The 140461-nt window shown below is 46.9% G+C and overlaps 12 protein-coding genes and 1 pseudogene across 14 annotated transcripts in view; 6 read left to right on the top strand and 7 right to left on the bottom strand.

The window, feature by feature from the left end:
- The first annotated feature begins 3690 nt into the window (after positions 1–3690).
- On the top strand, positions 3691–4697 carry LOC136518359 (3-oxoacyl-[acyl-carrier-protein] synthase II, chloroplastic-like; annotated as a pseudogene).
- A 16549-nt stretch (positions 4698–21246) lies between these two features.
- Positions 21247–24759, bottom strand: LOC136517591 (uncharacterized). 2 transcript variants are annotated; one of them, XM_066511200.1, is made up of 2 exons: positions 23936–24759; positions 21247–21455 (listed from the first exon to the last, which is right to left on the bottom strand). In XM_066511200.1, the coding sequence occupies exon 1, from the start codon at positions 24693–24695 to the stop codon at positions 23940–23942; it is 756 nt and encodes a 251-aa protein (XP_066367297.1). In that variant the 5' UTR covers positions 24696–24759; the 3' UTR covers positions 21247–21455; positions 23936–23939. The 2 variants fall into 2 exon arrangements, with proteins under 2 accessions (XP_066367297.1, XP_066367298.1); XM_066511201.1 differs by lacking the exon at positions 21247–21455 and adding an exon at positions 22112–22967.
- Positions 24760–40203: 15444 nt separating this feature from the next.
- On the top strand, positions 40204–45335 carry LOC136516597 (aspartokinase 1, chloroplastic-like). 2 transcript variants are annotated; one of them, XM_066510035.1, is made up of 13 exons: positions 40204–40700; positions 40809–40891; positions 40988–41028; positions 41659–41813; positions 42401–42550; positions 42630–42725; positions 43047–43163; positions 43398–43517; positions 43616–43708; positions 43799–43915; positions 44295–44411; positions 44542–44604; positions 44877–45335. In XM_066510035.1, exons 1-13 carry the CDS (start codon positions 40320–40322, stop codon positions 45036–45038), a joined length of 1695 nt encoding a protein of 564 aa, XP_066366132.1. In that variant the 5' UTR covers positions 40204–40319; the 3' UTR covers positions 45039–45335. The 2 variants fall into 2 exon arrangements, with proteins under 2 accessions (XP_066366132.1, XP_066366133.1); XM_066510036.1 differs by lacking the exon at positions 43047–43163.
- A 222-nt stretch (positions 45336–45557) lies between these two features.
- Positions 45558–46327, bottom strand: LOC136516598 (uncharacterized). The gene is made up of 3 exons (XM_066510037.1): positions 46188–46327; positions 45986–46084; positions 45558–45886 (listed from the first exon to the last, which is right to left on the bottom strand). Exons 1-3 carry the CDS (start codon positions 46323–46325, stop codon positions 45776–45778), a joined length of 348 nt encoding a protein of 115 aa, XP_066366134.1. The 5' UTR covers positions 46326–46327; the 3' UTR covers positions 45558–45775.
- Positions 46328–75941: 29614 nt separating this feature from the next.
- Positions 75942–80446, bottom strand: LOC136517866 (uncharacterized). Its single transcript, XM_066511523.1, has 2 exons — positions 80236–80446; positions 75942–76868 (listed from the first exon to the last, which is right to left on the bottom strand). The coding sequence occupies exons 1-2, from the start codon at positions 80347–80349 to the stop codon at positions 76218–76220; spliced, it is 765 nt and encodes a 254-aa protein (XP_066367620.1). The 5' UTR covers positions 80350–80446; the 3' UTR covers positions 75942–76217.
- Positions 80447–86596: 6150 nt separating this feature from the next.
- LOC136518358 (uncharacterized) lies at positions 86597–91302 on the bottom strand. Its single transcript, XM_066512009.1, has 6 exons — positions 90377–91302; positions 89925–90301; positions 89654–89682; positions 89145–89229; positions 88001–88614; positions 86597–87493 (listed from the first exon to the last, which is right to left on the bottom strand). Exons 1-6 carry the CDS (start codon positions 91300–91302, stop codon positions 86597–86599), a joined length of 2928 nt encoding a protein of 975 aa, XP_066368106.1.
- Positions 91303–92026: 724 nt separating this feature from the next.
- On the bottom strand, positions 92027–96386 carry LOC136516978 (uncharacterized protein At4g14100-like). The gene is made up of 2 exons (XM_066510492.1): positions 95804–96386; positions 92027–92420 (listed from the first exon to the last, which is right to left on the bottom strand). The coding sequence occupies exons 1-2, from the start codon at positions 96282–96284 to the stop codon at positions 92251–92253; spliced, it is 651 nt and encodes a 216-aa protein (XP_066366589.1). The 5' UTR covers positions 96285–96386; the 3' UTR covers positions 92027–92250.
- A 2681-nt stretch (positions 96387–99067) lies between these two features.
- Positions 99068–101200, top strand: LOC136517316 (basic transcription factor 3-like). The gene is made up of 6 exons (XM_066510867.1): positions 99068–99195; positions 99352–99419; positions 99520–99668; positions 99791–99847; positions 100325–100363; positions 100783–101200. Exons 2-6 carry the CDS (start codon positions 99352–99354, stop codon positions 100944–100946), a joined length of 477 nt encoding a protein of 158 aa, XP_066366964.1. The 5' UTR covers positions 99068–99195; the 3' UTR covers positions 100947–101200.
- Positions 101201–107251: 6051 nt separating this feature from the next.
- LOC136517216 (elongation factor Tu, mitochondrial-like) lies at positions 107252–111392 on the bottom strand. Its single transcript, XM_066510745.1, has 12 exons — positions 111130–111392; positions 110904–110979; positions 110718–110810; positions 110527–110601; positions 110279–110383; positions 110090–110180; positions 109787–109992; positions 108791–108874; positions 108372–108437; positions 108236–108298; positions 107773–108013; positions 107252–107609 (listed from the first exon to the last, which is right to left on the bottom strand). Exons 1-12 carry the CDS (start codon positions 111315–111317, stop codon positions 107539–107541), a joined length of 1359 nt encoding a protein of 452 aa, XP_066366842.1. The 5' UTR covers positions 111318–111392; the 3' UTR covers positions 107252–107538.
- Positions 111393–111579: 187 nt separating this feature from the next.
- Positions 111580–114518, top strand: LOC136517504 (monothiol glutaredoxin-S7, chloroplastic-like). The gene is made up of 2 exons (XM_066511076.1): positions 111580–112095; positions 114162–114518. The coding sequence occupies exons 1-2, from the start codon at positions 111633–111635 to the stop codon at positions 114215–114217; spliced, it is 519 nt and encodes a 172-aa protein (XP_066367173.1). The 5' UTR covers positions 111580–111632; the 3' UTR covers positions 114218–114518.
- Positions 114519–115439: 921 nt separating this feature from the next.
- On the bottom strand, positions 115440–119405 carry LOC136517059 (26S proteasome non-ATPase regulatory subunit 12 homolog A-like). The gene is made up of 11 exons (XM_066510572.1): positions 119251–119405; positions 118877–119074; positions 117620–117727; positions 117426–117530; positions 117238–117294; positions 116955–117151; positions 116666–116765; positions 116460–116572; positions 116211–116364; positions 116048–116125; positions 115440–115883 (listed from the first exon to the last, which is right to left on the bottom strand). The coding sequence occupies exons 1-11, from the start codon at positions 119251–119253 to the stop codon at positions 115665–115667; spliced, it is 1332 nt and encodes a 443-aa protein (XP_066366669.1). The 5' UTR covers positions 119254–119405; the 3' UTR covers positions 115440–115664.
- A 16226-nt stretch (positions 119406–135631) lies between these two features.
- LOC136517142 (U2 small nuclear ribonucleoprotein A'-like) lies at positions 135632–139276 on the top strand. Its single transcript, XM_066510659.1, has 8 exons — positions 135632–135813; positions 135924–135964; positions 136892–137021; positions 137111–137316; positions 138261–138431; positions 138557–138607; positions 138697–138861; positions 138969–139276. The coding sequence occupies exons 1-8, from the start codon at positions 135732–135734 to the stop codon at positions 138972–138974; spliced, it is 852 nt and encodes a 283-aa protein (XP_066366756.1). The 5' UTR covers positions 135632–135731; the 3' UTR covers positions 138975–139276.
- Positions 139277–139839: 563 nt separating this feature from the next.
- LOC136518992 (protein FRIGIDA-like) overlaps positions 139840–140461 on the top strand; it is a 2302-nt gene continuing 1680 nt past the window's right edge. The window contains exon 1 of the mRNA XM_066512664.1: positions 139840–140461. This exon is cut by the window's right edge and continues 548 nt beyond it. Within this exon, the coding sequence (XP_066368761.1) occupies positions 139842–140461 (620 nt within the window). The 5' untranslated portion in view covers positions 139840–139841.

Here is a 140461-nt window from a genome sequence, read left to right as displayed (position 1 = left end):
AGCTCTTTGCTTTATAGTTATCAAATATGTGGTCTTTCTTTCTCCTGTCTCAGTATAGAAATATGTATGAAATTTCTTTTCAAGATCACTCCAATTGGCAATAGAATTAACCGTTAGTGATGAAAACCAAGTGAAAGCTGGTCCTGACAGAGACAAAGAGAAGAAACAAACTCAATGCGCTTCTTCAACAGAGGCTTCACCCAACTGAGTAAGATATCGACTGACATATTCTATTGTACTTGTGCTATCTTGACCAGTGAACTTAGCAAATTCTGAAAGCCTATAGTTCGTAGAAAGAGCCACCAAATCATACCACTCTAGATATGGACGTTTGTGCGAAAAGGTCTGCCCTTTTGGTTACTCGAATCAATAATTTATCAACATTTGAGTTTGAATTTCTTGGCAATTACTGATCCATCTACAGATTGAAATTCTGAGTGCCTTGATATCCTGGATTTGGCATCATATTAAGGGTATTATAATCTGAACCGTAATGATATCCTTGTGGAATATCTATCTGTCGGGCTCCTTGCTGATTTACTATTTGAAATCTCAGATTGAAAACATTAGGATCTGTATCTCTACGAATTATTTGAACCGATGGTGCTATTTTTTGCGCCAACAGTGGTATTTGGTCTGATGTACCAAAATTAATCATCTGATTTTAAACTTGTTCGGTCAGCCTGGGCATCATCACTCTTAGCTAGTGCTGCTTCTTGATGGCTAGTACCAGCTTGATTAGTCCCCTGAGTCGACGAATGCGGAATATTGTAATAAGCCGGTCCAACTTGATCAAGTGGAAATCCACGAAATACCTCCTTCATGGTATTGTGGAATGTATTCAAGAAAGTTGTATTATGATTCAGCATTGCATCATGAACAGATTTGTTGACAGTTTCTACAAAGAAACGCCATTCATCAGCTTCGTCTATATCTGACTGTCCATGCATCAAAACTCTCGGCAGTGGATATTTCTGAACAACTTTATTGTCATGTGTTTTGGTATATGACAACAAGCATTTGTTCTGAAACTCCTCTATAGCCGTACCAATAACATTTTTATCCTCATCAGGTAAGTCTTCATAATGTACCATAAGAATGTCCTTATGTTGTGAACCACCATGACGATTGTGGTCCCACCGAGCGTGCCAAAGAGTGTGTTGACACAAAAATATGGCGATGTGATCAACACACAGCAAGCTATATGATTTGAGTGGAACGAGACAAGAGATCCGCTTGGCTTCAACATAGAACCAGCCGATTCTGAAAACCCAACGACGTGTCAGTCAATTTGACCTGCAATTGACAAGGAGAGAAAATCTTATCAGTAATTTAAAGTGGAACATGTCGGTGTTGCATCAGACAGTGATGGATTGTTAATCTAGAAGTCCAAATTTTTGTTATAGGCTAAATCATGTGTGTTCTCTCTATTCAGATTGGAGTTTTTTTTTTGAAGCTTAGTACTATATTGCATTACTTCTTGGTTTTACATTGTACTAATTTTAGCTTTTGTTGGTTTTGCAGAATATGGATTCTTCCAATATTAAATCATACATTGTTGAAAATGTAGCCGCCGACTTTAAAAGAGATCAAAATGTTCAGAACTGATGGATTCTAAGTTAGACAAAGATGTGAATGCCCCGTATCCTCCATCACCATCCATCCAGGTATGAAACACAAATAAACAGCTCTGTTATTGCCTTGGTGATAGATGGATTACATGGAAGATCTTTAATTTCAGGGCTGTTCGTTTGACTCTATGTGTTCTATGTCATTGAAGATTATTATATATACATATTCTGATCTTTTGTTACCTTAGATGTATTTCAGTGATGGATTGTTAATCTAGAAGTCCAAATTTTTGTTATAGGCTAAATCATGTGTGTTCTCTCAATTCGGATTGGAGTTGTTATTTTTTTTAAGCTTAGTACTATATTGCATTATTTCTTGGTTTTACATTGTACTAATTTTAGCTTTTGTTGTTTTTGCAGAATATCGATTCTTCTAATATTAAATCATACATTGTTGAAAATGTAGACGTCCGACTTTTACAACAACAACAAAGCCTTTAAGTCCCAAACAAGTTGGGGTAGGCTAGAGTTGAAACCCAACAGAAGCAATCAAGGTTCAGGCACGTGAATAGCTGTCTTCCAAGCACTCCTATCTAAGGCTAAGTCTTTGGGTATATTCCATCCTTTCAAGTCTCCTTTTATTACCTCTACCTAAGTCAACTTCGGTCTTCCTCTGCCTCTCTTCACGTTACTATCCTGACTTAGGATTCCACTACGCACCGGTGCATCTGGAGGTCTCCGTTGCACATGTCCAAACCATCTCAACCGGTGTTGGACAAGCTTTTCTTCAATTGGTGCTACCCCTAATCTCTCACGTATATCATCGTTCCGAACTCGATCCCTTCTTGTATGACCGCAAATCCAACACAACATACGCATTTTCGCGACACTTAGCTGTTGAATATGTCGTCTTTTCGTAGGCCAACATTCTGCACCATACAACATAGCAGGTCTAATCGCCGTCCTATAAAACTTGCCTTTTAGCTTCTGTGGTACCATTTTGTCACATAGGACACCAGACGCTTGCCGCCACTTCATCCACCCTGCTTTGATTCTATGGCTAACATCTTCATCAATATCCCCGTCCCTCTGTAGCATTGATCCTAAATATCGAAAGATATTCTTCCTAGGCACTACTTGACCTTCCAAACTAACATCTTCCTCAAGAGATCAAAATGTTCAGAACTGATGGATTCTAAGTTAGGCAAAGATGTGAATGCCCCATATCCTCCATCACCATCCATCCAGGTATGAAACACAAATAAACAGCTCTGTTATTGCCTTGGTGATAGATGGATTACATGGATATATCCTTCAATAGTCAGTGATATATGCATATTATTTCTCGTTGTACCTTTTACTTATGAGGGTTATTACACTGACATATTGATTCATGCCTAGATACATGAAGATATCCGAACGAGTGCTTATCTATTGCTTGTCTGGCAATAGATCCGATTCAAGTGGGCATCCACATGTTTTGTCGATTTTTCCTGTCGCCGGTTCAGTTTTTTACCTTTTCAATCATGCTGGAATGGCATTGCTGCTTGAAGGAAGCCGACTTTGATCATACTGGAGTTTGAACTCAGGAAACTAGACTCTAATCTGATTATCAACTGAACTTTTAGTATTGTCAAAACAAGATCTTCCTGTGTGGTTTTTAGTGGATGATTATATTTTTCTTTGTTTATGCATTTGCTGAGACAACCCTTTTCACACTTACATCTGTAGGAACCGTGACTTCTGGGAGGAGCTGCTGAACAAAGGGATGAGGTGTGTGGGTTTTTGGTTGCCTGCTTCTGCTTGGGATGCATTCGCTTGTGGCTACTTGTGAACTGTTGTCCTCAACATCATTTTCTTTCAGTTTGACTTGAGAATCGGGATATAATGGTTATTTCTCATTGCTAATATAAAATATAAAGGGTGGGTTTGGAAGACTACAAAAAGCTAAAAATAAATCAAGCGTTAAGAGTCACATATGTCATGCTCCATCTTGCATCAAGCAAACAATTTCTTTAGTTTTGTCCAGTGTGGATGTTTGTTCAGACCTCTTCAGGTTGCTATTTGTTTGTCAATCAACCTGACATGGGTCTGAACAAATTGGTTGTGGTTTGCAGGAATGGCTATGGTTGTTGCTTTACAAGCTGAAAGAAGTGTTATCGAAAAGAAGAAACCCGATATCAAACAAAGGAGGGTGGTTGTCACTGACATGAGTGTAGTGACACCATTGGGCCATGTTCCTGACGTGTTTTACAACAATCTTCTTGATGGTGTTAGTAGAATAAGTGAGATAGAGAGGTTTGACTGTTCCAACTTCCCTACGGTAATACAGAGCACATGATCTCCTTCAATCTTTTTAGGAGTGGTGCTCGGGCTGGTTTTACAATTTGGTCAAATGTTACCATGCAGTGATTGGTATTTGGACTTTAATACTGATAATTGCAGGATAGATAAAATCCTATTCTACTGGTTGTTGTATTGCACCTAAGCTTGCGAAGCAGATGGACAAGTTTATGCTATATCTGATAATTGCTGGAAAGAAGGCATTAAAAAATGATGGACTCACCGAAGAACTGAGGATTGAGTTGGACAAAACCAGGTGTGGGGTTCTCATTGGTTCTGCAATGGGCGGCTGAAGGTTCACAGGCTCACAGTATTGACTATACTAATATTTAGTTGTATCTTGATGAATTCCAATTATCCATGGAACCTGTTTCCATATCCTGATGCAAGTTATTATGGACTGTCAAGCAAGTTTTTAATGATACAATCGAGACACTCAGGGTCTCTTACAAGAAAATGAACCCATTTTGTGCTCCTTTTGCAACTATGAATATGGGCCCTGCAATCCTTGCAATGGATCTGGTGTGACATGATCTGATTATTTTTTTTATAATTTTCTATGTAGATAACTGCGATTACCATAGTTCATACTTTCTGCAATTTACACGGATGGATGGTACCAAACTATTCTATTTCGACAGCTTGTATTACTACCACTACCAGTAACTTTTTGTATTCGGCAAAGCTGTAACATCAACCTTCCATGTTCTCTTTGAAAAGTAACTTCTTATCTGTGACCTTATTCATAATCTTTCAGGACGTTATGCTCTGTGGTGGTTCTGATGCACCTCTTATCCCAGTCGGTTGGTGGCCCAAAGTCCTCATTCTTCTGCCTCCAGTTTTCCACAGTTTGTCTTGGTCTTTTCAGTTTCAAACAGAAGCTGAGCTCCATGGGCAATATATATGTGACTGTGCAAATTTCAATTTATGGCTATCCATTGCTCTGTATGCAAATTATGGTTATGCAAATTTCAATATTATATATGTGGCCTCATTCCTCTGCAAATTTCAATATATATGTGACTGGATGCAAATTACCATGAGCTCCACACTATTAATCAATGTACCACAAAACACTACTTATTCAAGATAAATAAACAAAGTTCTGCATTTCTGCTTGCTCTCCCGTGGCACTCTTTTTTCAACTTAACACAAACGCCTGAACACGCGCGTGCTACGCTGCGTGGGCTTAGGTAGCAGCACGTGATAAACGTGAACACCAAACAACGCAAACAGTGCCAAATAGGAAGTAAATCGAATGGCTTCCCATTTATTCGTTGCTTTCCCCGCTTGCAGTTGCACACCCTTGCCCATGCTTTCCCCGCTTGCAGTTGCACACCCCATCTTGTTGTGATTGTGTGCCAAATCTCTATTTTTGATTTGACCATATATTTATAAAAAAGAGCATATAAATATTATGACACCAAATTAACACGCACTCTAGATTTAAACTGTGCTAACCAATGGTGGAAAGTGAGGTACGGAGGAAGGTAAGGTGCTCATTTGAGTTGAATAGTCTATTGGCCTAGTGATACTGTTTTTTCTCTCTCGTTGCAACGCACGGACAACTTTGCTAGTAATGGATAATTGGGTGTGGTGTTCCCCCTGGTTATTATAATTGTTGTGTGACTACTACATATGTACTGTATTACTTTAGAGACGCCAAAAGTTTGTGGTAATCAATATGTAATCTATATCTATACCTAATATTAAAAAGGCAAAATTTCTTTCCACCCATTTTTTTTGTCCGACCTTTCTTTAACTAACTTTGTGAATGTGGAAACTACCGATAGCTCTTTCCTTATATAACAGTGCAAGACTGCTTAAGGTAATCTAGATAGGTACGAATCCTAATACAATTAGATCTCTCCGATTCCGGGCAATCTGAATAGGAATCTTAATCCAAATAAAAAAATATAAAAATATGGACGGAATCTTAATCCAATTAGATATCTCTGACTCCGAGTAACCTAAATAGGAATCTTAATCTAAATAGAAAAATAATATATATAGAATAGAAATCTAATAAAAAGGAAAGAATGGTAGAATTTCTTTGTTAAGTTCCTTTTCAGTTCTTTTTTCGCTATTTTTCTGGTTTGGTTTGTCTGTTTTTACTTGCTCCGAGTATGTTTTGCTTTACATTCTCATTTGGACGTTTTTCACTTGGCTCCGAATAATTCCCAAAAAAACTTGGATTTGAATATGTTCTGATTTTGTTCCATGGCTATTTTCTAGAGTACATTCCAATTTTTGTCATGCCCATTTTCTACTTGGCTTCGAGTATGTTCAGATTTTTCTTCTTGTGGTTGTTTTTGACACTAGCTCGCATTTTCTGAATTTGTTTTCATTGTTTTTCGTGGTTTTCTCCACCTGGTTTTTTTGTGTTCTTATAAATATAATAAGAGTAAAAAACAATAAATAAAATACCACAACAATTTTAATCTTTCACTCCTTAAGAAACAAATATTTTTATCACTAAGTTAATTTAATTTTTGACTCAAACTCATGACCCGTGCTACCACTCACTCACGTACAATAATGATATGATATCTTATTCCAACACGTATTGGATCCCGTTGCAATGCACGGGCACGTTTGCTATACTTATATCTATCCATAATACTAAAGTGGCAAAATTTCTTGCGCAAAATCTTCCGTCCAACCTAATAATCCTAAAGTAGCTCGGTTTCGGCAATCATGCAATTTTTTTTCCTAAAGTCAATTCTGTGTCCACCCGATCCTATCGTTCCCTTCGGTTTTGATCTAATAAACAAATAATTTTTTTTCTTTTCCTACGTTTGGTTCCTATACGTTTCAGTGTCCATCCATTTTTTTTGTTTTGGATCTTTTCGTTGTTTTTTGTTGTTCGTTTATCCACTCAGGTTATCTTTTTCTTTCTCCAATAAAATTAATAATAAATAATAAATATAATATTATGGACATTTCAACCGTTGGCTTTTTGTAATCTCTAAGAAAATAAAGGTTTCTAATACCAAATTGTTAACGTAATTTTTATTAGAAACATATTCTTATTGAAATCTAGATTAGCCGACAGTTCAAACTAATCAAAATGTGAACTGAAATCTTGAGCACTCTATTGCTTATCTAATCTAGTCTAAATAAATGTATCTTTAGAGTCCACCGTGAGGGCTAGCATGTAAAAAGTTGAGAGAGGTCTCCCACATTAATCATCAGTGGATAGACCAATCTTCGAAACGTCCGCAACTAACTCCTTGTTGATAAATTTTTATGGGTCCTCAAAGGCCATGAAACTCGATATTTCATTATACCAGCACATATATAGAACAAAAATTAAAGTTATGATGTATTTATATCTAAGGGCATGTTTGGCTTCTGCAGGACCTTCTAAAATTTCTATCACATCGAATGTTTGGACACATGCATAAAGTATTAAATATATACTAATTACAAAACTAATTGCACAACTTGCGACTAATTTGCGAGATGAATCTTTTAAGCCTAATTAGTCCATGACTTGACAACGTAGTGCTACAGTAAGCATGTGCTAATAATGGATTAATTAGGCTTAAAAAATCATCTCACAAATTAGCCTCCATCTATGTAATTGGTTTTGTAATTAATCTATATTTAATGCTCCTTATTAGTATCTAAACATTCGATGTGGCATGAATTTTAGGAGCGACTAAAGAACCAAACACCCCATAAATATTTATGCACTTTACAGTAGGAGAAAAAATGTAACACCCAAAAATTTCAGTCTTTTGAAATAAGAAAATTTTGATTTAATTATGCAATTATATGTGCATTTTCAAATTTAGGAAATAATATTTTTATGAAATTAAAAGTAAATACAAGAATAGAAACATGTTGATGCATTCATGCTGCTGCACATTTGTTTTTGTAATGATTAGCTTTGACTAAAGTTTGAATTGAATTCAAATTCAAATTGAAAATCATTTAAAAATTGATTTGGAAAAAAAATAAAGGAAATATTTTTCCCTCCCTTGCTCTTCCTCACTTTCGGCCCGATTGGCGTTTTTCTTTTCCCGCGGCCCGCTCGCCCTCCCCTCTTCCCTTCCTGGGCCGGCCCAGCTCGGCCAGGCGGCCGTTGCCGTGCGCCCTTCCCTCTCTGCAGCCGCTGACGAACCGGGCCTGTGCGTCAGCGCCGTCTCCCTCCTCCCGCAACCGCCGCGCTGAGTCTTGGCGTAACCGTCGCCGCTCCGCGCCCACGTCGTGCGTCATGGGAGCCCTCCCCCGCGCCCCTGCCTCTACAAAAAGGGAGCCGAGCCCTTCCTCACTCCCCCTGCTGCCTATCCCCGCTCCCTTTTCGCATTTGCTCGAGCCGAGGAAGCCACAACAACCGCCACAGCGCTCGCCGGGATCCGCCGTCCGCCCCTCTGCGAGGGCAGCCGTCCCCGATCCGCCTCCATCCGTGTTTTTTCACCGCGGTGAGCTTCGCCTTCCTCCCCTCTTCCCCCCGTGCTCTCAATTTTGTGTTTCATGGCTGTTTGAGCCCTTTTCGCATGCGCCCGTTAGCTCTCGCCACCGGCCATGGCCGCTCTCGCGCCAATCGCAAACTCCGGTCGCGCTCTAGGCCTAGACGAGTTCGTTTGTTTCCCCTCTCTCTCTCGGTGCCTTCAATTTGTCGAACCGTGGTCTCTAGGGCTTTAGACAAATGCGCCGGCGAGCTCCTCCTCGCTGCCGGTCATGGCGAGCGCCGCGTGAGCCATCCCCCGGCCGTGTTTTGTCCTGGGGTGAACTCGCCATCTTCCCCGCATCTTCCCCGTGGTCTCGGATTGGAGAACCATGGCCCGTAGGGCCTGATCCGTTCATGCCGGTGAGCTCCTCGCCGCCAACCATGGCAGCGCCGCCGCATCGGCTTTGTCTCCGACGAGTCGCATCCCCTCTCCCCTCCCTGGTTTAATCCGAGCCGTCCATCACGTGATCAAAGGCCTAGGATGGCCAATACACCTTCGCGGGTGATTATGCTAAAGAGTCCCTCGGGTTCAGACAAATTGAACCCATCGTCCCTAGCGCAATTTCCAGAGTACGCTTTCTCGTTTTGAAAACGTAAAGTATATTGTTTTAGTCCAAAATACGTTTTTAGTATTTATAGAAATGCCACTAGATTTGTTTTGCTCATAAAAAATTCGTTTTAGCTCTGAATTGACCCGTTCAAATTGCGTTAGTTTCGTAATTTTAATAATCTACGTGTTAGTACCACTGTTAATCATGTTTGCAACTTTTAAATTTCATGGTTAGATTTAATTAAATAAATTGCTATAGAAAATCTCGTTTAAATCATAACTTTCACGTTTTAGCTCTGTTTTTCGTGAACTTCGCGTTGACGTGATCATAGCGAGATATAGAATCTTTTCATAAACATTTTATCTTGTTTTCTATACTGCAGGTGTATTGTTCTAACTGTAGGATTATTTGCTTTGCATGAATGTTCCTGGAATGTTGTGTGTTGCCGTGTTGGTCGTGTTCAGACGGTGAGGAGAACATTGGAGATCATGAGTTCTTCGACGACCAGCAGGAGTTTGCTAACCAAGGCAAGTATAGCATGGGCCTACCTTGATGTCCTATTCACTTTAATCATTCACTCATGTGCATGTGTCTAAATTTGATAACCATAAGGACATCCTAGTTATTTGATGACATGTTCCCTTGGCTCCTTTGGGTTAATTGCATATGGGTAGATCGCTAGTGCTCTAACTGGACATGATCTATACACTAGTTAATGGTTCTATGGAACTAAAAGTAAAACATGATTTATAACAACTGATCCATAGGGCGAAGGTGCAAATGACTTTTGATCATGTTGCTCCCGGCCCTCCATAAGGACTTATCTGTTGGCAAAAGCTGAGACTGACAGTGCAACCGTGAGAGTCACATGGCTCTAACTTTAGCTCAGTAATAGAATCTTTTCTAGCTTGTTAGAGGTTACCTTTATGGCGCAAAAGGGGCTTGCCACATTGGGTATAGGACTGCCCCTATTCTTATGTGTATAGCCACGAAGGATTTGTGCCATAGGAAAGGGGGTTCCTACATCTGCCTGCCGAGGAAACCTAGCGGCCCTAACTTGTTAGAGAAACCTATGAAATGGCTTCATAGTGTACCCTACCCGCTCACCTTGGCAGTGACATGGGACTATGGGAGTAATTAACCCGGGCATATGGGAATTACGACTCACGGTGAATGTGCACCACCTCTGCAGAGGGTTACAAACTGTTATAACAGCCGTGCTCACGGTCACGAGCGGCCCAGAAAACTCACAGAATAAATGGTTACTCATTGTGGTTCATTTATGATGGCATACGATGATAATATGATGCAAATGATTCTGATATCTGATTATATGGGTTAAAATGGGAGCTTAAGCATAACTTGATAATACTTGATAATAAAATTTTGACTTACTAAAAGTGCTAACTGCAGTAAACCAGTGTCATCCTTTTTGAGCTACATAACCCCATGTTATCTGGTTAAGTACGGGAAGTACTTACGCTTGTTTACTTTCTATATTTGGATAAAAATCCCGGATGGGTAACAGATGACAACGTGTATGAGGAGTTTTCTGAGGATTATTAGGCTTGTGGTCAACCAGTTGACCTTCCCTATGATGGAGTTCCACGAGAGAGTTTACATTTTATCTTCCGCTGTGTTGTGTAAGACTATGTGATATTATTAATCATGATGTAAGATACACCGTGATGATACTTTTTATAATTTGTCGACTTATGTGTGTGACTGATCCCTGGGCACACATGAGCTTTATGCATTCAATTTTATCCTTAAAATTGGATGTGACAAATTGGTATCGGAGCCCATGTTGACTGTAGGACACAAGCCTAGTTAGAAATGGTCGTTTTAGCATCTTTGCTCCTCTGGTTTCATGCTTACTGTCTTATTCTTGTTATTTTATTAAAACATTTATGCTTGTCATACCTTAATCTATTATATAAAATTGTTGATTCTAATTCTATCTCACTTTAAATCTATAGATGTCTCATAACCCGAAGACTGTCTGCCTCAGCACTGCAGGCTACCGTGCCTTGTTCACCCCACGTGCTCCACAGGTGGAGAAGGAGATTGTGATCATCTCCGATGATGAGGAGATGGCTACCCCGACACCTGCACCTGCTCCTACTCCAGCGGATGCACCTCTCTATCCTGCTGTAGCTACACCCGAGGAGTCATCAGCTACTTCACCTACACCTATGCCATCCCCAGCTGTCCCTGTGGTGGAAGAGGAGATAGGCTGGAAGTGCAAGCACTACTTCAAGCCAGCCCTGGAGACGGCCTACTACCACACCCTCCTTACTCATGTGCTGGATGACTACTATCCTGATCTGCATGCCTCCATCAGCTATCATTGTGCAGAGTACCAGCATCTTTTGGAGGCAACCTTTTGGAAGGTAGAGCTGGTTGTCACTGCTTGGAATGACATAAAGAATGGATATGAGGTAGAGACTGTCCACCGTGCCACTACCAGGAGGGCCCATGCATTGGATGGCATGGAAGATGCAGCGCAAGATGCCTACATCTACTACCATAGTCGTCGCTTTGAGGCCATGAGGGAGGATCATTTCAGGTTCCTTCCTCGCAATGATCATGAGGGTGTTTGGCAGGTTTTGGCACCACCAGAGAGTGACCCAACTCTGGAAGCAACAGTGCAACATGTCCATGCCATGCAGGGGATGGATGAAGAAGTCAAGGGAGAGCTGCGTGCATCACAGAGGGCCAAGAGACGCCTCTAGAAGCAAGTTGATGAACTACATGCTCAACTTGGGCAGCCACCGATCTACAAGAAGAAGCATCGATCGTTCACTATGATTGACGCCGCCCCATAGGTGTTAGGTGCCTTGTTTAAGATTACAATGTTGTTAGTTTGTGAGTCATGTTTAGACTTGTTGGTCTTGTGAACTTTGATGATTAGATGTTTTTAATTGTGAACTTGGTTGATTTGGAGTTTGGTTGTTTGCTGGAAGTTTGTGGGCATATCCACAACTTCCTTAGGTTGAAACCTTAAGTTTAGATGAAATCTTAATGCAGATGGTTTGCTTTATCTTATCTCTGCTGTGCTGTTTTCTGGAGCAGCCTGTGATTTTTATTTTGTATCTCGAAATCTAGACTGTCAAAAATTCTGAAATTTTTGTGGAGATATCTACACTTCTGTATCTTTCAAGTGTCTCTAGAATCACGTCAAAAGCTGTTCAGGTTTGTGAGATCTAGCTGTCAAGTTGATGTTCCTACGCAGACTGGAACCCAGAACAAATTCGGTTTAGCTCTATTTATGAGCATGTGTATGTCAAAATCTATAAAAGTGATCTAAATAAAAGTTGTAGCTGATCTCCTAAGCTTTCCAACTGTTCTTGGTACACCTCTGTTGAATCTCTAAAACTCGAGTTATAATAGATTTACTGAACTGCTGAATTTGAATCTTGTCTAGAAAATTCTCAGCATTGTTTCTTATCTTTTGTAAGCTCTCTATAATTTGGAAATCTCTAAATTTTGCACATTTGTTGGAAAACAGATGGCCGCAAGAGGAGGAAGAGGCAGAGGCCGTGGTCGTGGACGTGATGCTCTCATAAATCCACCACCACCGCCACCTGTGACCATGGAACAATTGATGGGAATGCAAGCATAGTTGATGCAAGCTACGATGCAGCGCTTGGATAATGAACCTACAAGAGGACTACCGCCTGTTCAGGTCAGGGATAAGCATGGAGGGTTTATGAAGGGTCGCCCACCGGTGTTCACCCATGCCTCAGATCCTATGGAGGCAGATGATTGGTTGCGTGCTGTGGAGAAGCAACTTAACATAGCACAATGCAACGATCTTGAGAAGGTGTTATATGCTTCTGGTAAACTCCAGGGAGCAGCTCAGGATTGGTGGGATTCTTTCCAGTATGGACGTCCCAACAACGCTCCTGCTATCACCTAGCAGGAATTCAAGGACAACTTTCGGTCATATCATATCCCCGATGGACTGGTGGAATTGAAGCAAGAGGAATTCAGATCCCTTAAACAAGGATCCATGACTGTGGCGGAGTATCGTGACAAGTTTGCTCAACTATCACGTTATGATCCAAATGATGTAGCTGATGATAAGGATAAGCAACGTCGCTTCCTCAAGGGGCTCTATGATGGACTGTAGCTTCAGCTGATGTCCAATACCTACCCTAACTTTTAGTCTTTGGTGAACCACGCTATTGTGATCGACGATAAGCGCAAAGAGATGGAAGCCAAGAAGAGGAGGCTTCAAGGACAAGCTTCTGGAAGCAACACCCGCCCGCATGCCTATCCCTAGTAGGGTTTTCAACAGAGGAATCAAGGACCATCTAACCAGGGAAACCGTGGTCAGTATCCTCAGCGTAATCAGTTCTAGCAACGCCCTCAGTACCAGCAACAGTATGGTAATTAGCGTCCCCCACAACAGACCAGCAATCCGGCAACACGCCAGGGAATGACCAACCATGCTCCTATGAAGAGTGGTGCACCCAATAACCCCAATGCATGCTACCGCTATGGAGAAGTAGGTCACTATGCTCATCAGTGTCCAAAGAAGCAGAACCAGAATGGCAATCAGAAGTTCAACGCCCGACCACCTCACACTGCTAAAGTGAACTATGTGTCATCTGATGCAGCTCAGGAGATGCCTGAGGTCATGTTGGGTATGTTCAGTGTCAACTCTATCTTTGCTACAGTACTTTTTGATTTAGGTGCTTCGCATTCATTTATTTCCTAAATTTTTGTTAGAATGCATAGCATACCTTTGTATGCCATGAAAAACCCCATACTAGTAAATTCATCGAGAGGTAGTATGCCCGCTTCTTATTGGAGTCCCTCAACTAGCATTTCCTTAAGGGGGTAGACTTCAAAGTGAAACCTATTGTGTTGAGAACAGCGGGAATTGATTTTATTCTAGGAATGGATTGGATGAAACAACACCGATAGTGATTCAGTGTCAGGAGAAATCTATGGTTGTGACATCACTCAATGGAGATAGAATCTGTGTAGAAGTGGTAGTCCAAGCTCAGCCTATAGCCATAATGAACCAATTGGATGGTGATGCCAATGAACAAGATCGTGTTGTGGAGGAATTCCCGAATGTCTTCCCCGATGACTTGCCAGGTATGCCACCTGACCGTGACATTGAATTCATTATTGAACTATTACCTGGAACTACACCAATAGCTAAACGTCCATATAGAATGGGGGTTAATGAATTAGAGGAACTTAAGAAACAACTAAAAGAGTTGCAAGAAAAAGGTTTCATACGCCCTAGTTCTTCCCCATGGGGTGCACCTATCATCTTTGTGGATACGAAGGATGGTAGTCAATGGATGTGTGTGGATTACCGTTCACTTAATGAGGTTACAATCAATAATAAATACCCTTTGCCTAGGATTGATAATTTGTTTGATTAGTTGAGAGGAGCCTATGTGTTCTCCAAGATTGATCTCCGCTCAGGTTACCATCAACTTAAGATTTGAAATTCGGACATACCCAAGACAGCATTCACTACACGGTATGGCTTGTATGAGTATACCGTTATGTCTTTTGGATTGACCAATGCACCTGTATACTTTATGTATCTGATGAATAAGGTGTTCATGGAGTTTCTTGATAAATTTATGGTGGTATTAATTGATGACATACTGATATTCTCCAAGACTGAAGAAGAACATGCTGGACATATAAGGTTGGTCTTGCAAAATGTTAGAGAACATAAGTTGTACGCTAAGCGGAGCAAGTGTGAGTTTTGGTTGAAGGAAGTCTCTTTTCTGGGTCATGTTGTCTCCAATGGTGGAATAGCAGTGGATCTAGGCAAAGTGTAAGATGTGTTGATTTGAAAACCACCAACCAATGTAAGTGAGATTTGTAGCTTTTTGGGATTGGCTAGATACTACAGGAGGTTCATTGAAGGTTTTTCCATGCTTGCTAAGCCTATGACAGCTCTGTTGGAAAAGAATGCTAAATTTGTATGGTCGGATAAATGACAGGCAAACTTTGATGAGATAAAGAAGAGATTGACTACAGCTCCAGTATTGATTTTGCCCGATTTAAGCAAGAACTTCTCTATATATTGTGATGCATCCCGTTTGGGCCTTGGATGTGTGCTTATGCAAGAAGGAAGAGTGGTGGCATATGCATCTAGACAATTGAGGAAGCATGAGTTGAATTACCCTACTCATGACTTGGAAATGGTAGCTGTGGTTCATGCTTTGAAAATCTAGAGATATTATCTAATTGGGCATAAGAGTGATATCTATACAAATCACAAGAGTTTGAAGTATATCTTTATCCAATCAGATCTAAATCTAAGACAACGTCGTTGGTTAGAATTGATCAAAGACTATGATTTGGAAGTGCATTATCATCTGGGAAAAGCAAATGTCATAGCTGATGCACTTAGCAGGAAGAGTTATGCTAATGGACTTGGGATGACATTTATGTCAGCAGAGTTGTGTGCTGAAATGGAACATCTCAACTTGAGTTTTGTCACTAATGCAATGGAATTGGTGATAGAGCCTACATTGGAGCAAGAGATACGCAAGGGTCAATTGGAGGATAAAAAACTAAAAGAGATAGCAGAGAATGTAGTGCTTGGAAAGGCACCATGATTCAGGATGGATGAGAATGGTACTCTTTGGTTCGGAAAAAGGATATGTGTACCTGAAGTGAAGGCTATCCGTGATGTAATTCTGCAAGAGGCACATGAGTCTGCCTATTCTATACATCCCGGAAGTACCAAGATGTATTTGGATCTCAAAGAGAAGTATTGGTGGTATGGTTTGAAGTGAGATGTGGCAGAGTATGTGGCTTTTGTGACACTTGTCAAAGAGTGAAAGCTGAGCATCAAAGACCTGCAGGGTTGTTACAACCAATAAAGATTCCTGAATAGAAATAGGAAGAAGTTGGTATGGATTTTATCATAGGTTTGCCCCCGCACTCAAAGAGGTTATGATTCAATATGGGTAATAGTGGATCGACTCACCAAGGTTGCTCACTTTTTACAAGTCAAGACTACCTATACGGGTGCAAGGCTAGCAGAATTGTACATGGAAAGAATTGTGTGCTTACATGGTGTTCCTAAGAAAATTGTGTCGGATAGAGGCACTCAGTTTACATCGCAATTCTGGCATAAAGTACATAGATCTTTGGGGACAAAGTTGAATTTTAGTTCTGCTTATCACCCACAAACTAATGGACAGACTGAAAGGATCAACCAAATTTTAGAAGATATGTTGAGAGCTTGTGCACTACAATATGGTAATAGTTGGGATAAGAGTCTGCCATACGTAGAGTTCTCGTACAACAACAGTTACCAGAAGAGTCTCAAAATGGCACCTTTTGAGGCGTTGTATGGACGTAAATGTAGAACGCCTTTGTTCTAGAATCAGACTGGTGAAACTCAAGTGTTTGGACCCGGTGTCCTTAGAGACGCGGAAGAACAAGTGAGAATGATTAGAGACAACTTGAGAGTGGCTCAGTCTCGATAGAAGAGTTACGCTGATACTCGTAGAAGAGAGCTGACTTTTGAAGTTGGTGATTATGTGTACCTGAAGGTGTCACCAATGAGAAGTGTGAGAAGATTCAATATGAAGGGTAAGCTAGCACTGAGGTATATTGGACCTTTCCGGATTATAGAGAGACGTGGAGAAGTGGCCTATCAATTGGAACTGCCTGAAAGTTTGTCAAGTGTGCATAATGTGTTCCATGTTTCTCAATTGAAAAAGTGTTTGAGAGTACCAGAAGAGCAGATTCCTTTGGAAGAGCTTACTGTTAAGGAAGATCTTACATATGAAGAGTATCCGATAAAGATCTTGGAAACTGCAGAAAGAGTTACAAGAAGCCGAACTATAAAGATGTGCAAGGTGTAGTGGAATCTGTATACAGAGGATGAGGCCACTTGGGAAAGAGAAGAGGATTTGTGAAAGTCTTATCTCCAACTGTTTGAGTAAGCAATCACCCGAATCTCGAGGACAAGATTCATCTTAAGGGGATAGAATTGTAACACCCAAAAATTTCAGTCTTTTGAAATAAGAAAATTTTGATTTAATTATGCAATTATATGTGCATTTTCAAATTTAGGAAATAATATTTTTATGAAATTAAAAGTAAATATAAGGATAGAAACATGTTGATGCATTCATGCTGCTGCACATTTGTTTTTGTAATGATTAGCTTTGACTAAAGTTTGAATTGAATTCAAATTTAAATTGAAAATCATTTAAAATTTGATTTGGAAAAAATAAAGGAAATATTTTTCCCTCTCTTTCTCTTCCTCACTTTCGGCCCGATTGGCCTTTTTCTTTTCCCGCGGCCCGCTCGCCCTCCCCCTTCCCTTCCTGGGCCGGCCCAGCTCGGCCAGGCGGCTGTTGCCGCGCGCCCTTCCCTCTCCGCAGCCGCTGACGAACTGGGCCCGCGCGTCAGCGCCGTCTCCCTCCTCCCGCAACCGCCGCGCTGGGTCCTGGCGCAACCGTCGCCGCTCCGCGCCCACATAGCGTGTCGTGGGAGCCCTCCCCCGTGCCCCTGCCTCTACAAAAAGGGAGCTGAGCCCTTCCTCGCTCCCCCTACTGCCTATCCCCGCTCCCTTTTCGCATTTGCTCGAGCCGAGGAAGCCACAACAACTGCCACAGCGCTCGCTGGGATCCGCCGTCCGCCCCTCTACGTGGGCAGCCGTCCCCGATCCGCCTCCGTCCATTTTTTTTACCGCGGTGAGCTTCGCCGTGCTCCCCTCTTCCCCCCCCCCCCCGTGCTCTCAATTTTGTGTTTCATGGCCGTTTGAGCCCTTTTCGCGTGAGCCCGTTAGCTCTTGCCACTGGCCATGGCCGCTCCCGCGCTAATCGCAAACTCCGGTCGCGCTGTAGGCCTAGACGAGTTCGTCTGTTTCCCCTCTCTCTCTCTCTCTTGGTGCCTTCAATTTGTCGAACCGTGGTCTCTAGGGCTTTAGACAAGTGCGCCGGCGAGCTCCTCCTCGTTGTCGGTCATGGCAAGCGTCGCGCGAGCCATCCCCCGACCGTGTTTTGTCTCGGGGTGAACTCGCCATCTTCCCTGCATCTTCCCCGTGGTCTCGGATTGGAGAACCATGGCCCGTAGGGCCTGATCCGTTCACGCCGGTGAGCTCCTCGCCGCCAACCATGGTAGCGCCGCCGCGTCGGCTTCGTCTCCGGCGAGTCGCCTCCCCTCTCCCCTCCCTGGTTTAATCCTAGCCGTCCATCACGTGATCAAAGGCCCACGATGGCCAATACCCCTTCGCGGGTGATTATGCTAAAGAGTCCCTCGGGTTCAGACAAATTGAACCCGCCGTCCCTAGCGCAATTTCTAGAGTACGCTTTCTCGTTTTGAAAACGTAAAGTATACTGTTTTAGTCCAAAATACGTTTTCAATATTTAATGAAATGCCACTAGATTTGTTTTGCTCATAAAAACTTCGTTTTAGCTACGAATTGACCCGTTCAAATTGCGTTAGTTTCATAATTTCATAATCTACGTGTTAGTACCACTGTTAATCATGTTTGCAACTTTTAAATTTCATGGTTAGATTTAATTAAATAAATTGTTATAGGAAATCCCGTTTAAATCATAACTTTCGTGTTTTAGCTCCGTTTTCCATGAACTTCACGTTAACGTGATCGTAGCAAGATATAGAATCTTTTCATAAACATTTTATCTTGTTTTCTATATTGCTGGTGTACTGTTCTAACTGTAGGATTGTTTACTTTGCATGAATGTTCCTAGAATGTTGTGTGTAGCCGTGTTGGTCGTGTTCAGACGGTGAGGAGAACGTTGGAGATCAAGAGTTCTTCGACGACCAGCAGGAGTTTGCTAACCAAGGCAAGTATAGCATGGGCCTACCTTGATGTCCTATTCACTTTAATCATTCACTCATGTGCATGTGTCTAAATTTGATAACCATAAGGACATCCTAGTTATTTGATGACATGTTCCCTTGGCTCCTTTGGGTTAATTGCATATGGGTAGATTGCTAGTGCTCTAACTGAACATGATCTATACAATGGTTAATGGTTCTATGGAACTAAAAGTAAAACATGATTTATAACAACTGATTCATAGGGCGAAGGTGCAAATGACTTTGGATCATGTTGCTCCCAGCCCTCCATAAGGACTTATCTGTTGGCAAAAGCTAGGACTGATAGTGCAACCGTGAGAGTCACATGGCTCTAACTTTAGCTCAGTAATAGGACCTTTTCTAGCTTGTTAGAGGTTACCTTTATGGCGCAAAAGGGGCTTGCCACGTTGGGTATAGGACTGCCCCTGTTCTTATGTGTATAGCCGCGAAGGATTTGTGCCATAGGAAAGGGGGTTCCTACATCTGCATGCCGAGGAAACCTAGCAGCCCTAACTTAGTCAAGAAACACTGTAAGATTCACTTAGTCAAGTAGCCACCTAAATAATGGACCAACCGAATAAGCGACAGGTGTCTAACTGTCTTATCTTTGGGACAAAAAGCAAGACTACCTTGCCATTCGCGCTTGGATAGATTAGCCTTCGTCAATATAACTCCTCTTCGTAAGTAGTCGTGAGCTTCTAGATCGACCTCTCAAGTGTTTTATGTGGTTACTGATGCCAAACTTTGCTTTTGTGACTAACATGTGTGTTTTGAAGAAACATTTTTATGTTGGGTCATAAATCATGAAGTTAAAGGAGTGTCCTCAAAGCGGGTTGAGAACAACTTAGCATGTGTAACTAGAATATGGATTGAAGGATCAAGAGTTAACGCTAGGCCACAATGCATGAGAACGGTGTCATCCCCAATAGTTGATGACAAGATGATCAAAGAAGTCACGGATGAAGGAGATCAATCAAGGAGTCAGAATTTATTTATCAAGCATAGAATCCTACCCACACCCCCTCCGAGGGGTGCCCATCCTCAGCCTGCACAAGAAGAGTGCAGCTCTTGCTTGTGCCGATCAGATACATCTAGCAGCAGTGATGGATTTGCCCAAATCTCCAATCGCCTTGCCTCTTCCACAAACTATAAAGATTTCTCCGGTCCATTCCATGTCCCTACCTGACTATCTGATCCTTATCTCCTTAACATACTGCTATGTTCTTCACATGCACATATATTCGATATGCTCGCCTAGGCATGAACAATATATTTGCCATCCTGCTGGTGAATAATGCACGAGTCAACCAATTTGAAGAACTGGGAGAATATAAGATCCAAATCCCTGGATGCTCTCTAAAAAGGAGAAGGCAGCCAATACAGATCTCTCATCCAGCCACCACAATGATCTGCTGCTTTAACTTGTCACAAAGGCCAATATTCCTTCCTGCTGTGTCAAACACGCTGCTCGGCTGCTGCCCCCTAGCAAAAGTCAAAACTACAGCCTGATGGCTACTTATAAATACATACCCAGGCATGCAATGCAGAGCATCAGTGCACAAGAAGCACGAGCGGCAGAAGAGAGGCCTCACATGGAAGTAGGAGGCTATCTTTGATAGCCAAGGATGATTTGTCTGTAGCTAAGCAACCTCTGAGCGCCCCTGCTGCCATGGCAAATGGCAATCAGGGCGACCAAGTGCTGCTTCTCCGGGCAAATCATCCGGGCTAGCTGAGTACCTCTTATGCTGTACCATGTCAGGCCTGCTCCTCTTTGGTTTTAGGTAGCCAAAACACAGGTGAGGTTTTCCAGCCTATAAAACATCTCGCTAGTTACCTTGACAAGGAGCACTTGCGTTGGTTGGAGGACAAGCAATCGCACATGCCCAGGCATGCAAACGCAGAGCATCAGTGCACAAGAAGCTCGAGCTGCAGGCAGAAGAGAGGCCTTGCATGGAAGTAGGAGGGCATCTTTGATAGCCAAGGATGATTTGCCTGTAGCAACCTCTGAGTGCTCCTGCTGCCATGGCAGTCAGGAGCACCAAGTGTCTCCGGGCAAATCATCTGGGCTAACTAAGTACCTCTTACGTTGTCCCATGTCAGGCCTGCTCTTCTTCGGTTTTAGTTAGCCAAAACATAGGTGAGGTACTCCAGCCTACAAAACACATCACTAGTTACCTTGACAAGGATCACTTGTGTTGGAGGAGACGCAATTGTCAACAGCTCGAGCTTATGGCGAAATTCTTCACTTGATTTGCCATTGTAGTGTTACCAGCCCAGCGCCATGGCTGTAGCACATCATCTCCCAACGTGACACAATAATTCCACCCCGCCCAAACATAACTACAATTTGTTGGGATACTCTCGATTTCTTGAGGTTTTTCTGGGAAATGTTGTTTTGGTAGATGGCATAAAGGTACCTTGGGCTTGGCAAGTCCTTTCTACCCTGAGCCTCTTTCATCCACAAGCCAAGAACCACTCCCACTCAATAATCCTAACATACTTATACTTACGGCAAAATGTACCAGACTATCATATTTGACAACCATCACATTTTGGAGATGACATTTCAAAAAGACCAAAAAACTATGATTTCAGGATCCATCAGCTACTCTTTGAACTTACAATGTATCAATGCCTCACCATATCATTTCCTTGCACCTTTCTTGCAGCTGCCCAGCACGCCTTAACCAGTAGCTAATAAAGAGAAGAGAGAAAAATATCTGAGACAACGAAAGGATTGGCCTTAAAGTAACTGACATAAAAACTTCAGTTGCCTAATAATCTATAAGTAGATAAAAATATCTTTCCAACTTAGATTCTATTCTTTACTTCAGATATATGACCACTTGTCTCAATTATTCCTCCAATTTAAAATGGTAGCTACCACACAATGGCTCAGCTTGCACATAATGAATTACTATCTACCTCTACAATATAAAATTGCTACAAAACAACACACACTGCAAACAGTGTCACGACCCAAACAAACTACTATTCATTTCCTGGTGGACATCCTAGTATTGCTGTGTTCACCAATAAATTAACATGGCTTTATAGTATGTCTAGCAGCGACACGGTTTTAGTGCAGTGGCTGGTAGCCAATTTTGTTTATCTATCACATGATGTAGGAGAAAGAAAGTTGAGCATATATGTCATTATTGCATTATATAGCAATGAATGCCTAAGTGATTGTGCCATTTACAGCAACATAAATAAATGGTAAGTTTATTAAATCTCACATAAAAATCGATTTTAATTCATTATGGGTTTGAAATATGGATATAAATATTCATGCTGAAATTAGGACAAAGTTGAGGCATAGGATAGCTCTATTCTATAATGGGAAATGTACATTAAATACACAAGGCATATGAATGCATAGCCAATTAACCAATGGAACTTAAAGAACATAAGCAGAAATGGAAACAGCAAGACTAGGATATAGGCTGTATTAGTTACTAATGCTAAACTTGTAATCATAAATAAAACTCAAATTTCAGTAATTCTAAAAGACAGCATATGTCAGAATTTCACATGTTATAAGCATTCATTGGAACAGAAGATGAACTCCATACATAGGGCAGTTTCTTCACAGCAGAGTGATAATTTACATATAAAGGGAGAAGAGAAAGTCTAACCAAGTTCACTTGAAAAGGCAAGTAAAAATCTAGGCAGCCAATTAGAAGTTCTGTTAAAGGACCAAATAATGTCACAACTGGGTGCCTGGGTCCCATAAGAAGCAGAAACGATGGAGTATATCACATAATGTACACAGCTCAGTCAAAAAGCTTATACCATACAGTGCTCCTCATCAATAACAATCAATGGGCAATTGATGCATTAATAACATAAAATGCACAACAATAATGGAAATAACATTTATGGATGATCCCAACATCATTTATGCTCAAGATTTACAAGTGGGTTAAATCATGACGCAAAATGTATTGATAAAAAATTAACTGTGGCACTTGGCGTTGACTTCATTATCGGAAGAAGTTAAGTGAATAATTGCTGCTCTCATTCGACAAGGAATAATTCCCAATGGAGATTGTGGGTTGACCTCAATAGCCCCCAAGAACAATGGATTCTGTTCATCAAATCGTGGCCTTAAGGGAGGCTCAAGAGGCACACATATTTCAAAAGAAATCTTCTTTCAAGTGACTTCTGGCAAGATGGGCAAGGTCAAAACAAAGAAGTCGGTCCCTGCATGATTTGGAGAATATATACCTACCATTATTATCAAGAAGAGATTCAAAGGGGGAAAAAAAAGTGCATTGATGTGCCACAATGAGTATGGATGGCACGTTGACTTGTATTTTCTCTATGTATCTATCGTATCTGCTCTTGTGCACACTATACATAAAGAACACGGGGCAAGATTCTAAAAAGACTCAAGTCACAGCACCTAAGCTCTAGTTGCCACCCAGCCGACGTGCTTCTCCAATAACCTGAGCTAAGCAAGCTTGTCCTCAGTGTGCATGGGCTCCCGAAGGTGCATTTGCATTTTCCATCTGGTGTAGATATAAGCTGCATGTGCCCATAGGGGCACACTAATCTATCCACTGACATTCCTTGAACAATTCAGAAACCAAAAGCGGAGAATTGTATTTTTTACTACAGAATCTCTATCATAGTACCGGAGGATCCTAGCCTATCATGCATTTTTTTCTCCTTTGTTGATGGCAGTGCAAAAAATTGGCAGAAAAATTGGTTATGAAGCCACGATTTGCTCTGTTTGTGCTTTCTAGCTTGTGCAGAATTTGCCTATCCCTCTTTCCATTACCTTTACAATAGCCTTCTATTGAATTATGGAAAAGCTCTGATAGAAAGTAGCAAGTATAACAAAATCATGCAAGTAATAAAAAGGTGCACATTTGTCAGATCTATTATGAGCCTGAACATGACAAAACAGTGGCATCATGTTAATGCAAGTAGTTCACCGCAATCCATTATTTCAATGCTTTCCAAATTATTCCTTTTGAGCAGCTTCTCAACAGCGTCATAATACAACAAAGATGAGGCTGTCATCAATGAAACCTATATACAGCACAGTCAGGATTGACGAAAAGCAGCACTAGTTATTCCCTTCATGACTTCATCACTACTAGCTCTCTACGGGAAGGAATTGAAAAAAAAAATTAATGAGATATCAGGAGACGCTAAGAGCTCACCAACTCAGGACGCATTGTCGCTCCGGAGCTTGAGGATGGCGGCATACATCTTCCTCCTGGAGCCAACAGCCCCAATGCCCATGTCCTTGAGGTCCTCCAGCGTTAGCAGCGGGAGCACCTCGTCGTCCACCTCATGGATCTCAAACACCGGCGCGTACCGAGAAAGCCCCAAGCCATCGAGCCAGGACTTGACGCCGCCATACCCCATCACGGAGGGGAGGCGGCCGTTGGGGAGGCCCCAGTCCGCCACCCCGTCCGACTCGTCTCCGCTGGCGTCGCGGCTGCCCGAAACCCTAGCCTTCGCAGCGGCGGCGGCGGTGGCGGCCGCGGCGGAGTCGGACTGGTCCTCGTCGTCGTAGTAGCGCTCCTCGTCGTCCTCGTAGCCCTCGGCGGCCCCCACCGAGGAGGGCGCGGCGGGGATCCACGCGGTCCGCGGGCGGCGCTGCGCCGGCGGCTTGGGCCCCCGGCGGCTGTGCGTGTGCGGGTCGAGGTCGTCCGGGTGCGCGCGGCGCGGCGGTCGCGGGTGCGACGACGAGGACGGCTTGTGGTTGCGGCGCGGGGGCGGGGCGTCGATGTCCCCGAGGCGGACGCTGGGGCGGCGGCGGCGCTTGGAGTAGGGCGGCTGCGCTCCCCCGCCCGCGGCGGCGGCGGCGGCGGCGGCGGCCTCGGCGGCCGCGACGGCGTCCACGGCCGGAAGCGCGGCGACCACGCCGAGGCCGGCGCCGTTCGTGCCCGGCTCCGGCGGGCGGAGATCGGCCATGGGGGCGGCAGCGAGATGCGTGTAATCCGCAGGCTCCTCTCGGCAGCTTCTGGAGTGGGAACTGCAGCACGAGTGTGGCCCGGCGAGAGAGAGGGAGAGTTCGTACTCGTGCTCGCCACGCTGCGGCGCGGGTAGGATCGCGCCACGTGGTAGGCTGGGCGGTGGGGATGTGCGGAAGTCGTCAGGGGTGGACTGGGTTGGGTTGATGACGTCGAGCGGGCGACGCGCTCCGCTGGATAAGGAGGCGGCTTCGCTACCCACGGGCCGCCGCGAGCAGACTGGGACACGGGCTCCATCCAGCCCAATGGGCTTTGATGATTTCGGTTGGTCCACTTCTCTTTTTTTTTTATATATATCCGAATTCTGAAAACGCAGCAGCTGAGCCTGGGCTGAGCAGCAGGAGAGTCTTCGTGTTGTTTTTCAAAGCTGGACAACTGACAGAAACAAAGTGTAGAGATATGCTTGCCGCGTCCATTTTATCACTAGTTTCCTTTTCCTTTCTTAAACCTGGATTTCCATCACTTTTCCTCTTCTGCTATGGTGCACTGATATTCGATATCTCATCACGCCTTACATTCGCTCTGTTAGTCTGAACGTTGAACGGTTGCTGAGACGTCAGGCTTCAAATGTGAATTTTTTCACAAACCTGTCCTTCCGGCCTGAATTGTTTGTCCGTCTGTCACTTTCTTGTCCATAGATACATACATTCATAGATAGATAGATAGATGTGATCGCGTCTGAAACTCTGAACGAGCGAGCTGAACGTAGAACATGGAAATCTGAAAGGATCTGAACTCTGAACTGGAGCATGGAAAATATGGGCGACGAATCAGTAGTCACTACCTTACCTTACCTTGCTGTTTGGGCGCAACAGAATATCTCAAACACGTTACTCGCATCACATGGCCGAGATTTTGATGTCCTTTCTTGCCGCGAATTCATCTGAATTTGTGGCGCGGTCGGAGGGCGTACCCTGCCCATCCCAAAGGGTCGTCGATAGGGGTCCTACGTCAATGGCGTCCCTTTCACCTTTCAGGCAGGCACATAGCTTTTCTCGACCTGTGTCCTCTGTCTGAAAAACGCACTAGGCTTCTCACCGTCTGTGTCTTTCTGAGTGCAGAATCATAGAGATTACACTACACAACCAGGCCTCGGCAAACCAACAAGAGCCTCCCCCGGTCTCTACCAACTTGCATAGCAGTAACCTGAAGGCAAAATGTCCAAACGCGTGAAAGCTGTGGGCAGTCGGCGTGTTCCATGCAGGTCAGGTCCAACAGTGGCCACAAGAAATTTGGCCACAAGCTCAGAGCTCCAACTCCACTTGGTTACCTCAATCTAAAGCTGTTTAGCAAATCCAAGTGCACGATTAACATATGTACAAAAGATGAAGCATGCCAATTGCTGACAACCTTCACTTGAGCTTATTCAGCACTACTTTTCAGCCGTGGAACGGTATTTTCCTCTCACAACATTTCAGCATAAACATCAACATAAGTTAAATTTCAGCCTAAGTAACATTTCAGCAGGCATGTCTTAGGCAGAGTGAACATCTGATTGGCGACAGGGGGACATGTGGACCTCTGATGCCTAGGCAAACAACAGCAAAGCTAGTAGTAGGTTGCCTGTTTCAGTGTGCCACGAAAACTATCGTTAGTGGAAGTGTACTCGGATACAATTACTGTGCTTCTCCGATCAGAGCCACAAGATGGCGCTGTAAACACACTGCACAATGGCGCGTTGCATGTTTGCATTGCATGCATGAGCATAATAGAGTTTCAGGTTTTCAGGATTGCCCAAAACGCCAGCAGTCAGCTCAGCAGACCAAAAGATTTTATAAGTTGTCGTGTTGCATTTTTTGTGCCGTCAGAAAAAAACTTTATTCAGCGACATCAGAAGAGGATACTAGTGTCCGCACACTCGCACTCCTGTGATATTTTCAGTGTGTCCACAGTGTAACAAAATATTTGAGAACAGCGAATAATATCTCATAAAAATCTATGAATTCTCTTCTCCGTTTTTTTTTTGTCTATAAGTACTACTAGTTCATATTTGCAACGTTAGCAACAGCTATAGTGTTTAGTTCGCGCCTTTGAAAAAATAACGATTAGCACTTTTTGGCACATGCTTATTAATTTGCCTGATTCAAATATCACCCAACGTGGTGATCGGTGAATAGTTTTACGTCACGCTTATCATGGGGTTAAAAAAATAGCATTTTGCTGACACTGACGGACACAAATAGTGCTAGTTTGTCCAGGCTCCGGCTCCTCCTAAAATAGCTTAATAGCTTTGGCTTTTCAAATAAAGCAGCTTCTCTAGTTGAGCTAAAAAACATTTGGGAAAATAGCTTTATAGATCATTTCCCAGAGTAGAAGTAGAAGCTAGATTTTTGGACTATGGTTCTTTGTTCAAAAAGAACTCCGCCCAAGCTGTTTTTAGCATCTTATTTAGAGCATCTCCAAGAGTTCTTTAAACGTTGCTTCTAAAAAGTCTATGTTTGCAAACTCCTAAAAAGATTTTAGAAGAAAAAAAAAGTTCACCTCCAATAGTTCATAATATTTTACTTTAAAAAATCAATGATGGTCCCATTTGACATTTTTTCTGTAGTCTTCTTTTTTTCCACGCGAACCTCTCCGTCGCCGCGCGTATCCACGCCGGCCCGAGCACTTCATTGGCTACCTAGCATAGCAAGCATATATAGCTAGCGAGCTGCTACACATTGTGTGGCCGCGCGCGTGCTCTTGTCCAATCTCAGTGCCGGTAGAGAGCCCTAGCTAGCAGCTAGCGCTGCTGCTGCTGGCCACCATGTCATCGAAGCAGGAGAAAGAGGAAGAGGTGGAGCTGCCGTGCATGAATGGCGACGTGGGGAGGAACGACAACAACAGCGGAGTCGAAGAAGGAGGAGGAGGAGGAGAAGGCGAGGGCGAGTTCGCGGCGGCGATAGTGTAGCTGGCGCCAGAGGGCGTGCGGGCGCTGCACGCGCGGGTGGAGGCGGAGTGGGGGCCCGTGCTACAAAGCACGTGCCAGACGGTGGCGGCACGGGCGTTGTGGGGCCACGTCGTGCACGACCCGGCGGCCAGGGTGCTGGGCGGGGAGCGCTACCTCGGGGGCCTGCACGACAAGATGTGGCACGACGAGCGCACCAGTGCCAGGGAGGTGCACGGCGTCTCCGCGCGTGGCTTCGTCCGCGTAAAGTTACGCGGAAGGGGAGGAATTTCCCAAGTCCTAAAAGATTAGGAGTTATTGGAGAGGGGTTTTTTTCATCTTTCTAAAAAATAAGGATTAGGATGATGTTTAGGGAACTCTTGGAGATGCTCTTAGCATGGCTTTTTTAGGAGTCAGAACCCAAACCCTTTTAGGAGTCAGAACCCAAACCCTTTTAGTACACCAAGGGCACTTGACCACAACAATGCTTGATGAGTACAACACACCCGAAGCTCTATGGGCGGAAGCTATCAACACCACATGTTATGCATCCAACCGTATATTCCTTCAAAAGTTTCTTGGTAAGACACCTTATGAGTTGCTCAATGGAAAGAAGCCGAACGTCTCCTTCTTTAGGGTGTTTGGTTGCAAATGCTACATCTACAAGAAGCGGCAACACCTAGGGAAGTTCTAAAGACGTTGTGATATTGGTTTTCTTGTTGGTTATTCATCAAAGTCCAAAGCATAGAGTATTTAATCATGCCATCGACTTAGTTGAAGAAATATATGATGTGGAATTTGATGAATCCACCCTTCTCATTAGGCTTGTTGTGGTCAAGTGAGAGTTTATGCTTGTTACTCTTGGTGATCACCATCACCTAGATGGCTTGATGGTGATCGAGAGTTTGGTGATCATCCGACAGAGCTTGTGGATGACCCAACTCAAGTTGTGAGCGGTTGTGGGCGATTCACCGCGATAGAGTGTCGAAGAATCAGCCCATAAAGAGCACTTGATCCTTACGCGGATCAAGGGGGAGCTACACCCTTGCGCGGGTGCTCTAATGAGGACTAGTGGGGAGTGGTGACTCTCCGATACCTCGGCAAAACATCGTTGTGTTCCTTCTCTCTTTTCTTTAAGCATTTACATTTGAGCAATTCATTTCTTGTCCTTACATTCTTAGAATTACCATGCTAAAGTAGGATTAGAACTTAGGATGCTAAACTTTTATGCGGTAGATCAATAGAATCACTTTCTAGGCACAAGGGGTGAAGTAGGCTAAGTGTAGGGTTTAATTATTACAAAGAATTTTAGATTTAGCCCAATTCATGCCCCCTCTTGGACATCTTGATCCTTTCACTACCTACCGGCCCAAGCACTCCAAACGATCCCCATCACGTGGCCATTCGTGGTCTAGGGGCTCGACATGGTCGGACCTCTCAAGAGAGCGCCCGAGGGCTATACGCACTTGCTTGTCGCCATAGACAAGTTTACAAAGTGGATAGAGGCTCAACCGATCTCCATGATCAAGTCTAAGCAAGACGTGTTGTTCTTCCTTGACATCGTCCATCGCTTTGGAGTCCCGAATTCCATTATCACGGACAACGGCACGCAATTCACCAGGAAAAAGTTTCTCCAATTCTGCGATGAAAACCACATTCATGTCGATTGGGCCGCCGTGGTGCACCCCCGCACGAATGGGTAGGTCGAGCGCGTGAACGACATGGTCCTACAAGGCCTCAAGCCTAGGATCTTCAACCGGTTGAACAAGTTTGGTGGACGATAGGTCACAAAGCTCCCAGCGGTGCTCTAGAGCTTGAGGATGACCCCTAGTCGGGCCATCGGCTACACACCCTTCTTCATAGTCTATGGTTCTGAGGCCATCCTCCCGACTGACCTCGACCATGGAGCACTGAGGGTGAGGGTGTACAACGAGCAGGGAGCCGAGGCATCCCTCAAAGATGCCATGGATCAGCTCGATGAAGCGCACGACGTTACCCTTGTCTGCTCAGCCAAGTACCAGCAAGCATTGCGTCGATACCACAGTCGTCGAGTGTGGGGTCGGGCCTTCAATGTTAGAGACCTGGTGCTTTGCCTCGTCCAGAGCAATAAGAACCGCCACAAGCTCTCTCCGCCGTGGGAGGGACCATACGTCATCACGGAGGTGCTCTGACCGGGCACCTATAAGCTCAAGGCCGTTGAAGGGTCGAGATGGCGACTAGAGGGGGGGTGAATAGTCTTTTCTAAAACTTAATTGTGTCGGCTAACCGATACAAATGCGGAATTAAAACTATCGGTCTAGCCAAGACTATACCCCACTATATATGTTCACTAGCACCTTGCAAAGATAACAATTATGCAACAAAGGTGCTGGGCTAGCTAGAGCTCACCTAACTAATTCTAGGAGCAAGGTTAGATAAACCTATGCCACTAGTACTTTAAGCAACAAGGGAGCTCCTACACATGCTAGTAAGCAAAAGCACAAAGCTAACTAAACTCACTAGCAATGCTCAATAACAAGGCAACCAATGCCTAATTAGAGAGTGCAAATACTTAGCTACACAAACTAAGCAATGTGACTAACAAGGTTACTAAAACCAAATTAGCCACGCAAGAGAGCTACTTCTATGCTACACAAGCAAGAAGGTAATTAGCAAGCTACACAAGCTATCTAATTACAAGAGCAACTACACAAGCTTAATATGTATAAAAGTAATTGCAAGCTTGTGTAATGGGGATGCAAACCAACGGGAAGAACAAGGTTGACACGATGATTTTTCTCCCGAGGTTCACGTGTTTGCCAACACGCTAGTCCCCGTTGTGTCGACCGCTCACTTGGTGGTTCGGCGGCTAATTAGCATCACCCGCTAAGCCCGCACGTTGGGCGCTGCAAGAACCTACCCCTTGAGTGAGGGTAGCTCAATGACACGCTTTACTAGAGTTGCTCTTCGCGGCTCCCGCGGGACAAGCACAATGCCCCTCACAAGCACTTCTTCGGAGCACCGCACAAGCTTCTTGCGCGCTTCGATAGAGACCACCACCAAGCCGTCTAGGAGGTGGCAACCTCCAAGAGTAACAAGCACCACCGGCTTACAACTCGATCACCTAGTGCCACTCGATGCAACCTTACGATGCAATCGCACTAGAATCGCTCACTCACACAATCGAATGATCACTATCAAGTATGTGTGTGATGGAGGGCTCCCAAGCACTCTCAAGCATGGACACAAAGTCCCCCAAGGTGCTCCACACCAGCCATGGCCGAAGGCCACTTCTATTTATAGCCCCAAGGGCTAAACTAGCCGTTACCCCTTCACTGGGCAACGGTCGGGCCGACCGGATGCTCTGGTCGTGTTGACCGGACGCTGGACCTCAGCGTCTGGTCGTTCGCAGACGACCACGTGTCCCGGTTCCAACGGTCACTTGACCTGACCGGACGCTCCAGCTTCAACTGACCGGACGCTGGACCCTCAGCGTCAGGTCGTTTCCAGTAAGCTCCCGAGCATGACCGGACACGTTTGGTCGAACGCAATCGGACGTAGCCAGCGTCCGGTCACTCTCCAGCTACTGCTACACTCCACGTCAGTGCGACCGGACGCAGCCTGCCAGCGTCCGGTGCATTCAGATCCAGCGTCCGGTCAGTTGACCGACGCCAGCATCTTCTCCATTCTCTTCACCCTTGCTCAAGTGTGCTAACCACAAGAATTTGCATCCGGCGCAATAGAAAATAGGCATTCCATTTTCCCGAAAGCGCCGAATCCCGCCTCACAAGCTCAGCGAGAGGGAGAGAGGGACCCAAACCCATCTCACCCCTGCAAACACCACCTCCTTTGTAAATGTGCCAACACCACCAAGTGTACACCACCATATGTAAGTGTGTTAGCATTTTCACAATCATTTCCTAAAGGATGTTAGCCACTCAACTTGCCACGCCACTCGATCCTAGCGACAATGCAAAGTTAGATCACTCGAGTGGCACTAGATGACCGATATGCAAACAAGTTTGCCCCTCTTGATAGTACGGCCATCTATCCTAAACCCGGTCATAAACTTCTCTACACACCTATGACCGGTGAAATGAAATGCCCTAGGTTATACCTTTGCCTTGCGCATTCTATTCCATCTCCTTCAATGTTGATGCAACACATGCACCAACACGATCAACAATGATATGATCCACTTCATATCATCACATGATCATATTGGTTCATTGATCTTGACTCTACTTGCTCTTCACTGTTGCTATCGTCCATCGGCGCCAAGTCTTGCTCAAGCTTCACCGCCACACGGTCCATCACTCCAAAGCCTTCGACTTGCCCTTCACGCTTGCAACCGGTCCATCAAGCCAAGTCTTGTCTTGATCTTCTCCACCTTGATCACATGACTCAATGTCACATCTCATGTGCATTTAAGCTCCTTCATCATCACATGTGTGAGCTTTGCAACATCTCCAAGCCATTTTCACCTTCATGGCATATGTTGCTCACACACATGTACCTGTGGACTAATCACCTGTGTATCTCACATAAACACAATTAGTCCACCTAAGTTGTCACTCAATTACCAAAACCAAACAAGGACCTTTCAGCCATCAATGGCGAAGTCTTCGTCCACACCTGGAACATCAAGTAGCTATGTCGCTTTTACCCCTAATCTATGTGCGTACTTATGAAAATTAAGAATGACTTTTTCTGAAATAAAAAAACGCTTTCTCTTATCGATTTCGCTATCGTCTTATTGATCTTTAGTAACGCCCAACCTCAACAACAACAAGGGGTCGGGCCTCCCTCAAAGACTAATAAGAGCATACCTATTCAGAAAATATTCTCTGTGCCCAACCCTTTCTCACCTTAAGACCTAGAAGCAAAGGTTGCAGAAACAAAAGCTGAGTAAAACTGGTCGGACTGCAAGAAACCTACGCCCTAGCGGCTACGGCGTTTTTGCTCACCAACATGATCAGAGTTTTTTCGCTCGCACCTCGAGCTTTACAACCTTAACAATGGAAAGGGGCAAAACACATTACCCCTTTTATACAAAAAAGGGAGAAGAGCCAAAAGTCTGTTTGGCCATAACAAAAGTTAAGAACTTATCCACTTATTACAAGTTTGCCATCTAGCCTATCTGACTAATTAATTTCTTGGGGATGATCTCATCCTCTATCTTGGTAGATAAGTCCTGAGCCAGAGGAGCCACCTCCTTCTCGATGTCCTCTAGCTCGGCATCGGTGTAGATGGGCGCAAAGCCTTGGCTTATCACCGCTAGATCGATGTTCTCATAATGAGAATGAGCGATCATGAACGATCGGTGAATGCCTAAGCGAAGTGCCTCCCTCGTGACCTCATGCGCTCGATTCATAATCCGGACAGCGCGAACCACGTACAAGCTCATCTCTGCCTCTAGGGCCAGTTTGAGGTCGTCGAAGACCAGCTAGACGGTGATGCACAGGGCATCGTGCTCATCACTCTCTTTCAGGAGGGAGGCCTTCACCTCGTCGAGCTCCTTCTCCAAGCCATGGCTCTTCATCACCTCTACCCCAAGCTTGTCATCGAGACTTGTCCAAGTCACAAACCGACCGTGTCAAAAGGCCTACCATGGATTCTAGGGAGAAAGACAACAAGAGAAACCAGAGGCTTACCATCCACGTCTGCCTAAAGCCTGCGCACCTCATCATGTTGTTGGGTCACCTCGGCCTCTAGGCACCGGACCTCTTCCTGGCGTTGACAGACCTCCGTGGCAAGTCTGGTGGACACACCCTCGACCGTGACCTTTAGGTCCCTCTCCCCCTTAAGCTCACCCTCGAGGTGGTCGATCTGCTGCTGGGCATCGGCGCGCTCCTGGTAAGCCAAGTCATGCTCTATGAGGAGTCCCTCTATGGCCTAGAGCAAATCATCCCACTCCTTCCATAGCTGCTTGGCCTCCACGGTGTCCGTGCGCGCCCTCTCGATTAGGGCCGCGAGCTTCTCTTTGGCCTCATGGGTGTCATCACGAGCGTCCTTCTCCCTGACTCAAAGGTTGGCCAACTCTCGGGTGGCAGAGGCAAGCTCAGCCACCTCCTGACGAGCTGTGTGGCTAGCCCCTCACTCCACCATGTCTCCTCAGTGAGGAATTGGGACTTCTCCTAGCTGTGGACCATAAGGGACTACAGAGGAGACAAGACTTAGAGGTGCGGAAAGGAAAAATGAGGGTTGGAAGCACGGTCATATCAAACCTGGCCAACCAGGGCGATAATGTTGCGCATCGAGCTCAGCATGGTGGTTAAGGAGGGAACCGCAGTCCCAACCTCTATGTGGACGCTCCCTCATTCCCTCTCCTCTGTTGTGTCATCGAGGGCAACCACCCGAACCAGAGATCAGGATGGCTCCACGCCAATCCCAAGCAGCGATGACCCCTCTTGCAGCAGCAACTCCAGCAGAGTGAACCCTCCAACAGTAGAAGGGGCGGGTGACATGGATGCGGAGGATGGCCCCATCGCCACATCCGTTAAGGATGCCTCGATGCGCTCTTCCGCCTACCCCACCGCAGGAGCAGCCACCCGCACGGATGACGGCTTCGACTGCGCTGCCTCTGCCTGAGATGTCGTGGCCACACCCAGCCATGTCACACCCACCACGGGCGCTCTGGACGCACCATCCTCCATCTGCTCTCCTATGGACGCAGCCATCGGCTACGCCTCCTCGGTTGATGCCATGGCCGCCCCAGCGCCACTCCCGCTCACCTCTAGTGCGGCACCAATCGGCTCCTAGCATATCTGCCGAAGGAGGCTCTTCTTCGATGCAAGCCTCAGGAGAGTCCCACGACCTCCGACGCTGCAAAGGACACAGTGGTCAGTTTAGGGCAAAATCTGTTGCAACAAAAGGATGAAAAAACTCTTGACTCACCCTGACACCATCGGGCGAGTATGTTTTGGGGCTAGCCCACCCGACCTTGGCTACTCCTTATTAGCACATTGCTGCTTTGAGCCCTTCCTTTGCTCGTAGGGTCTGGATGGAGCGAAGCGGTCGGTCCCCATCAACTCTAGGGGCACTGCGGGAGGCTTTGACGGAGCGAGGCGGCTTGATTCCACTAACTCTAGGGGTGCATCCTCCCCCTTCTACCCTAGAGCATGCCACGGGAAAGGCCCTGCCTACGGCAGAGATGGATTCTCATCCCTGCCGCCCAGGTCGTCCCATTAGACGGGCGACCTGGATATGTCACCTTTTTCTTCTTCTTCTTCCTCTTCCTCCTCTGAACCTTGCCGTCGCTTTCCTTAGTTTAGCCTCGCCCGCTGCTTTGCCCACTGCCTTGCCTCCTTGTCATCCTTATCCTTCTTCCTCCACTCATCTATGGCATGGTTCACCGCCCTCATGGTCATATGCTCCGGCAGTGACGCGACGGGGGCCTAAAATCCCAAACCCATTGGTAGCTCGATGAAGCCCGCATTTGGCCGCATCATGGGATGTCTCAAGATTGGGAACACGGTGTTGGACTCCTCCATCGCCTCCTTAATATGCCAGGCATCATCCTATACAGCGGGAGGGCACGCGCCATTAGCGGCACCACCCTCCTTGCATGATATGCCCTGATGACACCACCCTCCCCTCGCACAAGGCCATGGTTCTTTAGGAATGCGATGGCGTCAAGGATATCGCGCATCCTCTTCTCCTTCTTGAGAGATCCCCACCAGTGGTGCTACTTCGATGAGGCATCCAGTGAAATCTGGCAAGGGGGTGGCGGCGTTGTTCTTCACATAGAACCACTGTGCATGACACCCCTTGTTGGACCTCGACAGCTGACAAGGCATGTACATGGTAGATCGCTACCCCCAGAGGTGGATGCTCGTGTAGCCCATCGACACCGGTAGGTCCCCAGCTCTATCCCTCTTCTTGTGTAGGGAAACAGAGAAGAAGTACCTCCATAGTTTGAAGTGGGGTTCGATCCCCAGGTATCCCTCACACAATGCGATAAAGGTCATGATGTGCTAGATCCCGTTGGGGTTTAGATGTTGTAGCTTGATCTGATAGTGGTGTAGCAGTCCTCGGAAGAACAGATGGGGAGGAATTGTGAGTCCACGCTCGTGGAAGGGCATGAAGGACATGACGTAGCCATCGGGTGGCACCAGTGCATCCTCATGACCGAGCATGAGCCACTCCACCACATTGGTCCTCTCGTGGAGAAGACCACGCTTGACGAGGCCATCCATGCGTGTGTGGGTGATGTAGGAGTGATACCACATCTCCATGGGAGGAGAAAGGGCTCTTTGGCATCGATGAAGAACCGAAGGCTATGGATCTCGGTGCTGGTGATGGATTAGCAAGGGTAGTAGATCCGAACGACGGTGGCAGAAAGGCGGAGAAGGCAATGCTACGGTTTAGCGTGCCAAAATGTGAAGGAGGAGTCTGTTATTTATAAGGCGGGGTGAAGCGAGAAGGCAAACCGTCCGCCTAGATCTACACGCTCGCCATGCCGCATCATGTCACCTCTCTAAGAAACATGTGCATGCCACCTCTGGCCGCTCCCTTGAAGGACGTGCTAGATGATGGTTCGCCCTAATCGGTGGGCTGAGAACCGCCACAGGTAAGGAGAGATATGGAGCTGAAAATGCTCCCATGGCCTATTCAGGCCTAGGAGTTGAAAGGTTGGCCCACCGATGGGTTTGCAACCGCTCTAGGGCACCCTTAGAGTGAGAGGTGGAAAGGGATGGGCCCACTAGTGGCCAGTACTTGGGTGCATGAGCGCCGCGAGCATCCTGACCCATGTTCGAGTCTTGGTCGGTTCATAGTCCATGGGTTTTCCTCAAAGAAAGGCAGCAAGCCCTTGGGACCGGTCGAACGGACCCAAGACTATATGGATTGGCCGCTAAGAATCTAGAGTCGGTCATCGGCTAACCCATGTCGGACCCCTACGAATAGGAAGTCGGGGCCCCACTTGGACTAGCCCATTAACAGCTCACCGAGCACCATGATTCGTCTAGCGAGGAAAACATGGCACGGGTTAGCCCCTCTATTTTATTGAAAAACACTTGAGGGAGGATGATCGCAAGACGAGCCAACCCCTCGACTGGACCCCTACTGTGCATGGAGGCTCAAGGGAAGTTGGACTTGCAAGGAGACCAAATACGTGGTCGCATGACGATGATGGATCTATCGGATCCTAGGGTGGGATCAGAATCAAGAGGTAATCTCTTCCAAGCCCCCGAATCCCGTAGCTATATGTTCCCAAGGAGTCCGATCGCAACAGAAGGGAGTCGTAGCCCACCAAGGCATCCCGTGGGCAGTAGAAGATCGAAGCCCTCAAAGTCTCTCTATCCAAAAAATCCTATGAAGGAGTATCCTACTCCTCCGTAGGATTGGGGGCTACTATCGGGTATCAGTATTAGGGATACCTGAAGAGGGGATCTGAGGACCGCGGATGACGACTCACCTAGATAATCAAGGATGTGTTTTAGCCTCGACCGACCTCGAAGGGGCGGTCTCCACTTCTCCCGACCCTGAGGGCACGAGTCTTGTGTCGCCTGACCCCTCGTGCATGGGCCCCGTGCTGCCCGGCCCTAAGGGTACAGGAGCCATCTCACCTAGCCCTAAGGGCATAGGCTCTGTATCGCTCGACTCTAAGGGAACGAGAGTTGTCTCGCTTGACCCCTAGGGCGTGGGCTCCATCTCACCCGATGGGGACCCATACCGTCTCCAACCACTATAGGTTAGAAGGTATGACCCTCGGGTCAAACTTTTGACACCGAGCAGGAAGCAGGCGCATCTCGACGTGACCCATGGCCACGTCAGGCCATGCTCGGGGGTTCACATCGCCAACCATGACCACACCGTCCGTTGGGATAGGATGGGACGCCACGACTAGCTGATGATGCCAGGGCATGACACCAGTGGTGAATAGGAGCCCAACGTGGAGCCGCCCCTATCACCATCTACAGCGTCGGCAGGACCCGCCTAAAGGATAAGAAGGACTCGGCGGCCCTAGAGGCCTTCTTCTCCCTCGCTTTTCTCCTTCATTCTCTTTGTAACATGCGCCTTCCTCTTTACCTATAAAAGGGGAAGCAGGACGCCCCAAGAGAGGAAAAAAAGAGGAAACAAACACACAGCTGAACGAGCTCAACAAGACATGACTCCATTCGATATTTTCATCTGAGACTTGGGACCTTCTTCTTCTCTCACCTGTTTGTAACCCCTACTACAAACTAGTGCCGGTAACACGAGTAGCAGCACACTAGACGTAGGGACATTTCGCCCAAACCAGTATAAATCATTGTGTCCTCTGAGCACACCATCCGGGCAAGACGCGCAGATACAAATTTACTAGCCGGTGGTTCGAAACACCGATAGTAGGAGTACTCATGAGGTTGAAGATGAGTTACTATTTGCAATTCCCAGACACTTTGTGACATTGATGCGAGCACTAAGCTAACAAACACAAAATCAGTAATGCTCAGGGTCGGGCGTCCGTCCGATCGGACGCTGCTTCCTGGGCTTATGCACGCTATTGACCCAACAAGCTTGCCTCGTCTCCCCCATCTCTCTCAAAAATATATTCATACTCACTCGCCCAACGCATGCTTCATAGCGCCAAGCGGCCATCATCCTGTCCCACTCCGTATTGGTTGCAACCATCTCCCCCTATGCGCACTCATCCTACACTGCTCGCTGCTCGCTCCTACCCGTTGCGGCCCCCACCCACGCCTCTCGCTCCTTGCTACTACAGTCCCACCCATCGCCAACCCCCTTCCCTCCCGCCGTTGGGCACGCCACCCACCTCTACGGGGTGCTGGTGGTGCCATCGCACGCCTCAGGTCAGTCTCCACCGAGCCAAGGGCATCCACGAGCATGGCCTGTGCTGGTGGTGCTCGCGCGCTGTCGCTGGGTGCCAACTCACACTCCGAGGCTAGAATCAACGGGCATTGGCCTCTCCCTCCCCATATATTGTAAATGTATGTTTTAAGGGTTTCAAATGTTATCAATGGTATGTTACAAGTGTTTTATATGGATGTTACAAAAGTAGATCGAGATATTGCATATGTAGCAAGTGTTCTAAAGGCATGTTGCAAGTATTTGTTCAAAATATCATCTGTTTCAGACGTATGTGCAAGCATTTTTTTTTATCTAGATGTTGCACATGTTTCACCATATGTTGCAAGAGTATGTTCAAAATGTTTCAGCTATTTCAGTCTTATGTTGCAATAAGTGTTTCTACGTTGCAAGTTTAAAGTGTTTTATCTAGATGTTGCATATGTTTCACACACATATTGCATATGTTTTAAATATTTCATCTGCTTCACATATATGTTGCATTCAAGTGTTTTCATGTCGTAAGTGTTTCGTGTTTCAGAGGTATGTTCAGAGAGTCATGGGAGCATGGCCCGGCGTGGGAGAGGGGCGCGGCGAGCCAGGGGCCGTCAGATGGGGCGCGCGGCACGCGGTGGGGTCCTGCGGACAGGGCGTGCTCGTCCTCATCCCATCTTCCGGGTTTAGCCCATGCCGAGAGAGACGATGGGGTCAGGGAGAAGGAGCGGCCGGCGTGGGGCGAGGCGGACGTGGGCGGGGTACTGTGCGGGGCGGGACGAGGCGGACGGGGAACGGACGCACGCGTGCAGCAACGGCAGGTGCGGACGGACAGGCTAGCGATGGAAGCCGAGGTCGCGCGATGGTGTTTTCTAATGGACCATTATGCTAGGCCGTTCGGCGAACGTCCAGGTCTCCAGCGATTCCCAACACAAAATGCTTTGGTATTAGGTACCGTTTAGTTCCACTTCATTTTATAAAATTTTTTAAGATTTCCCGTCACATCGAATCTTTGGACGCATACATGAAGCATTAAATATAAATAAAAAATAAAACTAATTACACACTTTAGACGAAATTCACGAGACGAATCTTTTAAGTCTAATTAGACTATAATTGAACACTAATTACCAAATAACAACGAAAATACTATAGTACCATTTCCAAAAAAAATTTGCGAACTAAGGCCCTGTTTAGTTCCCACCCAAAAACCAAAAATTTTCAAGATTCCCCGTCACATCAAATCTTACAGTACATGCATGGAGCATTAAATATAGGTAAAAAGAATAACTAATTGCACAGTTTGCCTGTAATTGGCGAGACGAATCTTTTAAGCCTAAATAGTCCATAATTAGACAAATTTTACCAAATACAAATGAAAGTGCTACAGCAGCCAAAACCAAAAATTTTCGTAACTAAACGCGCCCTAAAGAAGCCCTTCCTCGTACTCACGAACTCCACTCACTTCATTTCATAATTGTCAGCGTCGACGTCACCCTCTGAAGAAAAAGGCGGAAAAAAGCCAGAAGAATCCGCTGGCTGCGATTGGGATCATCCGCGCGCACCACCAGTCCAGGTTCAGCAGCTTCCATGCGGGGCCCACCCGCGTCCGCTACCGCCCGCTCGCTTCTTCATTTTTCTGCGTCCCTCCGTCCACTGGTGGGGTCAACGTCAACCTACCCAGGGGGCCCACGCGCCCCCGGTGTTTGATCCGCGCCGTCCGTTGGGCGGCTGACCCAACTGCCCACCCCGCCGCGCCGTCCGTTTCCACGCCGGCTATATAAAGCGCCCCGTCCCCCGCATCCCGCTTCCCCGTCTCGCCGCCACCACCTCCTCTTCTCTTCCCGTTCGATTCGAACCAGAGCCCAGCCTCGCCGCGCGCTCGCCTGCTCCCGCACCGGAGAATTCACAGGACTCTGGACCGACCGACCCCCGATGGCGGTGGCGCTGCGGTTCCCTGGAGTCACGCGGGAGTCTCTGGACGCGCCCGTGGCCGCCTCCAAGCTCGGGAGGGAGCGGTACTCGGTCTGCGCGAGCGCGAGGCTGGGAACGCAATGCTGGAGGCGAAGGAGGGGTCTGGCGGTGCGCTGCCAGACGGGCGCCGCCCCGGCTGTCCTCAGGACGGAGGAGGCCGCGGCGGGGGCGGCGGGAAGGAATGCCCAGGCGGGGTTCACCGTCGTCATGAAGTTCGGCGGCTCCTCGCTCGCGTCGGCCGAGCGGATGCGGGAGGTGGCCGACCTCATCCTTAGCTTCCCCGACGAGACGCCCGTCGTCGTCCTCTCCGCCATGGGGAAGACCACCAATAACCTCCTCCTGGTACTGCCCATTTCTAGCTCTCGGCCTCGGTGGCCGGCCGTCGGATTGTTTGGCTTGTAGTGCTAGCTAAAAAGCTAAATGCGCGTGCCTGTTCCGTTGATTGTTTAGGCCGGAGAGAAGGCGGTGAGCTGCGGCGCCCCCAAGGCGTCCGAAATCCCTGAGCTCGCCGTCATCAAGGACCTGCATCTAAGGTGTGTCTCGCTTTGCTTTTTGGCTGCCTTTGATTGATCGTGTTGCCATGTGCTCGAGCATCTGGACCTGACCATGCGTTGTTTTGTTCCCACCAGGACGGTTGATGAGCTCGGGTTAGATAGGTCAATTGTTTCAGGTATGTTATTGTTTCCTCCACTCTGCTTGGTACGCCTCAGCTATTCCTCTTGCTCTATCAGGAATGTTTTCGTTAGCCATACAAAGGGACATCGTTCTTTTTGATGTGTAAAAGTTTTCTCCGCTTTGTCTGAATAATAATTCCTGGTGGAAATTGAACGCGCATCACATGATTTTCTTTTAATTTGTGTATGTATGGTGGTGAAAGGCCTTGCAGTCACTGTCACTCTGTCAGCAATACAAACCATTTTCCGCATGCACCTTGCCACCAGCCGCCGTTCTATTGTGTGCACAACAGGGACACTCTGTTTATCTTATAGCAGCTCAATTTACCTTCTCGGTTTAACTATTTGCCAGTCCTCGCACTTGTTAAGTAATTTATTGCTATGCTACCAGTCTATATACCTGTTACTTTAGCCAGCAAAGCAGAAATGACAGAGTGGATGCTAAGCTGTAATACCACTGTGAACTGTGACAACTTAGCTTTAGTAGTTTAACTGCCGTCCATAATTGTGTTACTTTTTCTTTGGCTAATTCTCATTTTAGCCCTTATTTATCTTCCAATCAAAGTATCTTTCAGTTTCAGAAGCACTACTCAAACATTGCCTCCGTCAATGTTTTATTTCAACAGGTTTATTGGATGAATTGGAGCAACTTCTTAAAGGAGTTGCTATGATGAAAGAGCTGACTCTGAGGACAAGAGATTATCTTGTTTCCTTTGGTGAATGTTTGTCTACAAGAATATTTGCTGCATATTTGCATAAACTTGGTAAAAAGGCACGGCAGGTGAGTCAAATGCTATGCTTCTATACGCACATACTTTTATTTAATGTTTATTATTTTATCTGTTGGAAGCAGATAGTTTTTTTTTCCAAGGTCATTTAGCACAAGCAACACATAAGGGTTACCTAGAATTAAATTTTGAACTGAAAGTTTGGATTCTAGTCAAATAATCAATTCCAACCTGTGGTAGATAAGTGAGAATGCAACTAGTCCACAGAAGATGGTCTCCTATGTCTGGAACCTGGATAGTGCCAAAACATGTACTCCGCCCACCGGCCACTCCGGGAAGAAAAGTAGTCTTTGTTTAACCTAACTTTCTTGGACTAAGGAGGGAAGTCAGCTTTTGATCCAAACAAGGGCACAGTTAAGAGTAAATATGCCCCTCGTATTTAATAGCACACTTAAATCTGTCCTGGCATATTACTGCATGTGGGTGCCTTCAATTTTTGGGCGATATTTCTTATTAATATTACACATAAACCATCTCTTCATGGTGCTAAGATCAGATGGATTCCCCTCTGTCTTTGACAAATAAAAACACCAACTTCAATCCAACAATATCATAAACTAATTGTTGTTGTTTTTGGCAGTATGATGCATTTGATATTGGCTTTATAACCACTGATGATTTCACAAATGCGGATATTCTTGAAGTCACTTATCCTGCTGTTGCGAAGAGGCTACATGGAGACTGGATGGATGACCCTGCTATTCCTATAGTCACTGGTTTTCTTGGGAAGGTATGTACTTCTACATGATTTCTGTTGATGGTGTCAAGTTTACTTTGTTTGGATTCGTAATGATGCGCGTCAATTTCAGGGATGTAAATCATGTGCTGTCACCACTTTAGGCAGGGGTGGTAGTGACTTGACAGCTACAACCATTGGCAAAGCCTTGGGACTAAGAGAAATTCAGGTTTGTTTTCATTTTTTCAGTGTTCCAGTTTCAGATCCTTAGATAATGCATATAAATATTTGTGCATGTTTCAGGTTTATTAGCATTTTACGAATCAATAAGTTGTTCAATGCTTTAGATCCTCAAATAATATTGTCGTTGCTATCTTTTTATGCTTTTGAATAATTTTTCCCTTGGTGTATCATGTTGGGTTTCATACTTTCATCTCTAGCCTACCCCAACTTGCTTGTGACTTACAGGCTCTGTTGTTAAAGACTTAAGTTGTTTTGTTCTTTTTGAAAACTAAAAGTCCCCTGTAACTCCGCTACTGTTTTTTTGTAGGTTTGGAAGGATGTAGATGGTGTGTTGACGTGTGATCCTAATATTTATGCAAATGCTATACCCGTGCCCTACTTGACTTTTGATGAGGCTGCTGAGCTTGCCTACTTTGGGGCACAGGTATTTCATCTTTCTTTTTTAGTTATGATTTGTTGATCAAATAAAATGTTACCTGTTGCACCTCAGAACTTAAATTGTAAACCAGAAGATTAAGTTTAGTTTACATGGTCATTCTCGTTGGCCTTTGTTTTTCCTTTTTGTTTTTGGTTTAGGAGGTCAGTTGTTTTGGCAGAAATTTTATAACAACCAATAAATTTGTTCTTATTATAACTTCTGGTACTTGTCTTTTGGTAGGTTTTGCATCCCCAATCAATGCGACCGGCTAGGGATGGTGATATACCAGTGAGAGTTAAGAACTCGTACAATCGTCATGCACCTGGTACTGTCATCACTAAATCCAGAGATATGAGCAAGGTTTGTTGTGTTAGTAGATTATGATTCTTTCCTGTGCAATATCTCATTACTGCTTTGCTGAGTTCCTTGAAATAGCCAGAGCTACATTATTTTTGCAGAGCATATTGACCAGCATTGTGTTGAAATCAAATGTTACCATGCTGGATATAGTGAGCACACGGATGCTTGGCCAGTACGGGTTTTTAGCAAAGGTACATGAATCAACTGACGTGACTCATTTGTTTGTTTGTTTACATTATACCTTTTTATTAGCTTGATCATATTTTTATGTACATGTGCAGGTCTTCTCAATATTTGAAGATTTGGGCATCTCTGTTGACGTTGTGGCTACTAGTGAAGTCAGCATCTCGTTAACTCTAGATCCATCAAAACTATGGAGCCGTGAATTGATCCAGCAGGTAAGCATCTGAGTGAGGAAATATTTTTAGTTCAACTTTCAGCAAACAAAGCCAGTACCTCCAATAACATCCAGTTACCAAATGTTTCACTCTGCATGTGTTATCATCTCTGTTCAATGTTATGATTAAGCTTGGAATTTTGAATTGCTTAGTATTAAATTACACATTTTGTAACTATGTGTTTTGATCTATGGATTCTTGCGGCAGTTGATAACCCACATAACCTTTTAGGTGCATGTTAAACTTACAGAACAGATAATATATTGAATTCTTTTCCTGGATTTGCTTCTCGTGGTTTTACTTTGCAGGTTTAACCTGGCAAATTTTCATTAATTTTTTTACTGCCCTCCTGATTCTTCTTTTTACAATGATGTGGCAGGAACTTGATCATGTTGTTGAAGAGCTTGAAAAATTTTCTGTTGTTCATCTGCTCCAGCGTAGATCGATCATCTCACTGATAGGGAATGTACAGAGATCATCATTGATTCTTGAAAAGGTCAGAGCTCCTAATGATACTACTAGTAACATGACATCTTGTGATTCTGAACTTCCATGCTAGGTCATGCTTTTTATTCTGGAGAATGGACACCAAAACATGAATGTCTGACCCTTTTGCTGCATGCCAGGCATTCAATGTTCTACGAAGAAATGGTGTTAATGTCCAGATGATCTCACAAGGGGCGTCCAAGGTATCCATCCCCTCTTACAAAACATAAAACAAGTTTTTATGCAATTTCCAGATGGTGCAGTAATACTTATTGAAGGGCAGGCCTGGTGCAGTGGTGAGAGCTGTCTCACTGAGTCACCAGGTCGTGGGTTCGAAGCAGCCTCTCCGCAGATTTTGCGGGGGAAAGGCTTGTCTCGGTTTATCCCTTCCCCAGACCCCACTCATGTGGGAGCCTCCGGCACTGGGTCTGTCCTTTTTTTTTTTTGCAGTAATACTTATTATGTACTCATGCAGGTGAACATTTCCTTAGTAGTCAATGACAGTGAGGCAAAACAGTGTGTACAAGCCCTCCATTCGGCATTCTTTGAGAATGGCTTCTTGTCGGAAGTAGAGGGAGCTGATGTTCCCCAGAACGGCGCCTCTCTGAACTCAAATGGCGCTATCTATGCAAACTAGTCGACTCTGCAACTGCATTCTCAGATTTATGTACCATTGATAGGTTAAATGGCGATTCGTAGCTATTTATTTAGGCCACCCAGGGCCCTGAGCAAATTCCTTGATGTTTTAAGAGCTTACCAGGAACTGTTTGCATGGTATGCAATCGTTTACCGTGTGATTGGGTGCTACCAAGTAGTAGCCAATGTCTTGGGGATCTGCCACTTGGTCAAGGCATTCCCAAGCTTATTATATGTTGAGTTGTATTGTATGTGAAAGTTATAAGAGAATTGCTTGCGCCCTCTGGGTGGTGATAAAGTTTGTAGTTTTAGACTGAACTCAGCGGATGGACCATTATCAGGTTGCTCATGATATGTAAGCGAATGTGATCTTCTGTTTCTGTGACCATTATCAGGTCGCTTTCCTCATGATATGCAAGTTCATAGGCTTGTGGTCAGCAGATAACTTTTCTGTTTCCTCAACCTCCATCTCATCCATTCAGTGATGAATTTTGCATTTACTCGATTATGGCTCGAGAGCTCAACAAACTGAAATATTTACATATAGACTATAACAACAAAACTGTTATATTTGTAATTACAACTTACCTGTGATCTAACAGATTTGTAATTACATCTCGATTACAATATTCTCATCTTCATATGCCTTGATGTATTTTTTCAATTTTCAGAACTATCATATACATCAGCTATAAACTTTCATGGACAAACTATTGGCTACATCAAGACAAGTAATGTCTACTCAAACTGCTGCTGTGCCTTTTGCCTCTCGAGTTTCTGGATCAAAGCGTTCTTTTCCTCTTCAGGGAGTGCGTTGAACATGAAAACAGATTTGTCCCCAATGTCGTCCTGAATGGTTTAGAAGAATGAAATTGTCAAATTTGAATCAGGAAGCAGAATATCAGCTACAAATGGAGGGTACATGCGAATCATTGGGAGAGATTTTACCTTGATGGGCTGCTGAAACTTTCTAGCTGCAAAAACCGTGAAAAGAAGCATCCACACTCCTAAAAGGGTTGTCTTTGTGCCGTTATCCATTAAACCAGACTGCGCATAGAATGTGGTCACCGAGATTCTTTGTAAGATGAGTGCAACAGATACCAACAATATGAGGCTTTGAGGAGATAAATCTCAATGGTTTGTAACTTACCAAATGTCCAAGAAGAAGACCAGGGATAACAAACGTTAAGATGCCAGCTTCCAATTTTCCATAGCAGAGACCTGTGAACATGATTGACAAATTGGACAATACTACAATGTGCAAGGTTTTAGCAAATTGGACTATCATGAGCATGGAGGCCCAAGAAGTGATCGGAACATTGAATGAGCCCGGGATAGTTGACAGGCCTATTGATTCTCAAAACAAAAAAAAAAGTTGACAGGCCTGTTGCTGTCGATTCACAAATAATTCCTGTCTTACACTAATATATTCCCTCTGTTTACATTGCAAGTCGTTTTCACCTTTTCTAGATACGTAGTTTTTGGCCCCGTTTGTGTGCCCTTAAATCCGGTTTGATTCGCTTCTTTTTTCATCCGGAACAGTGTTTTTCTCTCACAAATTCCTCCAGCATTCCTCCAAACCATCCAAATTCCTCCAGAATTCCTCCAAGCGAAATCGTCGACAGGCCTATTGCTGTCGATTCACAAATAATTCCTGTCTTACACTAATATATTCCCTCTGTTTACGTTGCAAGTCGTTTTCACCTTTTCTAGATACGTAGTTTTTATTAAAATCGTCTAAAAGAAAGAAAGAAAGAAAGAAAAGATGATGAACATCAACAGGACAACAGCAAGGAAATAGACTCGAGCTTGATCTTTCTCTGTTTACATATTCAATTCATAAGCACCTTGTGAACGATAGTTTAAACAAAGCCAAGTAAGAAATTTGGCATATGAAAAAGAAACCTTTACAACTAACATTTTTATGTGGTGTTTAAAACAGGTTGTTATGTAGGATTAATCGGTATGTTGTTACAGTATATTGTTGTGTTTGTAACAATAGACATCTGATGCTTTTCTATTATTAATTAAGCCGAAAGCCTGAAACTTGTTCCATTAACTTTAAGACAAAAAAAAAGCTGAAATGGCTCCGTGGTTTGTGAGACGGTAGAAACAGCCACTGGTTTGGTGCAATTCTGCGGGCCGTGCCATGGGCTGGCAATGTACTACACAAGCATAACAATAGCAGCCTTGCCTTGCCTAGCGTAGCAGGGTCCCCAAGTAGAGTAAGGCACTGTTTGGTTTCACGCTACTAACATTCCTGTCACATCGAATATTTAGACATATATACAGAGTATTAAATATAGACTAATTATAAAACTATTTACATAACTTGCGACTAATTTACGAGTCGAATCTTTTAAGCCTAATTAGTCCATGATTTGACAACGCTACAGTAAATATGTGCTGATGACAGATTATTTAGGCTTAAAAAATCGTCCCGTAAATTAGCCTCCATCTATATAATTGGTTTTATAATTAATCTATATTTAATACTATTTATTAGTACCTAAACATTTAACGTGACATAAGCATGGTTGGTCACTTGTTCCTGTGTGTGATCCTGTATGTCCTGTGTCATCTCCTCTGCATGTCCACGGTCCACCGGTGACCGGACCACCTGCCCTGCCACCATTCATGCTAACTGCAACTGGCGCCGGAGGCCGGACAGAGATGGGCTAAAAGCTCCCTTTCAGCCATCAATGGCTGGTCCTCCGCCTACCGTCTTCCTGCCCTGCTGCCGCAACGTCCCTGTATACTGCTGTAGTACATCTATGGTCTATAACTGCCTTGAATTTCCAGCGTCCAATCCAGCAGGCACCTGCTGCGACTGTGAGCATCCATCCATCCACCCGTCACAAGTGCATTCACAGTTTCTGACCGGCCTTCAAGTTTAGGGGTGTTTGGTTGCCGCTCGCTGTCCATCGGATATTTGGACATATGTATAGAGTATTAAATATAGACTAATTATAAAATTAATTACATAGTTTACTAATAATTTATGAGACGAATCTTTTGAGCCTAATTAGTCTATGATTTGACAATGGTTGCTACAGTAAACATGTGCTAATGTTGGATTAATTAGGTTTAAAAATTCATCTCGTGGAGTACTGATGGATTATATAATTTATTTTTTTTATTAGTATCCGAACACATCATACAATATTCTCCCGACACATCTCCTAAATTTTAGTAGCCGAATCCAAACACCCTCTGGTCTGCAGGTTAGAACTGAAGCTATTCGATCTACAGACCACAGCCACCCAAACGCAAGTGCATTCAGAGTCTATATATGATGCTGCAGTTATTAACTCCACGTAGTAATAATCTTATTAGATTTTTACTATATTTCAGGAACCTAAATTTTAAGGCGACAAACATGTTTTTTTTTCTTTTAGATGTTCACTTCATTAAGGGGAAAGGTAACCAAATGTTACAAAGATGATACATATGACTCGCAAGTAATCTTGATTCCCAACGAAATCTCACGGGCACAAACAAACAGCAAGAAAACACGAGGGGATCCTCCACCGCAAAACCCCAACCGACTGAGCCTAATACATGAAGTCAACATAATGGTAGCCAGTAGTGTAGTGAAACAGTGAAACTGCAGAGGCGATGAAGCAAGCTTCCAACAACAGAGGCGGCAAAGCATCCGCCCAGGCAAATGCCAATCAACCTCGGCGGCAAAGCATCTGCCAAGGGCACCAGTACGATAACAGTGGCAAAGCATCCGTTAGAGAAGAGACCACGGCGGCAAAGCATCCGCCACAACTGCAGCACGGCGGCAAAGCATCCACCAAAGACGACGACCATCAACGCGGCAAAGCAACCGCAAGTGGGGGGCCATCACGCTCACAGTAGCAAAGTATCTATCTAAGAGGGGAGACCGGAGCGACATCAGTGGCAAGGCAACCGCCCCATGACGACAAAGCATCCGTCCAAGAAAGAGCAATAGCAGTAAAGCATCAGCTGTAGAGAAGCAATTGAGTGCGACAAACACCAACCAACTACTAGACAAACCAAAGCGACAAACCGAAGCGAAGATTAGCGTGAAGCACAATTATGCATAGCACAACAAGGAGGAACTCCAGGCAGGGAAGCATGGCAGCAGGAGTGCTCCAACGACGCCTTTAAGAAGGGAATTGACATCCACAAACGCCATCATCATTGATAGAGGCACCCTAGGATTTTCATCCCCGAACCTGCCCAGCGACCCGAACAGTGAAGACAGGCTAGACGCCTTCAGGAAGGAAAATGATGCAGACTGCGCCACCGCTGCCAGCCCAGAGCAAGACGTCGGGCATGGTAGACACCCAAGCACAGTAGTCGACACCGTGGGTCGGGAGGGGGCGCCATCATGCCAACGGGCTTCTAGGTCGGCGAATCGCTGGCCCGGCCGACCCGACACAGACCACCGTTGCCCGCTTGGATGCACTGCAGTGGCACCTAGGGCGACCACCAGAGACTTAGAGCGGTAGATCCAACCCGTAGTGGCCCGGATCCATCGGGCCAAGTGTCGTAGCAACATGGGCATGTACTAGCGGCCCCAACCGCTCGGGTCAAGCGTCTTCGGTCGCCGTCAGGCCAGCTAGCCAGCGGATCCGACCAGCCACCGTTGAGCATGCCCAACTGAGGCCAAATCTAGCCCATAGGTCCCGGATCCTATCGGCCAGCCACCGTAGTGGCCTCCGACCGCCCAAGAGAAGACGACGTCGGTCGTCGTCAGGAGGAGCAGCCGAACCCTAGCAGCCACCGACCATCGACGAATCTGCGGCATTAGGGGTGTTAGACGATAGATCCGGCCTAGGGAGGCGTAGATCAGCCCCACCGGAGTTCCTGCTCACCAGAGAGGAAGGTTGGAGGAGGGTGAAAGGATCAAGATGCCCAAAAGAGGGGTAAATTGGGCTAATTCTAAATTTCTTTGCAATAATTAAATCCTATAGTTAGCCTAATTAACCGCTTGTGCCTAGAAAGTGTTTATAATATTCTATCATACAAAAGACTTGCAACCTAAGTTCCAATCCTACTTTAGCATGACAATTCTATGAATGTAAAGACAAGTATTGAATTGCTCAAAGTAAATTCTCAAAGTAAAGAGAGAAGGAGGAACGCGGCGATATTTTGCTAAGGTATCGGAGAGTCGTCACTCCCTACTAGTCCTCGTTGGAGCACCTGCGCAAGGGTGTAGCTCCCCTTGATCTGCGCAAGGATCAAGTGCTCTCTACGGGTTGATTCTTTGACACTCCATCGTGATGAATCATCCATAACCGCTCACAACTTGAGTTGGGTCATTCACAAGCTCCACCAGATGATCACCAAGCTCCCAATCATCACCAAGCCATCTAGGTGATGACGGTCACCAAGAGTAACAAGCATGAACTCTCACTTGACCACGACAAGCCTAATGAGAAGGGTGGATACACACTTTGCTACTCTTGATCTCACTAATGAGGGCTCTCTTTTGGATTCTTAAATCTCATTCACCTCACTAGAATCTTGCTCTTCTTGGCACTCTCAAAGGTGTTTCTCAGCTATTGAAATGAGCAAAAGTACCCCCACACACGAATAGAGGAAGTATTTATAACATGGGCTGAAAAATAAATCGTTATGTGCCTCTGCGGGGTGACCGGATGCTCCGGTCAGTTCACCCTGAACTCTAGTGATGAAGTAGTGACTGGATGCTGGACAGCGTCCGGTTAGCACTGACCGGACGCGTCCGGTCGTGATTTTTTCTCTCTAGAACCTTACTGGAGTTGACCGGACGCTAGGACTCAGCGTTCGGTCACTTCACCTCTCAGCATCTGGTCACTTCTAGACGACTTCACCTTGATCAAATGAACTGATCAGACTCTGCGTCAGCGTCCGGTCACACCGAAGCCAGCGTCCGATCAATATTTGACCCTCCATTCACTTCCAACTCTCGATCATACGTGAATAAAGTTTGCTCCAATAGATCTAAGGGCTATTTTAGAGCTACCTAGTGCTAGATTTAGCAAGTGTGCACCATAGCTAACTCACTAGACTCACCTAGGTCAAGCTACCCATCCATACCCCCTTAATAGTACGACCAAAAGAAAAACAAAGTCCTAAACTATTCTAAGTGTCTCTTCAACACCAAACGACACTTAGAACTAGTCCATCCTTAACCTTGTCGTCCATCCTTTAAAAACCAAAATGATTTCCATTATAGGGGCATGACCACCATGATTTCCCAATCGATCTCCATTACTGTGACCTAACTTAATTGCCTCTGCAAAACACACGTTAGTCACAGTAATCATATATTGTCATTAATCACCAAAACCCAACTAGGGGCCTAGATGCTTTCAATCTCCCCTTTTTGGTGATTGATGACAATACGACCTCAAGTATTTGAAAGAGTTGAGGTTTTTAACAAGCTTGGTTCATATAAGCTTTTAACAATAAGAACAAAAGAGTTAGGCAATCTTATATGACCCAAGCCAATATAATATACTCAAAAGATATGAAATAAGCATGAGTATAAGTAATAAAGCTCATTTGCATCGGAGTAAAACGCAGAAGCAAAGCAAATGAGCATAGCACAAGTGATATAACATATAAATAATTCAAAGTAGAGAGCACACATGTCATATATCACGATCACATAGATATCACTATCACATAAATATAGTTTGATGCATCAAAGTAAACATATGAATGCACAATAGTGTATCACACATAAAAACCAAATATAATAGATAACTAAGCTCCCCCTATGTCTAACATACTTGATCCCTCTCCCCCTTTGGTATCAAACACTAAAACCTAAGGGTCGATCGGCGGAGCTGCAGTGGACGAGTCGGGCGTTGAGGCATGAGGAGCGAGCTGGAACTGTGTGCCATCATCATCTAACCCTGAGCTCTAAGTTGTCTGACCCTCTAGAGCTAGAAGCGATGCTGAAGCGGTCTGGGTCGGATCAGGGACTAGAGCAACCGTAGACTATGCAGGTATCACTGAAGCGGGCGGCTCTGATGATGCAATAGAAGAAGGGAGTGTCTCTGTAGTCCCGGTAATAGGTGCAACTATGGAAGGACATGGGACATGCAAATATGGCGGAGTAGGCTGTCCTGTCAACTCACTGAAAGTTGCTCCAAGACTCCTAGAGACTAAGGTATTTAGCACTATCAGCGAGGAAGTCCGAGCCAGTGTGAAGCTCGTTTGAAGAGGTGTGAACCAAGGGGCTAACACTGGCTAGGCAAACCACTGGGACACCTACTCTATAGGTGAAGCAAACTATGCTGGTGGCTATCCCTGACTCTGAAGCCCACTAGGCTATAACGCTGGAGTCATAGAAGTGGTGGCAGTCTGACCAAACTAGGTGAAGGCTATGCGGTGAAACCCCAATAGCTATCACAACATGCTGCATAAACCCAAGTAGCTACTGCTGCATGAGGAGCTGCTACTTATGCATGGCCTGCTGCTACCGCTGAAACTCATCCTATCGAGTATGGAACTGTGCAAAAGTAGCGGCGGTCTCCTAAGCCTGATCCTGCCTCATCCGCTCAAGTATGACAAGTAGAGCAGGGTCTATCTATGGTGCAGACGGAGCTAAACTGGAGCTACCGGCCTCATGATTATGTCGTCGAGGAGGCATCTGAGGGATATCGCGGTAGTCCTCATCTGAGCTGTCGCTGGGGTCACTCTCGACCATCCTCTCCTGTTGAGCATCAAGCTCCTCCTTCTCTATAGCTGCTATGCCCCTGATAGTATCATCCTATTGGGCTATAGTTTCTAGCACCTCTAGACAACGACGTGGCTAGCTAGGTGCACTCGGTGTACTATGGCGAATCATCTAAGTCAGGTTATATGTAGGAAACTCTATAGTAGCACCACTATACTCAGCTAGCATGTTAGGTGCCTCACTATAACTTCCCTATGAATAAGAAATGTGATCCAGTGAGCATAGGGCAACTGACGATGACCTCTGAACCCCTCAGCAATAGTATCCTCCATCTCTAATAGAAGGAGACCCTAAATGTCAAACATAGTCTGCTGCATCAGGGAGTTTAGAAGTCATAACTGAATGCAAGTCAAGCCCTCATGATACCCCATCCTTGGAATCAGGGTCCTCCTCATAATAGCATCCAGCACTCTAGTTGTAGGAGTGAGATCACTTGGAGTCCTGCTCAAACCCTCACCAAAAGGCTCTTTGAAGTAGTGGCGGACTAGATCTGTAGGAGGTACCAAACCACCATAAGGATGTTTGGGAGGCGCTATCTATCCATAGCAAACCTCATGTAGCCTGATGGGCTGCTCCTAAAGCCTGAGAATCTCCTTGACCCTAGTGCTCGTCAGTCTGTAATCTTTGCCTCTGAATGCAAAGTGTATAAATCTGTGCTGTGGGTCAATCTAGAGTGAAGTATAGAACTAACGGACCCAAGATGGAACATATAATCTAGTTCGTCCAAGTAAATCTGTCAGCCCTGGTAGATATGCTAGGTAGGGGCGAATATGCTCTCTAGCTGCCGCTACAATGGTCTCAATGCTATACACCCTCTGTGACCTGAATAGTGCCCCACTATTAAGATATGCATTATAAAAGTCTTCCTACAGTGGTGTGTAGAAGCCCTCTGAAGCATGCTCATCTCGCCTCGGCGGAACCACTGCTCAAAGTCCACAAATATGAGCTGCTACACCTGCTTGGCCATGGCATCCCTCAAATCTAGGTGGGTTACTGGAGGCAGACCCTATGGTCTAGGTGGTGGACTTGAACCCCTCCGCTGTGTCTCTAACCTTGGAGTAACTAGAGCACGGGTACGACCAGAGCGGCAAAACTATGGCTGAGGTGCCTGCTCTGTCTTCTCGGCCTGCTCTCCCTCCTGAGTCTGCTCTACTGGCGGTGGCTCCTGCTGTGACTCCCCATGAGGCTAACTCTCATCAATAGCCATACGCCGTCCTCCAACCATGATAGTCCTAGCTGGACCACCATAACGGTGCTCAACCTGCTCTAGTGTAGCCCTCGTAGATGGAGAAAGCTGGTCTGCGATCTATACTCCACTCCTAGCACCTCCTGCCTCTGTACGCTATGCTGCTGCTGCAACTATGGCTACTCTAGCTGTATCTGCATCTAGATACTTTTGCTTCTTTGTTGTAAGCTTCTTTGTTGCCTTGCCTTTTGGATCAGTTGGCTGGCGAGGTGGGGGTCTTGGATCCTCATCACTAGGACCACCTCCAACATTCTTGACATGAGCCATCTGATGGATCTAAAAAGAACAACTATTGCTGACAAAGATCAACTGCCAACTGTCACTTCCGAGGCTTGGCCTCGATCTGTACTCGCAAGCTTGGCCCCGAGTTGACTGTCAACTGCAAATAAGACCACAACAGCACTGACTCGCTGCACGATAGAATAGAGGGTATACAAATAATCTTAATTATTCATCTAGAGATACGAAACCCTAGGAAAGCAAGCAATTAGATGCGAAATTAGAACCGAGGGCTTGCTACCTGACGAACCGGTGAAACGACGAGAAGAGGAATGAATTGGGGGACCATCGGGTCAGTAACAGGTGATTAGGGTTCTAGCGAAGTGCGGTGGCCAAGCAATGCAATGTAGGGTAGTGGATTAGGGCATGGGCGAGTAGGAAAGTGGCTTTGTCGCTTGCGATGGCAGGAACTCCCGGCTTGGATCGTATGGCGGCGCTGGTGCACGAAGGCGGCGTGGGCAGGGCACGGCGGCGCGGGCAGCGACGGCGTGGCTGTGGGCAGGGCACGGTGGCGTGGGTAGTGGCGGCATGGCTGCGGGTAGGGGAGGTGGTGGTGGCACATGGCGTGGAGGCGCAGTTGTGGCGGAGCGTGGGCAGCAGCAGCGGTGGCGCACGGCGTGGAGCTAGCGGTGGCGCAGAGGACGGGTGTGGCGGTGGCGAGAATGCAGAATAGAGATAGGTCAAAGAACCGCACGCGGAGATTTATAGTGGCCCCACAGAGTAGAATAGGAAACAGAGAAGAGAGTTTGATTTTTGCATGATTTCTACTGGCCAGACGCTCCGGTGGCAGCGACCGGATGCTGCCACCCAGCGTCCAGTCGATTCCAGAGAGGTCCAAATCCCCTGGAATCATGACCGGACGCGTCCGGTGAACACCGATCGGACACAGCCAGAGTCCGATGCAAGCTGCCTTCATCATCTTCGATCGACCGAATGCTGGATCGCCATCTGACCAGACGCTGGGAGAACACTGTTTCAGCGTTCGGTCACTCTTTTGCAGCAAGTTCACCTCCTGTGAACTAACCAAACGCTAGACATCAGAATCCGATGCAGCGTCCGATTACTCTTTTTTTAGCAAATCTTCAAAGTCCTTAGTGCTGCCTATTCCTAATCAAGTTCCAACTCCAATAAGATCCAAATAAACATCAATTGGGACTGATGTGAGTAACCTCTCTCAAACCCTCAAATTTTTCAAAATATTTTGCGTTGGGCTATATTTCTTTTTAAGAAAATATGTAATAAGAGGGCAATTGAAGATAAACGACTGTTGACACCGTTTTTTGCACGTGTCAAAATAATCGGAGTGGACTAATCGGCAAGGGGAAAGTTATTGAATACTTTGATAGCCGATGAAAGATGGTTTGTAAAGATGGTTGCCGATAGCTGGTGATGGTCGATGGAAAGGTTGATTTGGACTCGGGCGTTGCCGATGAGGTTGGAGGTGTTATTGTCAATGCCGATGAAGGGAGGCTTGAGGACTACTGCCGATGAAACATGGAGTATGCCGATGAAGGGAGGCTTGAAGACTACTGCCGATGAAACAGGGAGTATGCCGATGAAGGGAGGCTTGAAGACTACTGCCGATGAAACAGGGAGTATGCCGATGAAGGAAGACTTGAAGACTACTGCCGATGAAGTAGGGAGTATGCCGATGGGAAGGAGGACGGTGAGATTTCCATCGTAATTGAGGCGGACAGGGAAATAGATAGGAGTTGATTTCCTTTTCTATATTTGTTAGGGTATGATTCATGTAAGAGTCACGTGTTTCCTTAGATATGGGATCGGTGTCCTAGTTGTGTTTGGTTGTATCTCTTTAGATCAGGGTATAAATATGGAGTAGGGGGCAATGTAATAGATATATCAATCAATATCAAAACCAATTTTTACTCCTATTCGCATCTACTTACTTTTCGGCGACTTCGTCAATTTGCATATTTTTCCTTTTTTACGAGTTCTCATTGATTCGGCGAGCTGCATCGTTTCAGTGCGACCTTCGGCGATTCTTGAGTTCCACGTGAGCACCTCTTGGCCGTGACTTCCGGGCGTATCGCTGTTGTCAGGACCAAAGTGTTCGTATCTTCATCCTTGTCGATTATCAGGTCAAATCGACTGGCACGCTTTGGATATCGATTCGGGTATTAGCCCTTTGTGTTTGCAGATCCACTTTTGCATCAACACATCTTTTGGCACGCTCGGTGGGACCGATCAATCAATATGTTCAATTCCGAGATCGATTCAGGGAACATTATCGCAGTATCAGAAGAAGATCTCAAGGAAGAATAGAGGCAGGCTATGGAAAAGGCTGTAGAAGAATACAAGCAGCTTTGTCTGAGATCGTTTAGCTTGAACAAGAGTGGACAAGTCATCCAGAAGCAAGATTTGCCGTTGCCTCGGCAGGTTACCTTTGACTCCAATCCTGGTAAACTTCAAGAGATGGTTAATTCTGCAGTAAATCATGCTTTGATTAATCATTCCAATGTGCTGTCCAATACTGTTCATAATGCTGTGGTTCGAACTCTCAAAGAAGGACAAGCGGCGCCACATTACGTTGGGCCTGCCTATCATCAACCAGAGCCGGCATCTGTCAAAACTCCATCGGCTCCTTCGGCCGTTGTGGGTACAGAAGTTACTTCCCCTCCAGTATTGGCAAGCTCACCTAATATTCAATCTACACCGATACAATCAGATCAGGTACTACCAGGAGGGCGAGTTCAGCTTAATACAGATCTATCGGCATCAGCTATGTCAGGCCCTGTATCTCAGAATAGCCAGATTCCTACTAATTGGTGGGGATATGGCATGCCTCCAGAGTCATCTGCTTTCAATCCTAGATTACCTCCAGTGATTGATGCAGTAGGAAGAGCGCCTATACCATCGGACGTTTCGCCGATGGCTCAAGTGCCTCAATATGCCGCAACTACTTCTGTGCAACCAACTCCAGGAGGTTTCCAGATGCCTATGGTTCAAACATTCAATTCAAGTCCATCGGCGAGCTTACTGCCGATGCAGCAGAAAGCCCCTGCTATGAGTCAAACTGGGGTTCAGTTCATGCCTCAAACCAGTTATAATTATCCAACAATATCAGCACATTACCAGCCATCGGTAAGTTTTGTACCGATGAGTTCTAATAATGATTGGTCAGGACAGTTACCTGTTCAACATACAGTTCAGCGAAATCAGCAGGTTGTAGGGATTCAACAAGGTCATATGCAAGCTGGTTTCCAGAATCAACCATCGGCAGCCCAGCCGATGAATCCTTTCCAACAGGCTAATGGACCACAAGTAACGGCAAATATGCCGATTGCTGGAGATCGTGGGCCACAAAGATATGTGGAGGGATGTCAGCAAGTACCTCCTGTAGAAATTCAACCAGTTCGTCAGCAGGAGGCTGATGCTTTTTGGGCCGATAAGATAGCAGAAATTGTGAAGGATCAGTTTAGGATAAAGCCCAAGGTCAATACTTATTCTTATCGAACTCCATACCCTCCTGCATACGATTTAATTCCTCTCCCAAATCGGTACAAGGTACCGGATTTCACTAAATTCTCTGGGCAAGATGATACATCAACAATGGAACATGTCAATCGTTTCATTATTCAATGTGGAGAGGCAGCTAACAGAGATGAATTAAGAGTTCGATTATTTTCATCATCTTTGTCTGGATCAGCATTTACATGGTTCATTTCATTACCACCAAATTCTATTATTACTTGGGTTGATCTAGAAAAACAATTCCATAAGTATTTCTTTGCTGGAATCCATGAAAAGAAGCTTACCGATTTAGTAAAATTGAGACAACGTAATGATGAATCGGTAGAGAGCTTTGTACAAAGGCTACGAGATGTAAAAAATAAGTGCTACAGCCTGGTGCTGGATAATCGGTAGCTTGCCGATCTGGCTTTCCAAGGGTTATTGCCACATCTTAAGGACAGATATGCTTCTCAGGAGTTTGAAAGCCTCAGTCATCTTGTGCAAAGGATCTCTGATCAAGATACTAGGGTTTTTGAACCTAAAAAGAACTGGAGTAAAAAGGTATCATTTGTTGAAGAAGTAGGAGATTCTGACTCTGATGAAGAACCAGTTATCGGCTTAGCTGAGTGGGTTAAGAATAAAAAGCCGATATCATGTCCCTTTGGTCAAAAAGAGCCAGAAAAGTTTACCTTTGATATCACCAAGGCCGATAAAATATTTGATCTTCTGCTTCAAGAGGGCCAAATTAAGCTGTCACCTAATCATGTGATCCCATCGGCAGAAGAGTTGAAGAAGATTTTGTACTGCAAATGGCACAATGCAACTTCACACAGTACAAATGAGTGCAAGGTATTCAGGCAACAGTTACAATCGGCTATTGAATCTGGGAGAATTAAGTTTGGTACTTCCAAGACCCAGAAGCCGATGAAAATTGATCAACACCCTTTTCCAGCAAATATGTTGGATGCCAAAGGAAAGACCAAGGTATTGACGTCAGAGGCTGCTGAGAAAAACGCGTCAGTGGACCCCCAACATCGGATAACTACCGATGATGCAAAAAGTAAGGGTTTGCTAGGAGAAAGCAGTAGTTCCAAAAATCCTCCTCGACCTAGCATTGTGATTACTCATCGAAGGCAACAGGAGGGTTGGCGTCAACGTAATGACCGATACCGACAACAGCAAGAAATGAGACGTCAGGAAGAATGGAATCGACATAAAGATCATTGGAGATGTCCGTTTTTCATCCATTGCTGGGAAGAAGGTATTAAATTGCCAACTGTTGAAAATTGCCCTGAGTGTAATGGTTATTACGGAGTCAATCGTTCAGAAAGGAGGTTTCAACGTGGTAGTCAGGGTTTGTCTATCAACGAGCCGATCAGAGGCAGAGCATCAGTGCATGATCGGCTGGGGGGCAGACTTAGTGTACATGAGAGGCTTGGTAAACGCGCTGGATATTTTCCAAGGAATCAAGAGGAGCTTGAGGAGATGGCAAACGCAAGAGTTCCCGATGAGGAAATATTCTATAGGGACCCTAATATACGTCGTGTAGAACCAACTAGGACTTGTTATCAGCCGGTTTGGAAAACCAAGTTTCCTCGATGGTGCCCAGAGGGTCTGACAAAGACGCAGAGAAGGAGGATGCAACGTGAGCGGCAGGAGGATTTATACCAAGAGGAAAATTCCTCCAATGAAAGGTCTGGTCATCAGCAGTGGCAGGTAAAACACAAAAATAAGGGTCCATCGGCAGATGTTAATATGGTATTCATGTTGCCGATGGAGTTTCTGGCACTATCTGATAATGAGGAAGAAGTTGTTCTCTCTGATCAAGTAGCTCAGCTAACACTAGATCCAATGATGGCTATTTTTGAGAAACCTACCGATGACGAGAGACAGCATCTTAAGGCTTTATTTGTGAAGGGCAGAGTTGATGGGCAGCCTGTGTCTAAGGTACTTATTAATGGAGGGGCTGCGATTAATATTATGCCTTACGTGATGTATCGGAAACTTGGTAAAGGAGATCAAGACTTGACCAAAACCGATATGATGTTGAAAGATTTTGAAGGCAATGTGTCACCGGCTAAAGGGGCAGTGTGCGTTGAATTGACCATCGGCAGCAAAACCTTGCCAACGACGTTCTTTGTTATCAATGGCAAGGGTGCATATAATCTGCTTCTAGGGAGGGATTGGATTCATGCTAATTGTTGTGTTCCTTCTACAATGCATCAATGCCTCGTACAGTGGATTGGGGATAAGATTGAGGTCGTCCCTGGTGATTCTTCTTATATCATCGCATCGGCAGAATCAGATACTTATGAGCGAACTAAATGCATATCAGGAGAAGCTTGGGAAAAAGAGTTCCTTAGAGTTGCTGATTATGAAATTCCACCGATCCAAGCAGTCGGTTCTGAAGAGGAGTTTTAATGGATAGGTTTGCCGATGATGGAAAATTAGGTCAAGGGTTCACATCGGCAGATGATTTAGTAGAAGTAGATATCGGTGATGGTGATAGGTCAAGACCTACTTTTATTAGTGCTAAGTTAGATTCCAAGTGTAAGCAGCGAATAACAGATTTGTTAAAAGAATATAAAGATTGTTTTGCTTGGGATTATACTGAGATGCCTGGATTAGACCGATCAATAGTTGAACATCGGTTACCTATCAAATCTGGATTTCGGCCACATCAGCAGCCAGCGCGCCGATGCAACCCTAATGTACTTCCTGACATTAAGGCTGAAATAACTAAATTAATTGAAGCAAAGTTTATTCGGCAATGTCGATACGCAGAGTGGATCTCTAATGTGGTTCCTGTTTATAAGAAAAATGGAAAACTTCGTGTCTGTATTGATTTCAGGAATCTCAACAAAGCCACACCGATGGATGGCTATCCAATGCCGATTGCTGATTTGTTGATTGATGCTGCGGCTGGACATCAAATTATCAGCTTCATGGATGGTAATGCAGGTTACAATCAAATATTCATGGCTGAGGAAGATATTCCCAAGACTGCTTTCAGATGTCCAGGGCATGTGGGGTTGTTCGAGTGGATAGTCATGACGTTTGGTTTGAAAAATGCCGGTGCTACTTATCAAAGGGCTATGAACTTTATTTTTCATGAGTACATCGGCACATTAGTGGAGATCTACATTGATGATGTAGTGATTAAGTCTGGAGATATCACAGCACATTTAGCCGATCTGCGAAAAATACTGGAGTGCACAAGGAAGCATGGATTGAAGATGAATCCTAATAAATGTGCATTCGGTGTATCGGCAGGATAATTCTTGGGTTTTATGGTGCATCAGCGGGGCATTGAAATCAGTAGGAAGTCTATTGATGCAATTAACAAGGTAATTGCTCCTGCCAATAAGACTGAATTGTAATCTTTGATCGGTAAGATTAATTTCATTAGAAGATTCATATCTAATCTGTCGGGTAAGATCAAGGCTTTCAGCCCACTACTTAAATTGAAAGCTGATCAGGAGTTTGTATGGGGAGTTGAACAGCAATTAGCCCTTGATGAAATTAAGAAATATTTATCAAATCCTCCAGTGCTAGTTCCACCTCAACATGGGAAGCCTTTCAGGTTATATTTGTCAGCTGATGATACGGTTATCGGTTCAGCTCTTATTCAAGAATTTGAAGGGAAAGAACGTGTTATTTATTATTTGAGCAGAAGATTAGTGGATGCTGAGACGAGGTATTCGGCTATCGAGAAATTGTGTCTGTGCTTATACTTTTCTTGTGTCAAATTAAGGCATTATTTGTTATCTGCCGAATGTACCGTCATATGCAAAGACGATGTGGTCAAGTATATGCTGTCGATGCCGATATTAAGTGGTAGAATCGGCAAATGGATTTTAGCATTATCAGAATTTGAACTACGCTACAAATCAACTAAGGCGGTTAAAGGGCAAGTGATGGCTGATTTTGTCACTCAGCATTGTAATACGGTGGATTCTCTGGGGATTGCTCCCTGGACACTTTTCTTCGATGGGTCCACATGTGGTGAAGGAGCAGGTATCGGCATTGTGTTAATTTCACCTCAAGGAAAGAAGTATGAGTTTTCATTGCCGATTGTTGCTACAGTGACAAACAATCAAGCTGAATACCAAGCCTTGATAAAGGGGTTAGAATTGCTGAAGGAGATACGTGCCGATGTTGTTGAAATCTTTGGTGATTCTATGCTAGTTATAAATCAATTGGCTGGAATTTATGAATGCCGAAGTGAGGCTTTGATTTCGTATTATGAAAGGTGTTTGCAATTATTGAAAGGATTTAGAGATTTTCGTCTTGAACATATCTCTCGATTGCATAATGAGGAAGCTAATCGACTAGCTCAGCATGCTTCAGGGTATCAGCCTATTCAGGAAGTGCTAACATCGGCAATTGATACCGATGACTGGAGGAAGGAGATTGTCGATTATTTAAAGGATCCATATAGAAAGGTTGAGAGACGTATAAGGTTCCAAGCTACCAAATATGTGCTCCTCGACGATGAATTATATTATCGAACTATAGATGGAGTTTTACTCAGATGTGTTAGCAATGATGAATCGAAAAGCTTGATGGGTGAAATTCATGAAGGAGTATGTGGGGCACATCAATCGGCTTTCAAGATGAAATGGATGATCAGAAGGAATGGGTACTATTGGCCGACTATTCTTGAAGATTGTTTTAAATATTTTAAGGGATGCCAGGGATGTCAAAAGTTTGGTAATATTCAAAGAGCGCCTGCATCGGCTATGAATCCTATAATCAAACCATGGCCGTTCCGGGGATGGGCTATTGATCTCATTGGTCAGATTTATCCGCCATCGAGTAAAGGACATAAATTTATTCTGGTTGCTACCGATTATTTCACAAAGTGGGTTGAGGCAATTCCTTTTAAAAAGGTGACATCGGTCAATATGATTGATTTTGTGAAAGAGCATATTGTTTACCGATTTGGTATTCCTCAGACTATCACTACCGATCAGGGCACTATGTTTACATCAGGAGAATTTGATGAGTTTGCTGTAGGTATGGGAATTAAAGTTTTAAATTCTTCTCCATATTATGCTCAGGCTAATGGTCAAGCTGAGGCTTCTAACAAAGGGATCATCAAACTCATTAAGCGCAAAATTGAAGAAAATCCTAGGAGGTGGCATACAGTATTAAATGAAGCCTTGTGGTCATATCGGATGTCATGCCATGGTGCAACCAAAGTAACGCCTTATCAGTTAGTATATGGACACGATGCAGTATTGCCTTGGGAAATTAAGGTTGGCTCTAGACGAATATGTTCTCAAAATCAGCTGACAACCGATGATTATAATACTCTTATGAAGGATGAGTTGGAAGATGTGGCGGGTCATCGGTTAAGGGCTTTAGTTAGTATCGAAGAAAATAAGAAAAGGGTAGCTAGATGGTATGACAAGAAGGTGAAAGTAAAAGAGTTTGCCGATGGAGATCTGGTCTGGAAGTTGATTTTACCGATTGGGACTAAAAGTTCAAAGTTTGGAAAGTGGTCTCCTAATTGGGAAGGTCCATATCGGATAAATCAGTCTATTCCTGGTAATGCATATATTTTAGAAACCCTTGAAGGGGTTGTGTTTCCCAGAGCGTTAAATGGAAAATATTTAAAGAAATATTACCCTAGTATCTGGATAGATGCATAAAAGTACAAGTGCCGATAACAGTACTATCGGCTAGAATTATGTAAGGATGTCAATGTCTCATAAAGTGCCGATACAATAAATAAGATTACACGTTCAACAAGGATTGGATAGCTAATATCGCACGTAGGCGAATCTGGTCGGCTTCCTCCATTTCTTTGATATCGTCATCGGCAGTACCCTCCACAGGCTTGAGTTTTTTCTTCATGGCTAAAGCCTTGCGAGCTTGGATATCTCTTTCTTGCTGAAGGGCTTTGACGGCATTGGGTAGCTGGCTTTCTTCTTGTTGAGCATGAGTTAAGGCTGCATCGATTTCTTTCAATTCAGCCAATAGAGCTACCTTCCTTGCTGATAGATCCAAGATTTTCTGCTTAAGTGCAGCACCCGAAGTCTGCAAGTTGACGATGCCCTTGTGCTTCTCATCGGCGATTTGTTTCAGTTGTAGCATCTCTTCTTTAAGTTGAGCTTGAGCTGCTCTATCGGCAATACGCTGAGCAGCCCGTTGATATTGCAGTTGGCGGCTTTCTAAGTGAGCTGCTGGGAAGAGTATTTCTTCAACATCGGCAGGGACCTGGCCACGAATTGTTTTGAAAATTGCCTTTGCGGGGTCCGAGTCATCTACCAGTTGGGTGGTACCTTGCTGTAGCAAGTTCAGGAGGGTTTCCAACTTGGATTTAGTCTCTGCCGATATTGTTCCTAGTGCAAGGGAAGAACTTGTCTCCTCTCCATCGTCGTCAGAAATGTCAATGGCAAAGGAAAATAGGCTGTTCGGGGAATCTTGTTCCTGAGAGAGAGAAAAGGAGATCAGTTAGGGGTAAGTATGAGTATTGTAAAATCAGATAGGCTGATTGGTTTACCTGTTTCAAGGCAATTTCCTGTGCTTGACTGGAGGAAGCAACCTGGAGTATGTCGTGTGGGGGATCGGCTGAGCTTGCCGATGGGATATCCTCTGTGACTTCATCGGTGGTGGGCTCTTGAGGTATGATGACCGATGACATTGGGGCAGATGTAGGGATCGGCATAGACCTTTGTCGTTTTGGCTGTGCTTCAGTATCTGTTAAAGCTTTGCGCTTTGCTTGGGCATCGGCAACTATTGGCTGGGGGGCATCGACACTTGTTGGTTGTGAAGCTTGGACATCTGGTACGTTTGCCGATGTACCCAATTGTTGCTGCAAAACAAGTGTAAGATATGATATTTAACAGATAAAATATAAAGTCAAGAAGCTACCTCTGAAGGTTTATCGAAAGAAGTGGTGCTTGATATCGGCGGAATTGCCGATGATGATCCAGTAGTAGCTCTTACCCCCTGATGATTAAGGTTAATACAGTTTGTGATCGGCATAAGTGAAAATAAACAAGGTTGTTACCTTAAAGGCTTTGACCAAGGTTGTAGCAGCGGCCGATGGAGTAGCCCTGGATGTAGCCAATTTGGACTTAGAAGTGATGGTCTTGGTATGAATCTTCTGGTGGGTCAAAGCGGCTAAGGTGGGAGCGTTGTAGCCGATCGGCGATGTTGGGGAAACAGACCGGAGATTGAAGGGTTTCCCACTTTTGCTCACCGATGGTGCTGGGTTGTTAACCTGTTACAAGAGAATCAGTTACTGATATATGAAGGGAAAAGCAGAAGGGAGTTAAAGGAAACTTACCGCGTCGTCAGGGATGGCATATTCAGGGTCGATCATGTGCCGATATGTGTGAGCAGAAGTTGCGAATAGTTGTTCTTTCCACTCTCGCCACCATTGCTTGTATGACTCGGTGATGAAAGATATTGGTGTCCAGGTGGATAGATCAACATCTGTAGTATCGGCATCAGGAGAGAGTTGTACTACCTTGTTCCAGTCTGTTCCGCAGGTGATTGTTTCCCTGGGTTTGATCACATCGGCAAAGCAGAGTTTGATTGGCAGTTGCCCAAAAGCCAATTGGCGGGATACTGCCGATGGGTTGTAAAATTCATATGTAATGTTGGTGTTTTTCCCGCTGCCGAATGTGTTTACTGGAATTGCCCTGGGAGTGATGATAGCCATCATGAGCTCATTATCTTGATTCAGAGTGTCATCGGCAAAGTTGAAAAGAAGGGGGAATCTGTTTTCTTCGTCGATATAAGGCACCCAGGCCCTATGATCACGAGAAAGACCATTGTAGAAGCTTTGAAAGAATCTGCCGATTTGGTCTTCGTTGGCTTCTGTTCCAGGAAGGACAATTATGGCTTCACCAAAATTGAGGGGTGAGCGTGTTGCCGATTCATCGTCCCCGAGCACATAGTCTTCAGCAATTTCTCGTGGGAATTGTTGAGCAAAAAAGTCCCATTGCAAACGTTTGTGCATATGGGCATTCAACCACATGTTGATGAACCACCACGGGCCTCCCAGGTTGCCGATGGGTTCGCCAAGCAAAAGTTTCTGAGACACTTGATGAAGAAGATGATAAGTGGAGCTCAGAAGGTATCGGCCAAGAGGAAACCTTACGCCATTAGCCAAAAGTTCAGCTGCAGGGAGGAAGGCGTTGGTTGGTCCTACTGATCGACCACAGAAGATAAATTTTTCTAACCACATATTCAGGAATGTGGCATGTTCCCTCTGGCTAAGTGTCCCGGTTTTCTGGTATTCTTGAATATATCCTGTCCAACCGCCGATGTTGCGGGTATTCACCCTATATTCAGACTTTCTACCATAGATGGAGCCTTCATCGGCAGTTGAGATGTCCAAGCCAGTAAGCATGTGGACATCGGCAAGGGTAGGAGTAGCTGGGCCATGTCCAAACATAAAAGTATTGGTCGTGTCTGACCAGAAATAAGCAGCTGCAATTATCATTAATTCATTTTTCTGCATATCGGCAATAGAGAGCCTGATGCATTGGTCTAATCTTTGTTCTGCCCAGTATACTTGCATCGATCTATTAACCCTCAAGTACCAATCTTTCCACCCTTTGGTGGTTTTGGGCCAAGATCGGAATGTGTCTTTCCACAAATTCAAAGAGAAATTTTGGGCTCTAAAGGGGATTCTGTTAACCTCTGCATTGATCAGATCGGTTGGATCTGGGTTGCCCATTGGTCCAAGGCATTGGACGTGCGGCTGATCGGTTGGGATAACTAATTTGTTGCGCAGTTCCTAAGGTTATGAAATCCAGAAGACAGAAGAAAGGAAGAATCACCAACTGAATGAATTTGCAAAAAGATCAAAGTAAAAGGTAATGGAAGTGGAGCGAACCGCGGGGACGTCGAAGTTGATGGCCATTGTCTTGAGGAAGGTGGAGGTACGAGCCGGAAACTTGAAGTTAGCGCCGGAGAAGGGTTCTTGTTGGTTGAGGTCACGCGGTTGTTCGTTGGAGTCGCCGCCGGAGAGAGAGAATGCCAAGGATTGGAGGCTGAAGATAGAAAATGAGGGTTCCGGAGAAATCTATTTATAAGCCGCCCAGAATAAGGGTATTTTGGACTTATCTCTATGTCGCGCGCATATAGGTTAAGGCGGTTCAGAGGGATATGGTAACTGTTCGCGCGATAATCAGGGGATTGTACAGATGAGTTGATAACAAGTAATCATGACTTGGAAGGGATATCGGTACATGATATTTTAATTCTGAAAATGGCAGCATTATCATGTTAAGATCTTGCCGATGGGTTATTGTTTCGGTATCTTAACCATAATCAAGGCAAGAGTGGTTGGCGATTGTGCAATATTTACTGAAGTGCGTGAATCAAGATTAGATTTGATTGGATTTGATAACAAATCAAGTTTTGGCTTGGAGAATGAGTTACGGTAATCGGGCAAAGGCAAGCGTTATCTGGAGTAAATTTCGGAGCATTAATGGTTTTATACTCCGAAATTGGGGGGCATGTGTTGACACTGTTTTTTGCACGTGTCAAAATAATTGGAGTGGACTAATCGGCAAGGGGAAAGTTATTGAATACTTTGATAGCCGATGAAAGATGGTTTGTAAAGATGGTTGCCGATAGCTGGTGATGATCGATGGAAAGGTTGATTTGGACTCGGGCGTTGCCGATGAGGTTGGAGGTGTTATTGTCGATGCCGATGAAGGGAGGCTTGAGGACTACTGCCGATGAAACATGGAGTATGCCGATGAAGGGAGGCTTGAAGACTACTGCCGATGAAACAGGGAGTATGCCGATGAAGGGAGGCTTGAAGACTACTGCCGATGAAACAGGGAGTATGCCGATGAAGGAAGACTTGAAGACTACTGCCGATGAAGTAGGGAGTATGCCGATGGGAAGGAGGACGGTGAGATTTCCATCGTAATTGAGGCGGACAGGGAAATAGATAGGAGTTGATTTCCTTTTCTATATTTGTTAGGGTATGATTCATGTAAGAGTCACGTGTTTCCTTAGATATGGGATCGGTGTCCTAGTTGTGTTTGGTTGTATCTCTTTAGATCAGGGTATAAATATGGAGTAGGGGGCAATGTAATAGATATATTAATCAATATCAAAACCAATTTTTACTCCTATTCGCATCTACTTACTTTTCGGCGACTTCGTCAATTTGCATATTTTTCCTTTTTTACGAGTTCTCATTGATTCGGCGAGCTGCATCGTTTCAGTGCGACCTTCGGCGATTCTTGAGTTCCGCGTGAGCACCTCTTGGCCATGACTTCCGGGCGTATCGCTGTTGTCAGGACCAAAGTGTTCGTATCTTCATCCTTGTCGATTATCAGGTCAAATCGACTGGCACGCTTTGGATATCGATTCGGGTATTAGCCCTTTGTGTTTGCAGATCCACTTTTGCATCAACAACGACAAAACAACATTCATGCATATGCAATGCAATACTTAAAAATAAATCTAGTTGTTTGTCAAGTTTGATCCAAGGTTAAGCTTCTTCACACGCTTTACGGTGGTTATCTTAACCATGTCAGACAAGCCCTATACGTATTACCAAAAATTAAACATGTTGTATATTACAATGCAATGCAAGGGACAACACAAGCTCATTTTTTAGTGAAGTTACTATAATCAAGAACATTGAGCTCATTTCACATTTGACAAAAGGTCGCCTCATCTAGCAGTTTAGTAAAGATATCCGCTAATTAATCCTTGGTCTTTATACCTTCTAATGAAATATCATTTTTTGCAACATGATCTCTAAGAAAGTGATGACGGATATCTATGTGGTTGGTGCGAAAGTGTTGAACCAGATTATTTGCAAGTTTTACCGCACTTTCATTATCGCACAAAAGATGTACCTTTTCTAGAACTACACCATAGTCTAGCAAAGTTTACTTTATGTAAAGTATTTATGCACAATAAGCACCCGTTGCAATGTATTCCACTTTGGCGGTGGACAAAGCCACACTATTTTGTTTCTTGGAGGACCAAGACACAAGTGATCTACCAAGCAAATGGCACCCGCTGAATGTGCTTTTTCTATCAACTTTGCAACCGGCATAATCTGAATTAGAATAGCCAACTAATTCAAATATAGCTCCTTTCGGATACCAAAGGCCAATGCTTGGTGTGTGCTTAAGATACCTAAGGATTCTTTTTACGGTAATTAAATGAGTTTCCTTAGGATTAGCTTGAAATCTAGCACACATACACACACTAAACATGATGTCAGGCCTAGATGCGGTTAAATATAACGAGCTACCAATCATAGAGCGGTAGAGAGTTTGATCAACCGTGTTACCTCCCTCATCTAGGTCGAGATGTCCATTAGTTGGCATTGGTGTCTTGATTGGCTTACATTCATCCATCTTGAATCTTTTGAGAAGATCATTTGTATATTTCTCTTCAGAGATAAAAATCCCTTCTCTCATTTGCTTAACTTGAAAACCAAGAAAGAATGTAAGCTCTCCAATCATTGACATCTCAAACTCCTTCGACATTAATTCACCAAACTCTTTGCAAGAATCTTCATTTGATGATCCAAAGATGATATCATCAACATACACTTGACAAATAAAGATGTGCTCATCAAGCTTCTTGGTGAATAGTGTGGTGTCGACCTTCCCAATGGTGAAGCCCTTCTCAATGAGGAAGTCCCGAAGATGCTCATACCAATCTCTTGGGGCTTGCTTAAGCCCATATAATGGCTTGGACAACCTATAAATATGATTAGGATATCTAGGGTCTTCAAACCCGGGAGGTTGATCAACATAGACTAGTTTATTAATAAAGCAATTTAAAAATACACTTTTCACATCCATTTGATATAATTTCATGTCATGATGTGATGCATATGCAAGGAGGATACGGATGGCTTCTAGTCTTGCAACTGGTGCAAAGGTCTCTCCAAAATCCAAACCTTCAACTTAAGAGAACCCCTTTGCAACTAGTCTTGCCTTGTTTCTCACAACTACACCTTGATCATCTTGCTTGTTGCGGAACACCCACTTTATTCCAATGACTCTTGCACCTTTTGGCCGCTCTTCAAGAGTCCAAACTTCATTGTGGGTGAAGTTGTTCAACTCTTCATGCATGACATTTATATAATTCAGATCTTGAAGAGCTTCTTCTACCTTAGTAGGCTTAAAGCAAGATACAAAAGAGTGATGAGCAATAAATGAAGTAAGTTTTTGTGAGCGAGTCATTACACCCTTTGATGGACTCCTTATGATGAGGTCTTGTGGATGATCTTATAGTAGAGGTGTATTTCTTCTATTGACCACTTGAGAAGGAGGTTGTGGAGCATCAACATCTTGTGCTTATACCACCATTTGATCATAGGAGATATGAGTGTCTTCATTTTCTACTCTCCTATCTTTATTACCATCTTATGGCACACTTGATGAAGAAGGTGGATCAATCACTTGTACATAATCTTCATCATCTTTAGGCTTGATGTCTCCAACTGAAATGTTCTTCATGGCCTCCCTCAATGGTTCATCACCTATATCATCATAATTCTTATGTGCTCCTTGGAAACCGTTAGATTCATTAAATTCCACATCATATGTTTCTTCAACCAAGCCGGTGGCATAATTAAATACTCTATATGCTTTAGACTTTGATGAGTAACCAACAAGAAAGCCAATATCACAACGTCTTTGAAACTTTCCTAGGTGTTGACACTTCTTGTAGATGTAGCATTTGTAACCAAATACCCTAAAGAAGGAGACGCCCAGCGACTTCCCATTGAGCAACTCATAAGATGTCTTACCAAGAAACTTTTGAAGAAATAGGCGGTTGGATGCATAGCATGCGATGTTGATAGCTTCCGCCTATAGAGCTTCAGGGGTGTTGTATTTATCTAGCATTGTTCTTGCAAGAGTGATCAATGACCGGTTCTTTCTCTCAACTACACCATTTTGTTGAGAAGTATATATTGCGGATATCTTATGCTTGATCCCAACTTCATCATAATAAGCTTCTATGTTTGTGTTGTCAAATTCCTTCCTATTGTCACTTCTAATCTTCTTGAACTTCACTTCAAATTCATTTTGTGCTCTCTTAGCAAATTTCTTGAAGCAACTTGCAACTTTGGATTTGTCATAAAGAAAGCATACCCATGTGTATCTTGAATAGTCATCAACAATCACAAGACAATAAAGATTTCCTCCCAAACTTTTGTATGTTGTTGGTCCAAATAAATCCATGTGAAGGAGTTCTAGCACTCTTATGGTTGACATAAATGCTTTGGTTGGATGAGTATTTATAACTTGCTTGCCTGCTCGACATGCACTACAAAGCTTGTCCTTCTCAAACTTCACATCCTTCAACTCTCTCACCAAATCATTCTTCATTAACTTCTTTAGTGAGCTCATCCCAACATGAGCAAGTCTTCTATGCCATAGCCACCCAAGTATTGTTTTGGTGAATAGGCATGTCTTCAAATTTGCATCTTTGGAGGTGAAATCCACTAGATATAGGTTGTTGTATCTAAATCCTTTGAATATGACTTGATCATCATCCTTCTTAGATACAATAACTTTCATTTCGGTGAACAAGCATTGAAAGCCAAGATCATACAATTATCCAACAGATAGCAAGTTAAAGCTCAATGAAGCAACATATAGCACATTTGAGATAGAATAATCATTTGATATTACCACTTTACCCAATCCTTTAACCTTGCCCTTTGAATTATCTCCAAATATGATACTTTCTTGTCCATCTACTTCTTCATCAAGTGAGGTGAATATATGAGGATCACCAGTCATATGTTGTATGCAACCACTATCAATAAACCAATGACTTCCACCGGTCTTATAGTTCACCTACACACAAGAGATCAAGCTTTAGGAACCCAAACTTGTTGAGGACCCTTCACCTTCTCAACAAGTGACTTTGCAACCCAATTTTTTTAGACCTATTCTTGTTTGGAGGTCCTAAGAACATGACTTTCATCTTTCCACTAAAATCCTTTCTAAGCATGTAGTGAGCATTGAAGGCAAAAGGTCTAGCATGCTTAGGCAAGGGTTATGGTAGTAGATTTTGGCACTCATGGGCAAAGTGACCTTCATGTCCACACTCGAAGCATCTCTTTGGCTTTGACTTTGACTTGTGTTGTTGTTGAGCTTGAGCCTTCTTCTCTTGGTTTGCCAAATACCCAATACCACTTCTATCCATCTTCATGATGGTGTTCATAAGTAGCTCACTTTGTAGATGTTTGCCTTTTGTGAACTTGCTCAATCCAATCTTGAGATGCTCTTTCTCTAATTTGAGCTTCTTGTTCTCTTCCTTGAGAGCATCATTGTTTTTCTCTTCCTTGAGCTTCTTATTCTCTTCTTTTAGCTTCTCATTCTCAAGCATCAAATCACTATCATGATCAAGAGTTTCTAGCTCAATAGTGTTTTGGCTTTTGATTTCTTCAAAATCTTTCTTGAGCTTTTCATTATCATTCTTGAGCTTGACAAACTCATCATAATCATCGACCTCAACCACTTGCTTGTCCTTGCTACTAGAACTTTGCTCAATGCTCTCAATGATCAAATCATCACATGATGTAGCTATATCAATCTTAACAACATTGTTAGTAGCATCATGTGGCTCATAGGATAGAAATTCTTTAGCAATGACAAGATTATCATGATTAATCTTAAGAGTAGTGTATTCTTCTTTTAGCTTGTTGTGGTTAGTGATGATCTCTTTGTTCATTCCCTCAAGTTTATTATGTTTATCTTTAAGCTCTTTCTTAGAAGGCTTGATCTCCTTGAGTTTGGATGATATAGCATCATTTTCTTCTCTAAGCTCAACACTAGTCTTTTCTGCTATATCACATTTTGCTAAAAGTGAATCATTCTTAGCCTCTAGTTTTTCATTCTTAGCTCTACTCTTTCTAATGATCTTAGTGTATTGATTTAGCAATTTAACAAGATCATCATAGGAAGGTGACTCATATTCATCATCATCACTATCGCTATCATCATTGCTAGCATGTTCATCACCACTACTATCATCATTTGATACCTTGCGATCACCCTTGGCCATAAGGCATAGGTGTGTAGGGGATGATGGCGGTGGTGCCGGTGAAGATGATAAAGAGTCAATGACAATGGCGGCCACCTTCTTATTATCACTATCATCATTGGATGAGCAACTTGATGAATCAATGTCTGTGAGCCAATCACTGACAATGTATGCCTTTCCACTCTTCTTCTTCTTATGGAAGTCCTTCTTGCCATCTCTCTTCTTGTATGGCTTGTTCCTTTTCTTCTCATCTTCTTCTTTATTGCTTGAGTCATCTTTCTTGCCCTTGTACTTGTTCTTGTACTTGTCTTTCTTAGGCTTTGTGCATTGATGTGCTAGATGACCAAGTTCTCCACAATTATAGCAATCTATCTCCGAGATTGGCTTCCTTCTAGAGCTTGTGAAGAATTTCTTCTTGCCATCGAACTTGATGCCACTCTTGTTGAGCTTCTTTAACATCTTGGTGTTTCTTTTCACCATAAGAGCAAGGCTTTCATCATTAATTTCATCATCACTTGAGCTCCCATGCTCAAGCCTTGCTTTGCCCTTCTCTTGGCTAGCTTTGAATGCTAAATCTTTTTTTTTCTTTGTAGAGGATGAGCCATCTTGTGGCATGATGTGCATATACATCTCATGAGCATTGATCTTTCCCAAGATTTGTGTCGATGTAGCGGTGGAAAGATCACCTTGATGAAGCACGGTCACAATATGCCCATATTTGTCAATGGGGAGGACACTCAAAATCTTTCTTACAACATCGGATGGTTGTATTTGAGTGAGTCTAAGCCCATTGACTTCCTCTACAAGAATATTCAAACGTGAGTATATCTCATTAGCATATTTTTTAGGAAGCATTTCAAAAAAGTTAAGCTTTTTCATAACAAGATGATAGCGTTCCTCATGCTCACTCTTTGTTCCCTCATGGAGCGCACAAGCGTCCGACCATAGTGCGTGGGCGTCTTTGTGGTTCCTCACCCTATTGAACATATCTTTACAAAGGCCTCTAAAGATGGTGTTTCGAGCCTTTACATTCCATTTCTCGTAATTCACCTCATCTCCTTGTAGGTGTGTAGCATCCTGAGGTTTTGGGAAGCTTTGTGAGGCGGCTCTAAGTATTCCAACATCTAGAGCTTCTAAGTACGCCTCCATGCGAATTTTCCAATATGGAAAATCATCCCCCTCAAAGATAGGAGGAGGTCCATCACCGTGAGACATCTTTCTCAAGACGGTTAAGCCTAAATACGTGAGCATGAGGCTCTGATACAAATTGAAAGGATCAAGATGCCCAAGAGGGGGGTGAATTGGGCTAATTTTAAATTTCTTTGCAATAATTAAATCATATGGTTAGCCCAATTAACCGTTTGTGCCTAGAAAGTGTTTCTAATGTTCTATCGCACAAAAAGACTTACAACCTAAGTTCCAATCCTACTCTAGCATGGAAATTCTATGAATGTAAAGACAAGTATTGAATCGTCAAAGTAAATTCTCAAAGTAAAGAGAGAATGAGGAACGCGGCGATGTTTTGCCGAGGTATCGGAGAGTCACCACTCCCCACTAGTCTTCGTTGGAGCACCCGTGCAAGGGTGTAGCTCCCCCTTGATCCACGCAAGGATCAAGTGCTCTCTACGGGTTGATTCTTTGACACTCCGTCACGGTGAATCACCCACAACCGCTCATAATTTGAGTTGGGTCATCAACAAGCTCCGCTGGATGATCACCAAGCTCCCAATCACCACCAAGTCGTCTAGGTGATGGCGATCACCAAGAGTAACGAGCACAAACTCTCACTTGACCACGACAAGCCTAATGAGAAGGGTGGATGCACACTTTGCTACTCTTGATCTCACTAATGAGGGCTCTCTTTTGGATTCTCAAATCTCAATCACCTCACTAGGATCTTGCTCTTCTTGGCACTCTCAAATGTGTTTTTTAGCTGTTGAAATGAGCAAAAGTACCCCCCACACACGAATGGAGGAAGTATTTATAACATGGGCTGAAAAACGAACCGTTATGTGCCTCTGCGGGGTGACCGGATGCTCCGGTCATGTTGACCGAACGCTCCGGTCAGTTCACCCCGAACTCCAGTGATCAAGTAGTGACCGGACGCTGGACAGTGTCCGGTCAGCACTAACGGAACGCGTTCAGACGTGATTTTCCCTCTCTAGAACCTTACTGGAGTCGACCGGACGTTGGGACTCAGCGTCCGATCACTTTCAGACGACTTCACCTTGATCAAATGAACTGACCGGACTCTGCGCCAGCGTCCGGCCACACCGAAGTCAGCGTCCGGTCAGTATTTGACCCTCAATTCACTTCCAACTCTCGATCATACGTGAATGAAGTTTGCTCCAATAGATATAAGGGCTATTTTAGAGCTACCTAGTGCTAGATTTAGCAAGTGTGCACCACACCTAACTCACTAGACTCACCTAGGTCAAGCTACCCGTCCATACCCCCTTAGGGCCTGTTTAGTTCCAAAAAATTTTCACCCCAAAGTGTCACATCGAATCTTGCGGCACATGCATGGGGTACTAAATGTAGACGAAAAAAACTAATTGCACAGTTAGGTGAGAAATCGCGAGACGAAACTTTTGAACCTAATTAGTCCATAATTAGATACTAATTACCAAATACAAACGAAAGTGCTACAGTGGCCAAACAGTAGCCAAACCCAAAAAAATTTGGGAACTAAACGCGCCCTTAATAGTATGGCCAATGGAAAAACAAAGTCCTAAACTATTCTAAGTGTCTCTTCAACATCAAACGACACTTAGAACTGGTCCATCCTTAACCTTGTCGTCCATTCTTTGAAAACTGAAACGATTTCCATTGTAGAGGTATGACTACCATGATTGCCCAATCGATCTCCATTACTGTGACCTAACTTAATTGCCTCTGCAAAACACACGTTAGTCACAGTAATCACGTATTGTCATTAATCACCGAAATCCAACTAGGAGCCTAAATGCTTTCAGAGGGGTGGCGTAGGAGAGAGGGGCAGTGGAGGTCGCGACGGCTCCCTTTTTTCGGGGCAGCCGCTTGCCACCGCTGCCGCACGCTAGAGGGCGGCGACGGCGGCCGGAGAGGAAGCAGAGAGGGGAGGTCTTGGCGGCGCAGGTGGTTTGCCCCCAAGGCGCCCGTGGAGGAGCGCTCGGGGGGTCACAAACACGTTTTCTAAACAATAAAAATAACAGGCACCTAGAAGTGTAATATTATTTGCACTGATCACCGTCTGGTTACAGAGGAGAGCATACAGATTACAGAAGCCATGCATCTTTCTTTCTGCGTGTCTTGTACAAGATGACATCACTTGCAATTGCTAATTCGCCTAGCTGCTACGATATATATAGCATCATATATTTCAATCTCTGACACGTACTCGAGTGTCCGTCCGTCTATGAATATAGCCCGCGCACGTACGTACTATACTGCTCTCTGCTCACTTCATCTCGATCGATCAGTTTTCAGTTGCTGTCGTCTGCCGACGTCTCGACCAGCTTGAGCTTGCCGCCATAGATCTCCGCGAGCTGGGAGTCATCAATGGCCTCCCGGAGCGTCCTGTCGAGGTCCTTATCCGCCACGAACACGAACTTCTTCTTGGTGTTGTCGTCGATGAACGGGTAGACGATCTTCCAGGCGGCCATGAACACGTAGGGCACGTGGACGAGGAAGACGCGGCCGAGGCGCTCCGGGTAGTAGCTCTGCATGATGTCCAGCGCCGCCAGGTACCCCCGGATGTCGCAGTTGGCGTAGCCCCAGCCCTTGAGGTCGGCGACGGCGGCGAACTTCTCCTGCCGCCCGGGACCGGGCGGAGGCAGGCGCGCGACGGTGGCGTCCAGGACGTGGACGACGAAGCGCTTGAACTCCTCCAGGTCCCGCCGCGCCGGGTGGTGCCGCGCGCCGAAGCCGTAGATCAGGGGCCGGCCCTCCCTGTCGTACCCCTGCAGGTACAGCTTCGCCTGCGCCACCTCCCGTGCCACCTCCGACGCCGGGATCGCGCCGTGGGGCTTCGCTGTTGGTTTCCACTTGAGGTATTTGAGCAGCATCGCCGACGCCTTGCCGATGTTGTGGTCCCGCGCCCGCAGGAACCTCCGCAGCGTGTAGTCGTCCTCCTCCTGTGCGCATTACGTCGGTGATGGGAAACAATTGCATAGGTGATAGATGAGCATACAGGTTGAGTAGTAAACTTTTTTTACCTTCAAAAATGAGTTTTTGAGATGCATGTGAATGAACAAAATAAGAGATCGAGTAAAGCTAAACTTTTATTTAGTGATTCAAAATTCGTCGCTCTCACTCACATTGTTTGTGCCCAATCCAAAGATGTAATGGCCTTTCTTCCCCATCGCAGGCAAGATTAGGGTGTGGGATTAAGGTTCAGAGTTCGGAGTATTTGGCAGAGCTCTCAGAACGACTTCCAGACTCAATTCAGAAGTTCTATCAAACAAGTTTTTTTTTACCTGAGAAGTAATTCTTTGCTAATTATGTCCAATGATTATCTTAAATGAATTAAGAGGTTGACACCTGAAAAAATTAGCCATGTATGTCACGGTGATAGCCTGTTCGTTTGAACTTATCAGCTAGAATCTACAGTATTTTTCTCTCACAACAAATTAGCTTCAGTCGGCTTATCAGTCGATTTTAATACCAGCCGAACAGACCCGGGAGCTAAACAGGAGATGGTGGCGGCGCTCAGCCAGAGATGATGAAGAAGGGAGAGAGGAGACATATGGGATGGATTTTAGCGTGTGGATGTGGTGCACGGCAACAAATTCGACGGCGAGGAGCCACCGGAGCCCAACGGGAAGGCAGGGGCGAGCGGCGTAATCTAGGTTGGTGGGCCTAGGAGGAAGAGGGGAGGGAGAGAGGAGGGGGGGTTTTAGTTAAAGAGAGATTTGATATGGCACTTTAATTTAGATATAAGGATTAGAAAAATTGAGTGATGGTTGCCCATAAATCATTCAGTTCTCAACCCTTTTGATTGCTTGAATTAAGCATCCAAAAATTGAGTAGAGTGGAGTAAAATAAAATGGATTTGGGTGGCAGTTTCATTTCATCGTCATCACGTCGTGATCAATTGGTTAGGCCGCTGGTGTGACGCGAGATTAAGACCTGATTTAGTTCGCGAAAAGTTTTCCCAAAAAGTGCTACAGTACCCGTCATATTGAATCTTGTGATATGTGCATGGAGCATTAAATGTAGACAAAAAAAAACTAATCGCACAGTTTGGTTGAAAATTACGAGACGAACATTTTGAGCCTAATTAGTCCATAATTGAACACTAATTGCTAAATAAAAATGAAAGTACTGTAGTAGCCAAATTTTTAACTTTTCACCAACTAAACACGGGCTAATATTAAGAGGGAGGGGGATTGACAGACGGGCTAGTTGCTTGGTGTCCTTGAGTCGTGGGCACCATTTATGGGGGGCTTTTCTGTGCACCACGAGTGATGCATGGCCGAAATGAAATGGGGTAGTGTTTAGTTTTCAAAAATTTTCAAGATTCTCTATCACATCAAATCTTTGACATATGCATGAAGTATTAAATATAAATAAAAAATAAAACTAATTATATAGTTTAGACGGAATTCACGATACGAATCTTTTAAGCCTAATTAAACTATAATTAGACACTAATTATCAAATAACAACGAAAATACTACAGTACTATTCGTCAAAAATTTTACCAACTAAACGAGCCCTCAAGCCCACGCCACACGGCTGCGTGCACCATCCACCCAACTGTACTAGTACTAGTAGCTGCCTACAGGTAGCGTGTGCACATTTTCCATCACACAATCTCTGAAAGGAAAAAGAATCATATAAGTACATACGTACTACTATCTGTTGCTATCATCATAATATACTTGTCTGAATTTAATTTTCTATATATTGTGACGATGAATCAAGGGGTGCTGGGGTGAAGTGAAGCGGTTTGTTCGCTGGTCGGTTTTTGGGTTGGTTTAGACTGGTTGTTGTTTTTTTTTTTTTTTTGAGAAAACCCTGTTAACTGACTGGTTTGGGCTGACTGAAACCAACAAACGAATAGGCTGAAGGAGAAGTCAATGGAGGAACCGAGGGCGAGGAATACATGAGATGACCAAGTTAGGTGCACAAGCACAATCGTATGCATATGGATTGATCTGTGGCTGAATTTTCTTGGGCTCCCTGGCACACGTGATTAGAAAATGCACACCATAGTGTACGAGCTCTGGAAATAGGGCACACAAGCTTTTACCGGTCAGTCAGTTCCGATCCCTGGGTTTCACTTGTCAGGTTCGTCCATCGAATATTTGACACATACATAGAGTATTAAATATAGATTAAAAAATAACTAACTATACGGATTACGATTAATCTATGAGACGATTTTTTAGCCTAATCAATCCATGGTTGGACAACGCGGTGCTACATTAAAGCTACAGTAGCATATACTAATTACGGGTTAATTAAGCTTAATAAATTCGTCTCATGAAGTACCGAGGACTTCTATAATTTATTTTATTATTATTATCCGAACACTTCTGCGTAATAACCTAATATGACATCCCTAAATTTTAACCCCTGGATTTAAACACCCCCAGCTGGGAAAAATGAAAACGAGGCGTGGTGCAAAGCAAACAGTTCGGAAACGACACAGGCAGCGGTGTCAACCACAAGCAGTACCACCTGTACGTTGGGTGTTGGCTGGGCAGATGAGCAAACTGCTAACAACCTGGAGTCCTGGACACGGATGCTGAACCACCAGCGGCCGCGGCCGGCCACAAATGAGCAAAGTGTGACAGGGCCGGCCATCAACGCCAAAAGCGATGGCCGGACGGCCAAGAACCGTACCAGGGGTACCACTTGGGGCATATCATATGCAGCCGGCTCTGTGCCAGAGGGAAGCAAATGGCGACGAGAAGCTCTAGTTAACAGTGGCGATGACTCATTTGTCTACAGCAGGCTGCTCCATCTTGAGGTCTTGACATGCATGCCAATAATCAGCATGATTCTCACTTCTCAGAGTTCCTGATCTTAGGTAGCTACAGGTTGGTGTTCATTCTGATCGAGGCCCAGTTATGATTTGGCTACTAATAATAGCAGTAACTGTAGTTACAATTACAGTAATTAAGGCAGGTAAATTATCTACAGTATGTAACTCAAAGAAAAGTTTGATGGTAGTATAAGACAAGATATACGACGCCGCCTAGCTGTGGCAGTAGGTTGCTGAATGATGATGATGATGATTCGCAGAAATGAATGAATCGTCCCCTGAACTGAAGAGCGGATGCACATGGCAGTGTCGCCAGAGCGGCAGAGTGCCATTCATTATGCTAGTCATACAGTATGCTATTCTATATGCTAGCCTAATTCAGATTCAGGCAAGGCCACGCCATATGCATGCTATGGAGTAGGCCATGCGAGTATGTGATGACTGACGACTCACGAGCAATGGATGGATGGATGGAATCATGGAACGACGGAGAGATCGAGGGGACGAACCTTGCAGGAAGGGTCCTGGGCTTGGATGACGGCCCTCAGCTCCGCCACCTGCTTCCACTCCGCCGCGTCGCCGTCGATCGCCACCTCCTGCTGCTGCTCCTGGCGCTCCGCCATGGCCGACGACCTCAGCTAGTGATCGATCGATGTCCACGGGTGGGTGGGAGAGGTGGACGGAATATACGGGCGACGGGAGCCGGAGACCGGGCGCGCAGGGGAGGCAGGTTTTATAGGAGGAGGAGCGGGCCGGCTGGCTGGCTGCGAGGACTGGGCGTGGTGCGGCGGCCTCCTGAACTGACGGTTCCGTACCGTTGGCTTCCTTGATAAGACATGCATGAGAGTAAGTTGGTTGATTTGCTGTGATTGAAAAATAATATTTGTTGGTTGAAAAAGTACGATTTATAAGCAAAGGGGTGATTGATTGCCCGAACCAGGACGTGCGAAGGGGCATCATGTATCCCTCCGTGCACTTACGCTATGTTTGGTTGTTCTGCTCGCACCTTTTGTCAGCATCTTTTCATTCGTTTGTCCTCCTCCATCCCGCACGTCTCTGTCTTCTGGATTTCTCCCTTTTTTATGATGCATGATGACTTGATTCACTCAGTATGTAGGGACTCATGCGTCAGACAAAAAAAAACTGATGCATGTATGCAACCAAACATAATCCCATCTTGTACTAGACCAACAGCAAAGACAACCAAACACGACCACTTATACACACTCAACCCAGCTTCTTTGGCCCTGTATAACCTGACCATCCTGACACAAGGCTGACTCTACCACCAATCACGCCCAAAGTGAACAGGGCGGTTCGTTCTCAGCGATACGAGAGACGAGCTGAGCTGAGCTGTGCTATGCGCCCGCCGTCGGCCCGGGCGAAAACAAAACGAAATTCAGCCTGTTCGGTTGGCTGGTTCGTATCGTTGCTGATTCGTGAAGAAGTACTGCTGGCTGGTTTGTGTGAGAGAAAAATATTGTTCCGGCTAGAAATTTACGATCGTTTACGACAAGCCACAGCCAAACGAACATGCTGATTGCCGTTGCCCGCCCACCCGCCCGCCTATTTATGGCGCTGCCTCACCTGATTCGTCTCGGGGCCACATTCTTCTCCTCTCGAAAAAAAAGAAAAGAAAAAAGGGTACTGTGTAGGTTTCTGATCAAACTTTTCTAAATTATTAAGTAAATTTATAAAATATTATTATTAACATCTATATATTTAAATAAAAATTATTATAAAGATATATTCAATAATTAATCTGATAGTACTAATTATATATACAACATAAATATTAATATGTCCTTGTGTATATGCGGTCAAAATTTAAAAGATTTATTTTGACTTCTTAGAAAGTGAGTGGGACGGATAATTACTTCTACTACGGAGTACTACTTACCTTATTACTGTTCCCCAATAAGAGTGGATAAAATTGGCACTTACTAATTGCATGGACAAGCCATGAGTAACCATAACATCGTTAGTTAGGTTATACCATAAGTGTTCTAATCATTTCACATGTATTTCCCTGCACTTATTAAAACAAAAAAAGAATCCTTAAGCATTGATACTGTTGGGCTCCGTTCCGATGGATTCTTTGGTAGAGCTAAACATCAGAACCGGAGAACACTGATGGGTTAGCGTTCAACGGTGAAGGCAAAGTCTTCGATATATGTTCCGAAACTGAACATACATAATGACACTAGTTAGGATTAGGACTAATTAGGATTAGGACTAGCTAGTGCACTGTCGTGCCGTGCTTGTACAGGGAACCAGCAGGCGTGCAACCTGTTCGTTTAGCTGTGGCTTGTCGTAAACGATCGTAAATTTCCAGCCGGAACAATATTTTTCTCTCACACAAACCAGCCAGCAGTACTTCTTCACGAACCAGCAACGATACGAACCAGCCAACCGAACAGGCTGGTGGTCCTGAGGTCGTCCATAAATTGAACCTATCTTGCTAGTAGGCTTTCTCTGGTGCCTGTAGTGGATTAATGGCACTAATTAGGATTAGGACTAGCTACTGCACGTACTGTAAACACATTGACGAGGGGTTACTGTGCTCATTCATAGCCTATGCAGCACCGGCTTCGAGTTTGTTCGCCGAGGGTATGAGCCGGCTTGTTTGGCTTCTTTTTTCGGTCGAAACAATATTTTTGTCTAGCCAAGAACACCCTCTTCGCTAGTGGGATATGATGTTCCCATCGAATTGGCCTGCTGCGGGGCACCTTGCGTACGTCCTTTTCTTTTTTTTTCTTTTTTTTTTGTTTCTTCTTTACTGAACCCACTGAATCATTCCGACTTTTTTTCTTTAACCCACACCGACGATGAGTGAGCAACTCAGCTGTGAGGGTTGCCGTGTGTGCTACAAAAAACGAAAGCTGCTCTGATGATCTCAAGACGTACAAATTTACAGGGTTTTCGTACTACGTAGTACTTGTGTCAAGGTCTTCCTTAGCTTTGTTTCTTTCTCTTTCTCTATGCTATCACCCAGTCATACTCATACAGAAGCCAGAAAAGCCAGCAGTCAAATCTACTCCCTCTGGGCCTCTGGTCTCACAAAAAAATGCAATCGCAGGTTTAAGACAAGTCATTTTTTTTATGTTTGATCACAGCTTTTTAGGAAAAAATATTAGTATTTATAATTATATTTGTAATTAATCTCATGACACTTATTTGGCATAAAAGATAATATTAGTGTTTTTTTATAAATTTAATCAAATTTAAATTTATCCGGCTTCTAAAAAATTGAGTATTTGCTATACAAAAATATTACTCAATTAGCTAGGTGGGATGAGGCCCTATTGGGATTTGGGGACGTGAGATTTTTCGCTGTTTTTTGTGTTTTATTTATTGTGAAAATGAATTGATTGCCATGAAATTCATAAACTCCCAAACAAGCCTTGACTTTTGTGGTGCAGTGGTGGCAGTAGTCGTGTGATGGTATTTTTTTTTTCTTTCGTTCCTATCACTAAAGTTTAGTCCATATCACATCGTATGTTTGACACATGCATAGAGTATTAAATATAAACTAAAAAAAATAACTAATTGCACATATTGCGACTACTTTGTAAGACGAATTTTTTAAGCCTAATTAGTTTATGATTTGACAATATGACGCTACAGTAAACATGTGCTGATGATGAATTAATTAGGCTTAATAAATTCGTCTCGCGAATTACTGAGGACTTGTGTAATTTATTTTATTATTACTATCGGAATACTCCCATGTAACATCCCATGTGACACCCAATGTGACACCTCTAAACTTTAGCCCCTGAATTTAAACACCTCCTAACAAAAATTAGTAATCGAGGTTACTACACCTAGCCTGTTCGTTTGGCTGTGGTTTGTCGTAAACGATCGTAAATTTTCAGCCGGAACAGTATTTTTCTCTCACACAAACCAGCCAGCAGTACTTCTTCACGAACCAACAACGATATGAACCAGCCAACCGAACAGGCTAACCATCTGTCCCGAAAAAGATGTAATTATAGCATAGTGCTATATCAAACCATCCCAAAAGCTAGTGGGATTCGTTTAAACAAAAAGATCCTCTATAAGTGGGCCTGATGGATCATCTCCTCTAAACTTTAGAGCTTTAAAAACTTTAGAGCACTTTAACTCACTTTTGATGTCTAATGCTCTAATGTGAGGTGGGTTAAAGTTTAGAGCTAACTTTAGACTACTTTAGCTCTAATAAAGTTTAGAGAAGGTGATCCAGACAGGCCCTAAGTGTCCATAGAGTCGTCATTGAATTTATTTGGATTCATACGTGCCGTTTGCAATGGGCAGCTTGGAATGGCCGCCACCAGGACCATAGGGCACCAGGCAATGGCCCTGATTGTTTGTGCTCATAAGCGCGTTCGCGACGGGAGAAGTCGGATATGCCCGCCAAACGGCTCGCGACAGCATCCATCGCAAACGTGGCGTCTGCGTTCGCTTACCTTCCCACAACGGCGATTGGAAAAGCGTCCGAAGGGCTGCGATTTGAAAATCGCGAGCGCTTTTTCTCTCCCTGCCCCTCCCACCCGACCCGTGCGTGCTCACGACGCCGGCTTCCCTCCCTGTCGCCGCCTGGCTCTTCCCACCCCGTCTCCCTCCTTCATCCCCTCCGGCCAGATCCTGTGGCGGCTCTCCTCCCCGCTATCGCCTCCCTCGTCCCCTCCGTCCGGACCGGCAGCCTGCGCAGGGCTCCCTCCAGACTGGCTGCTACACCACGCACACCAGTCGCCCCTCCACGTACCAGCTCTGCCATGGCCATGCCGGGGTGCTGAGCGAGCCGGTCAACCAAGCTCCACCTCGGGCTGCTTATACAAGGGGCGCCCCTCTCGTCTCTTGACTCTCCTCCACCACGCCGAGCCGCTCAGCTCCGCAGCCATCCACTCCTCGCTCATCTTCTTTCGAGCGCCCGTCGATCTCCTTCCCTGCGCTGCAATCGGCCGAGGTAGCTAGCCTACGTGAATCCCCTACCTCTCCTCTCCCTCCCCATGCTCTTGGATTTGGAAATGGTGGCCGAAATCGCTGTCTCGCGAAGCTCGTCGAGCTGTCCATGGCGGCCGAGCTGACGAACACAAGCACATGCACCTCCCGTCCGTGTTCCCTCTCTGCCTCCATGTCTATTTCCTTGCTTCCTTGACTAGTCAAGAGAGAGTAAATGAAGGCGTACCGGTGTACTTAAATTGATGTTATTTTGGACTATTACTGTATAGGGGTATATAGGTCAATTTACATCCAAAACAGATAATCTACCAGAAATAATTAGGAAAGCCAAACACCCAGCTTATTCAGACAGCAGATTCTCTATATCGTGGCTTATCAGATAAGCTCAGCTTATAAGCGAGACTCGGAAAAGCTAAAACAAACCGGGCCAATGGCTGGTGGATGATGCATGCGCCGTTGAACTCTGTCTCTACAGGCAATGGCTTGTGTTGTCATGTGAGTGATGACCCAGCACCAGCAGAGACAGCAGCGGCGTGGCGCTTCCCTTGGCTCTTGGTTCTCAACGCCCAACCGCCAGCCGCCCCGGCCCCGTGCTCCCTCCCGTTCGTCCACACCATGACATGGATGAATGCCGGGCGTGCGGTGCGGCGACGGCGCGCCCATGCCCGAGCCCGTGTGTCGCGTGTGTGTGGCGCAGAGCGCGCCACGACGGCCGGCAAGCCACGCGGCCGGGCCGTGCGTTCCACTTGCACGGGGGACCTCTAGTACTGTCCCAGTTTGGGCGCCGTGGTTGGTTGGCGTCTGGGGAAGTTAAGGGCACCCGCGCCGCCGCCTTCTGCAGCAGCTGCTTGCTATGCCAGTGCCAGTGCCAGTGCCAGTGCCAGTGCCCAATCCCATTCAAGCTGATGAGGACGGCAGGCTCTTCGTCCCCTCCGGTCACCATTCAGGCCGTGTCTGCACTGCACCCGTGCACCGTGCCAAATGGTAGTAGTACTGTACGGCGATTCACTGCTTCTGTCGCCTGCGGGTGACTACTGACTCGGCTCAGGCGACCAGTGTTTGCTGATTGGTTTCTGGGTTAATAAGATCGGCTGATACTGGTTTATTGTGAGAGAAAAATACTGTACTATAACTGATAAGCTCTTGCTGAAACCAATAAACAAACACGCTGAGTTTCTGAATTGCAAACAGGCGGCAGGCACAGCCACCATATGCATGCACTGGAGTTCCGAGTACCGGACAGGATCATCACCATTCACCGGTGCAACGCTCACCTGTGTGTTTATTGGCAAAAAAGAACTTTCTGAATCCAGCACTGCCACAGCTCCAAACTTTTGACCACGACCAACGCCCCATTCGTCCCTACGCTTTTTTCTTTTTATTACGAGGAATAGAAATCTGTCGCTACACTACCCTCCTGTACTTTCAGTCAGTGCCAGGCTACATCTTTCAGATAGAGTAGTAGTAGTAGTATCAATCAATCATAGATTCTGAATGGATCCTAGGCTCGCAACAAATATGCGCAGGAAACCCAGTCTGACGCTGTATTTAGTTCTAGAAAGTTAGAATTTTGGACTACCATAATATTTTTATTTTTATTTGGTAATTGGTGTTCAAATATGGACTAATTAGGCTTAAAACGTTCGTCTCGTAATTTCTCACCAAACTGTGCAATTTTTTTTCGTCTACATTTAATACTCCATGCACGGGCCGCAAACATTCGATGTGATGGCTACTGTAGCACTTTTTGGGATTTTGGGTTGAAACTAAACATGGTGTAAATTGAGGAATATTGATTGTATTCCATCTGTAGGTACAAGGTACATATATATACACGCATGGGTGACTGCAAGCCTACCACAATTAGCGTGATTACATGCCACAAATGTAGGCCTAATTACAATTAGTCTAACACTCCTCCGCAGTCTAATCAGGGGCATCGCTAATGGTTAGACTGGACCGGAACTCCTGGAATAGCGAGGTAGGGAGACCCTTAGTGAAGACGTCAGCATACTGTGATGTCGTAGGAACATGAAGAACCCGTGCATGACCAAGTGCAACCTTCTCTCGAACAAAGTGAATGTCGATTTCTACATGCTTCGTTCGCTGATGCTGCACTGGATTGCTGGAGAGATACACAGCACTGACATTATCACAATAGACCAAAGTGGCTCGGCGAAGAGGGCAGTGAAGCTCAACCAGTAGCTGTCGTAGCCAGGTGGCTTCAGCCACGCCGTGTGCCACAGCACGGTACTCAGCCTCAGCGCTGGATCGCGAGACTGTGTGCTGACGCTTGGACGACCAGGACACCAGGTTGTCACCTAAGAACACTGCATAGCCAGAAGTGGAGCGACGAGTATCTGGACAACCAGCCCAGTCTGCATCTGTGTAGACAACAAGCTCTGTAGGCGACGAACGACGCATGGTCAGACCAAGAGAGAGAGTACCTCGTAGATACTGTAGAATCCTCTTGAGAGCCGCAAGGTGAGGCTCTCTAGGGTCATGCATAAATAGGCACACCTGCTGAACTACGAATGCAATGTCTGGACGGGTGAAGGTCAAGTACTGCAAAGCTCCGGCGAGGCTGCGGTACTGTGTGGGATCAGTGACAGGAGGACCATCTGCGGACAATTTGGAGTGTACATCAACAGGGGTGCTGCAAGGCTTGCACTCACTCATCCCGGCTCGCTCCAAAATGTCCTGAGAATACTGGCGCTGAGAAAGAAACAAACCACCAGTAGAACGTGTCACTGAAATACCCAAGAAGTGGTGAAGAGGACCCATGTCAGTCATAGCAAATTCATGCTGAAGTGCCCCAATAATCTGCCGAAGAAGACTGTCAGAGGAGGCAGTGAGAACAATATCATCCACATAGAGCAACAATAGAGCTGTGGCTGAACCTCGTCGGAAAATGAATAAGGAGGTATCTGACTTTGCTTCAACAAAACCAAGAGAAAGAATGTGAGAAGCAAACCGATTGTGCCAGGCACGAGGAGCTTGCTTCAAGCCATATAGAGATTTGTTGAGCCGACAGACAAATTCAGGGCGAGAGGAGTCCATAAACCCTGCAGGTTGAATGCAGTATACTGTCTCAGTGAGAGTGCCATGCAAGAACGCATTCTTCACATCCAGCTGATGAATGGGCTAGTCCTGAGAGAGAGCCGTAGAAAGAACCACTCGGATCATCGCTGGCTTCACAACGGGGCTGAATGTCTCATCATAATCAATACCAGGTCGCTGGGTAAAACCACGAAGAACCCAGCGTGCCTTGTAGCGATCCAAGGAACCATCTGTGTGAAGTTTGTGTCGAAAAATCCATTTGCCGATTACCAGATTAACACCAGGAGGTCGTGGCACAAGAGTCCAGGTGTTGTTGGCGATCAAAGTATCATACTCAGCTTGCATAGCGGAGCGCCAATTGGGATCCAACAGAGCTCCACGAACAGATGAGGGCACAGGCGACATGGGCACAGCGTGGAGGTTGAGTCTGTCCACGGGCTGTGCAATGCCAGACTTGCCACGGGTCCGCATGGAGTGCGCGTTGGTGACAGGGACGACGGCAACCGGTCGCGTGTCGACGGTGCGGCCAGTGCCGCTGGAGACAGCCGGGGCACTGCTGGCAGCAACCTGTCCGAGAGGAGCAGGGGCAGCAGTGCCGGCTGTAGTGGAAGGTGCGCCGGAGCCATGGCTGGCCGAGCCAGAGTCAGGGCCGGTCGAGCCGTGGTCGAAGACGGGGCCAGCCGGGCTGGCATCAGGACCAGCCGGGCCGGCACTGTGGTCGAGGGCAGGGCCAGCCGAGCTGGCGTCGTGACCAGCAGGGCCGGCTCTGTGGCCAGCCGAGCGGGGGCCGTGGCCAGCTGCGCCGGGGCTGGCGGTGCTGGCTCCGGGGCCAGCGGCATGGTCAGCCGGGCGGGCGCTGCGGCCGGTTGCTGTGGCCGAGGTACCTGCAAGCACAGATCGAGCTCCAGGTAGTGGAGCGGTGAGATCATGATCATCTAAAAATCTAGGGCGGAGGATGCCATGGGTGTGGTAGACATGTCGGCGAAAGGGAAGAAGGATTCATCAAAAACGACATGTCTGGAGGTGAGGATGCGATTCGACTCGAGCTCGAGACACCGATAGCCTTTGTGTTCCGAGGAGTAGCCGAGGAAAACACATAAGGAGGAACGAGGTGCGAGTTTATGTGGTGCGGTGGAGGACTTGTTGGGATAGCAAGCGCACCCAAAAACTCTTAGGTGATCATAGGAGGGCTGGGTAGAAAAAAGATGAAAGTAGGGAGTGGAAGAGGCAAGTGCTTTGGTGGGAAGCCGGTTGACAAGGTATGTGGCGGTGTTAAGGGCCTCAACCCAGTAGACCGGAGGAAGACTCGCCTGAAACAAGAGAGAACGCAAAATATCATTGATAGTACGAATTGAGCGTTCGGCCTTGCCATTTTGTTGGGAGGTATATGGACAGGACATGCGAAGGGCAACACCATGAGTAAGAAAGAACGTGCGGGCCTGAGAATTGTCGAACTCCTGGCCGTTGTCGCACTGAACGTTCTTGATGGTGAGGCCGAACTACGTGTGAACATATGCAAAGAAGTTAGAAAGAGTAGAAAAAGTTTCGGATTTTAGGCGGAGCGGAAAAGTCCAAATGTAGTGTGAATAATCATCTAAAATAACAAGATAATATTTGTATCCCGACACACTAACAAGTGGAGATGTCCAAAGATCACAGTGTATCAAATCAAATTTATTTGCAGCTCTAGAATGTGAGGAATGAAACGGAAGTCTAGTGTGACGACCGAGCTGACAAGCATGACATAAACTGTGATGATCATCTTTATTACAAGAAATAACACTGGAGCTAATGAGTTTGGACAAAGCATCACGCCCAAGATGTCCGAGACGACGGTGCCATAGCGAAGTGGGTGCAGCGAGGAATGCGGACATGCTGGTGGCTGGTGAGAAAAACGGGTAGAGGTCGCCAGAGCTATTGCACCTGGCGATCACGTTCCTGGTTTGCAAATCCTTCACAGAGAGACCAAACGGATCAAATTCAATGGAACAATTATTGTCGGTGGTAAAATGACGAATGGAAATCAAGTTCTTAATGATATGTGGAGAAACAAGAACATTATTAAGAACTAGATTACGATGAGGAAAAGAAAAAGTGTGTGATCCGATGGCAGTGATAGGAAGTAAAGCACCATTACCCACAATGATAGATGAAGGGGTGGAGGAAGTGGGTGGGGAAATGGTGGAGAGTTTACCAGCGTCCGCGGACATGTGTGAACCGGCACCGGAGTCGGCGTACCACTCCGACGGTGGTGGTGGGTGAAGGGTCATGGTGTTGAAGGACTGTGCCAACGAGTCCTGGTTCCATGCACCTCCATGGATGGGGTTCCAGGGTGTCGACGGTGCCCCCTGGAACGTCGGTGCCGACGATGCGCTGCCTCCGTAGCCAGGCGGGTAGCCGGTGCCGTAGAAACCGCCCCCGGGCACGCTGTACTGAGGGAACGCGGCGAAGGCCAGTTGTGGCGGCGGGGGGCGACCGTAGGGCCACATCTGGAGTGTCCTAGCCCAGGGATGGGCAAAGAACGGGTGCTGCCCAGGAGGAGCAGCGTGCTGCCCGGGAGGAACGGCGCCATGGCCGCCGCCGTGGCCACCGTAGCCGCTGGCGTGGCCACCGTAGTCGGTCTGGGCCTGCTGGTGGCTGCCTTGGCCACCCGGCTGGCCACCCTGCTGGTTGCGCCCGCCCTTGCCACGCCGGCGCCCGTTGCGCTGGCCAGCCGGTTGCCCACCCGGCTGGCCCATGCGGGCAGGGGGCGCGCCCTGGCGGGCGTGTGGAGCAGCAGGAGGTGGCTGCGTCGTGGTGACGAGGGCCGCGGGCGGAGACGGAGGCCGAGCGTCGATGTCGATTTCCTCGAGCAAGAGGTGGGTGCGCGCCTCGGCGAACGTCGGGAACGGGCGATGCATCTTCAGGATAGACACCATGTGGCGATACTTGCCACTGAGGCCACGCAGGAGAGTGAGCACCATCTGGCGATCGCCGATGGGGTCGCCGAATTCGGCGAGGGACGCCGCCATGGTCTCTAGTTTGCGGCAGAAGTCGGTGATCGACATGGAGTCCTGGCGAAGATTGCGGAACTGCGTCTCCAGGAGAAGGGCACGGGACTCCTTCTGGCCGAGGAACTCGTCCTCAAGGTAGCACCAGGCCTCGCGAGCGCGACGTTGGCAGATCATGAGCGACTGCTGGAGGTCGCTGGAGACGGTGGCGAAGATCCATGACAGCACGACGCAGTCCACCTGGACCCAGACGGGGCGGTCAGGGAGCGTCTCGTCGTCGAGGACGTGCGGGGTCAAGGCGTATTTGCCCAGCACGGTGAGGAACATGCCACGCCACTTGGTGTACGTGCCGGTGGCCTTGTCGAGGACGATGGGAATCATGGCCTTGACATTGACGACGGCGGTGGCCTGCGCCCAGACGGATTCATGGGCGGCCTCGAAGGCATCGAGGCGTAGGCGCGCTTCCTCAGCGAGCCGTGCAGCGTCGGCGCGGGCAGCAGCCTCGGCTGCCAGACGGCGGTCCTCAGCGGCCTTGGCCGCCGCGGCCGCGGCAGTAGCGTCGGCCCCATCTCCCCCGGCCATGGCGAGGTAGGGTCGGTGGTGACGCCCGACGGCGCCCGGCTGGGAGGACGAGCGACGGGGCCAGGCGGTGCGGCGATCAGGTCAGCGGCACTCCGGGCGACGAGGTCGGCGGCCAGGGAGTGGCGAGTGGATCGGCGCAGGTGGTCAGACGCGGCGGTCGGGTCAGCGGCGCTCCAGGCGATGGGATCGGCAGCTGGGGCGGCGAGCAGGGACCGGCAGCGCGTGAGTTGCGGAAGCGGGTGCGGATCGTACCGCGTGATACCATGTAAATTGAGGAATATTGATTGTATTCCATCTGTAGGTACAAGGTACATATATATACACGCATGGGTGACTGCAAGCCTACCACAATTAGCGTGATTACATGCCACAAATGTAGGCCTAATTACAATTAGTCTAACACATGGGCTAAAGTTGTTTTGGCCACATAGACTGTATAAAACTTGAAATCTGCCTACAATGCAGCATGAGTCCTACGCAATGACACAAATCACAGCACATATTGAGCTCCCGCACACAACGGAACCATGACGAAGAATCTCATCTCAAACCACGACTCGCTTCTCTACGTCTTCTCCCATCTCATACAGATACAGACATGCAGTGTTCCTTGGCATCCTCATCTACTTTACAGGCCTACGACTGCGCCCAATTTTGAGGTGGGTTCACTGTCTAGGGTTTACGCAGGCCCCACCAAAAATGTCACACGTTACATGACATGGGATTTGGGATCCAATGTAATGCAAAGCTATTCCATCAGTTTTGTACGCTTCGCTTCGTTTGGTCAGAGATAACAAGACACAGGCAAAACATTACTGCACGAGAGGCAATGGTAAATGCGGGCATGTGTTATAGTCACCCTGTTTACACCGCATCTCCATGCCCAAAAGGCCAAGGCCGTACCGGGTCCGGGGACCAGGACGAGAACATGCATGGCCGCAAGATGAGTCACAGCACGCTCCTGGGGATGAAGCTGCTGCCATGATGCCCATCAGATATCTTGGTTGTGGTGTCGGTAGCCAGCCCACCGTCCTTGGTGAAGCAGTACTCCGGAGCCTGCCACGCCGCGTCCTCCAGCACGGCTCCCACCTCAAAGCTCATCACGTAGGCAATCCTACCTGCAGAGATCGGCAAATGCACAGAGGTTACAATACAGAAGAAAGCGGGTGCTTGCTCAGAGATCTCATGGTGACTTCAGCTGGCACCCGTATATATCTGTGGTTATATTATCACTGGACTGCAAGGCAAGTTAGTGTTTGTTCCTCCTCCATTTGGGGGCTGCAGAGCCTAACAAGAAGCGTTGCCAACATCTGTCGTGCACGAAATAAGTGCTTACTTGGCTGTCATGGTAAAGTGTCATATCCGTCCTAACACTCAACTGTAAGCCAACTAGTGCCAGTAGTTCAGGGCCAGCAATACAACGAGTGTGGCGATGCTGTTATTATAAAAAAAAAAGGAGTGAGGCAATGCTGACTAGCTTAGCACCAATGGAGTAAACAAGAAGTATAGCTTCATTTGATTTTTTCTGGACTCCTGAGCATGGCAAATTTAGTTGAATCTACTTGCTGTCTCACTTTGGTGACACCTTAACCAAAAGCTAACTTCACAACAAGAATGTGATATAATAAACAATACAGAAAGATTTCACTCAAAGTCAATACAGAAAGACCTCTGCTACTTCAAGTGACAGCTAGATGGTCCTCATGCCATAACCAAGCTAACTTGGAAGAAAAAAACAATGTGACACACTTGGTTATACTTTACATCTTCTACTTTAATAATAAGGGGCAGCTAAAAGCGGTAGAAGCTAACACTATGTTTATCATTGAAGAAATGACAGATAGGTTGATGCCCAGCGATAATGAGGGGGTCTCAGTGTTATGACCGGCATCCCCTACAGCCGTCAAAGCCCGGCTAAGGGCTAGGAGGGGAGCCGGCCATCAAAGGGCTATGGCCCATTTAATTGTCGCAATTATAGTATTTCTAGAGAGTTATTTTATAATTATCGCTATTAGAGAGACATATAAATATTTGTAAGACTCTATTTGGGAAATTAAGCAGAAACATACTATTGTTTCCGGCTTCCTCAGGGAGCCGGGAGAAACCCTAGCCGGGTGAAACCCTAGCCGCCTCTTCTCTCTCTCTTGCAGCAGTTGCAGCCACGGCGCCCTCGCGCCGTCCTTGCCCACGTCCAGCCGTCTCGCATCCGTACAACTTGCGTAGCGGCTCCGGTAGGGATCCTAGCCCTATCACTCAGACTAGCATAGACAGTGCTGTCCACTATCCCAATGTTTTGGACAGCTCTGCATACCCTTCGTAAGATGACATTAAAAAAAAGGTAGGCCTACAACAAGAACTTTCTGTAGGGGCATGTTACAACCAATGTACATGGGTCAGTGCTTCGCTGAATGGAAGCATGCACATAAATGCTAACATGATTGAGGGTCAGCTACCACAAAATTTGGACGAATTTCAATATCAAGTAGGTTTGTGGGCCAAAGCTCCTAAACAAAGTTCTTCAGAATCACACAGTTTACAGTACTTGGTGATTGTCTTCAAGTCTGACAGCAAAAATGACAAAATGGGCAAAACAATTGGAGCAAATGCAACTGGTAATAGTCCAAAGATGACCTACAATCCTAGATATTCCTGAAACAACAAGCATGCTGTGACATGGACAAAACAAGACACTGAGTAAATAGTGAAAACATTCCACTGGGTCTTGCTGGCCATTTTGATTCAAGTGGCGTATTTACTGGGTACAGTTTAATTCCAAATTAAGCTAGCTCAATCCCACTTCATTCAAACAAGACAGCTATGGTTCTGGAAAGAATAATGTGGCAATGTGCCTTCCTGTGATTTTTCAAATGGCGCTTGATGCACAAGCTTATAGACACAGAAGCCAGAGGTTTCTAAATGTAACACGTTAACCAAGTTAATTAACTTCAAAATAAGACTGTGATGCAATAAGCAATACAGAAAGACATCTGTTACATCGAGGGACAACTAGATGGCCCTCACACCTTAACCAAGCTAACTTGGAAAAAAATGTGACAGACTTGACACTTGTTTATAATTTACATCTTTTACTTTGGGGGACAACCAAAAGTGGTAGAAGCCCAGATAAGATTTATCAATGAAGAATGACAGATAGGTTGATGCCCAATGGTGAGTCTGATAATTGCATACACAGTATTTTCCATTATCCCACCCTTTTAGGCAGCTCTGCATGCCCTTTGTAAGATGACACTAAAACAACAAGCTAGACCTACAACTATAAGAGCTTCAGTGCTTGATTTTGAATGGGAACGACCAATATTCATGGGTCAGTGCTTGGCTGAAAGGAAGCGTGCACATAAACACAAATTGATTGGGGACCAGCTACCACAAAATGTGGACAGGTTTCAAAATCAAGTAAGTTTAAGGGGCCAAAGTTGCTAACAATGTCGTTCAGAAACACATTTATACTACTTGGTGATTGTCTTCAAGCCTGTTAGTGAGACTGAGAAAATGGGAAATAAATTGGAGCAAATGCGACTGATAATAGTCCAGAGATGACCTAGATACCTAAAAGAACAAGTGCATGTGCATGCATTGGCTTGGAACTAAAAACAAGACGCTGAGTGAATAGTGGAGACATCCCTCTGGCTCTTGCTGCCCATTTTGATTAAGTTGGACTATTTATTGGGAATTAGTTTACATCTAAAATAAATGCTAGCTCAGACCTACTTCATTCAAACAAGAAAGGTATGATACTGGAAGTAATAATGAGACCATCCTTCTGGTGATTTTTCATATGGTGCTTGGTGCACAAAGTTTATAGACATAGAAGCGCCAGACCTCACGAATAAAATTCAGTCTTCTAGAAGACGATAGCAAGAAATAAAATTCACTTCTAAAAGATGTAGGCAGAAATGAAATTCCAGTCTTCATTTTCTTATTTAGGCCACCATAATCAGTGCCCAGTATAGGGTGCACTGCTTTTTGTAAATTGGGATCTCTTTGATTTCCTCTCTGTAAGATAGGCTTAATCTTTGAATGAAGTATAATGTAATATTAAAAAGGTGCATAATGTGAGGAGGATACCATTGATCCTTGGAGGGAAAGCATTGCACCCAAGTTAGAAGAGTAATACTACTATACAATAGTTGCTCAAGAGATTTCAGGTGGCACCATGCCATGCAGATTCAATCTCCAAGCCTCCTTGATTGTGTTATAATTCCTCTAATTTGGGTCCTGCCCACCCTAATTAATCTGTACCACGGTAACAATGTACCAGCATTTGAAACATTGCCTTTTTCCATAATCAAGCAGGTTAATCATTCTCATTGATTTTTTCCTCCCAAAACGGGGAACTATAGATCATGTATAGCTCAAAGTCGCATGTAGAATCCTGCAAATTAGCTCCCGCCGCCTTCAAAACGCACGCCAATTGTGTTCGAAGAGGGGGGGGGGGGGGGGGGGGGGGGGGGGCCGAAAATCAACGAAATCCATAAGTTACCTGTGTAGAAGACCCACTTGACGGGCCGCTTGGTCTTGACGTCTTCGTAGTAGGTGATGAAGTCGGCCTTGGCCCAGACGTGGCAGTCGAATCCGCCGGCGTCGCGTCGGCCGAGGTAGATGGCGCCGGGGCGGAGCCAGTCGGGGCGGAGAATGCCGACCCCAACGGCGGCGGAGTGGCAGGTGCGGCGCGCCGGCGTGTAGAAGAAGGAGGTACCGTTGTTCCACTCGTTGTCGTAGTAGGGCGCGTCGGCGGCGAGCTGGTAGCGGATGACGTGCAGGTTGCGGCCGCCCGGCCAGTCGTACCAGAGGTCGGCCACGGACATGTTGCCGTGGTAGTCCATGACCAGCGTCGCGTGGAACTGCGTGGGCCATGGGGTCGGGGTCGGGTCAGCGGCGGCGGCGGCGGCGGGTGGGGTCGCCGGGAGGCAGAGGAAGAGGAGAAGGAAGGCGACGGTGACGGGGAGGTGAGGCGGCGTCATCTCCGTCGCGGTGGTGGTAGTGGATTGGTGGTGGTAGTTGGTCGGAGGCTCGCAGTGGCAGAGTGCGGAGATATGGCTGTTCGCTTGCTGATAAGCTTGGCTCAAAGAGTCAGCGAGAGAAAAATAATGTTGTTTGAAAACGTATGGCTTACGAGACTATCTCTAACAAATAAGACCTAAACTAGATACTCATTTTACGATTTAGGTCACGCACAGTGAAAGAGTCATCCATTCGCAACATCTCTTCTCCCACAGCTACGCAAAAATCCTCCCCTGCTCCCTCTTCTCTCTCTCCGCTCGATCCCTCCCTCTCTTCTCTCCCCAGCGGATGGCGGGAGCCCCAGTGGACGGCCGGAGGATGCGTCGCCGCCGACGGCCGGAGCCCCAGCGGACGCGGCTCCCTCCTCCCCCTCTGTCGGCTCCGAGCCCGCGACCGCGGTTTCATCCTCCCCCTCCGTCGGCTCCGAGCCCGCCGCCACCGGATCTCGCCGTAGGAGAGGGGAGGGAGCCCGCTGTCGCCGGATCTCGCGCTGGGAGAGGGGAGGGAGCTCGTCGCCGCCGGATCTCGCCGTGGGAGCGCTGCCGGAGGAGGGAGGAGGGAGGAGGGAGGAGGAGGGACCGCCAGATGTTGCTGCGGCTGCAGGGGAGGGAGCTCGCGTGTTGCTGCTGTGGCCGAGGCAAAGGGACGGAGAGGAGACGCAAAGGGACGGAGAGAGGACGCAAATTTGCCTACCGTGTTGCCTCCGACGCAAAATGCCTTCCGTGTTTGGGTAATTTGTTGGAGGGTGGTTTTTTACCGCAAAAGCACTATGTACTACCCATTTTAGGAATGAGTCACGGTTTGCCAAAACTGTTGGAGACAGTCTAAGAGGCGATAGGCAGAGCGCGTGGCCTGTGAGTCAAGAAGTCCAAAACTAATATATGGGCTCGGTCCATGATACATGGCCCATGGGCCAAAAGCCTAAAACCAATATACAAGCTTGACCCATAAAATTATAAGAAAAATGACAACCCACTATTTTCTTAATGAAAATAATCCATTCTACTCCCCCGTCCCAAAAAAGGATGCTTGAGTTTCAAGGTGAGATTATCAGATACACAAAATTGCGCATGTACCCCCGCTCTCCATCATTACATCTGGGCTTCTAGAGAATTCTTCACAAATAGGACGGAGGGAGTAGGACTTCCGGACAACTTCACAGGTAGGACTTCTGGAGAATTCTTCATAAGTATTCGGTGGGTCCACTTCAAAAAGCTAATCACAACTTAGGATTACATCTTTTTTGGGACATGATTTGAACGTCAGAATTTCATTCTTTTTTTTTTTGGAACGGAGGGAGTACCTTCTTAAGCTATCACTGTACTCTGTATTTTTCCATGAACTCTAAAATCAAACATTGCACTGTATTAACTATGAAAATCATTCAAATTACTTCGCTGCCCAAGCGGTCTTGGAGGTAGTTTTCCTTTTTTATTAGAAAATGTAATAAATACTTAATATGTTTTTTAAACCACAAAAAATGTTCCTAAACTTCTAAAAAAATCCAAACTAAAAAATATAGCGATACAATGCATTATGATGATTTTGAATAAAATATTTAGAGCCCATGAAAATGTATCTACAAGCCTCCAAAGGCACAATCCAGGCGTTCAGATTGAAGATTAATGAATCTGATCCTTATAATAGCTAGCTTCACTTGTATTTGTTATATTTTTTGCTTGTGGTCCACATGAATTGCAATAAAAAATATAATAATATGAATATTTTCAAGGCAGTAAAAATGACGCCTTTGTGTTGCCTATGTTGGCTCGAGGAGGCGGACATTGTAGTCACGCTTAGAAGAACCAAAGGGTTATGTGCGAATTTATATAGCATTATTAAACTCCCCACTGCAAGCAGTCCTATGCACAATGCATGTGCTAATATGTCAACACATTTTTTAGTGTTTGGACCGAACATGCACCAATTAGCCTAGGGCTTGTTCGGCTAGTATTAAAGCCGGCTGAAGTTGTTTTGTTATGAGAAAAAAAAAAACTATAAATTCTAGCTGATAAGTTCAAGCGAACAGGCCCCTAGTTGTTACATGTATTTGAGTACTTTAGATGTTGTTGGATTAATCTGCACCCACCTTTCATGCTATTGTATTGTGGATGTAACTTTACTTTATCTAAAAATTATATTTATCTGGTTTGCTACCACACCTTTAATGTGACAAATTCTTAAATTCCTATTATAGTGTCCTACTTGTCATAACCACAATTTATCATAATTTGCAGCCAAGATTTTTCTTTCACCATAAAGAGCCTAAACCAGTAAACCACAATGAACATTGCCCAGCCAGTTGCCAAGGAGTATAACCTCCCCATTGCATTTTCTATCAAGGTAGAATGAACTCAAATCTCTAAACCTGGGCTTTAGAGACGAGAGCAAATCTTTACTACTATACATTCACTCTTTAGCGGCGAGAGGAAATTTGACCCCTCTATATTCGCTCTAACGGGGACTCAAACTTAAGATCTAGAGATACCAGTAAAGCAATGTATCCAGTAGGCTACATGCTCATTTTGTTCATCCGAGTTGAAGATTTTTGTTAACCTTAAACCACTGTTTGTTGTATCGAAAGAAAGAAAATGATCCACAAATCCACAAAGATGAAAGAAGGCCATGAATATGAAAGAAGTATACAGGCCCATCGCTCAACCTAATCCGATGGGCGGCCCATTGAAAGCCTTTTTAGCGGGGCTACATAATACGAAGAAACTCCAGGGACTTGCGTGGAAAATTGAAAACCCTATAATCCTCCCCAAAACCTACCGCCCATCTCGCGCCGCCGCCGCCTCCTCCTCCTGCCCCCATCCCTCTCTGCTCGCGCACCGTCGCCTGCCCGCGCCGCCCCCCACCGCCATCAAGGTCAGTCATTGCTTCCGCTCCTCAATCGGACATCGTCGTACTAAATCGGAGACCGCCACCCCGATTTCTGGGTGCGTTAGAACCGATTAGTTCTCGCGATAGATCCGTGCTCCCTGCGCCGTTTGACCGACTGGTTGGTTCCGTTCCGTTGCGCAGATGAACAAGGAGAGGCTCATGAAGATGGCCGGCGCCGTCCGCACCGGCGGCAAGGGCACCATGCGCAGGTAGGTGTTACTGACTGACTCGATTCACCTGTCTTGGCTTCCGTGTTCATCTGTGGCTGCGATGCCAGTGATAATAAAAACTTGAGCTCTGGGTTTATAGGAAGAAGAAGGCTGTCCACAAGACGGGCACTACGGACGACAAGAGGCTGCAGAGCACTCTCAAGAGAGTAGGGGTCAACACCATCCCGGCAATCGAGGAGGTGAACATCTTCAAGGACGATCTCGTCATCCAGTTCTTGAATCCCAAAGGTCTGCCATCCCCTGCACTGTTGTTGTTGTTGTTGCTGGTTACTGTTACATGTTGAAATGAGGAATCCTGCTGTTATTGACTCGTTCTCGTTTGGCTGATGTTTTCTCCTCTGCTGATGCAGTGCAAGCTTCCATCGCGGCAAACACATGGGTGGTCAGTGGATCTCCACAGACGAAAAGTAAGAATATTCATTCTTCGTTTACATTTGATTGACCAGTCATGTAGTAACTTGTTAGTTGTTACTCTCAGAGCTATAGCGTTTTCTGATCAGTGCATGTTCTACCTATATGATTGGTTCACTGGTTGCCCAAGTACAGCAGCTAAGCTTTGCTGAATCCTTGTGAGATGTTTGTAAATCCGAAATCTGGTTTACTAGTCTTTACACCTACAGAATTCTGCACCTGGTTAATCTGAACACAATTGTGGGTCCTTTTGTTTCTTAAAAACTGCATTTTTATTCAGTAAGCTGCTATCTGAGTGGTTTCTGCTCTGGTTTCTAAAATGGTATACATGTAGTAAAGCCAATGATGCATGTTGCATCTACTTACATAGAAAAAAAGCTCAGCTTTCCCTATGAAGTACAGTGTTTCTGTTTCATTCTATTTTTTTTTATGCCGCTGACTTATTCAAATCGTTATTTATTGTGTATTGACAGAGCTACAAGATGTTTTGCCTGGGATCATCAACCAACTTGGTATGTTACACTCTGTACTTAATGTTTAGGTTGTTATCCAAAAAATGGTTATCTCGTAACGTATTTGAGGATTCGTAGCTACGCTTGATTAGGCAAGTTATGCCCATTTAACGTCTTTGTTATCATTTAATGTCCTGGTCTTTTTCTAACGTTATCAGAAACATTTCTTGCTGCATCCCACCATTTCTTGTTTTATCTTTTGTCGTATTCTCTTGACGGTTAGCACTGCTAGACACACGAGAATTGATTTGATGTATACTCTTTGCATATTGTATCTGTTGCCTTAAAAGTTTGGTAGTTAGAGTCTCTGTTCTGCCTGCTCTGTTGCTGTCTGTGTGTTCAATCAATTACAAACAGAAGCTTGTAGCCAGGTCTAAGGATATGAAAGAGACTTAAACACCTTTTTTTTATTCTTCCAGGCCCTGACAACATGGAACACCTGAAGAGGATTGCCGAGGAGATGCAGAAGCAGGTGGCTGCTGCTGGTGCGGCGGCACAGGCCAAGGAAGACAACGATGATGATGTTCCAGAGCTTGTTCCTGGAGAGACTTTTGAAGAAGTAGCTCAGGAGGCAAAAGCCTGATCATAGACTCCAAATAGTGAAATGTTACTCGACCACTGCTGTGAGGTCATGGTTTTCGTGTGATGGCACTCTTTTGCTCCACCCCCTTAACTCCTCTCCTAGGCCAGCACCAGCCACTCTTTGTGTTCCCAGTCTGGAAACTTTTAGTTTCTCCATCCGAGCTTTTACCTAAGGTTGTGCATGTTGAGATGCCATGGAATCCATTTTGCTGGTTTTGATGATTATTGTTACGTTTGTGGTTGGTTCACAACATACATGAGCACCAGGATTTACTGGGTCATCACTTTATAATGTTCGTGTAGTTCAACATGGCGAGTTCAACTCTTTGCAGTGGTGATTGTGCTCTGCCATCTCCAGATTTTAATATCTTCGTTTCTCGCCGCTGAAAGATGTCACTGACATTGCGATAGCAGCTTATAGTATGATTACAATTAAACCAGTTGCATTGATGTTTTATGAATTTGCGTCCGGCATCAGCAGCACAAGCAGCTCTGCTGACTCTCAGCCTTAGGGCCTTTTCCTACCACGGGCATCATCTCATCTTCTCCCTTGCCGGTGGACTCAGCCTCTTCGCTGGGTCGTGTTTGGCTTATGAGCAATGGCTTATCAGTGAATGAACAATATTTTTCTCTCACATCAAACCAGTCAACAGTATTTTCAGCTATGGCTTAGAAGCCAAACAAGCCCAAACGAACAGGGTGTTGAACGATCGTAGGAACTCGGAAGCAAGCAACGTCAAAATCAATCGACTCGGTTTTTTTTCTCGAATACACAAAAGATTTGTGTATTATTGTAATTAAGAAGAAGAGTTTAATCATACAAACGACGCGCTTCTGACGAGCACCCTCGAAGGTCTTACAGCTGTAGGCTGGACCGTCCTAGCAAACAGTTCCAAGCTTCGATATTACATAAAATGTCTACAACAGGAGCAGTGCTACAACCTACGAAGCTGCGCGCCTCCGCTGCTGGCTGCGTGATCCTACTCCGACGTCCGAGAAAAACTTTCTACCGGCCTTGTTGTTGGTCGCTGGGAATAACTCGTCCAGAGCTTCAATTTGGCTCGACGTCAAGTTTCCTTCGAGAATGGCTTCGTATGCTCCCTTAGGCGCGGAAGAAACTGGTGCTGTCGGCGGCCTGATGGCCATCCTCTGCTTGAGTAATACCTCGCCGGAGGTCGGTATGTGCGACAATGGCTGAGCGGCAATCCGCCTGCTCCTAATTGGTGGGGGGGCGCTTTGCTACCGTCTTCTGCCTTGGAGGACTAGCGATCAATGGCGACCTTCTCTTGCACTGCACCTCCTCGGTGAACCTTGCAAGATGCTAAGCAACCTCACGTGGCATGGGCGTCGCGTCGCCGGGGTTGCGCGTGCCTACCGTGATCTCATGTTCGACCTCGAGTTGCCCGACCCGAGGTGACGTGAGCTGTGGCAGCTCCTGCAGCAGCAACGACGGGGAAGCAGCCGTCGCCGGAGAACGGGTAGCCATCAAAGATGCTTCAATCTTGTCCTCTAGAGCAGGCTGCTTCAATCTTGTCCTCTAGAGCAGGCTGGCACCCGGGCGCTGGTTCTCTCGCTGGTCGGCTCACGACGAGGATCGATCGACTCGTGAAAAACTATGATTATTTTTTCACTAAGATCAATCGAAAAGCCGCATAAAGCTAGCAAGAGTTCACTTAGATCAATCCAAAATTTACTAAGATCGATCGAAAAGCCAGTTAAGGCTGTGGCACTGATCCGCAAGACAAGTGCCACAAAATCTCTGCTCGAAGAATGAGCATCCCACAAAATCTCTCTGCTCCAAGAATGAGCACCCACAAAATCTCTGCTCAAAGAAGAATGTACAGGGAATGAGGACGCCCTGGATCATCGTCGTGGCAATGACGACGCCTCCTCCTTTGCCTCGAGCGCCGGTGCCATGGGCTTGGCCGGCTTGGCGGTCGTGGGGCGTGGCGCGAGGCGTACGTGGTCGGCGGGCTTGCTGACGATCTTGCCGGCGAACATGTCGCTGAGGTCGGCGGCGTACTTGACGGTGCAGTGGTAGGCGTCGGGGGAGGAGACGACCCGCGCGCGGAGCCACAGCAGGATGCGGCACCTGATGTTGACATTGCGGGGCCGGAAGGTGGTGCGCACATAGACGGCGGTCCCGGGCGTGAGCCGCCGCGCGGGGCGCACGGTCTGGGCGCCGAGCGGCGCCATGAACGCCGGCCTCCCGCTCCCGCCCTTGGCCGGGGCGCCGTTCTTGGCCGGCGTCGAGGGCGGGCGCGGCCTGGGCCTGGCGGCGGCGGGGAGCGCCGTGAGGTCGGGCGCGGACGCCGGGCGCGCCATCTTCTTGGCGGCGTGGACGGGGACCGAGCTCTCGCCGGCCGGCGGCGGGGGCCTGGGCCGCGGCCGAGGCGTGGCGTGATCGGAGGGCAGCTGCGGCGGCGGCGGCATTGCTCTCTTCCTCGGCGGCTGGCTCGATCTGCTATTCTCCTCCGGCTCCTTCCCGGGGTAGGGTTTTAGGGCGGGATTGGATTGATGGTTTGGTATGGAACCGAATCGGCTGGGGATCAGAATTCAAGAAGAGGCGTGTTGCCTATATAAATCTATGGGATCGGGTCACTTGGGATGAAAAGATCGACAAAAAAATTTGCTGGAGGGAGAGGGAGTTGATTTGTGAATGTGAACGTAGCCCAATCCAATCCAAGCCATAGCAGGAGCGGCGGCGGCAAGGCATGCAGCCAGCGTGCTCTCCTCCCACTCCCAAGCGCGCGTCATCACTTCCACGCGGCGTCGTACCACCCTAACGTAGCCGCCACCTCAGCCATTCCAAGCCTGCTTCGGAATGTGAATCTACTGTCGCACCATCCTCTCCTTCGTCTTCCCCTAGCCTTTCCATGTGTGAGATGAACACTGTCATATATGGCCATCATTGGTCGAAGTTGAAGCACGAATCTACTAGACTAGGTCCATTAAACAATGAGATCAAGGGTAGATATTAGTCCTATTTTTAATTAATTAATTATATTGGTGGCCTCCATAAAAATGGACTAGGTCCGACACATAAAGGTCAGATGTTACTCTTATTTTGTTAGTTATTATTAATTAATCATATAGGTGGTCTCCATAAAAATGGACTAGGTCCGCTCCTAGCTAAGTTCGTCGGCCTATTTGAGCCTTGACAGCGGCTTAACATGGGTGCCCTCGTACGCTTAATTATAATACTTTCATTGGGAGAAGACGATAGACTTGTATTAATCTCGTGACCTATTGACATAGCATCCAAACAAATGCTTCTTAAACAATGCATCCTAATGGTGTATTTGAAACGGTTCTATAAAAAAGAAGGACCATTCTATGCACCACTAAGGCCCTGTTTGGTTTCTACACGTGCTCCTAAAATTTCGGTCGCATCGAATGTTTAGACATATGCATGGAGTATTAAATATAGACTAATTATGAAACTAATTACACAACTTGTGACTAATTTACGAGACGAATCTTTTAAGCCTAATTAGGCCATGATTTGACAACGTGGTGCTAACGTGGTGCTACAGTAAACATGTGCTAATGACAAATTAATTAGGCTTAAAAAATCATCTCGCAAATTAGCCTCCATCTATGCAATTGGTTTTGTAATTAATCTATATTTAATGCTCATTATTAGTATATAAACATTCGATGTGACGTGAATTTTAGGAGCGGCTAAAGAACCAAACACCTCCTAAAGCCAACCATCACTTGATTTTTCTTTATGCTCTTAGATATAAAATATATGGCCTAGAAAAAAATCTCTTTCTTCCCTTCTTTCTCTGTTGCACCTAACTCCGATGACTTCTCCGCCGCTAACCACGTAGCCTAGCCCTAAATCAATCGGATGCGTGCCTCCTAGCCATCTTAATGTCTTAGAGCCCGTTTGGCACGGCTCCGGGCAGCTCCGGCTCCGCCTGATGATCACTGCACGATCATTGTAGGAACACTGTAGCTCAGAGCTGATTTTCTCTCTCCTACTTTCTTCTCTCACCGTAGCTCGGATATTGTTCACGGAGCCGGTGGAGCCAAAATTTTTGGCTTCACCGGTGAAGCCGCTGGCTGTGAGAGGGAGAGGGAAGGAGAGAGAAATCTAGATTCCGCTACAGTGAATGAATAGTGGAATTGCAGGCGGGAGCCGGAGTCGTAGGAGCCGTGCCAAACGGGCCCTTACTCATCCTTGGTTGAGCTCCCCTACCGCCACTACATCCTGATAGGATCTGACGACGCCCGATAGGCGCCAGTCTAACCAATTGAAGGTCATCGAGCTATCTCCATCACGTTCGTCACCCACTGTCCAAACATTGCAGCTGGCTCTTCATAGCCAATCTCACATAGTTCTCCTACTGATCCGCACAACCAATTGAGATTATTCGCTTAAAGATGTTCGGAGGAGAACCTAGGTGCAGTACACCATCAACTGCAATGTCATCATCTCCAAGACAATGCAGCTCCTCCCGAGCCTTTGCAACCATCTCACTAAATGAAGGCCTATCATTGAATAGCACAGGCACACTTTGCATATCAAGAAACTCAACATATCCATAACGATCGCTTTCAACGGTGCCTCCATGATATATGGTCACTAGGTTGTCCATCTAGTTCAAACACGTAACGAAATACATGTCCTTTAGTCAAAATTAGACGATAGATGGTACCTAACAAGTACTTTCTAGCTATAATCTAAGTAATCAAGATTATAACTACGTATATATATACAGTGTACTCACTAAATAGCTAGATTATATGTAGTTAACTAGATTTGTAACTACATATCTAAGTAGCTATCTAACTATATCTATGAACCTATGTATCTATGTTACTATCTGTCTACATATATATCTCACTAGATCACTAACTAAATCAACTACCTGAGTCATCACGTTAACTAGTAAATAACAAATGCCAACTAAGTAGGTACATTGCATATTCATAATTTTTACCTTTCTAACGACTGCTCCGCGGACGTCGACGGAGTCGCAGCGGACGATGGGCTTGGGTCAGGCCGACGATACGGATCGGTGGTGGCACGGCCGTCCGCTGCAGGTGGCGGGGTCGGCGGTGGCGCGGTCGACGACAGCGGTGGCGCACGGCGGGTGTGGGATGCCCGGGGCTCCGCGTGGCGAGTCCGGCTCGACGGGCGCGGGAGGCACGCCGGCGGTGGACGGCGACAAGGCGGGGCGATGCCGACGGTAGAGGGCGGCGGAGGCGGCGCGGCGCAGGGGGCGGCGCGGCCAAGGGACGCGGGCCGTCCGCTAGGCGCGCGGCGCGGGGCGGCCATGGGGCGCGCACGGGCGAGGGCGGCGGCGGAGCTCGGCTATCCTAGGGCGAGAGAGGGAGAAGAAGAGAGGAAAGGCGCGGGCCCAATATGTATTAAAGGCTCGGCGCCATTCACGTTGGCGCCGAGCTCGGCGCCAAGATCTACGGCGCTGAGCTCCCTGCCAGGTCATCCACCGTGCCCAGGAGCTCGGCGCCAGAGATGATGGCGCCTACCTCGGCGCCAGCATCAATGGCGCCGAGCTAAGGGTTCATTTTCTGAATTCTTTCTGCCAGGGGTCTAGTTGTGAGAAACTTTCAAAAAAAGAGCTAAATTATAAAAAATTCAGCTCAGCCACCTTTCCCCACTGTCCAGTCGCCGGTGGAACTGCTGCCTCCGCTCTCCCCCTTCCCCCAACCACCTCGGACGCCCGCCACCACCGCCTGACCAACCTTCTCCCCCAGCAATCCTTTTAAGCTCCCTGGATTCACGCAAGCCCCTAAACCCCCAACCTTAACCCTAACCTTGCTAGAGTTGAGCAACAAGACTACGTGGCATTCTTGGGTCGGGCAAAAAAATTCGAGTGAATATAGCCCTTAAATCACTCGAGTGTTGTTTCACTTTATTGAAAAAGAAGGGTTGAATCAGCGCTCCATGTTTTGGTCGAGGGATTCGAATAGCAATACCTGACAGTATGTCTCGTGAGTGCACAGAAAAGATAGGAAAACTCTCTTCAAAGCAATCATCCTTACTAAAATATTTTTTGTGACGGGTCCTGCTACTGGTGGTAGACATTAGAGCAGTCAATTTCAAGACCCAACAGCATCGTCTCTCGTAAGCGTTCACAGAGATAGGTAATGTATACCTATGTTTTAGTACTGTGTTTAAATTTTCTTAATTTCTACGTAATTCTCTACGTAAGAGCTGCAGAAGCAATGCTTTTGGCGAATGGCAAGAAGTTGTTGACAGTAGCAGAACAGAAGCATGCAAAATAGGGCAGTACAGGATTGTGAGCGGCAGCAGGCAAGCAAACCAAGAAATGGCTAGAAAATATGCTTATGATGAGACTAGTCTTATTCAATCAATGAGTTATGCCCAACATGCGTGTCAACCAAACTCTAACTGTGGTGTTACATAGACCACACACCTCAACAAGAAAACAGAAGGTACTGTCCAGAAGGGTGGCCAGGCCAGCCAGCTCTGACTTTGTGCTCATGCATTCCAAGAAAAAATGCAAACCGGTCCTTTGCTCTCGTTTCTAACCCGGTCGGACATATCAACATTCATGTGTTTACTAAATTGCTACGGAGAAGAAAGTGGAAACTTATTAGCCAATAACTTTGGAGACAACTCCTGCACCAACTGTCCTCCCTCCTTCCCTCAGCGCAAATCTTTGCCCTACATCATGAGAAAAGAGTTGACGATCTAATATGAATTTCTTTTATCTTTAATGAAAAAGGAACATGGAGTGTGTAATGGCATCACATGACAAAAAAGCACGACGTGTTATCAAAACACCAGATCTATTTTATGAAAGAAAATTTGAGAATATAGTCGTTACCAGGTTCAAGAGGAACAGGTGATATCAACTCGAAATTCGCAGTTACATTGTCACCGGGCAAAACCATCTTCGTTTCACCAATCAACTCAACCTTTCCAGTGACATCAGCAGTCCTGAAGTAGAATTGGGGACTGTAGTTTGTCATAAAGTGAGTGTGGCGGCCACCCTCATCCTTTGTCAGGACGTATATTTCTGCCTCAAACTTTTTGCATGTCTTCAGACTACCAGGTTTGCACACCACCTGAAACAGTAGAAAATGACACGGCATCAACATTACATATGGTTCAATTTTAGTATCGGAGACCTAGAAATTGTGGAACAAATAATAAAGATCACAAATAAAAGTCATTTTGGTGATCACGCAACAATGTATCATCAATGCAAAGTAGTTTTCCAGACAAAAACAGTTCAGTGGATACTTCTAAAACTTCTATCGGATCATTTTAAAGTCAGGAATGCTAACCTGGCCTCGCTCGACATCACCACGCTTAAGACCACGAAGAAGAAGACCAACGTTGTCACCAGCCTGCACAAAGTTGCATGTATGATACTCTCAATCAATAAAAAAACCTGGCACAATCTGCTTTCACCATCATTACCTCTCCATGGTCCAGTATCTTTTTGAACATCTCAACACCAGTAACTGTAGTCTTCAAGGGACCACTCTGCGACCAAGAATGTATTGCATTACTGTTTAACCTTCTGCTCTTGTGATTAGTTATTGGCTTACATTTACAAATAAATCACCCAAAACTTAAACAGACAAGGAAAAAGTGGGATGTATACTAAGTTGGAGCTCAATGTCTTGCACCATGAGGCCCATGACATTAACCAAAAGAAAGACCTGGGCAGCTCTAGAATTTAGGACATCTTGGCCCTTGTTAACTACTAATATACTGAATTTGATAAACCAACAACTTGTTCAATTCATACTTCAAACATTAGAAAGTAGGATAAACATGCAATAGTTTAGTTGTATCACAAATTTAATCCCAGGCAAAAAAAAGGAAGATCTAACCTGTGTCAAACCCAAGATCTCAACATCTTCACCAGTTTTAATTGTTCCCTGTTCAACACGACCAGTAACAACAGTTCCACGACCCTGCAGATCAAACAGGCTACTTAAAAACATATGATAACTCCCTCATAATAATTTTTCATTGACAATTCAATGGCTAATCCTGCATTGGAATGCCTAATAACAGCATCACTAATTCAAATCATATTTACCTAAAGAACATGACAGCACAAGAAAGGAAACCGTAAGCGTAAAAGCCACTGAAAATACTTTACAATACTAAAAGGAAATAAATTGTTGCAAAAAGAAGTACAAATATGGTTCAGTAAAGAATGCCTACTAAAATCACTCTTTAGTTGTACACAGTACGAACCATTGAATCATTGCACTGTATATAGGAAACAAGAATGTTTTTTCTCCAAAATAATTAGCAAATATTGAAAAAAAAAACATATGACCAGATTGTATGGTACATTCCTATCAATGATTTTTTTCAATTTCCTATTAATCTGATAAAAATATAAGTCGTTTAACATATTGACACAATCCGCAAGGTATCACTATGACCAGTGGTTTCTTTAACGACCTTATCTGAAACAACACAAAGTAGATATTATTTATGCATTTATACTCAACATCATCAAATTCATGCTGTCAGTCAGCGTAAATTTTTAGATGTCCATGGTGCAAAATTAAATTGTTTAACCAAAGCAGATCCTAGAAATATTTGCTGTTTAGTTTTCTAGTCACCACTGCAATCATTTGTTCACACAAACAGTTCTGAACATACAATGGCCAATACAGCAATGTTGAAAAGCTCAGCATTTAGTTGAATACCGTCCGAAATAATATGATCTAATTTCAATGGTTAGGTTTTGATCGACCCAGTAACCCAGGGAAACCAAAATTAGTATCCCTAATCAAAATGGAAGAAACAACACCATAATTGAATAACTAGTGAATACTGCAGTAGTGATAGCTCATAAATAAAATCACCTGGATAGAGAACACATCTTCAATCGGCATCAAGAAAGGCTTATCAAGCTGCCTCACAGGATCAGGGATGTACTCATCAACTGCATCCATTAGTTTCAAAATGGCATTCTTTCCAATCTCATCATTGTTCCCCTGCAAAGCTGACAATGCTGATCCACGGATGATCGGAATCTCATCACCAGGGAACTTGTAGAAAGTGAGGAGCTCTGCAAAAGGGGAGGGGGAGGGGGTGCAAAACAACCTTATTAGAATATACAGACAGTTATCTAAACATGACGTGGAGACATATGGATGGTAGCATACCCCGAAGCTCCATCTCTACAAGTTCCAGTAGCTCTGGGTCATCAACAGCATCAACTTTGTTTAAGAAGCACACAAGTGAAGGTACACCAACCTAGAAAGAGAGAACATGTTTATCTGATAAAGTCAAGACCATAAAAGCAGCGTATGAAAGAAGAATTTTAAATGACAATCCAAATAAGCATTTGATACCTGACGGGCAAGAAGAATATGCTCTTTTGTTTGTGGCATCGGGCCATCGGGAGCTGACACGACAAGAATACCACCATCCATTTGAGCAGCTCCGGTGATCATGTTCTACCATTTTCAAAGAAAAATTAGATTGGGACCAGCTCTAGATGATGGCTTTCACTAGGAATTTCTCAATTTGACATGCAAACAACGTCAATTCATAAAATAATAATAATGCATTTGAGTGAGAAAACATAGTTTGTATTAACCTTGACATAATCTGCGTGACCTGGGCAATCAACATGAGCATAATGCCTTTTAGCCGTCTCATACTCGACATGAGCCTAAAAAACAATCCAAATGGTTAAACAGTGGGCAGTAAATGAAGATTAAAAAAAATATAAAGAGAATTGCATCTGGCAGTCTGGCCCAAATTATAGGACATGTGCTAGGACCCAACCGTTGCAATGGTGATTCCTCTGGCTTTCTCTTCCGGTGCCTTGTCGATCTCGTCAAAAGCAACGGCTTTGGCTTTCCCTGCCTCAGCCAGAACCTATAGTAACGAGGAAACAAACGCTGTTGAATGAACCCAATTGTTTGGAAATCAAGCGAGCAATTAAGCAGGACCATGGCTAACGCATCCAACCTTGGTAATGGCAGCAGTGAGCGTGGTTTTGCCGTGATCGACGTGCCCAATGGTGCCGACGTTCACGTGAGGCTTCCTGCCACAGATTGATCCGACTTGTCAAGTGAATCAAACGAAGCAATAGGCGGACTATTGAATTGCACGGATCGGTGGAAATGAATTCATGAATGAATCTAGAACGAGAAAGTAGCGGTCACGGCACGGATCTGGGCCAAGGAGTACTCACGTGCGCGTGAAGGTGGCCATGGACCTCGCCCAGAGGGTCCCGGCCATCGGTGGCGGCTGGGCCGGCGCCGCCGCCGCCGCGGGCGCATCGGGTAGCGCGGCGGGCCCCGAGATCGCGGTGGCCCGGAGGGTGGGGTAGGAGAAGAGGCGGCGGGAGCCGGAGTTCCGGAGCACCGCGGCGGAAGCCATTACCTGTCGTCGCGTCGCTGCAGCGGCGGCGGAGCAGAGGAGTGGAGACGAGGGGTTTAGGGCTTTAAGTTTAGAGGGGGGGGGGGAATGAGAACGGCCGGCGCACACGCAGCTCCTCCTCATCTAACCGGGCGTCACGCTGGGTTTTCGGGCCCAGACTTGCGGCCCAAGCCAAACGCCATCCTTGGCCCATGGGCCCGGTGGGGTGTTGGTTCTGCTCGCTTCCTCCTCCATGGCCACGAAAAATAATTAATATATTATTAATTAATTATTCCGTGCAGTCCCAGCTCAGTCCACCACACCCGCTGCACCGCGATGGCCGCCTCCGCCACGGCCGCGAGGCCTCTCGCCGGGGCCGCTGCCGTCCCGCTCCCGCTCTCGGCGCGGCCGCGGACCGCCAGGGTCGCCTTGCTCCCCCTGGCTCCTGTTCCGGCCCAGCGCCTCACTCTCGGGCGGACCGGGCGGGAGCGGCTGCCGGCGCGCGGTCGGTCGGTGCGGTGCCTGGCGGCGCTGAGCCCGGAGATGCGGGCGACGCTGGACAAGGTCGTGGGGTCCAGCAAGGTGGTGCTGTTCATGAAGGGCACCAAGGATTTCCCGCAGTGCGGCTTCTCCCACACCGTCGTGCAGATCCTGCGCTCGCTCAACGTGCCCTTCGACACGCTCGACGTGCTCGCCAACGAGGCGCTCCGGCAGGGGCTCAAGGAGTACTCCAGCTGGCCCACCTTCCCGCAGCTCTATATCGACGGCGAGTTCTTCGGCGGATGTGACATCACCGTTGGTATATACTATGTTTTCTTGCTTCGTTCACTGATGCTCGTGCCTGAAAATTCTAGACGTTTTTGCTGAGCTCACGATCCCATGGTATTGGAAACTGACCCATTGGTTGAACAATTTGTTTGTCTGCCATCCTAATCCACTAATACGACATCTTGGGAGTCTCTCACTAATAAGATGGTAGATTTCACAGACGATCAGTACAAGCTCCATACATGTTTAGCTAATTTCGAGCGTAGCACAGTATGCTTGTGCTGAAGGCATAGTCTGGAGTAGTGTCTGGTTTTTCCACAAGTGCACATTCTATCTCAGTAACGATTTGGTTGGAAAACTCTGGTTGCCAGTTTGGAGGAAGTCACCGCCACAAATCCTTCTCTTTCTTAATCACAATCTTTGCACACAGAAAAGGCACTAATCGGACATTTAGGGAGTTTATCACCAAAGATGGTAGATTTCACAAATGATCTGTGGCAAGCTTCATGCCTCTGAGGTATACTCCAGGCTAGTGTCTGGTTGGTTCACACACACATTCTCTTCCAATTGCTATTCACCTGGTAAACTCCAATTGTAGGTCTAGATTAGATGGTGTATTTGTAGAAGAGACAAGAGAAAGTAAATAAATAAACACTAGGCATTGGGTGTTGGTGACGCTTAAGTGAACTCTTAACTTTATGGAGCTTTTAAGCGCCTAAAAAAATGTTGCTTCCATTGGAAATTGAGACTCTTACACAACTCTTGATGGCATGTCAGTTATTCTCTTTCGTTCAGCATCCCCATAAGAGCCTTTGCAGTTTGCATTGTGCATGCCCTAAATAGCAAAAGCAAGTAAATAGTTGCAGGCCATTGGCACAGATCCTTCCTTCTCTTTCTTAGTGATCAGTGTCTTTGTAAACAGCAAGGGCATTTTCTAAATACCAGACAAATACCTAGTGTTTTGCATTTGCGTCAATGCCATATACTTAATCCTTATTTCATTCTTGTTTGTGTATTCCAATTTGTTTTGTCTATAGAAGGTCAGGCATCCCTGTTGTTTATCGTGGTTGTAAGAGGTGGCCATTACCTTGTAGGAATGAAACAGTTGGGTTCATCACATTCGAGAAATACCTTATTGCTCACTTGCAACGTGCCAATGAGAACAAACAAGACCACTCTCTAGGACAAAGCAACATTATGATGATCGCTACATCTGAACACCTATTTCATGTCAACCATTAAATATAACAACTGTATGATCTTTTAGTTATAATCAGGGACTGTTCTTGTCCTCATTTTTTTTCAAGAAGGGACAACAATTTTCCATTCCGTAACTCAAATTGATCACCAACCATTGATAACCCAGCTGTATGAGTAAAATCAGACCAGCTCAACTTTATTAATTCAGTGATTCATAAGAGCAAATCACATTCCTTCACCATGCATCATTGTTTACAAAGCCATACACTCAATCCTTATTTCATTCTTGTTTGTATATTCCAGTTTGCTTTGTCTATAGAAGGTCAGCCATCCCTGTTGTTTATCGTGGTTGTAAAAGGTCAGCACTAGTGCCTGCTTTTTGAGACATGTGAACAGCACCTGATCTATCTTTTGAGACTAGTGCTGCTGAACATGCTGCTGCTTGTGGACATACCTTGCATAGTTACAGTGCCCTCTAAGGTTAGATAGACTATAGAGTTGATGCTATAGGTTTACTCCACCCCAGGATGTGATGCTTTTGGAAAATAGATAGCCAATGTTCAAGACTGAATGCTTTAGAATAAAAAATTGAGGAAGGGCAATCAATCTTAGGTCTGGGGGATCTCTGCAGGACATTCAAAATCAGTGGTAAAAAAATGTGATGTTTATGTACTTCAGGTTAGGGGCTAGGACTAACCTGATTAGTCCTGGCTAGGGTCATTCCTTGTTTTTTTATTTCATTTTTTTTCCTGTACACTAACTTTTCATGTACTCAGAAACTGAATTCCATACACACGGTATTTTCATTGCTGTTTCCACAACTCAAAATATATATTTTATCTCAAACATTCGAACCAATCTTAGTGGCTAATGCTAACTTCACGGCCTATTTTGCAGAGGCATACAAGAGTGGAGAACTGCAGGAAACTCTAGAGAAAGCAACGTGTTCATAGGAAAAAAAAATGAACCAGGAGCGCACAGCATACAGTTATGGTATTTGCTGTACAATTCCGGCATGTTAAGCTGGAGATGCTAAGCTGTAGACAATTCATGTCCAAATGTTCAGTGCGCTTCGACTGGAATACATTTTCTGCAATAATCACCCAGCTTTAATAACCCAGATGATATGCTACCAGATTGCTCCGTTTTCAGCTCCGACCACCACTGCAATCAATTGAGGCAGCAAACTGTTGCACTTGCCGTTACGACATGCAGAATTAATATTAGATTGCATACAATTTCGTAAAGAAAGAATTGCATCCGTATTGTTTGGTGCTCACGTTTAAATTATCCCTTCATATAAATTATACCAAACTTGAGTTGGCTATACGGCGACTCAAATTCTATATGCAGCCGTATGAATTATGATAGGAAGGAAGCAGCCGTGTCAGACTGAAAGGCCCTGTGTTGGAGGCTGGCTGCTTCGTCGTGGCTCATTTTCGTTCTTCTATATGCAGGCTGCAGCAGTGGTTATTGTGACCTGTAATGTAATTTGATCAGTGCCATGCGGTATTTTTTGTAGAGGCAATGGTTTGGACTTTTAGTAGAGAAGTAAAAGAAGCTTGAATGATTTCTTAGGTTTCCAAAAAAAAGTGTCAGCAGTGGCAGGTTTATTCAGACTCAGCTGGTGCGGGAGGTGGCGCTGTTGTGCCCAGACAGGCTCAACTTAGCACTTTTTCCAGCCATCTTCAGTGGACTAAAATTTTGGTCCCTCGTACGTACAGTACCCCTTTCTGTTTGCCTGACCTTGGAAACTTCCATGGCCTGCAACCGTGTCAACACTGAAATTCTCGTCGGTTCGTGGAGGGTGAGCAGTGCGAGACACTCACTGCGACACTGGTCACCACTCACCAGCGTGGCGCCGTCCAACAACGATAGCAAAACATTGATACTAGTTTGTTACAGATACGAAGAGATATGAAGTGTGAGCTGAGAAGTCGTCCAGTGGCCCGTAACAAGTCCCACCAAGGACCAACGAATCGAATCAAACGGCCAGTGGCCCGTAACAAGTCCCACCAAGGACCAACGAATCGAATCAAACGGCCTGTTCGCTGGTCGGTTTCTGAGCTGGTTTAGGCTGACTGGTGCTAGTTTATTGTGAGAGAAAAACACTATTGACTGACTGGTTTGGACTGACTGAAACCAACCAGCGAACAGGCTGAAAATCTTCAATCAGGCATATATAGAGAATTATTATTGTGTCCGTATTCTGGTCTGACAACGGCCACAGCGGCAGCCATGGCAGCGCTGCTGTGAAGTGCAGCCGAACAATAATCTTTCAATTGACAGCACCGGTTAATCTTAAATAATCTCAATTCAGAGTCCTCCTGCTGTTACAGTATCTTAACACCACGGCAGGCTACGAAGGGAACCCACACCAAAATGGGCAGTGCCAAACACTCAAGCTTTCAACACCGCCTTATGGATCATGGTTTCCTTGTGAATCTGGTGACAGCTTTTCTCGACCAGGTCGAGAAGCTTCTCGAGGTTGGTAGCCCATGAGTTGAGTGTACCATTACAATCTTTAGTTGTCTGGAAACTGACAACTCCCATCGGCCTGTCAATCTTCGCAATCAAAGCTTTTGAGTTCACCATGTCTGAAAGATACTTCTCTGCCTCCTGAAAAGAGTAATGTGCAGTTCCAGTTAGATCTCACTGCAGCTATAAAATGCTTTCATAATTCAGGTGATTGTCATGTATTGGGACATTTAAACACAAGATGCCACAGTTGGCATCACATCACAAAGAACATATGATATGATGCAAAGGTGAAAAATACAAACCTGCAGACTCAAGCAAAGAAGATCCGCAAGCCTCTTGAGGGTAATCCTGGAATAGTACTTCGACACGACCAAGATATTCTGAACACAGCAATAAGTCAGATTCAATGGACAAGTATAGAGCAAAATAACTATAACTATAGGCCAAACATAAAGTAAGCAATACATGCTCAATGATCCTGAGCTTCATATCTTCTGCAGCTTTGGCACCCAAAGCTCCTCCAAGCAGATTCTTCTCGGTCTCATACTCATCCTTTAAGAAATCCCACAAGCTGGTCCATTGAATAACCTCCATTGTAACCAGCTTCTTTAGCAAGAACCTTTTTTTCCATCACATCACAACAGGAAAAAAAATGATTACTGACATAAGCCTGCCTGGAGTTATGAGAGCAATTTTGCAAACATGCAAATGTACCTGAAATTGGGAATCTCTGAAAGGTTTTTGTCATCGAGAGTAGCATTCAGAAGGCTCGATTGCATAGGATCATGAGGTGCTAAAACCAAGTACCAACAGATCTTCCTAAGAATCTGCAAAGGACTTAAGGTAGTCAGATAATTAAGGGGTTGGTGGATGCGGGTCAGGGGGAGTGTATACACATGTTGAGAGTTGAGAGAGAGTACCGGTATCCACTTTGTTGGATCCTCTTTTATCGCTGGAATATCATAAATCGCCTTGTAACAGCGGCAGATTTCCAGGTAATCACTGTTGTGCATGTAATATCTGTGAAGAGACAACGAAGAATTATGATTGTCTCCAATATGAAATGTAGTTATGAACCATAGCATTAAAAAGAAAAAAGAAATTGGGGGTTCCAGAGGTAGTCAGGTAGACGAGCCAATAATGACAATGACAATCAAATAGCACGCCAGTAGTGCATTAATCTAATTGAGATTGAGAAGCATCACATACCGAATCATCAGTTCATAGTAGATGCGCTTCAATTCTAGTAGGGATGGAATGTCCGCAGGAGCATCCTGAACAATATTGTCCCCTTCCTTTGGTTTCTTTTTTTCCTTCGATGGATCTGCTTCAAATACTCTAGTACTAATTTTCCTTGATAAAATTTGTGCTCTGACATAATCTTGCCGATCTAGGCATAGCCGGACCTGCGACAACAATAATAGAAAGTTTTGCATGAATCAGCATTTTAGTAAGAATACAAAGTATTTAACATAATAGATTGCCATAATACCTGCTCAAGAATAAAAGCAATTTTTTCCGTCTTGGCCATGGATCCAAATGTTTCGACCTGATAAACAGCTTGTTAGTCCATGACAGTCATGGATGGTCAGAACTGACAAACAGTACTAAAGAATAACAGAAACATTGTCACATAATATGGAAGTACATGTCCTCAATTCTAGTGCAGTGCAAACTTACAGCAACTTCCTGCATCAAATCAGCAGCCTCGTCAATCTGTCCCTGCTCCTCTTTGATTTTAGCAAGTCTTTTGATCAATCTTGCTCTCTCTATCTCAACATAAATCTGTAGATGAACAACTGTGAGATTACACACATAAAAACAATGAATCTTAAAAGGAATAAAAAATCGTCATCAAGATGGAAAATTCTCACTTTGCCAGCAGAGACGCTGCTCAGTGTTTTGATTAGCTCGATGCGTGTGTCAATGTCTGGTGTCAAATCAATGTATTCCATTGCTCTCTGAACCATAGCAGTTATGGCCTGCGATAAACAGAAGTGACAGTAATATAAGTGTATAGTAAACAAAACAGTAGCAAGTGACATACATGGTTAGCGTTCCTTTCTATATGCTTATCAATTTATAGGTAAACAAATAGACAAAGATGACTTATGAATCTGCAAAAACAAGATAAATAGTTAAGAGTAATGCTTTGGTACAGCATAGGCTCCCGTTTGAAAGCAAGTAATAAGGAACTACTTATATTATACTTAATAGATTGATCTAAGGTGTTCTGGTCATGGGCAAAACATTGCTCAAGATGATTGTGAATAAGACTCAAGAACTGGCAACTGTATGTCCAAGCAACTAAAGGTGTCAAAGAAAAATGTTGCAGATAAAGATTTCACATTGTGGTTGTTCAACAATGGATAGGAACAATGCAAACTCCAGAAGTGCAATTATTCGCTGATGCTAAGAAAATAAGTACCCTAACGAACAACCAAATGGATAACAGTTCAAGAGAATTGCATTAGCATACATCTAAACATCACTATGGCCATGGATGAGAGCGTTCAGATTGCACACACAGTGCAATCTAAGAAATGTAAAGCAAAAAATAGTAAGCACATCATGCGCATGCTTCATAGTCAACGTGGAAGAATGGTGAGTGGCGTTGCATTTAAAGGGAAACCAGTCAGCATTGTTAAGTAGAACTAAATCATCAAAAAACAAAAACACAAAATGTTCGGAAAATCAATGGCCGCTGCAAGCAGAAAGAATGTATAAAAATAAGATATCATGTATTTCTAGCTTTCTCAATAATTACAACTGCATGAAATATTTATTGGATGGATAGACCATACTTCCGCCAACCACTATATTAGTTTAAACAGGCAACTTCGATTCAGAAAGCTTTCTCAAGTCCAGCTTCTTTTAACAGACAAGAGTTCAACAGATATTTTTGGGTCAATACCTCGAACCAATAGCTAGAGTCAGCACCAAAAGTACGACAAAGTTACAGTAGTAAAATACTTCAGTAGCACGTTATGCGGCGAAAATTTGAAGCTTAAAGGCCGCTCTGCCTTCGTACAAGCAAACTGATTACTAAAGCGCCTCCAAATGGTCTCATACACATATACTAATTATTACATGAACCAATCGAAGATGTAAGAGCAAGTCGAGAACCGAACCTGCTTAAGCTGGCCTCTCCTCTTGGAGAGGAGAACGATCTGGTCGTTGAGCGTCTTCCACGCGCCGGCCTTGTAGCAGAGCTCGACGATGTCAATGACGGCCTTCCGCGTGCCGGTGACATCGCCGGCCAGCCTCATCTGCTTCTCGACATTGAGGAGCGACTCTATCGCCGGGTCGAGGTTGGTGCTGTCACCCTCCTGCACTCATCCAGCAAGAGCAGAGTCAGACCGCGAGGTGGCAGGTGAATCGGCGCGGGATCGAAACCCTAGGCGGGGAGAGCGCGGCCTGCGCCGGCCGGCCCAAACACTGAGAAGCGGGTTGGAGCGCGGAAGCACGAGATGTGGATGGAGAGCAGGCGGGGGAGGAGGCTCACCATGGCCGGGATCCTGGGAATCTGCGGAGGAGGAAAACGGTGAGGCGGCGAGATCTGTTGGGCTGCTTTGCTTGCGGCGGGGGAAGAAGGTCGGGCAGGGCAGGGTAGGGCTTTGTTGGCGTTTTGATTGGAGCCGTGGACACCCTACCAGTCCCTTCTCTTCTCTCCGAGGCGCGTTCGTTTAGTTAAAATTTGACATAGGCTCGTACTTAAGCGCGTGTTTAGTTCGCAAAAATGAAATTTTTTTTGACGTAGATATTTTAGAGATGTCATAAGGGGTGTTCGAATACTAATAAAAAAACTAATTACATAGCTCGCCTAGAAACTACGAGACGAAATTATCAAGCCTAATTAATCAATCACTAGCGCATGCTAGTTACTGTAGCATTTATGGCTAATCGTGGACTAATTAGTCTTAAAACATTCGTCTCGCGGTTTCCAACCAAACTGTGCAATTAGTTTTTATTTTCGCCTATATTTAATACTCTATGCATATGCCGCAAGATTCGATATGATAGTTTGGGGTAAAAATTTTTGGGAACTAAACCGGCCTTAGGCGTCGATGAAAAATAAAGTAGTGCCGAAGAACAGGACGTTTGTATTGCTTTTCGGTCCGCACACATGGGACCGCTTCTTCATTTGCTGGCCGCACTCCCTCTCCACCGCACCACACTACACCCCTCTCATCGACAATTGTATCCTTTTCATCAAAAAGAATATTAATGTATATACAGTTTCAAATATGTGCAATTTTGACTAGGGGCCCGTTTAGTTCGCCCGAATTCGGGTGAGGAATTCAGAATTGCACAGTGTTTCGGCCTTCTTGAACTAAACAGGCCTGCAAACTTTGGACCGTCCAAAACAGGCCTGAGACAGAGCCTGCTCCAGACAGTGCGGACATGGAAAGCATGAATGCATTCCGAGACAGGCTGGCTCATCATTTGTTTAATAGGTCGTGAATAATCTGAGATTGAGAAGATGTATTTGCTTATGTACTATCCGAATGTCTGTAACAATTTTCGGCGGATTTGACTACATTTTACTTGAGTTTTTGAATATGCAATAAAGTGTGTAGAGCTTACAGTTGTTCATGCGATTGTGCATGACAACGTATTGGGGGCATGCAAAATTTCCATCATGACAACATGGCTTGTCACACAATACTATGTTGCCTGCTGCATGCACTTCCATCACAGTATCACACATGTCGGATACTGCGAGAAGGGGTACCCTAAGCAAGAACCAAAAAACGACTGCTTAGACTTCGTAAAGATCGAAACCAGCCAACAATCGCTGGCCTCGGCCGACTCTCCGACTCGCCCGAGGCCCCCTTATCGCTGGCCTCGGGCGACCTCTCACCAAAGGCCTCGGCCAATTCTCCGTATCGCTCGAGGCCCCCTCACCGTTGGCCTTGGGCGATCCCCCACCGAAGGCCTCGGCCAACCCCCTCTCGTCGCAGGCCTCGGCCGGGTCGCCGACCCTCCGCCTCGCGCGAGGCGGGCTCGGCAACACTCCGCTGCCTCTTCCTTCACCTGTCCCTCTGACAAAACGTCACGTCGCATTAACTCAGCCAACTGCTGCCACTGACATCGGCCGCATGCTCGGCACAGTACAGCGGAATGGCCGACGGGACGGGGGCGGGACTGGACAGGGGTTACCCGCCACTGTGCCCACCGCCATGCACATGGTTGACGCCCATGCCTCACTGTGCTGCCAACTCCTGCTCCGAGAACAACGCGGCGTGGGGAGCCACGACCGGGATACTGTGGCCTCGAAATCGGTACCCAGGACCAATAATTCCCTCCAAAGCCTCGGCAGTTTGCTTCAGGGGCTCGGCAGCCTAGGGATCCATGTCCGCCGAGCCCCCACGATGGCTCGGCCTCGGCATCTACAGAGCCTCGGCCCCCTACGACGTCATCGCACGATGACCGGCACGTCACCCGCCATGCCCTGCCTCAAGCTGTACTGGAGCCCCACGACGCACAAGATCAAGTATGACCGGCGCGTCACTTCTGCACGACAAGGACGGGGCCACTCCATCGACCATACCACAACAGTGGCCGGCTGCAGGGCTCGAACACGCCATCCCCACTTATCGGACGCTATGTAGCAACATATGTATGTCCTGGTTCTCCCTTAGAGTATAAAAGGGAGGGGCCGGGGCCATTTCTAGGTACGGGGAGAACGACGAGCAGAAAGAGGAACTCACCAATAGAACCACACACTTCTACGCTGCTTGAGAACAACGCCTCAAGCAGCCCGCACCACCCCCGGCCGAGACCTGGGGCTAGCTCCCTCTCTCACCTAGCTTGTAACCCCCTACTACGAGCACTCCGGTGCAAGGAATACAAGATCGATCTCTCAGACTGGACGTAGGGCGTTGATTGCCTGAACCAGTATAAACCTTGTGTCTCTTTGCATCACCATCGGGGATTAGGGGTACGCAGCACAAATTCACTCGTTGGTTAAGGACCCCCCCCCCCGGTCCGAAACACCGACAGTTGGCGCGCCAGGTAGGGGCACGCTGCGTGTTAGCTTCATCGTTCCAGCAAGTTCCGGATGGCAGACCCCGTACGACCATTGCGTCTCGGTACGGTGGTATAGTTCTGGAGCCTAGAGTTCATGTCTCTAGGATGTGGATACGATATGGTACTCCTCGCACCCCTAGCTCCATAGCCCGACGACGTTACCACAGACCCGCGGCCCAGGCGCAGGCAGCGTCCGGGCCATGGCTCCCGTAGCACTCGCCAGGCACGACGCGAGCGGGAATGCTCCGACACCACGCAAGCTCGGGGCGACGCGCCGTGCTCCGCCGGTATCCCTTGCCCAGCTGTTGGTGCAGAGTCCCTGGTCGGGGACTTATCTAACCTGAGCTTGGGCAAGGAAAAGATTCCGGCGACGCACGGCGACGCCTCGTCATCAAGCTCTGTCCCGCCACCTCCTGAGGGGCCAGCCCCGGTGGAGCGGCGCCCGGCAGTAGCACCATCCCCGTACCCCTTCGGGTTGATAAATGCTGCCGCCGCCTTCGCTTCCGCCTACGCTTCCAAGCACGCAGAGCCCTCAGAACTCCACCAACGTTTCGCCCTTGACTTCTCCCCCGCAACATCAACGCACGCCCATGCCGACTCCTTGGAAGAAGACAAGACGTGGGCTAGAGCAGACTTCTCCAGTCTTTGTGACCCCGAAGCCATGCGCCGCTTCATGACTGCAAGCGACTACTGCTTCGGCTACTCCGGTGAAAGGTCCTAATGGCTAGAGGGGGGGTGAATAGCCTAATAAAAATTTCTACAACAACACTTAACCAAATGGTTAGACAATTAAGAGGCGAAGCGAGTGTTGCACTAGCCTACTCAAAATGCAAGTCACCTACCACAATTCTAGTTTAGATAGTGTCAATTCACACAAGAGCAATGACACTACCCTATGTTAGTGTGCTCTCAAAGGCTAACTAAAGAGCCACACCAACCAAGCATGCAAGCTCTCACAACTAGCTACACTAAAGAGCTTGTCAACTAGTTTGTGGTAAAGTAAAGAGAGTGATCAAGAGGGTTATACCGCCGTGTAGATGAATGAACCAATCAATCACGAAGATGAATAACAATGATGACCAATCACCTCGGAATCAATGATGAACACAATGATTTTTACCGAGGTTCACTTGCTTGCTGGCAAGCTAGTCCTCGTTGTGGCGATTCACTCACTTGGAGGTTCACGCGCTAATTGGCTTCACACGCCAAACCCTCAATAGGGTGCCACACAACCAACACAAGATGAGGATCACACAAGCCACGAGCAATCCACTAGAGTACCTTTTGGCGCTCCGCCGGGGAAAGGTCAAGAACCCCTCACAATCACCACGATCAGAGCCGGAGACAATCACCACCTCCGCTCGACGATCCTCGCTGCTCCAAGCTGTCTAGGTGGCGGCAACCACCAAGAGTAACAAGCGAAACCCGTAGCGAAACACGATCACTAAGTGCCTCTAGATGCAATCACTCAAGCAATGCACTTGGATCACTCCCAATCTCACTATGATGATGAATCAATGATGTAGATGAGTGGGAGGGCTTTGGCTTAGCTCACAAGGTTGCTATGTCAATGAAAATGGCCAAAGATTGTCCCTTGAGCTGGCCATGGGGCTATATATATAGAGCCCCCATCAAATAGAGCCGTTATACCCCTTCACTGGGCAAAACGCGCTCTGACCGGACGCTCCGGTCATACTGACCGGACGCTGGCCCTCAGCGTCCGGTCGCCCGATGGACGCCACGTGTTATCGCCTTCAAACGCTGTTCGTCAGATTCCAACGGTTATGACGCTGACCGGACGCTCTGGTCAAAACTGACCGGACGCTGAAGCCCCAGCGTCCGGTCGTTTCCAGTAAGCTCCCCGAGGCATGTTTTTCCGACCGAACGCGTCCGATCCACCTTGACCAGACGCAGCCAGCGTCTGGTGCTCAACCCTAGCCTACTGTGCCGTCTAACAGCTCGATCGGACGCAGCCTTTCAGTGTCCGGTCGCTGAGTGACCCAGCGTCCGGTCAGTAGACCGACGCCAGCATCATTTCGACCAACTCCATTTCAACTCTAACTTCTTCACCCTTGCTCAAATGTGCCAACCACCAAGAATTTTGCATCCGGCGCAATAGAAAATAGACATTTCATTTTTCCAAAAGCGCCGAATCCACTACAAACACCTTGTGCATATGTGTTAGCATATTTTCACAAATATTATCAAGGGTGTTAGCACTCCACTAGATCCTAAATGCATATGCAATGAGTTAGAGTATCTAGTGGCACTTTGATAACCGTATTCCGATACGAGTTTCACCCCTCTTAATAGTACGGCTATCAAACCTAAATGTGATCACACTCTCTAAGTGTCTTGATCACCAAAACAAAATAGCTCCTATGGTTTATACCTTTGCCTTGAGCTTTTTGTTTTTCTCTTTCTTTATTTCAAGTTTAAGCCCTTGATCATCGCCATGCCATCACCATTGTAATGCTATGATCTTCATTAGCTTCTCTACTTGAAGTGTGGTTAGCACTTAGGGTTTCATGAATTTACCAAAACCAAACTAGAGCTTTCATCCGGCTCCGACAACGAAGGGACTTACGATCCGTCTTGTGAGTGCTTCCACGTTGGGCTCGGGATGCCAAGGGCAGGCGAAGAGGACGAGAGGACAGGCAACCCTTCCCTGCCCCAGCCAGGGGCGGGCGATGCCACACCTCCGCGTCTCGAAGCCCCGGCAGCACGGAACGAGAATCCCGTCCGCGGGGAGCATCGACGCCTAGACCTGGAGCAGCTCCGCGAGCTTCATGCCAAGGTCGAACAAGACCGACTCCTCCTACAATAGCTTCAGGACACTCTCGAGCAGGAGCAGCAAGGGCGCGGTGAAGGCGGAGGAGCCCGACGGAGGGCCCACAACGTCCATCACCGCATCAACGACAACGAGGGGGGTGAGCCACCCCCAATCTTTAGTCGCGCTAGCCAGAATGTCGCAGCAGCTGTGATGCTGGTCCGAGCAATGCCCGAGCCCTCCACCACCAAGGGGCGATGGGTCCGCGGAGAGCTCCGCAACCTCCTCGAGACCGCTGCAGTGCAGCAGGCCAAAAGTTCCACCTCCTGCCGGCGCGGAGGCACTTCGGAGTAACCCACGGCGCAACCTCGCCGGGGCCAGGGTGCCTCGGTCCGTCCCGAGCCTGATCGCGTGCCGACGGCCAACGGGGCCCCATCGGTGCGCGATCGACCTAGAGACCAACGCGAGGCATAAGGCGACCACAAAGTAGTTGGCAGGCGATGGCACCACGACGATGGAGCCAGCCAGGGCTACCACCCACATCGAGGCGGCCGCTATGACAGCGAAGAGGACCGCAGTCCTTCTCCCGAGCCACCTGGCCCTCGGGTCTTTAGTAGAGCCATCCGCAACGCTCACTTCCTAGCCTGGTTCCGGCAACCTACCAACCTCACAAAGTATAGCGGCGAGACGAACCCCGAGCTATGGCTAGCCGATTATCGCCTGGCTTGTTAGCTAGGTGGTGCGGACGATGACCTGCTCATCATCCGCAACCTCCCTTTGTTCTTGTCAGACTCAGCGCGAGCCTGGCTCGAACACCTTCCCCCCGCACAGATCCACGACTGGCATGACTTGGTGAGGGTCTTCGTCGGAAATTTCCAGGGCACCTACGTGCGCCCCGAGAACTCCTGGGACCTCAAAGGTTGCCACCAGAAGCCGGACGAATCTCTTTGAGATTTCATCCGGCGCTTCTCCAAGAAATGCACCGAGTTGCCCCACGTCGGTGACTTGGAAATCGTCCAAGCATTCCTCTCTGGCACCTCCTGCCGAGACCTGGTCCGAGAATTAGGCCGGAACGTACCAACCACAGCGGCCGCACTCCTCGACATCGCCACCAACTTTGCCTCGGGCGAAGAGGCGGTTGGGGCCATCTTCCCCAACAATGACGCCAAGGGGAAGCAGAAGGACGAGGCCCTTGAGGCCTCGCCCACCCGCATCCCCAAGAGAAAGAAGAAGGGTCACCCAGGGAAGCAGGAGGTCCTCGAGGCTGGCCATGTCGCCGCAGTAGATCGCAGGAATCCCCGAGGCCCCCGGGGCCCCGGGCTATTTGACGACATGCTTAAGAAGCCCTGTCCTTACCATCAAGGTCCAATGAAGCATGCCCTCGAGGAGTGCACCATGCTCCGGCGTTACTACGCCAGGCTTGGGCTCCCTGACGACGATGACACCAGGAAAAGGGGCGCCGGCGAGAGGGACGGCAATAAAGATGATGGGTTCCCCGAGGTATGCAATGCCTTCATGATCTTCGGCGGACCCTCGGCATGCCTCACGGCGTGCCAGTGAAAGAGGGAACACCAGGAGGTCTTTTTGATCAAGGTGGCCACCCCCCGGTACCTCGATTGGTCTTGGGAGGCAATCACCTTTGAACCGGATGACCACCCCGATTATGTTCCAAACCCCGGGCAGTACCCGCTTGTCGTCGACCCGATCGTACTATGCTCCTACGAGGGATGTCAGTACTATGCGCGGCAGACGCACCTCCCGGCCCAAGCCCTCCAAACCAACCCCGTCATATGGCCATTCGCTATGTGGGGTCTGGACATGGTTGGGCCTCTACAGAAGGCCCCTGGGGGCTACACCCACCTGCTGGTAGCCATCGACAAGTTCTCCAAGTGGATCAAGGCTCGCCCGATCACGCAAATCAAATCCGAGCAAGCGGTTCTATTCTTCACTGACATCATCCATAGGTTCGGGGTTCCTAACACCATCATCACTGACAATGGGACACAATTCACCGGTCGCAAGTTCCTGACGTTCTGCGATGACCACCACATCCGGGTGGCCTGGTCGGCCGTAGGACACCCTAGGACGAATGGCCAAGTAGAGCGTGCCAACGGCATGATCCTATAAGGCCTTAAGCCAAGAATATTCAACCGGTTAAAGAAGTTTGGTAAGAAATGGCTTGTCGAACTCCCGTCAGTCATCTGGAGCCTAAGAAACACCCCGAGCCGAGCCACGGGATTCACACCGTTCTTCCTGGTCTATGGAGCCGAGGCCATCCTCCCCACTAACTTAGAATACGGTTCCCCGAGGCTACAGGCGTACAACGAGCAAAGCAACCACACTACCCGCGAAGACGCCCTCGACCAACTGGAGGAGGCCCGAGACATCGCGCTGCTACACTCAGCCAGGTACCAGCAAGCCCTACGACGCTACCAAGCCCGGCGCGTCCGAAGCTAAGACCTGAAGGTGGGCGACCTGGTGCTGAGGCTGAGGTAGAGCAACAAGGGCCGCCATAAGCTGACCCCACCCTGGGAAGGGCCGTACATCGTCGCTCAAGTGCTGAAGCCCGGGACCTATAAGTTAGCCAACGAGAAGGGCGAAGTCCTCACCAACGCTTGGAACATAGAACAGCTACGTCGCTTCTACCCTTAAATTTCCGAGCATTGTATATTTTGTTTCTCGAAATACATTAAAGAAGCGTCTTTAGTTGTTCTAATTTTTCGAGAAACCCCCATCAAGGGGAACCTATCCCATACCAGGACAAAGTCGATTACAAAAAAAACCTAAGGACCAGAGGTTCGCCTCAAAAGCAAAAGGCTGGCCAAGCTGAGAGACAAGCCTACGCCTCTGGGCTACGGCAACTCCCTCACCACCTTTCACTCGAGAGGCAGCCCAGGCTCCGAGGGGGTTTTTTCAAAAGGACTTGTCTAGAAATCGGAACAGAAGGTAAAATGCTTTACGATAACGCTTCAAGGGAGACTCGGCCATGCCTCCGCATGGCCGAACCTCCCTCGGGGGCTAGAAGGGGGGGAACCCCCCTAAGTCCCGGACACCATTTCTTAATTGATTTTCAGTTAAATTCCTATGCCAAACTCTCTCTAGCGCGCTCTAATAGATCATTTGTAAAAGAACCTAAGGACCAAAAGTATGTCTCAAGGCTAAAAGGCTGGCCGAGCCATGAGAATGACCTACGCCTCCGGGCTACGGCAACTCCCTCACCACCTTTTACCCGAGGGACAACTTAGGCTCCAAGGGAGTTTTTACAGATGATACGTTCGGAGGCGAGATAGAGGACAGAGGCTCGGAAATACAATAAAGCGATTAGAAAAAACGTATATATGCAAGCACCTCACAAAGGCCTCGACGGCCACAAACGTCACGATACAGTAATAAATCTAACTTATTACATGGCCCCCTCGGCCCAGGTCAAGGCGCAGGGTCTCCCGTATCGGTAGACGCCGAAGGAGGGACCACCTCCTCTTCGAATAGCTTCGCCAACGCCGTGCCGGGGCCCTCGACTGCCGCTTCCAGCTTCGTCAGCTCCTCCTTAGCCTCGACGGCATCCTCGGATAGGACATAGCCGTCACTAACGCCTTCGACGTCGATGCCGATGTAGTGCGAGGAGACGATGGCCAGGGCGCATTTGACGCCTGTGTGTAGCGCCTCTCGCAGTCGCTGACGTGCTTGGCCAATCAACGCAGTCAGGTGGCTCCTAAGGGAGCTGCCCGATTGAACCCCCTCCATCTCTAGGGCCTCGCAGATGGCGTGAGCTGCGCTCTGTAGCACCTCGTGCTCCTCGATCTCGTGATCGAGCACTGTCTGCAGCACGACGGAGGCCTCGGTCAACCACGAGACCTCATCATCCAACCCTGCGCCAAAACAAGTAGAATGGGATTAAGCGTCAAAGAAAACAGGCCAAACGGGGGCGCGAGGCCTACGGGACTCACCCTTGGCCTTCTCCTTCCAGCGCTGGACCTTGACTCGAGAGGCCTCGGCTACCCTGGAAGCCTCCTTCTCCAGTTCTGCGTCGCGACAAGAAGTCAGGTGTCGAACGCGTGAAAAGACGAATGAGACAAAGGGAACAGGACTCACCCTCGGCCTTTTCCCTCCATTTTAGGGCCTCGCCTTGGGAAGCCTCGGCCGCCTTGGTGGCCTCTGCTAAGGCACCTTTCGTCAGCTCGTGCGCCTGCTGCTCCACACCCAGCTGCTCGGTGGTGGCTATGGTGGTGGCCCTCACTTCTTCCGCCTGGGAGTTGGAGGTGTCTCGCTCGTCGGCCACCCAGGCCAGTTCCTCCTCCAGCTCCTTGACCCGTGCCGCCAAAGGGGCGACTTGCCCCTGAGCCATGGCTGCCTCAGCCTCCCGGTTGTCACAGCAAAGATAGAGATCCTCCACCTCCGCGCTCCGCGCCGATAGAAGCTCATTAGCGTGGGCGAGCAGCTCCCTCTGCCGACAGAGCTCGTCCTAGACGCCCCTCTCCCGCCGAAGGAACAGCGACTTCCCGAAGGACCGGGCCTCGAGCTCCTGGATAGGCAGAACACAAGTTGAGCACTACGAATAAACCCAGAGAAAGACGACGTCACACGAGAAAAGGGGGATACGTACCTGCAAAACCCCGGGCAGGTCATTGGCCACGACGGGCAGCGCTGTCCGCAGCGACCGTTTCGCCAGGCTGCGGTATTGCTCGAGGGTGTCCCAGCGACCCCCCTCGGCCATGTCCTCAAGTGCAAAGATGGGCTCCCCCTCGGGGTCGTCCCGGCTCCGCCACCAGACGCGCGGGTGATCCCACCCGTACGGCTCAGGCCATACTCGCACGAGGGCCACACTTCCCTCACCCAAAGCCGAAGCCAGTTGTTCCACGGCACTGGCCGCCCCGGCATCGGCCACCCCTTTCCCCCGGGAAGCATTGTCGGTAGGGATCGGGCGGACCTCCGCCTCCCAGGCGCTACCTTGTACCGGAAGCACGCTCTAAATTGACGGTAGGGTTGAGGATTGCCTCGCCTCCGTCTCCACCTCGAGGTCCGCCGCCCTCGCCGCGCTCACTCCGGCCTCCACCACTTCGGCCCCGAAGTTCCCGGGCGCCGCGATCTCCACCACCTCGGCCCCTGAGGTCCAGAGGGCCTCGACGACCGTGGGGGCCTCGACCTCGACCTCGCCCTCGGTGGCCTCGATGACAGAGGGGGCCTCGACCCTGACCTCGCCCTCGGTGGCCTCCACGGCTGAGGGGGTCTCGGCCGCACCCACAGTAGCCTCGACAGCTACAGGTGCTGCGGCCTCACGGAGTGTAGGCTCCTCCTCCTCCTCTCGCCCCATGGCCGCCTGGGTAGCCCCTACTTGGGCGACCAACTCCTGTACCTCCACCGCCCCTGGGGCGATGGAACTCGTGCCCACCTTGAGCGCCTTGCGCGGCGCAAAGGCAGGCACTTCCGCCTGACGCTTCTTGCTGAGGGCAAAACACGGTCAGACCCGCGACCAAAACAAAAGCAGGAGATGTTAAAAGACTTCACTAGTGAAATACTCACCCCGAGCGGATGCCCAACCGCTTCTTCACCGCGTCCCTCCTCTGCAACGGCGACAGTGGCGCGACCCCCGTATCTGCCGAGGCCGGTCGACCTTCGCCGGACTCCGGCGCTCGCTCAACCCCCGGTGGAGCCAGCCACGCAGCCGCCTGCTCCACCTCTGCCATTAAGCCCAGCAGGCTGACGGCGCGCTTTCCCAATGCCCTCGTCTCGGGCGTATCGGCCTTGGCCATAGGGCGGGCGCTCATCTACCCCGAGTCGCCATCTCCTCCTCCTCCTTGGGACGCCGGACCACCCACCGACGCCCCAAGAACCATCTCCCTGACGTCAGGGAGGCGGTCGAGGGGACCCCGCTCCACCTCACCACCATCATCGCCGCTCGAACCCTCCACCGACGTTGACGGAGACGCCTCCACTGGGAGACCCTCGAGCTTCTGCTTCCGGCGACGCTTTTCCAGAGCGTCGTGCTCAACGATCTTCTTCTTACGTTTTGCCGTCTTAGCGTCCTTCTTCTTCTTATAGGCCTCCGTGTACACCTGGTTCGCCGCCCGCCGCTGTGCGTCTTTAGGGACGGGCGGTGGGGAGGCTCGTATGTCCCTCATCCCCTGCAAAAAACGACGAATACGAATAAGGGCTCAGGCCAAGGAGAGGAACAAGGAGGCCTCGGAGGCTGCAGCCGCACACAACTCACCAGGGAAAGGTACCCTGGCGTTAGACGCATCGGGAATGAGGACAGGCCACCGATCTTCTGCCGCCCCTCGACCACCTTGTTCACCCAGCGCAGAACCTCTTCGTCGGAGAGGGGCGCGGCGGACATCTGGATGCTGTCGATCGGCTCGTCCGGCGTCATCTCGAACAAACGTCGCCGCCGCGCCATCAGCGGCAGCACCCTTCGCGATGGAAGGCCGCCATCGCCACTGTCGCCGTAAGGCCATGATCGTGCAGCCTCTCCAGCGCCTTCAGTAGTGGCCACAGCCTGTGTTGCTCCTCGCTCAGGACGCCATACCGCCAGTGCTCCCGCTGAACCTCCACTACCCTTCCAGTATAAGGAGGAAGCCTGCCGTCGTCGTTGCGGAGGTAAAACCAGCTAGAGTACCAGCGACGATTGGACGACGTAAGTTGGGCTGGGACGTAGAGGTTCAGTCGGTCCTGACGCACTTGGAGAGTGCAACCGCCGGTCCTCGTCGCCTTCCTCGTGCCCGTCATACCCGTCGGCCTAGTGGTATGCGTCGCCCGAAACAGGTGAAGCCACAGCTCCCAATGGAGAGGGATTCCTAGGTACCCCTCACAGACGGCGATGAAGGTGGCCGCCTGCACAATGGAGTTGGGGTTGAAGTTGTGGAGCTCCACGCCATAGTAAGGGGAGAAGGGGCGAGACTCGTTTCGTATTTATGCAGGGAAGGGAGCAAATCGTGGGCGACGAAATCGGGGAAGTTACCCCCAAAAAATTCGCTGCGGTTATCCAGATCCGGTCTTACCGCCCACGCGCCCACTCCCTCCTCATTAATTGCACGTACGGTTACGTCCCATCAGCTGACACCACGTCGCGTCCAACCACAGCAGCAGCAGGCGCCGTTTCGCCTCCCCGAAAAAGCCACCTCAAAAGACGTGCCTACCGTTGTTAGCCGTAGGGAGAGAAATAACCCCCACCCGATTCCTTTCAGGCAAAGGAACTAGGCACCGAGCCCACTACGGTCTAGGGGTTCGAAGGCTGGGCCCTTAGGGGTTTCGACGGTCGCCCCAGGGCAACAGAGTCAGGGGCGACTATGGGCGAGCCTGTACGAGGCCGAGGCCCAAGCAAGCAAAACGCTTGGGACGCCCTGTGTCGCGTCCAAGACTGGCAGGGAGGTCTTCGAATGGGATCCCACCGTAGGGAGGCACCGAGCCACCGAGGCCCAGTGAACGGCCTTGGCACCCACTAGAGAAACCCTCTGATACTCTTGGAGCGCGTCTCTGGACCACTAGCCGACCCCCAGCGAACGGGATATGGGCCTCCACTCGGACTTACCCGATAATAGCTCACCGGAAATGCCATCGCTCGTGCCCACCGAGGGTAGCGTGGCACATTCCACCCCTCCTTCCGAGCGAAAAGGAAGCGCGAGGGTCGAACAAAAAGTCAGGAGAACCCCTGACGGCCCTCTTGCTCCGCGCAGAGGCTAAGGGACTCTTCCTGCAAAACATTGCTGAGGCCTAGTGACTTAAGCTCGCACACGAGGGGGCTCGGCAAAATAAACCCTCCTTCCGAGCGAAAAGAAAGCGCGAGGGTCATTCAAAAGGCCAGAAGAACTCCTGACGGCCCTCTTGCTCCGTACAGAGGCTAGGGAGCTCCTTCTACAAAGATGCCGAGACCCCGCGACCTAGGCTCGCACCCGAGGAGGGCTCGGCAGACAAACCCTCATGCGCGAGGGGCGAACCAAAAGCTAGGGGGACCTTTGACCGCTCTCTCGCTCTGTGCGAGAGACTCGGGGGCTCCTCCTGCAACTTTGCCGAGACCCAGCGGCTCAGGCTCGCACACGAGTGGGCTCGGCAAACAACCCCCCGTTCGAGCAAAAAGGACGTGCGGGGGACGGACAAAAAAGTCGGAAGGACCCTTGACCGCCCTCTCGCTCCGTGCGGAGGCTGAGGGGCTCTTCCTGCACCCAAGATAAAGGCAAGCGACCCAAGCCCGTTACGGTCCAGAGGTTCGAAGGCTGGGCCCTTAGGGGTTTCGACAGCCGCCCCAGGGCAATAGAGTCAGGGGCGACCACGGGCGAGCCTGCACGAGGCCGAGGCCCAAGCAAACGCTTGGGATGCCCTGTGTCATGTCCGAGACCGGTAGGGAGGTCTCCGAATGGGATCCCACCGTAGGGAGGCATCGAGCCACCAAGGCCCAGCGAACGGCCTCGGCACCCACTAGAGAAACCCTCCGGTACTCTTGGAGCGTGTCCCTGGACCGCCAGCCTACCCCTAGCGAACGGGGTATAGGCCTCCACTCGGACTTACCCGATAACAGCTCACTGGAAATGCCATCGCTCGCGCCCACCGAGGGTAGCATGGCATCTTCCACCCCTCCTTCCGAGCGAAAAGGAAGCGCGAGGGTCATACAAAAAGCTGGGGGGACCCCTGACGGCCCTCTCGCTCCAGGCAGAGGCTAAGGGGCTCTTCCCGCAGCATCGTCGAGGCCCAGCGATCCGAACTCGCATCCACGGGCTCGGCAAACACAATGAAAAGCCCTCACTCGAAAGAGACAAAAGCCCCAGAAGAAGTGAAATCACTCCTCCAGGGCCTCGGGGGCTACACCCGGCGGGTGCGCTCATGCGCACCCACCGAAACCCTGAGTACGAAACACTATCCCAATAGGAACTATCAAGAGCCAATTCTCGTCAGAACCTCAGGGGGAGTGCCTCCACTCTCCCCAAGGCTCGGGGGCTACTGTTGGATACCGCGAGAAAGGGTACCCTAAGCAAGAACCAAAAAACGACTGCTTAGACTTCGTAAAGATCGAAACCAGCCAACAATCGCTGGCCTCGGCCGACTCTCCGACTCACCCGAGGCCCCCTCATCGTTGGCCTCGGGCGACCTCTCACCAAAGGCCTCGGCCAATTCTCCGTATCGCTCGAGGCCCCCTCACCGCTGGCCTCGGGCGATCTCCCACCGAAGGCCTCGGCCGACCCCCTCTCGTCGCAGGCCTCGACCGGGTCGCCGACCCTCCGCCTCGCGCGAGGTGGGCTCGACAACACTCCGCTGCCTCTTCCTTCACCTGTCCCTCTGACAAAACGTCGCGTCGCATTAACTCAGCCAACTGCTGCCACTGACATCGGCCGCATGCTCGGCACAGTACAGCGGAATGGCCGACGGGACGGGGGGCGGGACTGGACAGGGGTTACCCACCACTGTGCCCACCGCCATGCACATGGTTGACGCCCATGCCTCACTGTGCTGCCAACTCCTGCTCCGAGAACAACACGGCGTGGGGAGCCACGACCGGGATACTGTGGCCTCGGAATTAGTACCCAGGACCAATAATTCCCTCCAAAGCCTCGGCAGTTTGCTTCAGGGGCTCGGCAGCCTGGGGATCCATGTCCGCCGAGCCCCCACGATGACTCGGCCTCGGCATCTGCAGAGCCTCGGCCCCCTACGATGTCATCGCATGATGACCGGCACGTCACCCGCCATGCCCTGCCTCAAGCTGTACTGGAGCCCCACGATGCATAAGATCAAGTATGACCGACGCGTCACTTCTGCACGACAAGGACGGGGCCACTCCATCGACCATACCACAACAGTGGCTGGCTGCAGGGCTCGGACACGCCATCCCCACTTATCGGACGCTATGTAGCAACATATGTACGTCCTGGTTCTCCCTTAGAGTATAAAAGGGAGGGGCCGGGGCCATTTCTAGGTACGGGGAGAACGACGAGCAGAAAGAGGAACTCACCAATAGAACCACACACTTCTACGCTGCTTGAGAACAACGCCTCAAGCAGCCCGCACCACCCCCGGCCGAGACCTAGGGCTAGCTCCCTCTCTCACCTAGCTTGTAACCCCCTACTACGAGCACTCCGGTGCAAGGAATACAAGATCGATCTCTTAGACTGGACGTAGGGCGTTGATTGCCTGAACCAGTATAAACCTTGTGTCTCTTTGCATTACCATCGGGGATTAGGGGCACGCAGCACAAATTCACTCGTTGGTTAAGGACCCCCGGTCCGAAACACCGACAACACACATGCAGATGTTTCAGTCTGATGAGTAGTATATGATGCCCTGGAACACCTCACAGAAGAGAAGACCCAGCATGTGACAAGCCATGCACAACATACTGCACATTTCCTGACACAGTATGCAGAATTTGGATAAACAGTAACTCCAAAGTTTGGGGGTGCAGAATTTGGGAACTAAACAAGAGCCAGCTGGTCTACAACCTCTATGTGGTTAAGAGTTTTTAATGAAAAATCGCTATTGTCCTTCGGAGAAACAAAAAGTCGATTTGTCATTGCTCGACAATAAAAAAAACTACATAAACAACTATATCTAACCGATTAGGAGTGTGTTTGGTTGTTCGAATAAGATTTCGTAGAGTTGTATCGTACATCCTGGATGAGCGGAGGCAGACTGAGTAGATGTAGCGACCCTGAAAAGAAATGTTTGGTTGATTGTATGTGCGGATGCTTTAACCTGTATCTGCAGATGTAATGACTCTGTGAAGATGTTTGGTTCATTGTATGAGCGGATACGATGAACACAACCTAATCACATCATATTTTTCTCTAAAGATTTAGAATGAACACATGAGTTAAATCCGTGTATTTAGAATGTGATATACCATGAATGAACTTGGATTGAAAAATACGTATCTTCCATCATTTTGAAAAATAATAGAATTGGGAAACATGGGTTTCCTTCTGAGTTTGTATAGGACGGAAAGAAAAATAACTTCGGGTCGGATAGAGAAAAGGAGGGAAAAAAGAAAAGAAAAAGAGCCTTGGGCCGTCGAGTTTGGGTCCAAACCAAAAACGAGCCCAACGTTCGGGGCCGAGACCGACTGGAGACTGCCCACCCCACACTGCTTGGCGCTTGCAATCGCGCCGCCCCGCCACTAGGTTTTTTGGTATCGTATCTCGGCCTCGCCGACTCCCTCCCCGTGTCTCCCAACATCACGCGGCCGCCGCCTTCTCCCAGCCGCCATGGTCAGGCTCACCGCCGACCTGATATGGAAGAGCCCGCACTTCTTCAACGCCATCAAGGAGCGCGAGCTCGACCTCCGAGGTTTGCCCACTCCCTCCCTCCTTCCCCAGCCTGTTAGATCTAGGGTTCTGTGCTCTGCTCTTCGAAAGCTCACGACCCTTGCTCCTCCTCCTTCTCCCCCTTCGCTTCAGGCAACAAGATCGCCGTCATCGAGAATCTCGGAGCCACCGAGGTGAGCTCCGCCGGCTTCTTCCTTACTTCTCATACTTCCTTTACGCATGTCTGTATTGGCAAACAACCTGCGAGATTGTTAGGCGCACGATGCACGCTGCCTTGTAGTCTATGTGCTTGGCAGGGGTGTGGTTCGATCCCCTTTGAAGTTGCTACAGCAATGTTTGTTAGTACAGTAGTGTTAGTATGGTGTTGTCAGGCTGTCACAGCCACTTCCACTCACTTTTCTTTTCACGGTAGTTCGGCTCCAAGTAAACGGATTTGCTTCTATTGGAGTGAATATTGGGTGATAAATGTTTTGACCTAGTGGATGCATGCATTTTTTTTAATAAACTCTGAGCATTTAATTGGTGGGTAAACCAAAGGGAGCTGTATTTTCTGTATTGAGATACTGTTTCGGACAATCAATCCCAATGCTCTGCTCAATCAGCTTAAGGGGTGAAGGGTCTCATACATTTGTACTAGTATAGTAGGGGAGGACTGGTGGTCTATGTTTTAGTGGTTAACGTAGATGCCTCCTGTGCCATAGGAATTGCTACTTGTAATTTTGGTGTTCTATTTACTGTGCCAAACATCTTTTATGTTATGTATATGTATATGCATACCTGCTTTGTTCCATGGAATTGTTAAAGTGAGAGGTTGTCTAATAGTTCTGGATCTGTTCTGATTTTTGCTTCATTTGAGGGGGGTCTAAAGGGCCTGTGTAATTTCTGTGTTAATATAGTGCCCAATCCAATTTCTTTTGGTCTGGCTGGTCCACATCTGGGTGATTTCATTTATTGGCATATCAATGACTTGATACTGTGCTGTTTGAATTGGTTGAACTGGAATAATATATTATTAAAACCCATTTCGAATAGTATTTAGCTTTATGGGTTCCTTCTCTAGCTTTTCTTAACACCATGTCTATTCATTCTCTCTCTAACAGGACCAATTTGACACAATTGATTTGTCAGACAATGAGATTGTCAAGCTTGAAAACTTCCCATACTTGAATCGTCTTGGTACTCTACTAGTTAACAATAACAGAATCACACGTATCAATCCCAATCTTGGTGGTAAGAACTCCTGTATTCTCAACACTGTTTTCTAACTCCCATATTTGCTCCATGCTTCACCTTCTTTCTTGTTTTTTTTTCCCATGCAGAGTTTTTGCCAAAGCTACATACGCTGGTGCTCACAAACAATCGTCTGACAAATCTTGCGGAGATTGATCCGCTGGCATCTCTTCCGAAGCTACAATTCCTCAGCTTACTGGATAATACTGTAACTAAGCAGCCAGACTACAGGCTATATGTTATCCATAAATTGAAGCATTTGCGTTTGCTGGATTTCAAGAAAGTGAAACAACAGGTGAGCAATATCTTTTGGCGTATAAAATGATGAAATGTTTATCGTTTGCATGAATATCTGTCACATTGCATGCATTGCTGTCAACTTCTGTGCTTTTTCTTATTAATCCATGAATTTGCCACTGATGGTTTTTAAGATTAACCCTTAGTTGCTTGGTGTTTGCCGTTCTGGTACAACAAATGATCATATGTTTCTTATTTTGGGTTATGACGAGCGGTTAGCACTAATTATCTACTGAAGTATTTTGCATAGGATCCGCTTGTTATTGTTAAGATTGCATGTTCTACTTTTGTAATATATGGTATCAACAGGAATTTAAAACTATTAGTGCCGCGATCAGCAAGCTTATGTGGTTTGACTTGCTGATGGGCCTATAACTAACTGAACCATGTTTTAGTTAAAGTCCATTTTGATAAAGGGGCACATATATAATACAGACCACCACCTATTGTGCTAACTCCTTCCTGTCACCATGTCCAGAAAAAACACTCTAAAGTTCAAAGTTATTGTCTTAAACAAGGATGTCATCTGAGACATGTGTTACATTATTCACCCTTTCCGTGCTCTCTACATGTTTGCATTTGTGTGAACATGACTAGTAGTTTTAGTTAATTTATTTTCAGCTGCATTTATTGTCACAGAGTCTTTTTTGGAAAACATAAACCTAGACAAAACCTGCATCGCTGCTTGATTAGTTGATTTATCCCCCCACAGGTTGTTTGTTCATTTCCTTTGGAATGGCTCCAAAATATGTTTTGGGATGGACCCTAGAAGTGCTGGCAGCAAAAGGGACAAACAAGCAACTCTTTTGACTTTGGATTTTCATGAATTAGATGCATGGACACCATGGAATGCTTTGGCTGACATGTTTTCCATTATCGTGTCTGCACATGTTGCTTTTGTTTCTGAATTTCCTTGGGAGATATTTGTTTTCTGTTTTGTAGGAGAGAGTTGCGGCAGCGAAAAAGTTTCACTCAAAGGAAGCAGAGGAAGAGGCAAAGAAGGTAGCTGCCAAAACGTTTACTCCTGGTCTGCCTGATGCTCAGGACATCACTATGGAGCCACAAGGTCCAAAAGTAGTTGCTCCAACTCCTGAACAAATCATGGCTATCAAGGTAATAATTTGTTTCCAAATCTTTTCCTAGCTTGCACAGTATTCTCTTGGTGTCCCCATTGTAGTTTTTACCCAATAACTCTGCTTGTTTTATTTGCTGACAAAAAAACTGTTGTATATTTGTAGGCTGCTATTGCGAATGCTCACACTCTTGAGGAAGCTGCAAGGCTAGAGCAGGTAATGACCTATGACTTTGTTCTCATGCTTTTTGCAGCTTTGGCTTCTAACCATGTACTGATAGCTTCTTTGTGGATCATCGTGCACAGGTATTAAGCACTGGTCAAGTTCCTGCTGAATTTGCAGTGCCCAAGCCTGATGCAAACATGGCTGAAGCTTCAGAGGGAGCTGAGAAGATGGATACAGATGGTCAGAACCAGGAGGGTGAGGCTGATGGGCAGAAACAAGACGACGAAAGCACCCCAATTCAGGAGGTATAATGACCTAATGTCTGATGCGTGCACACACATACTTAATAAATTGTTTTCCTTGTGGCTAGTGGTTTCTCATACCATGTCTCCGTTTATTTGCATCTTGGCAGGATTGAAGGCATGGTGACGTGGCTGTATCGCCTGGGCTGGGACCATTATTTGAGTTAGGTTTGCCAGTTTTCGTGGGGGACAGAAAAGAGCTAGAGCCTATCGTCGCAGAACGCCCTCTCTGGATCGCATGCCTAGTATCAAGTATATTTATGTATCCTATGGAATGTGGATGCTAACAACAATTTTTTTTTCAGTAGATGGTACTGCGAAGAGAACCAGATGTTGTAAACTATACAGTCGTGCATGTTGGCGAACAAACCGTTGTTAAAACCAGTTGTTTTGATTGTATACGTGCAATTGTACTCAATGGTGGAATTGCCCTGTAGGCTGTCTACCGTCACTGTCCAAACGAACTGCACTGTAGTAGCCCAATGTATGTCATCTTGAAAAACTTTTGAAGCTGTGTAGCAACCATTGATGGCAAGCTTGCACAGGTGATTATTAGGACTAAAAGTCAAATTCCCATTTTAACTCTATTCGATCAACTCACCCTTCGTCGTGGCAGTTGCCAAACGCACTGCTACTGCCTATTCCCTCAGTCCTAAAAAGAAGTTTAATTCTTTGTCCCAAAATAAATGTAAACATGGATTGGAGACGTGTTTTCTAGACGAGACCTACATATAATAAAAAAAAAAACACCACATGCAATTGGAAAATCTAACTTTCAATGAATACCCGGGATAGTTCAATTGTTTTTGAGCTCTGGTGTGTGGGGAGAAAGATATAGGAGAGGCATATGTGTAATTTCACACTTCCACTAATCTGGTCTTAAAAAGTGCGATTTACATGCTATTGAGTCGATTACTAGTGTAGCAGAGTTGAGTCGGATGATGCATTCATGCATGAATCCTCGCTGCGTTTTGCAATTTTGCATGATGCCCCACCCACATATTCAGTCAGGGTCCCACCACATGTCCAAAACCAAAACCCCTCCGCCTCTGTCCGTTCCCCACTTCCGCACCCCGCGCGCCACGCGTCGCGACTCGCGAGTCCCCTTCGCGATGCCTCCGCCGCCTCCTCCTCCGCCCGCTTCCGCCGCCGCCGCCCCCGCCTCGCGCGCGGCAATGCTGCACTCGGTCAACACCCTCGCCTCGTTCAGCGACACCCTCGCCGACTTCCTAGATCAGTGGAACTCCGTCGTCCTCGACGTCGCCTCCATCGCCGCCACCTTCGCTGTCCTCTTCCCGGGGCCCCGTTCCAACCCTAAACCCTACCTTCCCGCCCCCGAGCCCCAGCCCCAGACCGGTCCAGCGCCGGAGCCGGACAGGGAGCCCGAGACCACTCTCTCGCCACAGCCGGACAGAGAGCCCGAGCCTACTCTCGCGCCACAGCCTGAACCCGCACCCAATGCCGCGCCGGCGCCGGAGACGCAGTGGGAGCGGGAGCCCGCACCCGCAACCCAGCCCAGTCCCGCTCCGGAGCCCGCACCTGCGCCCCAGCCCGAGTCCGCACCCGCACCTCTACCCAACCCCGACCGCGAGCGCAAGGACGG

The sequence above is a fragment of the Miscanthus floridulus genome, chromosome 17 (genome assembly GCF_019320115.1).
Source record: "Miscanthus floridulus cultivar M001 chromosome 17, ASM1932011v1, whole genome shotgun sequence".
Lineage (NCBI taxonomy): Eukaryota > Viridiplantae > Streptophyta > Magnoliopsida > Poales > Poaceae > Miscanthus > Miscanthus floridulus.
Note: the sequence above shows the minus strand (reverse complement) of the source record. Positions and strands in the feature narration are given on the sequence as shown.

Excerpts from the sequence above, each read along its gene's own strand:
- LOC136517591 (XM_066511200.1), bottom strand. The coding sequence starts at position 24,695 with ATGGCCGATCTCCGCCCGCCGGAGCCGGGCACGAACGGCGCCGGCCTC.
- LOC136516597 (XM_066510035.1), top strand. The coding sequence starts at position 40,320 with ATGGCGGTGGCGCTGCGGTTCCCTGGAGTCACGCGGGAGTCTCTGGAC. Across the intron at positions 41,814-42,400 it reads TTGGTAAAAAGGCACGGCAG|TATGATGCATTTGATATTGG; the intron begins GTGAGTCAAATG and ends TGTTTTTGGCAG. Across the intron at positions 43,518-43,615 it reads AATCCAGAGATATGAGCAAG|AGCATATTGACCAGCATTGT; the intron begins GTTTGTTGTGTT and ends TTATTTTTGCAG.
- LOC136516598 (XM_066510037.1), bottom strand. The coding sequence starts at position 46,325 with ATGATAGTCCAATTTGCTAAAACCTTGCACATTGTAGTATTGTCCAAT. Across the intron at positions 46,085-46,187 it reads GTCTTCTTCTTGGACATTTG|TCTGGTTTAATGGATAACGG; the intron begins GTAAGTTACAAA and ends TTCTATGCGCAG. Across the intron at positions 45,887-45,985 it reads AGTTTCAGCAGCCCATCAAG|GACGACATTGGGGACAAATC; the intron begins GTAAAATCTCTC and ends TAAACCATTCAG.
- LOC136517866 (XM_066511523.1), bottom strand. The coding sequence starts at position 80,349 with ATGGCGGAGCGCCAGGAGCAGCAGCAGGAGGTGGCGATCGACGGCGAC. Across the intron at positions 76,869-80,235 it reads CCCAGGACCCTTCCTGCAAG|GAGGAGGACGACTACACGCT; the intron begins GTTCGTCCCCTC and ends TAATGCGCACAG.
- LOC136518358 (XM_066512009.1), bottom strand. The coding sequence starts at position 91,302 with ATGGCCGGGGGAGATGGGGCCGACGCTACTGCCGCGGCCGCGGCGGCC. Across the intron at positions 89,683-89,924 it reads ACACATGTCCGCGGACGCTG|GATTTGCAAACCAGGAACGT; the intron begins GTAAACTCTCCA and ends CTCTCTGTGAAG. Across the intron at positions 88,615-89,144 it reads CACGTTCTTTCTTACTCATG|GTACCTCGGCCACAGCAACC; the intron begins GTGTTGCCCTTC and ends CTGTGCTTGCAG.
- LOC136516978 (XM_066510492.1), bottom strand. The coding sequence starts at position 96,284 with ATGACGCCGCCTCACCTCCCCGTCACCGTCGCCTTCCTTCTCCTCTTC. Across the intron at positions 92,421-95,803 it reads CAAGTGGGTCTTCTACACAG|GTAGGATTGCCTACGTGATG; the intron begins GTAACTTATGGA and ends CGATCTCTGCAG.
- LOC136517316 (XM_066510867.1), top strand. The coding sequence starts at position 99,352 with ATGAACAAGGAGAGGCTCATGAAGATGGCCGGCGCCGTCCGCACCGGC. Across the intron at positions 99,848-100,324 it reads TGGATCTCCACAGACGAAAA|AGCTACAAGATGTTTTGCCT; the intron begins GTAAGAATATTC and ends GTGTATTGACAG. Across the intron at positions 100,364-100,782 it reads TGGGATCATCAACCAACTTG|GCCCTGACAACATGGAACAC; the intron begins GTATGTTACACT and ends TTATTCTTCCAG.
- LOC136517216 (XM_066510745.1), bottom strand. The coding sequence starts at position 111,317 with ATGGCTTCCGCCGCGGTGCTCCGGAACTCCGGCTCCCGCCGCCTCTTC. Across the intron at positions 108,299-108,371 it reads AGATACTGGACCATGGAGAG|GCTGGTGACAACGTTGGTCT; the intron begins GTAATGATGGTG and ends AACTTTGTGCAG. Across the intron at positions 108,014-108,235 it reads GTGATGTCGAGCGAGGCCAG|GTGGTGTGCAAACCTGGTAG; the intron begins GTTAGCATTCCT and ends CTACTGTTTCAG.
- LOC136517504 (XM_066511076.1), top strand. The coding sequence starts at position 111,633 with ATGGCCGCCTCCGCCACGGCCGCGAGGCCTCTCGCCGGGGCCGCTGCC. Across the intron at positions 112,096-114,161 it reads CGGATGTGACATCACCGTTG|AGGCATACAAGAGTGGAGAA; the intron begins GTATATACTATG and ends CCTATTTTGCAG.
- LOC136517059 (XM_066510572.1), bottom strand. Across the intron at positions 116,365-116,459 it reads TCAGAGATTCCCAATTTCAG|GTTCTTGCTAAAGAAGCTGG; the intron begins GTACATTTGCAT and ends ATGGAAAAAAAG. Across the intron at positions 116,126-116,210 it reads AGCTCAGGATCATTGAGCAT|AATATCTTGGTCGTGTCGAA; the intron begins GTATTGCTTACT and ends TGCTGTGTTCAG.
- LOC136517142 (XM_066510659.1), top strand. The coding sequence starts at position 135,732 with ATGGTCAGGCTCACCGCCGACCTGATATGGAAGAGCCCGCACTTCTTC. Across the intron at positions 135,814-135,923 it reads GCGCGAGCTCGACCTCCGAG|GCAACAAGATCGCCGTCATC; the intron begins GTTTGCCCACTC and ends CCTTCGCTTCAG. Across the intron at positions 138,608-138,696 it reads AAGCTGCAAGGCTAGAGCAG|GTATTAAGCACTGGTCAAGT; the intron begins GTAATGACCTAT and ends CATCGTGCACAG.